General features: G+C 38.4%; 3 protein-coding genes across 4 annotated transcripts in view; all 3 read left to right on the forward strand.

Annotated features, from left to right (window-relative positions):
- The window catches only part of LOC118800375 (tyrosyl-DNA phosphodiesterase 2), a 7,676-nt gene extending 2,314 nt beyond the window's left edge, over positions 1-5,362 (forward strand). For both annotated transcript variants that reach the window (XM_036560583.1, XM_036560582.1), the window contains exons 3-7: positions 1,161-1,649; positions 2,591-2,682; positions 2,771-2,889; positions 3,718-3,888; positions 4,412-5,362. In XM_036560583.1, the coding sequence (XP_036416476.1) occupies positions 1,161-1,649; positions 2,591-2,682; positions 2,771-2,889; positions 3,718-3,888; positions 4,412-4,693 (1,153 nt within the window). In that variant the 3' untranslated portion in view covers positions 4,694-5,362. The remainder of the gene's footprint in view (positions 1-1,160; positions 1,650-2,590; positions 2,683-2,770; positions 2,890-3,717; positions 3,889-4,411) is intronic.
- A 45,599-nt stretch (positions 5,363-50,961) lies between these two features.
- Positions 50,962-76,547, forward strand: pnp4b (purine nucleoside phosphorylase 4b). Its single transcript, XM_036560576.1, has 6 exons — positions 50,962-51,141; positions 53,088-53,260; positions 61,682-61,785; positions 72,383-72,558; positions 74,945-75,135; positions 75,596-76,547. The coding sequence occupies exons 1-6, from the start codon at positions 51,119-51,121 to the stop codon at positions 75,817-75,819; spliced, it is 891 nt and encodes a 296-aa protein (XP_036416469.1). The 5' UTR covers positions 50,962-51,118; the 3' UTR covers positions 75,820-76,547.
- Positions 76,548-92,575: 16,028 nt separating this feature from the next.
- Positions 92,576-112,463, forward strand: calb1 (calbindin 1). Its single transcript, XM_036560588.1, has 11 exons — positions 92,576-92,724; positions 93,091-93,167; positions 102,405-102,479; positions 104,378-104,458; positions 104,714-104,770; positions 106,311-106,388; positions 106,474-106,529; positions 106,633-106,672; positions 106,764-106,817; positions 110,272-110,343; positions 111,596-112,463. The coding sequence occupies exons 1-11, from the start codon at positions 92,646-92,648 to the stop codon at positions 111,704-111,706; spliced, it is 780 nt and encodes a 259-aa protein (XP_036416481.1). The 5' UTR covers positions 92,576-92,645; the 3' UTR covers positions 111,707-112,463.
- Positions 112,464-116,795: the final 4,332 nt, after the last annotated feature.

The raw sequence follows: 116,795 nt of genomic DNA on the forward strand, positions 1-116,795 counted from the left end.
GTATGGACTGAGGAGTGAGCACTATGTGAAACGTGGCGGCCCTGCCAGACTCTTTTATTTTTAAAAAAGGGAGAAATCTGGTTTTCCCAAGCGGGGCGTACCTAGAGCTATTAGAATAGGGTGGCCAAGGAAGCCCCAGAGATTTCACTGGGGTGGCACACTGCTAGTGGAAAAAAAGGTAAATAAAATAGCATTGGTTTATATAAATGACATAAAATATGATGCATTGTTTTCGCTTTATACGTAACGAAATCTGTTCATCATTTTCACATGAATAAAATAGAATATCAATACAATTATTGCTGAAAGTAAACTGAAAGACAAAACTGTGTTGATGTGACATGTTTTATTCATTCATGAGGAAATGATGTATTTTAACATATTAAGAAAAACATTTTATATAGACAGGCCCTAGACATTATTCATTTAGACTTCTATTGCTACAGGTTATAATGACTAGAAACCCCAGCACTGTATATACAACGCATGCGTGCATTCAACTGTAAAAAGTAATTAGTTAGCATGATAAATGATTGTAGCTGACAAATTTGTCATAGTTAAGTCATCTTACGTTGAACAGCATTTTTATAATGTAGCTCACAAAGCAGCATTGCTAAAGGGACCTAGTGCAAATCACACAACTGTTTGCTGAGCATGTTAGCCAATCACAACAAGATGCACCGTCATCAGACTCTTATAGTTGCCCGGTAACTACTTCCATGTCACTTCTTCCAGGTGGCTATGCTTCATTCTAGGGTGGCACTGGCCACCTCTGGCCTCCTCTTAGCTACACCTCTGTTTCCAAGATATGAGCCTTTTATGATCTTAAGAATTCATATATTTGCAGGACAAAATGCAAAGATGCTCTTTGAGCTTGAGATTGTCGAAATCTACACTGTATGTCCAAAAGTTTGTAGACACCTGCTTGTCCACCATTTCTGCTGCAGTGAAGGGTTTTAATAGGGAGTTTGTTCCCTCTTTACTGCAGTAACAGCTTCTACTCTTCAAAGAAAGTTTTACATTAGACGTTGGAACATTGAGTTACCTGTGTCAGCAATAGGTTAACCTTAAAGTAGCTGAGTTCACTAATTAGAAGGGAGCGTCTGAAGACTATTGGGCATATTATGTAACTTAACAGGTGACGTTTATTTTCCTCACAGTCTTACTTACACCGGAGCTCCAGCAGGGGGCGACAGAGACAGCAATAAAAGTCCTGAAGCCAGCAAAGCTCATGAAAAATCAGGCGAGAAGAAAAAACAAAGAAAGAAGAAGCACAGTGCAAAAGGAAAGGATCAGACACTGACAGAAGAGACAGGTTATCATCAGTGTGTGAACTGCCAGCACACACAGAGTCGGACCACCTGTGACCAGTCAACTCAGACGGAGACGGAGTCCACCCAGACACAGGCTACCCAATCCCCCCTACTCCAGTGCACTCACACTCAGCCTACTGAATCCAAATCAACCCAGACTTCACTCTCCAAACTCACCTTGAAGCAGGTGTATGAAGGCCAGGGGTCCAAAGATCAGTCAGGTGAAGACCAGGCCAGCTCTGCTGACCAGCTGACTGTGCTCACCTGGAACATAGATGGCCTAGACTGTGAAGATCTCAAGGAACGAATCCCAAGCCTGCTGGAATATTTGGGAAAGTGAGAGCTGTTTTTTTTTTCTCAGTATGTTCAGCTCAGGTTCTTCGTTGTTTTGTAAATGAACTGTGTTGCCATTTTATTATGCATCTCAGCTTAATAGGCTTGTATATACACTGTATCGACATCTAAATTAGAACCGGGACCAAGGTAATTTATACCGAAACATTTTAAACACATTCCACTGTATATATGTGTTTAGTCGATAGTTGTAGATTTTTAGTATCTATGCTTGGAACTAGCATTTATTTTACACATTTTAACTAGAGAACCTACTGATTTAGACCATATCAGTTGGAACATTTTAAAGTCAGATTTTGTTGCATGTCACTGTTACACAAGTCTTCAAATCTTCTCCTGTAAGCTCAGGAGAGATGTGAGTGTGCACAGTAGTGGTATGACTCCTGTAGCTTATTTCTAATTGGTGAAATTAGGGGTGTTGCCACTTAGACCAGGGTACACCCCTCCATAGTCTCCCTAACATATAGGTGCACTTTGTAGGTTTACATAATTAGGTTTACAGATTAGCCCATCTGTTGATGTTGAGGTATCTGCAAAGTCGTTATGGGGCCCCCTTGTAGCAACAGGCCCTTAAGCAGCTGCTTATGTGGCTTATTAGGTAAAGCTGGCACTGACCTCACTGAACACCTTTCGGATGAATTGGAACATCGATTGCTAGCCAGGCGTTCTCGTCCAGCATCAGTGCCTGACCTCACAAATGCACTTTTGACTGCAAGGTTGCAAATCCACACAGATACACTTCAGACTCTTGTGCAAAGTTTTGTTTTTGTACAGATTTCTGGACATTCTGGGATGGTTGATTTTTATAGGAATTTACTGTAAATTATGCTGTAAACTGTACTAATCCATCAGTATTGATACAGTAAGAGTATTTTCGGAGGACTGTAGATGTAAATATCTCTTCTTTCCCCCCTTTTTTAAAGGTACCATGCAGATGTTGTGCTATTGCAAGAGCTCATTCCTCCTTACCTGAAGCTTTTACAGGACGTCATGAAAGATTATGAGTTTCTGGAAGGTGAGAGCCTTTCTGGATTTGGTGTACATGCTGTATTTATATGTATGTGCTGTACAAGTAATCTTGATTGTGAAACGATTCTTCCTAGGCAGTGATAGTGGCTATTTTACAGCGATACTGCTTAGAAGGTCCAGAGTCGAACTTCTCGAGAGCAACATCGTGAAATATCCCACTACAGAAATGACGAGGAATCTGCTAATGGCCACCGTGAGCTGATTTACTTATTCTCTTCTAATAAGCCTTTCATTTTAACTGTCAAATCTATTCAGTCTGCGTTCCTGTAGTCCAAAATTGTTTTCCATCTCAATGTTTGATGGTCTGGTTTCCCAGTTAAGCTGTTCAGAAAGCTATGGATTAAGATAATTTCATTAAGGTCTTACTCTGGAACTACACCCTCTACTCTCTGCCCTAACTCTCTACTATTTACTGGTGACTTTACTAGACTTCAATGACAGTATTCCTAATGATCCTCAGTGTAATGAAGTGTAGGCAACCCGTCTTGGTTAATGAGTTCCATGAATGTATTAAAGTTTTTCTCACATACTGAGGGAAGCGTGGGGCAAAATCTAACATGCTTTAACATGCGTATGCTTTAATCATCATCTCAGACTCACAATTGTCTACACAAATGTAGAACCTATTACACCTAGCCCCTCTTTCTGTTGCAAATAACCCCACCAGTGGGCTAAGCTGTAACATTTGCCACTTTCAGTTCATCAGCTCATAATCAGAAGCTGCTGAAAACAAAGACACTTTGTTTTCAGCACTTTGTTTACATTTTCATTATTAGCAGATATGTAAAGGGCATGTGTATGAAAATTCTTAATCTTAATCAAAGTTTTTAAATTATTTAGCAAAAACATGTTAATTAGGTTTTAATTACTACTAACTTTAATGAAGTACATCATGACCAAAGCACGGAGACTGTCACAGCTGGCTGCAGTTACATTCTGTTCTTCTTATTTATTCCTCCTGCCAGTGCCCCTTATCTGCCCCTGTGTGTGTGTGTGTGTGTGTGTATGTGTGCACAACCAGGCAAAATTCTCAGGTCATCAGCTGTGTTTCATGACCTCACACATGGAGAGTTTAAAGGTCAGCTCACAGGAGCGCCTGAACCAGCTGCGCAGAGTGTGGAAGCGCATGAAGGAGGCAGCAGACGGCCAGACAGTCATATTCGGAGGAGACACCAACCTCAGAGACTGGGAGGTGTGTGTGTGTGTATGTGTGTGTATAGTTGTCTACCTTTTAGATCAGAGAGCTGTATTAGTTCCATATTATTATTATTATTATTATTATTATTATTATTGGACAGGTGTCACATAACATACAGATACAAAAGCATGCAACATAAAGTCATCTGTGAGTTTATGTATGTCTCTGCCATTGATTTGCCATCATATTTTATTAAATAAAGAAAACTGTTCAAAACTTGGATAGTACAAAAATTTAATGCTGTAAAATTGTAGTATGATCAAGCTTTTGATCACAGTTAATTACGGTTTTCATCATTATCACAAAAATTTTAAAATGTACTGAAAGTCTTTAAAGCACTAAAACACACTGACATAATTTCTCCACTGGTATTACATTGATTGACTTTTATTCAACCTCTCATATTTTCTCATAATCAACTCTAGTTTAAATGAATATGAAATTACCACCAGCACCACTACTGCTCACATTATGCGTTCAGATTATGTGTAAACACACGTTGTCCTGTGTGTGTTAGGTGAAGAAGTTGGGGGGTCTCCCAGATGGTATTCTGGATGTGTGGGAGATGCTGGGAGAGCCTGAGGACTGCAGGTACACCTGGGACACTGTCACTAACAACAACAAAGAGATTCCCTTCCCTGCTCGACTGCGCTTCGACCGCGTTTACCTCCGGACTGCCAGAGAGGGCCCTCAGCTCCACCCAGACAGCATGACACTGGTGGGGCTGGAGAAACTGAAGTGTGGGCGTTTCACCAGCGATCACTGGGGCATTCTTTGCACTTTCTCTTTCCAGTCATAAAATGAGTAGTGATTATGAACCTAGATGGATGGATGGATGGATGGATGGATGGATGGATGGATGGATGGACGGACGAATAGATAGATTCTTCTGAAATAAAGGGTATTAATGGAGAGTTTGTCCCCTTTTGCTGTGATAACAGTCTCTACTCTACTGGGGAGACTTTACACTAGATATTGGAACATTGCTGTGAGGATTTGATTGCATTCAGAAACAAGAGCATTAGTGAGGCCAGGTGCTGATGTTGCATGATCAGTTCTGGGTCATAAACTCCACTCCAGCTCATCCCAAAGGTATTGGATGGAGCTCCATCACTCCAGAGAACAGTTCTACTCCTCCACAGCCCAATGCTGTGGGCTTTATATCCCTCAAGCCGATGCGTAGCAGTGGTTATAGTGGTCTTAGGCTCATGTGTAGCTGCTTCAGAGCATCTTATTTCATTGACAGTGCTTTTCAGTGTTAGAATTGCTCAGCACTCTAAGGCACCAGACTTAAGGCTCTACCTTCCCAAACTAAGAGGTTTCTGGTCTCCAAATGGAGGCTTAGGTTCAAATGCCACTTCTAAAAACTGTTTGCCTACATTTTGTTCCTCTTTTCAACTGCATTTCATTCCTCTCCCAACACAAGAAATGACAGTAAAGATTATTTTGACTTTGACCTTTCTATGAATATTATACAAGCTGTGTGTGTGTACAGTGTCAGGCCTGTGTTTAGCAATGGGTGCATCTTAAAGTACTTGAATTCATTAATTAGAAGGGGTGTCTAGATACTTTTGGACACACAGTTATGTGTAACATTTGGACACCTCTGGTCAAATTACACATTTGATTGATTTCTAAGTGAAATAAATTAACACCACCTCTTCATGGAGCAAAATTAAATATGAAATATTACTGCTCTTTTCCATGCTAAATGGTTCTTTAAAAATGTTCATAGGTAGTTTTGCAGGCACATCATGTTTGAGATCTATATGAGATCAGATATTCAAATCTGAGGGTGGTGAGGGCCATTTCAGAACATGGTGTTTCTTTAAGTAGCTTAAGGTTGATTTTGATTTATATTTTTGATCATTGTCTTCTTGTAATATCTGAACTTTTTTGTCCAGGATTTGTTGATGTTGTTGATTAGTATTTAATCCTTTTTTCTCTCGATCCTTACAACATTTGATGTGCCACTGGCTGCCACACAACACCCAAAGCATAATAGATCCACCCCATGATTAACATTTGGCAAGATATTCTTTTATTGAAATGATTCTCTTTTAAACATACTTTAGGTGATTGTAGCCAAAGAGTTACATTTTTGGTTTCTGGTTTATGCGTGTTGTTTTTCCATACTTAATACTAGGGGTGGGGTGAAAAATCGATTCTTAGATGCATCGCGATGCGGACGTGGACGATTCTGAATCGATTCACAAACGTCAGAAATTGATTTTCTGAATTTTAATTTATAGCGTAATGTTGACGGAACGTAAAAGGCGGAACTTGGAAGTGTGGAAGTGCAGCGCCTGGACAGTCTGTGGCAGCACATAACAAAAACACTACTGGAGGAGTGAGAAATCCGACCAGCAGCCTCTGCATTAAAAGCCAGGTTAGATCAGGAGTCACAACCCAAATGTTAAGAAGAGCCATTTTGTCCTTTCAACAAAAATCAAACCACCTTGGGAGCCCACAACATTTAATGTCCAGTATGTCTCAGTGTGTGATAATGTCCTAGTATAGACTAAAACAATAAATGAAAACGCGGACTTAGTCTACTCTGCTTTAAGCTTTAGCTGTAGCCGCTTTCCTCCCATCTCCACCAGAAAACTTTTCCTCAAAAGTAGAACAGCTTATTGTAAAACGTCTCTCAGCATTAGACTGTTTTACGAGGCTGAAGTCAGCTTCTCATTCGCCAGCTTCTTGTTCGAATTTTCCCGTTACACCTTAAATTCCGTCTGAGGTGCCAGAATGTAAATGCAGCATCGTTTAAGGTGGAACGGGAAAATTCGATAGAGAAGCGACTTCATCTTCACAATTTTTAGTGTTTGACAGTCTCTCATTGCAGGAAACCAACTTCGCTGCTTATAAATGCGAACAAGTCCATTCGTCTCCAAATGTTCGCTGAGATGCAGCGTCCAGTCTCAAACATATTTTACTGACATAGCGATCCCCATTCTATACAACGAGACCAAAACCGAAGTTACAAAATCAAAAAAAAAAAAAAGAAAATGGGTAGAATAGCTGTAACGTGCTGCGTGAACATCCATTGCCACAGGATCTTATTTCACCGTAACAGTGCATTTTATCGCAGATGAGTGGCAGCAGTGTCTCATGTGCTCCAAACAACAGCAGTGAATGAGAGCCTTCCAGTTCACTTGCCACATTACTTCCATTTGATTTATTAATAAAATATATTGGAAGTAAATTCATTATGGATCATTAAAAATACTTTGTTTTAATAGCCAAGTCCTCACACAGAGAGAAAATAGAAAAAAAGATGCATCAAGATGCATCAAGATGCATCGATAATCGTTTTATAATCGCATCGCAACCCTCTGAATCATAATCGAATGGAATTGTGAGGTGCCTAGAGATTCCCACCCCTACTTAATATGTTTACCTTCATGAGATCACAGTTTAGGTTACCTTCTAATGACTTTTCCATATATACAATCCTTGTTCATCAGATGCTTGTCCTTGACAGTGATATGGGGGTTTTGCTTTGCATGTCTGACTAGTCTTTGAGCATTTCATTTTCAGGTTTTTTCTTGGTCTTCCAGATCTGGTCTTGACTTCAACAGTTCTCCTTACCTGCCGTTTCTTAATGATATTTCTGAGAGTGAAAATTATAAGCATAGTGTTTAGTTAGTGTCAGTTTTCTTTAGGTTCAGATCCGCTGTCAGCATCGCTGTTGACCATGACCACATCATACAGAAAGGTTTAAAGGTTAGGTAATTTATCATGCTCTGGAAATTGTCTGCACTTTACTTGGATTAAGGCCTAATGCAGTGAACAAACCCCTGATGTGACAAAAAAGCAGCAGTGGATTGACTGAAAGGGTGCCCAAACTTTTGCACATGCCACATTTTATTTTGTTCCAAGATATAAAATTCAGTAAATAAATGGTAGTTGTGCATTACAATTTAGAAATGTGAGATATTTAAGTTTGTTCTATGCAGATGTTAACTTCTTGTCACTTAGAAAATCAACAAAGCGTGTAATTTGACGAGGGCTGTGCAGAATTTTGCATACAGCTAAAGTGTAGATAGATAGAACTGGTTAATTGGAAAGGATAAATTTGGGTTCTACTGTAGCTGCAGTTTGTTATTTTAGTTTCATCAGAGCATAAAATTGGAGATACCAGTGCATTTTCCTTATTTACAGTAAAATAATTAACTATGATTCCTCATAATTTAGGAATTTCACAAGAGAATGATAATTATGATATGAATGTGGGCGGTGAATGTGACTCATGAGTACATTTTTGTCATGTCATTGTTTTTCCTTTATCCTCCACTGGAGGGCACTCTAACAATGCCTTTGGATTCTCATCCTGTAAAGCTCAAGTTTTAAATGCAGGTCCCGGAGGTCCACGCCTCATTCATATCAAAGCCTTGCTAGTTAGCTGATGAGTCGAAACAGGTGTGTTAAATAATATAGAAAGCTAAACCCTGTAGGGCCACAGTCCCAGGAGTGGACTCTAACAGCTCTGCCATGAGCTATTACCTTTACAAGTCAACACTGCTTTTTGAAGAGTCCTCATAAAGCATGGACTGAGACACACTGTTGTGATATGAAGCCAAATAACAGGGCAAACAAGCAAAAGTGGTGTGTTCTTACTTAGCTGTGCTGTAACATGAATGCTTCCAGGAAAGATTAGTAGGTCTTTAGACTGAGTAAGAATGAGATTATTGATTTGCTAGTTTTCTCAACAAGTTATGTTCACTTACCATGCATGGTTGAGGTATCCTTAGTCAGATTGAACAGAATTACTGTTTATTGCTTTTTTGTTCTGGTACTTTTTTGTATTTTGTAAAAGGGTATGCTAACTGTGCCTCTCAGGGTGCAAATGCTGGGACTGGGTTTGTAGGTATGTCTTAAGTCACTTTAGTTAGGGAATATAACTGTACTGTATTCCATTGCCATTGATCCAAAACGCATTTCAGACCACTTTCAAGAGTTGTCTTTTTCTCATGATGTGTATTGTTGGGAGTGGGTTATGCACACAAGAAATACATGCAATGACGAGATAAAAATGTCTTTTCCATTATATGTCATCTCCTATTCTTTGAAAAAAGTCACTATATCCAGAGTTGTTAATGGTTATACAGCATTTTGGAATGAAAACCTTCTATTTTATATTTTTTTCTTTTGGTTGCATTGATTTTCTACCCCTTGCTTTGGCTCTAGGTCTTTTATTTTTCAACATGAAACAACAGTACAAACATGCATGTATCTCTTAGGAAATGTACTTTTAAGACTCATTTCATGTACACAATTTTACCTTAAGATCCATGTTGTACCTTTGAGGGTAGATTTGTATTGTTTGTACATAGGGAGACAAAAATGTACCTGTACAGCAGTCTTTTTCTGATAGCTTAGGTCTGCAAATCTCAAATATGGAACAAATAAAAATATGTATTAAATGTATAATAGACATCTCACACTCTTAGCAGAAATGGTTCTACATGGTACCAAAAAAGGTTCTGCGACATAACAATAAGCCCTTTTTGGTGCTACATAGAACTATTTAAAAAAAGGTTCTATACAAAACCATGTACAACAGGTATTCTATCATAGAAAGAGAACTATTACACATGCAATAAACAGTTTATGCTTTCAGATTTTTTTTGAAGTGTTCACTTTTTTATAGAGACCCATTTCTGTTACTAAGGAACCCTTGAAGAGCCACCCTACTGAAAATAGACTATAAGAACCATTAGGATTAAAACTGGTTGGTTTTGCTTTCTAAAGGGAATTGGCTTGGTTACCATTAAAGACAATTAGTTTTCTGTGGGACACCTTTAGATCGAATTAAGAAACCATCAAATGCATCTGGAATCCTAGGACCTGTGTTAAAACCATTACTTTACACTGTAATATCAACCCATGAGGAAAATACAATACCATTACTGGCTACTGAGCAGGAACCAACAGACACTTTCAATGGTTTCCATGATTTTTTTTCAGCAGGGCATTTTTAAAGGTTGTAGGCACTATCGCATAACATCCTAACAGGATAGAAAGAGAGAAAGTCAGTGTAAGAAGGGGGTGATTTTGTCTGTTTTTTTGTTTCACTGGGGGGATAACATCTCTTTGCATATCGAGCCCTAGTCAACATTGAAGGGATCTTGTCCAAATAGATGGATGGGAATGGGTCTTTGTTGAGGAGTTGGGAAGCATGCCCTGTGTTCTCATTAGGAAAATTGATTTGGAGCTCATCTTCTCCACCGCTTAATCCGAACAGAATTGAAATATGCCGGTAAAGTCCGCTGGAAATTAGGAGTGATGGCAGGCTGTCAGCAAGAATAATTATTGGTCGTTGGAGTTTTGGGAGGAATTGGGTTAGCAAAGAGAAATGCGCTTACACGCAGTACAGCACATGACCGCCTTTCTCGCATTCTTTTTCACTGTTCAGCACTTCACAGGGAAGAAAAAAACAAACACTCAGCATAGTCATGAATGTCAATGAACACTCATGAAATGAATGAAACGAGTGGACTAATGTAATTTAATCTCAAGGTCAAACTTTGAAAAAATGGTTCTTTTAAAATCAATAAATTAATACAAATATGACAGAACAATTTATCACACGTCTTGACACAAATGCATCAATGTCTGTGTAATCTACTGTGAGCATACATCATGGAATGATAATAATTAATTGGAATGCCATTCGTGTGTAGGTTATTTAATGGGTTGTTGAATATTGATGGATACCATGAGAGAGATATTACAGCAACTGACGTTTTAAAAGATTAGTATTATCTGTAGTTTCACCCATTAATGACCTTCACTTACGTACATCTACACACCGTTATATGCAAATTCATATGCAAAGTCATATTACACATTTTGTTGATTTTCTAAAAGGAATTCAATATGGAATCTTTCTGCAATTTTTAATGCACAATTTCTATTTTTTGTTGAGTTAACAATTAGGAAATACACAGTAACTGTGCATTAAAATGTGAAAATGTCATGTGCATTAAAATGAAGAAATATTTGTAATGATTGACCAGGGTGTCCAAGCTTTTGTATATGACTGTATATGTCCTGCTTATCCTTGTCAGTCCATGCTGAGTGTTTCTAAAGGACTGTTTGAATGTAATTCATACATTTTTATAACATCATAAAGATGATTATTAGTCAAATTGTTTCTATTTACATTCACTACATTGATGTAAAAGCTTCAAGGTTGGATTATCAAGGTTACAATTAGCACATTTCACTGCAATATAGCAGTTTGCTTCTCAGTTGTTACGAGATTTGTTTCTTCTTCACCACCTTTTCACTTGTTAGTCTGTCTCATTTATTTCTTCTCCTTTTTACATAATCAATCTGCTTCTTTCACTGTAAGTGCAGTTTTTCACTCAGTTCTGTCAAACTCACTTTCGTCCGAAAGTGTTTGTTTCAGCACTTTGCATGCAGTTGTGAGACGTGTCCAGTTGGGGGTCATGGGACACTATTTGGAGGCTTGGTCTCAGTGGGACGTATTAGCATAGGGTACATCTATTTTCTTACCCTTGTCCTCACAGCTCAGGGAAGTTAGTGAAGAGCATTTCAAAGGGGAGATATGATGAGCAGTTTGCATATGTAGTTGGGTAACTTGGGGGAAGAAGCCTCCCAGCCTTATTTTCTCTCCTGGTCAGTTGATGGGGCTAAATCTAATCTTGGCACATTTATTCAGTGGCTGTGGTCTAATTTATTCTCAATATTCTCAAAACCCTGGTCCTGTAGAGCTACCTTACTGCAGAGTTTAGTTCCAACCTGTATCCAATTAAGCTGCTCCACCCCCTACTTAACTCTAATACATCTGATCCAGCCAGTCAGAGACTTGGGAAGAAGTTGATTAGCTGGAGCAGGTGTGGTAAACTGTGGTTGGATCTAGGCTCTGCAGGAAGGTAGTTCTTCAGGACCAGAGAGACCACTGATCTAATATTTTGTCATTGACAATAGTGATTTTTGCATTTATATTCATTTATGGGTGGTTTTTGTTTTAAGGTTGAAAGGTAAAGCTAGACCTTTGGGACAAGAAGTAACCCCAAAACAGAGGACTGAAAGCCCCCCTTTACAGTGCTGCCCTAAAAATATTCTCGTCCACAAGTCAAAGTTAGCGAGTGAGCTGTGGGACGGCTATAACTTGCCAGTTCCTTTGAATCCTAAAGCTTTGCTATCATTGATTTCATACTTCTACAACTACTACTATTGCTACTATTACTATTCTTCATAATTATAATGATGATAATCAGAATTTTAGCATTAAATTAACAGACCTAATGTAATTATTATCACAATACCTATTTATTGTCATTTGTCTTTATAATTACTTTATAGTTTGTCATAACTTCATTAAATAAAGTGGAATCATTAAGACAAACTACAGAGGCCTCAATTTTGCAATTTCATGTTTTAGTGTTGTTCTATAATCAACAACACATTTTGTTATTCAAAGACAATAAATGATTTGACATGTAACATTCTGTTAAGCACAAATGTCACTGATGCAAAATCTGATGTCAAATTTAGCAGTCCTGACCCTGTCAAACAAGCTGATTGTACACAAAGTAATGTAAGGCTACTTTCTAATTACTGCACCTTTCCTTTATTCCCACAGACACACGACCCTGCCAGAGTTTCAAAGGAGAAGTATGACACTGATGAAAGAGGAAATTAAGAGAACAGTGGAAAGTTCAGTGACACAAATTGCTAATTGCTAGACTGAAAGCAGTCATTAAGATAGGACACGCACACACTTGGCGCAGATTGCAGGTGTTCTTTCAGCATGTTATTAATCTGGTAACATTTTCTTTTACAGTCTCTTAAATCATAGGTATTGACTAGGTAAGCCTGAGGTACAAAATACAGAGTTCTGCATAATTATATTGGGTTACATCATGATGAGTTCCAAGACAGTCTGACTGAATTACACAGAAACTCAAGCAGGTTCTAGATATTAACTGGGTCAGTGTGTGAAAAAAACGTTAAAGTGCCATGTAATTATTTTGGGTAAAATTGGGGTAAGTAGGGGTGGGCGATGTGGCAAAGACATTAAATCATGATGCTTGAAGGCTTTTTTACATGATATGCATCATGATTTTTCAGTTTTTCAGAGATTGAATAAGTTGGAACAGACAATTTAGAACTTGCTACATATAAAACACTATAATAATAATAATAATAATAATAATAATAATAATAATAATAATTCATAACACTTTGTTATTATACACATTATTAGTATACTTTAAGTACTGACAATATCCATGATATGCTCAGAAAACTGTATTGTGACATAATTTATCACAATAACAATATAACATTGTCATAGTGCCCATCCCTGAGGGTAAGTACCCCAACAGTCTAACTAAATTACACCCGAAATGCCCAACAGACTGATAAGGAACACGCTAAAATATCTCTGCTTCGGAAAATAATTTGGAGTAGCAAGGTAGTAGCAGGACAGTCATTGGTATGGACCCAGTAAACATTAGTAAGAATCATTGCTTTGTTATTCAGCCCAGATTCTGTTTTGCTTATGGGTACTGGTCAAGCACATATGACAAGACATAAATGTTTTTATGCCTCCATGCTTACGGTCATGCTGGTTTACTTGAATAGCAGCAGCATCCAAAACATATGCTGGTTTTGCTGGTGAAAAGCTATGATGGTCTATGTTGGTCAAGAGACTGTAAAAGAAAGTGTCACTATTATTCTAATTTATCTTTATTCTCTGCCACAAACTCTGCCACATACAAACTGCATGAGGTCAGTCATTCTACTGAGGATATTTATGTAGGCTGTGGAAGACCACCAAACATACAGCACATCAGTAGGCAAAGAACATGAACGGTAGTTTATTTTCAGGCAGCAGTGAGCTGAGACACAGAGCCATGGCCAGGCAATCAGCAGTTCTATTTTGGAAGCGGGAGTATATTTTAAACACGAGCCAGTCGTTCTCTAATACTGAATCACATAACTGCAGAGTCATGATGAGGCACTTAACTTCCACACATGTCTAATTTCACACACAACTAGTCTCCTCTGAATCCAGATGTCACTGCACACACACAGCCCTGAACCCTGCAAGAGGGTTTAACCTGACAAAAGAAACGCAACGGAAATCACAGCATAAACATACGACCACCACACCATCCAGCACCGCACTCAGACAGACTGATGATTTCTGCTGCCAGTTACCATGGCGATTAACAGATGTCATGGCCCTCCCTGGCCCACCTGTGCCTGTTCAGATTAGCAGGGGAGATAATTTCATCAGAAGGCTTCCACTCCCATACACTCGTCATATTTCAGATTTGACAAGGTGGAGCTGTCAATAAACCGAAGCCTCTACTGGACATACAGCTCAAACAGGAGAACAGACTTCACTCTTACTTACTGTCACTTAGTAGTCACAGAGACCCACACTAACTACCCCACAGTTCAGCACAGAATAGCACAAACAACACTTGTACACATCCCTAAGCCAAAAACAACAACTAACATCTCCCTTACCGTGAGTGCGGCACCTTCCGAGAGCCTCCGCACATCACCACTCTGCTTGGCCAGGCCTCTTGTGCTCACACAGCAGATCAATAGAGGGACACTACAATATTAAACTCAGGCAAATCTTATATATATATATAAATGTATACGAAACAATGAATTTAGAGACAAGAATATATCAGAGAAGATGGTTTATTATGTGGTTGAAAAGGAGACCCATCTAGTAGGCTATAACCATAACAGCTACTTAAATATTCATTTTCAAAGGCTTAACATAGACACAACAAATAAAAACTCAAATATATAACAAAGAATACTAAATAGACAAAAGACAGATATATAGATATATAAAAAGAATGACTGGAAACTTGCTGTAAAGGAAAATGCTGTAAATGCTGCAGATGACTTTGTGGCAAGAACAATACAGTGTATCCAAAAACATGAGATACTAATTTGGCTAACTATTGGTGTAACTCAATGTATTGCATGCAGCTTTGACTGGATTTGAACTGCTTCCTGTAACTGTCAAGTTGCATGGAAATGATCTTGCAGGCAACTCACAATATGCAGCTAGTTTTCAACATGTAAAGCCATTTGTAGTGATGAAGGAGTGACACGGCTGTTTGTGCTGACATTTCAGCAAGGAAATGACACGTTTCCGCAATGAGAGCAGACATTGCCTTGTCACAAGAAACTTCCCAGAGACAAATTTAACAATGTTTGTGCAATAATTTCCATACAACATGGTCTTGCTTTGATAACGCTTCTCTTTTAAAACGTAGCTATATATAAACAATAAATCCCCAAGAGCTTTATCTCCATATGTCTGCTTTGTTGTGTATTCATACCAGGTCATTTATCTTTGCTTTCATTTTGCAGATGCAGCTTTGGATTTGTACACAGAGCACCACTTAGCAACTATTTGAACACCTGCTTTACACAGAACAGCACAAACATGACTTAGTGCTAAAAAAATAGTTGATCACATCGTGTCATCATGTTGATCATGTGATTCGGGGTCGGGTCGCGGTAAATTGGCTTTGTACTATTTTGTAATTGCATGTTTGAAAGAGGCCTGTTGTTTTAACTGAGCATGAATGTTAATAGGCTGTTGTTTATGAAAACCTTGAAGGACATGCAGTACATGAGCTACTGCGAGAGTAGCCCTGTAAGTGGACGGTAACTACGCATTAACAAATGAGTGATAGGTGTGCGAGATGCTCTGATTCTGAAAAATCTCTTTGATATTTTGACACTGCACAGGTTTTGTTGTGGTATGGTCTCAGTTCCAATTTAGCCCCGCCCCCAGTATTTATTGTGTACACCTGAGTCTTGTTTCCTGACTGTTTATTTAAAGTCCATAACTTTCCCTGGTTCTTCTTATAGTATTGTTTTTCCCTGGTATTGTTTAGCTCTGTTAGTCTGTCTGTTTATAGTGTCTTTTTTCCAGTCGTATTTTCTATATTTGCCTAATCCTTTTTGATTATGGATACCCCTGTGCTCTCCATTTCTACTTGCTTCTTGACTCCTGTTATAAACCTGGGCTCTCCATCGTCTTCTTTGTTAGAGCTTTTGGGGTAGATTTACTAACATTTTGCACCATTGCAAACTCCATTTTTGCATTAAAAAGTGGCTGCTGTGATTTACTAAACAGAGTCAATGGCACTTGACTCACAGTGGGCATAAAACTGAAAAAGGGGCTTTGCTTTTAGAGGGGCATATACATTTATAGGAGTTTCTCTCTCAGAGTGCCATATACAGGGAGGTGATTATTATAATGAAGCACCGTGTCCAATTTGCTAAGGCTGAAAGTAAATACTGTCTGTGTGCTATTTAATGCTTGAGAAAAAAAAAAAAAACATATTTTTGGTGCTAACAAGGTGGTCATTGTTTGTGCTCAGAGAGAAAAGTGAGATTATTTTTGATGGAAAAAAAAACACTTGTAAAAGCTTCATTATTCTTAATTTATAAACCACAAACCAAATAATTTTACAAAAATGATGCTAACAGTGATAAATTCTAATATATTCTCAGCATTCTCAATAATTCCTAATTACTCACGGTAATCACAAACTTAACAACATTGTCACATACTTTCCAAGTGATTTATAATTGTTTTTAAAGTTAGTCATTATTCTGACATACTGAGTCAATTATTACCAGAAACCAAGAAAGATTACAAAACCTTTTCTCCTATGTAGTGTAAACATGCTTTCATTCAAAAAGCATGAGAGCCAATCACTTTTTTATATTGCTGGTCATGTGTTGATTAGAAAGTTGCACCTGTATTTATTTGCAATTGATATCTTAGTAGATAACTCGCTAAACTGGCCACCCTCACCAGTGCAAAGTGTGGGTAGAACATCAGTAATCAGTGCCTCTCTTAGTAAATCTGCGCCTTAATGTGATGTTCTTAGGTTAAATATTTCTGCCACATCCCCTGACACATATTGATTCATTAAAACCCAAGGGTAAAGCTATGACAGCCCCATGGACAGCACCAGACACATACGGCTTAGTTTCTTTTTGAAAACTATCCTCATGATGTTGGAACATTGCTGTGAGGATTTGATTGTATTCAGCCACAAGAGCATTAGTGAGGACAGGTTCTGATGTTGGATGATTAGTTCTGGATCACAGACTCCACTCCAACTCATCCTAAAGGCATTGGATGGAGCTCCATCACTCCAGAGAGCACAGTTCCACTGCTCCACAGCCCAGTGCTGGGGAGCTTTATATTCCTGTAGCTGACACTTGACATTGGGTGTGGCTATTATATAGTTAATGCTTTTCTATGGAAATTTTACCAGCTGTGTGTGCAATTGATGGCTGTGTCAGCAATGGAAGCAGCTTGAAACAGCTGAATTCACCAATTAGAAGGGTCATCTAGTGTATGTGAGGATAAGAAGGGAGAAAAAGAGAAAGGGAGAGAGAGATTTGAGGATTATGCTGCTTTGATTTTGCTGTATAATAAAACTGTATCATACAGCTGGGCCAACTCTTTGTCAGCACCAACACACATCAGCATTATAAAATATACTTTCTCCTTGATCTCTCAATGTGAACAACAGAATATGCTGGCGGATAATGAGACAGAGACCTGGCATTTCTATAACAGTGACCACATTAGTTTCCTGACCTTTCCTGACAGGATCAGTCCTGATAAAAGAAGGCATTGTGAAGAGGAAAATCTTATGATGTATCATTAGTCAGGTAACAGGGTGGTGATGGAGAAGTGCCTTGATGAAGTGTGGCAGCTCAATCATGTGCTGTGCTGGACACAGTAAACACACATGCTCCTTCCGTGGCCTACACTTCAAACCAGAGCCTGATTGATCAGTTTAGACTGCTTCATTTACTCTTTTGTCTCTACTCAAACCTGATCATCTGTAATTGTGACTGAGGGCTGCTGCACCTGTTCAATTATTGAACAAAGTTTTTCAACAATATCTCTTTGGTGCCACTGTCAAAAAATAAGATGTACTCTTTTTTAAATGGGATCGTTTTGGGAAAAGCACACAAAGCCCAAATCTGAGCAACTGGTGGTGGCTATTTTTGGCTCCAATCTGCTGCTCACTGTGCTGTTCCTGCTCATCTCCCGCCATGGTTACCATGAACACCGGCTCTGTGTTGTCTAGCGTGGCGGTGACCTCTGGTGAGAGGTTGCCAGCTGACCTGTCAGAAGCTCCGCCGCTGCCAGATGCCACCACTCCAAACATCCACCAGCTGCTCGTGCTGTGTTACTGCAGACTGCATGCTGGTGATGTGGTCACATACAAAACACTGCAGATTACCTTCTGTCCTGCTAGGATTCAGAATCACTTGTTATGCATTAATAATTGTTCTTTTTTATTCAATTAACATGTATGTAGTATTTTGGGGAAAGTCATTAAATAATAAATACATAACGCACTGTAATTATCTATTTATTTTAATTTCCTACCAATTTTTTTTAAATACAAAGTACTGTGGAGATTAATTTTACTTTATTTGAACTTGACAATAATCACAAATAAATTGTAAAAAAAAAAACTTACAATAATATAATACTATAATGTTATGTAATTTCTCCAGAATTACTGAATCCTTAACAACAATTAAACACTTCAAATGAAGAATTTAAGTACTGTATGTTTAGACAGAATTTTATGCATGATAATAAGACTGCATGGTTAACTTGGTCCAGTTTATACGCCTGTACCCTCTAATCTGCAGGACTTCTTTATTATCTACAGGAGCACTAATTTCACTCTTTCAGTCCTCAGGGTGATACAGCAGGAGGAGAGGAGTGCAGAGGTCCAGTCTCTTCGCATTAGTCTGGACAGAAATGCCAAAATCAAATCAGTCCATTGCTTCTTTGGGATCCTTCTGTAGAATGCATCCAGTTATTATAATCATCATTATCACAATCTATCCACAGAGGCTGCAATCTTCCTCCTCATAAACCTGCACAAAATTAGCTTCATCATCTCACAGGCTACGATTTGGAACTGCAGGGAGTCACAACACTGATTTGATCATTTGCCTTTTAAAAAACGGCATCCTATTGTTCACAGCTTCCTGGAGAATCACACCAGATGACGATCACTGAGAGGAGCACGGAATGTGAACATCACAGCAAACATATTTGATAAGCTGCGGTGCCTCTTCTTTTTGTGCACCTGTCTATGAAATATGTCAGAATTCTTCACTTATTCTACCTATAAGGTGCTGTAAAGGGTTCTTTGGAATAATGCCATAGAATAACCACTTTTGGTTCCTTGAAGATCTTCAATAGATGGTTTAAAGCACCACTGTAAAACTGCACATCCTAATGAACTTAAATATTACAGAGCTGGAGTAGCTTAATCTGAAAAATTCAAACTAACTCTACGTTTATACTTAGTATAAGTATAATATAACGATAGACAATATAATTATTATTACGTTTTGGCAACACAATGTGATATGATAGCCTAGCTTGGCCTAGCAGTGAATTTAATTTACAATTACTTGATTGTATTGAGTTAGTGCAACTATTACATATAAGTCCAAAATACTCAATCGTTTGAATATCAGCAAAACGAATGAAGATTTTACAATATATTCAATTTACTCAAGAGTATATAACAATATGTTTAGTTCGGTCTCGCTCAAATGACTTGAGTTACTTAAATGGTTTAAGGCAAACGGTTTCCTCAAACCAAACAAAGCGCGTGCCAACTATAAAGTTTGGTGGAGGAGGGATAATGCTATGGGGTTTTTTTTCAGGGGTTGGCCTAGACCCCTCAGTTCCTGTGAATGGAAAATCTTAATACTTCAGCAAACCAAGATATTTTGGATAATTGTATGCTTCCAACTTTGTGGGAACAGTTTGATGAAGGCCCTTTTATTGTTCTAGCATGACTGTGCCCTTGTGCCCAAAGCAAGGTCCTTAAAGGAATGGCTAGGTGAGTTTGGTGTGGAAGAACTTGACTGGCCCACACAGAGCCCTGACCTCAACACCATCAAACACCTTTGGGATGAACTAGAACGGAGATTGTGAGCCAGACCCTCTCGTCCAACATCAGTGTCTGACCTCACAAATGCTCTTCTGGATGAATGGGCAAAAATTCCCACAGACACATTCCAAAATCTTGTAAAAAGCTTCCCAGAAGAGTGGAAGTCGTTATAGCTGCGAAGGGGGAACCAACTCCATATTAATGCCTATGGATTTAGAATGAGATGTCATAAAAGCTCTTGTAGGTGCAATGTGTAGGTGTCCCAAAACATTAAGTGTATTTTGCTCATTGTCATGTTCTTATTTTTGTTTTTGGGTTCTACTACACTAGATTTACATGCTTCAATTTTCCTAAAACACACACATTTTTTTAAAACTGCACCTCTCCATTTACTTTCTGTCTGAAACACTCTGCTAGAGCTTCTGTGTTTTTGAGCTGGAAAAGCATAATAGGTTCCCTTTAAATTCAGCCAAAACAAAAAAAAACAGTAATTATGCATTAAAATGTGCATAAGTGCGTGCTCTGACCTTTTTTTTGACCAGGGGTGCCCAAACTTTTGCATACGACTACATCTATGTGTGGCTGCATGTTGCATGTGTAGTGCTTTGACCATGTTTCAGCATTGAAGCGCTTGTGGGCAATTTGTTTGTGAGTCTGAAGAAGGTCAGATTATATTTGACTCTGCATTGATCTGGACTGCTAAAGCTCCATCAGCAGCACGCACAGGTGCCTCCTCAGCTGTCCTCAAGGTTACAGACAGCTGTGAAGAGCCATCAGTGCTCAGCAGCTCCACTGTGAAGCTTCCCTGTGATCTGCTGCTGAGACTCAATGTGGAGTGACAGTTGGAAGGGATGAGTGCAGTAGACTGACATGCAGTGGGTGAGAAGAACCACTCAAACACTTGTAAACATGCCCAGTTGTGGTACTGTTATTGTCAAACCAGGATGAGTCCCTCAAGAGCCCTACTAGAGATCGACATGCAAACAAACAGTCCAGCAGTGGCTTAACTGTCCTCCATCTCAGTTCGCAGACCTGCTCAACACTCACTCAGTGCACTCAGTGTAGCTTCAGCTTCTCGATTTAATTAACCCAACGGCCTGAGTTTTCAGTTGCAGTCTTCATTTGAAACAATACTAAAAGATTTAGTTGTCTTACAAACTTATTTTCTTTTTTTGGCAGACAACTGTGTTGTTCTACAGCATGTCCATCTTGCTAGTTCAAATATACAAAGTATTAATAATTCAGTGAGCAGCACAAGTTTAATGTTCCACTTCTAAGCAACAATCCAGGGAATAGTACATATTCATGAAGCTTCTCAGAGTAGGAGTGCTGTTCCTGTCATTGTAAATAAGAGAGGAATCTGATCTTAGATCAGCACTCCTACTCTGAGAAGCATTGTGAATACAGGCCCTGCTAACGACTTACAAATATCAGTAACACCCTATTCATTAAACCCATTCGTGTAACAAAAATGAACTACAAAAAGAAAACACACGCAATGTTCAAAACCAAGACTGGAATGTGATTCATAAAATGGCTCTTTAAGACTCTTAAAGTCCAGTTAGTGGGGAAATGGAGTGGTGGGTACTGAATATGACCACAGGGCCGGATTAAGCCATTTTGTTGCTCTAGGCTATGAAGAAATTGCGGCTCCGCTTACATGACATTTTCTTAGGCTATATGCTGTGCTAAAAATGATTAGAGCCCAACAGCATTGTCAACTTTGTTGAGATGACTGGAGTGAGTTTTTCAGGTGTCTAGAGTGAAATTCTCAATTCTGCATACACAAGTATGTATTCACTATTACAGTGTTTAGCATGAATGAGCCAGGTCCTCTTGCCCAACATCAGTGTCTGACCTCACAAATACTCTTCTTCCTACAGACAGTGGAGGCTGTTATAGCTGCAAAGGAGGGGAAACTCCATATTAATGTCCATGGATTTGTGATGGGATGTCCAACAAGCTCAGATAGGTATGATGTTATGCATCCACATACTTTTGGCCATATAATGTATTTAGTTCAGTAAATAACGGCTGAGAATGAGTTGATGGTGTAATGTTTACAAACATGATGAAGGTTCAAATGTCAGGCAATCATTCAGTCAACCACTCTGGATATTTACTTTGGTTCGTCTCTCTCTTTCTTTCTGTCTCTCTCTCTCTCTCCTCTCTCTCTCTCTCTCTCTCACTCCGCCTTGCTCACAGTGTGTGGTGCACACTTTTCTATTTTCCAGTGTTAATGTCAGCACACAAATTCCAATTGCCCTTTGGCCCTGGCTCCTCACAGCAATTCACTTTCTAAATAAAGACGGTGTCAGGACAGCTAAGAGGAAAAGGAAAAGTGGATAGACTTTCTCCAAGATCAGACCACCGACACTTACACTTCTGAACGGAGGGCTCGCTGGCTATTCCACTGAAATGGAGACCAAATGAAAAGCCACAGTGCTACGAAGTTTGCAATGACCCAGGTGTCCTCAGGAGCTGTGTTTCATCACTTGCTTTCTGTGCAAGGCAACAACAGGTACATTCGTATTCATACAGAGTACACATTGAGCAGACATGCTGAAGTAGTTTGACTTGGCATTATGACAGACGTAGAGTTTTTCACTTCAGGAAAAATCCACTGACACTTTTTAAAGTATGCTTTCAAAAAAAAGGGAATATATTGAGAGTTAATCTCAAGGAAGCTTGTCTACATTATTGTTACACTGGGTAAATCTTCTGAAATGTATTTTGCTGAAACAATGGAAAGATTATGCTTGATCTGGAATGAAATGAATAGTGAATGAGGGGAGTCTTTGTTTGCTTGTAAGCTGGCAGTCTGACAACCTGCATTACAACTCAGGGGACAATAGTTAATCTCTGAGAGTAAGTCACATTACCCCACGTTGCCAGTGTTGCTAAATTAGCCCAGCAGGTAGTAATAATGGAGGCTGTTTATTTAGCACAGGCATTGAGCGAGTGGGGTTTGAAAGCCTGCAATGTCAATGGTGATGGCAATTGTATCACCAGCTGTATGAAACAAATCCCAGAATTCCTCTATATGTCCTAAAAAGGAGCAAGGAGCTGACATGTGCATGTGTCAGCAATTTGGAATCACTTGTCAAATCAACAGTTGTTGTTATTTTATTCATTAATTCATTAACTAAAATACTATATGTAAGACACCATATAGCATATATTACACTGACATCTCAACAACTAGATACATTTTTTCTATTCTTCAACTGTTGAGGTCTGGACTGGGGTGGTCAATCCATTGTTCAGAGCACACCAGTAGCTTCTACTGTTTATCTTACAGTGACAGTTTTGGTGGTCTATCAGGTATTTCATGGTTGTTAGAGGTCCTATTTTTTCTGTGTCTTAATAATTTGTTGAACTACAGTTTTGGAAGCTTCATATTTTCCTCTTTCTTCTTCCTAATGCAGGAGGATTATCTTACAACTATTCTCTTCAGAAATATCTCCTAAAACAATGAATAACTTGTTCTTTTGTTGAGTAGAAATTAGTGAAGGGTGGTCTCTGACTTTCGCACGGTACTGTGTCTGCCTGAGGTTTTAAACATGGTCTAGGGTTTGAAACATGGATGTTAATTTTATTATAACTTCATTTTCAGTGTTCTCTGTCAGTATGCAATCATCTACAGCTTCATTCATCATCATTCTGGACACATCTAACATTTCTGCTTTTTTCACAGCTTCCTACTAATTGCTTGAAATCTGCAAGACTGTAGATTTCATAATGGAATCATTTCCTACAATTATCAATCTTCTTTTGTGGTTCAGAACTTTTAAACTGGCATATCTCCAAAATGGTAACTTTCCCAATAGAAGGAAAACCGCTCTTAAATTTTAGGGTAAGTTAATGTAACAAGTAATATTGGAAAGTTTCTATTGGTCCGTTCATCATGACCTGTTCACACACTATAAAGGGTAATGCTCAGATGATAAAAAATGGAGATATGAGTTTTTCATCAGTGACGATAAGTGGTGACCTCAATCCTGTTGCTGTGACCATTATGTGCTACTGTGAACACAACGTGCTGTTTTCGTGAAACATGTCCGAAAATAGTCAGTAATGAAACATGACATTCTTTATCTCTGCATCGAATCTAATCACTAAACCACTGGAATGTACTATCAAACATAATGCTGGGCCAACTGACACTTTATTTCTGACCATGTTAAGTTACAAAATCTCTATGTTGCTTAACAAACCACCTAGCACACTCACAATGTGTCCTCACTGGCCTTAAGCTTGGTGCAGATATGCTGTGTTCATTCAGTTCTGTCCACTGTTCCACTCCCTGCCCAACGAACACTAAATGAAAGCTGAAGTTGAGCTGGCATAATTGATGTCTGGGGGAGAGAATCCGGCGGGAGAAAAGAGGTAATTACAGACTCGTTTTCACCCTCCGTCGCCTTCCCTTTGTGTTCACTGTTTTCATTCACCTTTCAGTGGCTGTAAATTGTAAGTCCTACAGAATGAACCACAGATTATCACCTTTTACAATCTCATAAGATTTATGACTCACATTTCAATGTGTTGTGGGAGCAACGGCTTTTGCAGGAAAGGTGATTGGAAAGAAAGTGTTGTGATGCTTAACTGAAGGCCTGTTTCCTTCTAAAATGGTCTGAGCCTCTCTGGAGACCAGCCAGTGTGGATGGATGTGTTAACAGGGCACAGTCTTAGCTAATCTGCTGAGACATCCTATAGTACATGTCCAGACCAGAAAGAGCCAAACATACCACATACATCTGCTGTTCTTAGCCAAACGCTGTGACTTCACCTCATATAGTTCCTTAATCAAAGTTGGAAATTTACTCATGTCATGATCATAAAAGTCCTGCCAAATAAAACTACATATTCTGTTAGGGTCAGTAAGTCTGGTGTAGTTGTTCATGTAGTTGTTTTGCCTCAGTAGCAATGCATCAATAAAAATCTGGGAAATTAAATGTTTTGACTTGTTCTTATGAAAATGCCACCCAAATTCTGTAAAACTAGCTAAATAGTAGTAGTTACTGTCAGCTCCATAACTATTGGTACCCTTGGTGAAGATGGGCAAAAAGGTTAGGAAAGTGAGAGGAATGTGAGAGGAATCTAACATTTAATTAAAGTAAATTTAATCTGACCATCATTAAAAATATCCTTTCTTGTAACAAATTATTGACCCCCAAATTCTTATGAGCAAAATGTAACTAAAGCATGTTGCCATTTATATTTTTCCATATTTCACACACATGCTTTCATTTAACCGAGTTAGTTTGGAAAATGAAAATAAATATAACAGGTTTTGATAAAAAGTGCTTCTGTTGAGTTGTCCCTTCATCTGATGTCAATGTTATCATTTGGTTCGCAGAAAAAGGAAGACATTGCAATAAGACTTAATTTTGTTTTTTGGGTTATTTTGAGAATTTTTTGAAAATTTTGATTTATAGTGTCACCACTGATCAGCTGATTGGTTGGATCAGGTGTGTTCCAGCAGGGAAAACACAAAAGTGTGTGGGAGAGGGGGTACTCTGAAACCGGGGCTTGGAGCTTGTGATCTAATATAATATGAACAGTGTGTCTTCAAAAGCGAAAGGCAAGAAAATGTAAGTGTTTGCTGTTATTTTTTCCACAGGGGCACCAGCTGTACCTGTGCTTTAAGAGGCTGAGGATGTTGACCAGGCTATGTATGTGTGTGAGCCCATGCGAGAAATTATAAGACTAGAGTGTAAACACTATGGAGAAAGGAGCATACAGCATGGCACCAACAGCACAGCTCACCGTATCACCACCTAACTGCAACCTGACGGCTGAAGATCACTGTGTAGAGGACGCTGCAACTCGCACACATACACAGTGTCTCACTGGCCACTAGATTACCTGTGATTTTCTTATCAGAGCAGTTTGTAAACAGGACAGCAGTGTGTTGAGATGGAGTTATTTTTATTGAATCTGCATCTGAAACAATGCTATTTAGATGCACTAAAGGTTGAAGCCGTACTACAAGATGCGATGTGAACCTACCAAACGTACATTTTGTAATTTGTATGCACCTACTTATCCAATGACTTCTTTTAAATTAAGGGAATTAATAGGACATTTGTCCCCCTTTGCTGCAGTATCAGCCTCTGCTCTTCTAAGAAGTCTTTATACTAGATGCTGGAACATTGCTGTGAGGATTTGAGTGCATTCAGCCAGAAGAGCAGTAGTGAAGTTAGGTACTGATGTTGAATGATCAGTTCTGTAGCACAAACTCCACTCCAACTAATCCCAATGGTATTAGATGGAGCTCCATCACTCCAGAGAACACAGTTCCACAGCCCAGTGCTGGGGGGCTTTATAATACTATAGTCAACACTACAAGTTTTAATGCCACAAAGCAGTGATTCCTAACCCTGGTCCTGGAGTACCCTCTGACCATCACTTTTTAGTGTTTCCGCTGTTCCCAAAACACCTAATCCTACTAATCAGCTCATTAACAAGCCTTCCATGACTTAAAGTGGAGGTGTTTTAGAGCAGGAAAACACTAAAATGTGAGGTGCAGAGGTTATTTCAGGACACACTAAACACTGAAATGTGCAGTGCAGAGGTTACTGCAGGACCAGGGTTGGGAACCTGTGCCCTAAAGGGTATGAACCCTTCTAAAGTTCTAAAGGATAATAGCACATAAATAATCAGCAGTAATCAGAGATAAAGCAATATTTTGAAAGAGATTTTAGAAAGCTTGAACTTGGCTACTGTGCTGATTTATCATGCACGTTTTAAAATGAGCTCACTTACTGAAATTTTTAACAAATACAAGAATCGTCAAAGAGTATTAAAGTGGACTAGCGTTCAAATAATAAAACTAAGATTTGAGGAAAGCAAAAAGTGTACAACTACTTTTACTATTGATTGTGGAGTTTCTTACTTGCTTTTACCACACTTTCCAAACACATGGAGAAACTGCTGTAGAATATGTTATCATGGTTGCACCATGCCTTTCTATTGGCTGAATGGGCTGTAGTCTGGACTCATGCGAATGTTTTAGAAATAATAGAAATTACTGCACTGCTTAGTTACAATATGTGGTTTTCCATATAAAAACAATTTTCTACATTTGGAAATCTGAGCAGGAATCCCAATCCATCCTGATTTTTACTCCCAGAACAGTGTTCTGATGTATTCCAGCCCATTTCCACCCCCAGTTTGGTCATCCTTACATGCTAGCAATGAGTATGCTGTATAAAACCAAAGGAGAGTTTTGAAGGGCAGCATGAATGGCCCTTGTCCAACTATTTATTGATGAATTCACATAAGGGGAAACATATAGGAAATGTTTGACATCTGACTCAGCACACAGTCTTATGCAGACACCAAATAAATGTACAATAATCAAACTAATGTTAGGTCAGCACTGAGGATAATATATGCCATGTCTGGGCACATGCTCAGCTTACTGCCACATTGCGGTGCAGTGATAGCGAAACAGCTCAGGCCAGCCATGCGTAAAAACTCAAAGCTGACAGCTTCTCCCACTGTTGGACATTGTCAAATTACACCAAGCCTGTCCTATTCTCCCTGATGAAATAGCTCATTATGAGCACATTAGATGCTCACAGGGTTTATTTCATTCTGAGGTTACACCTGGCCAAGATTATTTATCTTCTGCTGAATCCCCAGCTGAATTTCTAATACACAGGCTGAAAATGAAAAAAGAAATGTGGTTGAGGTGTGATTTTATGTTCAAACCCGAGTTCCAAAAAAGTTAGGACAGTATGTGAAATAATTTACATTTATTCCAAATTTGATACCTGCGACACATTCCAAAAAAGGTGAAACAGGTGCATGTTAACCACTGTGTTTACATCACTTTTCCATTTTAACAACACCTAATAAATGTTTGGGGACATCAGTTAACTCAGTTTTAAAAGTAAATTTTTTTTGCCATTCTTCAGTTACACAAGTCTAAAGCTGCACAACCATTGGAGGCCTTCGTTGTTGTATTTGTGCTTCATAAAATGGCACGTTTTTAATGGGAGACATTTCTGAACTTTAGGCAGGCCTGTCTATTACCTGCACTCTGTGATTACATAGCCATGCTGTTCTAACATCTGCAAAATGTGTCTTTGCGTTGTGATGTTGAAATGCATGAAAAGCATGGTCATCCCTGAAAAAGACATTATCTAGTAGGTAGCATATGTGTTAATTTTGCCTTCACAGATGTGTTACTCATGCCATAGGCACTAACACATCCCATACCATGGCACACTCTGGCTTTTGAACTTTATGCTGCTAACAATCTGTATGGTTCTATGGCCAGAGAATACATTTATTATTTCCATTACCAACCTGAAAAGTTAATTTCTCAGACCACAATACACACAGACCACAATTTCCATTGAGCATTAGTCCATTTCAGGTGAGCTTGAGCCCAGAGAAGTCAGCAGCGTTTCTTGACACTGTTGACATATAGCTGTTGTTGTACATTGTACAGTTTTGCATTTGTGGATGCAGTGATAAACAGTGAGTGTGTTTACACGCACCTAAGAATCTGATCACAACTGGATTTCTGCAGTTATCTGATTATTCAAATGGTCATGTAAACAGCATATGCCGATTTTTTAGATTGAAGTAAGATCTGATTAAGAAATCTGATTAAGAGAGCTGGATTTTAGCTCATTAATCTGATTTCTCAGTGCATGTATACTCTTGCTTGGATTTCTTTTGGATTTCTCAGCCTTCGCATGTGCGGAACAGATGGCAGTACCAGAAATAAGCAAGCAGTGTTGTCACGAGATGGCAGCAAAACACTTTTGGAGCAATGCTAAAACCAACTACATGCTCAACGAAATTAAGGGTTTAAATGTTCTTCATCTTCTAGACGATGCATGTTCATATTTTCAGGTAAAGTACGTTGATGTTTTTAAAAAAGCTGCGGCATAAAGTTTGAGTATAACATTATGTTTATGTCATGTCTTCTGTGAGTTTATTGGCTTGTTGCAAAGCAAAAATCCGATTATTGTCTGATTCATGTAGACCCAGCATTTTCTGCAAACTTGTTGATCGGATTACTGACAAAATTTGATTTTCTGCAGTTATCGGATTATTATCGGATTACTCAGTGCTTCCTGACAATGGTTTGTTATAGTATAGTGTCAAAGATTCCCAGACTTTTTTGATATTATGCTCTCTAGAGGTTGAAATACCAAAAATCCTTGCAATTGCTCGTTGAGGAATGTTGTTCTTAACCTGTTGGGTTATCTACTGATGATGTTTTGGCAAACTGGCGAGCCTCAAGCCATTCTTGCTCATAAAGAACTCTGCCTGTCCTGGGTGCTGCTTTTACACTCAAGCATGATTTCATCACCTGATGTTTTCTGAACATTTCACAATGTTCCTAGCCTTAAACTGCCCCCATCCTAAGAGGCATCAACTACAGAATGAGTGTATATTTACAAAATATAAGGCTGATAAGGTTAAACATAAAATATCTGGTCTTTGTACTGTTTTGTTTAAACACTACAAAATTGAGGTTTGTATTCACTAAACAGAATTCACTTGAAGCCTTCCCTAGCACTCCTGAGACTTCTTTCGATCTTGTGTGTCTCACTTGATGTCATTCATGGCCTGACCTCCTCTTGACAAGGCTGCGCTGTTGTGCTTCTGTGTTAAGTGTTTGGCATTTGAGGGATAAAAGGCCCACCCATCCTGAATGGAGCACTGGTTCAGCCTCCAACAAGCCCTGTCACTAATGAGCACTAATGAATTCAAAGATATGCAAAGCCGCGTGGCACGCAAACTCCGATAAGCTGGAACAGAATGAATTACATTCCTGAAATACACAACCATTAACCTTTCCTGACTTGTCAGGCACCAGGCGAGAGGCTCATCCCTATTGTTTTGCAAGGCTCAGGAATAGTGAGCCTCCGAAAAACAATATGTGCCTCCTCAGCCTACGAGAGAGACATTGATAAAGATAGATGCCAGAACTATGTTCCATTTGTAAAACAAATTGAGGTTTTGCTAAACTTAGCAATGGTGTAGTGAGCTTCCTAAGGTTTCAATAGTGCTGTACATGGAAAAGAAAGACAGCACACAGGCTTCGAGATTGATTAAAGGCAGAGTTAATGAATTAATGTCCTTTAAAGCTACTCTCTCTGATTTTACAGCAATAAAACAGTGACCCTGACACTCAGCTTGGTTTAAAATGAGCTGGATGGGTAGAGAGGAGGGCTGTTGTTTGTAATTCCTCACAGCTTTAACGAATATAGTACATAGGCAGAACAATGAGGTGGATTACAAGAGAACGAAGCATGCAAAATCCCTACTAAACTGATGATGCAGCTTGATAAACTGCCTGCTATCAAATTTAATTGAGCATGTTCCTAATTATGGATAATCACCATGAACAAAATGCCAATAACTGCTAATGGCTAAGAGTGAATGAGTATAGGACGTGTGGGATGAATAAGAAGTGAAAAATGGAAGTGGTTCTTTTACAAGTATGTGTTTTTATATGTTGTACAACTGATGCTTTTCTTCAGGGAATGGAAGAGTTGATATCTGGAGAATTAAGTGATGTCGTTGAAAGCTGCGGCCTGATAAGCGCTTAAAGAAAAAAATTCTCAAAGCTCACGTTCCTTCAGACATTCCACAAGATTCGATCATGTTTACTCCACTGGTGACAAACTTTGTCATTTCAGTTACTTCAGTTCATCCTCAAAACCCTTTATCACTTACAAGACTCAGTTACAGCCAGAGATACCAAAAGCATGTTGCAATGTTATATTAATAGTTAATATGTTTTCATATGTGGCTCATTGAAACAAATATTCTGTAGAAGAAGTGTGGAAAGTCTCAACTTTTAATCAATATCACATTTGTGTTTGTAAGCAGAAGAGGAAATATGTTTATGATGACTTCAGCTTGACCAAAAGTTTAAGTCTTGTCTATACGTAGATGAGGAAGAGAGTACAGAGGGGCTGAATACATCTGAGCCTCTACCCCTTTTGTCTCAAAATGAATAGTACACTTTTTGATGGGCTCTAAATGCTCAATATGCCGCTCTGAGAAAACCCGTGTGCATGGTTTGGATGCATCCATTACTTTGCAAAAGGGCTTTAAAACACAGTGCTGCTGTTTTTCATGCCCAAATGTTTTATGCCTGACATTTTCAGTTTGCAATGTGTAACAGCGCCAACAGACCTGTCCGGCTCAGGGACGCCATAAAGACGATTTCAAGGGCCCAGAGGAAACAGAGGTCTACAAACATTGTACCATGTAACATTGTTTTACTTTCTAAAAGATTCTTAATTGGAACTCATTATACATTATCTTCTCATTTACCAATTTTGAGGTTTTCCCTCATAAATCAATAGTGCAACACACTCTCTGTGTGTTTGTTGAGATTTTAGTAGGTCTTGAATAATGTATCTGTCCTATACTAGTCAAAATCAGTTAATTGGAGAGTTTTTCCATATGGAAAAAAATATATATATGTCAAATACACTGCTATGTATGTCCATATAACCAAATATATTTTAAAATACATTTATTTTAAAATGTATGGGGAAATATTACACTTAAAAATGTACCATACAAAAATAAATGTATGTAAATGTACTTATCAAATACATTTGAAAACGTATGAAAATAGCCAAAATACTTTTTTTATACCTTTTGAAATGAATTTGTATTCCACTATAATAATTTTAAATTAAAAAACCTTTAATATGACAAAAAACAAGTGTTGTAGGTATTGATAAACTGTGAAAATGCAGTTATGATTTGATATCCTGTTTATTTGGAATACATTTTGTGTGAGTGTCTTACTGTATACATACATTGTTCATGCACAATGCAATACACACAAGTCAATACAATTTAGTTACACCTGTGACCTTTGTTAAAACTACATACAACTGAAAACAATTAATAACAAATAGAAATAAATGCATGTTAAAAATGTGAACTTTTAGATTTAAAAAAAAAAAAGATATTTACCAAATACATTTTTTGTCATTTTCTTACATTGCAAAAATATCCTTGATAAATACATTTGGAATGTATTTTTTTCCACATGGGTGCCTTCAACAGTCAAGATGCAACAATTTTAAGAAGCAACAAACATCACAATCTCAGTCATCCTATTGCTTTCATATTCACTGCTGGCTGCACAGCATGGTGAAAGTAACATTTGGAATTAGCAAAATAGGGTTGTAATCAAAATTTGGCATGTTTTAATACTATGACAGGCAAATGAGGCAAGGCAAAGGGGATCAATGCTTGAAACTGTCAGGGGGACCAAAAAACTGCTGGCATCCTAATCTGGATTCAAATTTGACAATGCATGAGCATGTAAAGTACTATAAGGCTCTTATTTTTTATCTATGGCAGTCAAGAGATGTCCTAACAAAATGTCTACATTGTAAATGGCACACTGCCACACTGCACACATTGTTCAGGAATGGTTTAAGGAACATGACAAAGAGTTTAAGGTGTCACCCTGGCCTCCAAATTCCCCAGACATCAATCTGATCATGCATCTCTGGGATGTGGGAGCCCAATCCATGGTGGCTCCACCTCATAATTTAGAGTCCATGCCTGCTTTGGCAGTACAAGGAGGTTCAACAGCATATTTCATAATATTTCATAGGTCATAATGTTTTGGCTCATCAGTGTATAAACCTTTATAAAATGTAGAAATTGGGACCATATTTACCTGGAATAAAGGCTTTTGTTCAAAATTGTTGTCTATTTGTCAAATGCTGCTACCATATTAAGCAAAGCTTCAATCAGTTAGCTTTTTATCTTTGATTTGGCTAACACCTCGAAGGCTATACTGGCTGTGAGAGGAGAGTAAGTCTGTGTGTAGGTCTGTGTCAGAGGAATGTGGACTGGCATGAGTGATAATGACGGGACACCTCAGGGAACGCCGTCACCTGCCCATCAGCTTCTCGGCTCAGGCTGACTGTTCCCCTCCATCTCAGGGTACCTGAGTGAGAAGTCTTATGACAATAGATGGTCAGACAGCAAGAAGAATGAGGAGGTACCTTAATCTCCTCCTAAAGCAATGGCCTGTCATTCTCGCCAATGATATCCTTACAGGCAATGCTAGCGTGGCTAATCTCCCTCATTTTAGCTCAATATCAAACCAGCTTTCATTCTTCAGCTGCAGATGAGCCATGACGCTCACCTGTGGAATGGAAAGCATAAAGCTTTCCAACAACATGACACAGTAATGTTGGATTCAGCTGCCACACTGAGCTGAATGTGGCCATTTGAGTTGGCTATTAGAGTCGGTGGGCACTGGTCATCTCCTCTACTACTCCATGGTGAGAGGAGATAGAGATACTGAACTACTATAATATCCTACACAGTCTACCCTTTTCATGGTCAATTACTGACCATTTCTGCCTTTTCCAGACTCTTGTAGATAAAAAGGCTCTCAGTTCACCATGCTTTATGGTGTGCAGCATCTATTTTGGATATCTACAGTTCTCTATTTCTTTTATTTGTTTTCTGAGAAAGATATTATTTCCAGTATTATAGCAATATTGTGATTTGTGATCAGTTAAAAGTGAGGCCTAAAACAGGCAGCCAGATCAGAGCTCATTTATCTTATATCCATCTGAAAGGCACAGTAACAGTGTTTAACTGTAATGGGTAAAGAGAGGTTGAACAATGGTTATGTAAAACTAAATTATGACTGTTTTGTTACATAAAATCTCATAAATGTTATGAGTGGAACTTAAGGAAAAAATAAAATACAAGAAAAATGTATTGTGTGATATGGGCCTTTTAATTTACACAGTAATGTTTATTTAAAATAATTAAATTCTTAATAAATGAAAAAAATACTTTATTATTGATGTATGTAGGACTTCCAGAAAGCCCAGAGCAGACGTAGAGGAGATTTTTCTCCTGAAATTGGTCTCCATTAGAAATCCAAAGAGTTCGGGTTGATTTCACCGTCATTTCCTCATTGTGTTAATAATTACTCTGATGTGTTGAGCCTTCTGTTCAGCTCCTGAAGTCCTAACCAAAAGGAAAGCTAGAGAGAGAACAGAGAAAAAAATCCAGATTTTAACATTTTTCTTTGAGCATTTCAATAATTTAGCCCAAAACGTAATAGTTAAATAAACATATTACTACAATACTTAAGAATTGAAATATAACAAGCATGATGATCCTATAATCTAATAATGAACGTATTTTTTTTTTTTATTTCACAGAAATTATTAGGACATCTCTGAAGACCTTGAAGGCCCTGAGGGTTCCCCACTGATATTCACAGCCTGATATTTACAGCCTGCAGACTAAATAAATTCACAAATACAATGTAGTCAAATCAAGTCAAGTCATTTATATAGTGTATTATTTATATAGTGCTTTTTACAACAGGTGTCGTCACAAAGCAGCTTTACAGATCCGGATCTAAGCCCCCATAAGCAAGCCAATGGCGACAGTGGCAAGGAAAAACTCCCTAAGAGCAAGAGAAAGAAACCTTGAGAGGAACCAAGACTCAAAAGGGGAACCCATCCTCCTCTGGTCGACACCGGATAGCAAACAGTGTCAGTAAAAAATATTAGAAAACAAAACGGGGAAAAACAGGTGGAGCAATGGTTAATTAGATAGTTTGAGTTTATGCAGCAGCATCATCAGCAGCAGGGTCAGTACATGCAGGTGAGGTTTGCACAGCGTGGTACAGCATGAAACTCCATGGTGGTCAAAAAGGTGCTGATCAACCAACGGAGATGGAAATCGGGTGACTCTAGAAGCTCTGGTGGCTCACATCAGGCAAACGTCCCTCGGGGGCTCAAATAGAAAGAGAGAGAGAGAGAGAGAGAGAGAGGGATTGATTAGCAATGGTAATGTAGCAAATAATAAAATCATAAAAAATTCAAATCATCAATTTTCTTTACTGCTGTTCTTCTAGTAAACACACCTATTACTATCACAGAATCAGAAACTTTACCTTTTGCTATGTTTGAAAGTTACAGTTAAATACACATACAAACACAGAGAGAGAGAGAGAGAAAGAGAGAGAGAGAGAGAGAGAGAGAGAGAGAGAGAGAGAGAGAGAGAGAGAGAGAGAGAGAGAGAGAGAGAGAGAGGTTGTTTTCCTCCATGAGCTGGCAGAACAAAACGTCTCATGGGTTTGAGGAGTGAGTGTATCATTGCTAATGAATCTTTACGCCCCAGAGGGACACAGAAACTAAACTTTCCTCTCTTTAATAGCAATTTGATTATAACAGCACAGAACTTTTCAATTCAGGCGAGTGATACTCTGATAGCTTGGCTAGTTTCTCACAAATATCTGTTTTGTTTCTTCTCTGTACAGCTTCACAATTCACTTCATTCATTACACCACCACCCCCAGTCTGAGCACATCTCTTAGTAAGTGCATTGAAATGAAAAAGAAAAAAAATCTGAAGGCAACAAAATTATTGGTGTTAAGTGTCCAAAGTTGGGCAAAACCTGTACTAGACTAGATTTCCCGTATCCCACTTATGACACCTGTGGGTCACTTTCCAGTCACTCATCCTTTTAAGGTAACGTCTAGTTTAGGGCGTCCAATCTTATCCGGAAAGGGCTGTTGTGGTTGCACGTTTTCCATCAGGAGCACACCTGGTTCCCCTGGTTTAATCAGTTGGTTTCAGTCTTCAAACTTATCATGTGATCTCCTGCTTTGTTGGAATGAAAACCTGGAGCCACACCGGCACTTTGTGGATGAGAATGGACACCCCTGATCTAGATTGTGCCTTGAAAAAATGTTTCTGATATAAGAAATATAACAAATTTATTATAAGAATGACAATCATTCCTCAGCATTGGGATGAATGGGAAAATATTGCATGTCATCACTGTCCAAAAAAAGCAAAACATGTATCTCTATTTTTGATAATTATTATTTTTCTGCTTCATTCGAACACAACAGGTGGCCTTTACATTGTATGATGAAGGGAACAAAATTGCTTAGAATAAAAGCTCTTTACATTAACTTAGACTCAAAGTGAAGAAATCTTTTGCCTTCTCCTGTTAACCATTGTGGAGATACATGTTTTTCTTTAGATACTGACAACATATGCAATTATCCAAATCCATTAAGTGCTGTTTTTAACGTCAAATTGAAATGGTCCCACACCACGCTTTGTTGCAGTACAACTAACTGCATGGCCTTTGCTCTCTGTAGTATTGGGGTCAGGACATGCTGTGCCTGGTCATTAATATAACTCCAATTGTACACCCTCTAGCTGATGGGGCGAGATGATTGTGTCTTGTTCTTCAAACACAAATCTATACAGCTTCAACAAGCTAAATGCTCTTGCAGATTAACCACTCGATTGTTTTTGACCTTTCTCCTTGGTAACGCCCCACGACCCATAGTGGTGAGTAATAAATCAGCAGGCCGTGGTTGGGCACCACTCACCGCTCTAATTAACCCCCTGAAGCAGTGAGCGCTGTTCTCTGTAGGGTGAGCGACTGACTGCTGTACTGCACACCGGAGGCTGCAGGTGGGCTGGGTTTGCTTTCCGCAGTAATTTAGCCCCTCTTGCGCTTGCAGTGACATGGAGAAAATCCGTGCTTTTTGAAAACCTCCATTAGCTACTGCTATTTTTGCAGGTGATTCTTACCATTCCTGCTCAAAATCACAATCCCCTAGGAATAACACCTTGAGTGTTACTGGGAGGTTGCTGCATCATGATGCTGTCTCATTCGGTTCTGAGACATTTCAGATCATCTGAGGCGATAGCAGGGCCAGCTGTGTCTCCTCATGCCACATGAGCAGCCAAAGTAAATGAACTGATTGATAATGTGGGGCTTCCTAGGTAATGCCCCGGACCATACAGAGTAAGACGTTGAACCACCTTCCTCACAAGCCTATAGTGATCTTCCAAGGGCACAGTAAAGGACGTGGGTTTAGTGGTAGATAGCTTAAAAACCCTTTCTTCATGATGAGCACCGATCTCATTAGTGATTTCTCAGCACGTTTCCAACATGTGAGAGAATGGGGCCCAGATTAATTGCCTTCTGTTACCCAATCAGTCACTGGTGATTGGATGTTTCATCTAATCGGTGAGAATGACATGCACTTGACCATGGCTCTTTTGCAGGGAGACACATGGAACAAATAGTGATGCAGTTAGCCTATAAGATCAGCTGGGAACTGAGGTTTATTCTGATAAAACCAGGAGAAACACTTCTGAGCTGGTGCACAATAGAGGCATTATTACAATCTGAGATTTTAATATTCCACATTGTGCAGAATTCAATGCAAAATCACCAGACTTAACAGTGGGCAGTCTAAACCAAAATGAGTTTTCTGTATAAAACAATCACTCAGTAGCCAACTCACATCTAATGTATTGTTGTTCTTTCTGGCTTTTATTTATTTTATTTTCGCTTTTTTTGTCAGTGTTTAGTCCTTTTTATATTGCATTTCTCTGTTTCAATATGATGTGGTTACATGTAAGTACTGTGTATCTTTGGTTAACACTGAAAGAAGTAGCATTACTCAGTCAGGAGAAAAAAACACACTAAAATATGGTGTGCTGCACTGCTGCAGAGCGTTTTTTGAACCACACCATATGTCTTTATGTATTAATGTTACATGCTAAAAGAAAGTCCAGCTTGATGTTTAGGTCTCAAATGCAAAATCACATTATACTGATGCAGATATGATGATAATAGCATAGACATACATCACTTACATTCACAGAATTCGACATGCTCACAACCATCAAATTCATCCTGTTGGGGAAGGGGCTTGAAGCACGACTGACAAAATGTTCTTCCACACTTTTTGTACAAGTACACATTTCCACCAGAGAGGTCTCCAAATCCCCGAATCTTGCATAGTGCAGCTTTAACTAATGTATTTTTCTACTATATTTGTATATTTGTTATATATTTTATATAGTGTTATTATATTTTATTTAGTGTTGTAAAATCTGTGCTAATCTAATTACTTGTGAAAAGGCAATTATGAGTCACTTACACTTAAAAATAAAGGAGAAAAGAGGTTTGTTGAATGGTTCCATCCATGGCCAGAACTGAACGACAGCATTATTGGTCTCGCTCTCTCTGGCTGGGTCAGATGGCCCTACCTCTCCCCCGCTTCACTCAGTACAATGCTAGCCAACATGGGTGTCTGTTACCTGACAGAACTGGCAGTTGCCATTCTCCTCCAAAAGATGACGGCTGACTTTACATGTCTCAAGGAAGCAGATGCTAGTGTCCAAGCTCCCAGCTTGGTAGCATAATTTGATGGGGGGAGATAACAGGTGAAATTGGCCTAACTAGGGAGACCAAACTGGGGAGAGAAATTGGGTAAAAATGTAAAAAAACTTTTTTTCTTTTTTGAGCAGTGCCATAGAAGAACAACTTGGACATGCTATTGACAGTTTTCCAGGGAACAAAACACTGAAAATACTCTGACTTAAAAAAATGTGTGCCAAATATACCTGCTAGAAAATTCTAGCCATGCATTAACCCTCAGTGTTAACCAAATGTGTCCAAGTGGCTGTCGTCTGGAGCTGGCAGTTATACAGGTGCTCTCATACTTCATTAACTGTCTGCTGTGTGCCATGCAAAACACTGCCATGCTTTTGGGTCATGTCACCCTAATAGGGTCTAATTCTGGTCAACCATCTGTGCGGGCATGCCCATGTGTGTGTGTGTATTTGCTTTTAGATGAGGCAGCTGGTACACTGTCTGGACAACAGTCATGGTCTGACCGGTCTGACTCACCAAGACCCATCTTCCTTAGGTCAGATACACAGACGTTTGTAGGCACTTGCTCATCCAGCATGTAAGGGAAGTTTGTCTCCTCGTTTACTGCAGTTCTACTCTTCTGGGAAGATTTTACACTAGATGTTGGAACGGGATTTGTTGTTGGCTGTGAGGATTTGATTGCATTCAGCCTCAAGAGCATTAGTGAGGTCAGGTACTGATGTTGGATGATCAGTTCTGGATCACAAACTCCACTCGACTCATCCTAAAAGTATTAGACGGAGCTCCATCACTCAAGAGAACACAGTCCCACTGCTCCACAGCCCAATGCTAGGGGGGCTTTATACCCCTAGCTGTGTGCAGGTGCTTTACTGTAGTTGCTCACTAATATGGTAAAAATGTTTTTACAGAGATACACAAGCAAATGCACCTTATCACAGTTTGTGTTCCTACACTATGTGAAATGTACTAATTTTAGTTTCAATATTTCTTACTACTTCTATGCTACATTACATTTTGATGTTCTGCAGAAACGATAGCTAGCAAAGCTTGCTATCTGATTGGAACATGTAAGCAGAGATGGAGGGCAGTTACTTTCATGGGCACCAGATGAGCTTGCATCTCTTTGAATGAGAACAGATTTTGTCTCACCAGTTACCTCAAATTACTCATTAAAGCACTCCTAATTGTGATTATACATGTACTGCATGTGTGCCCATGCAATGTTCCAGGAATTAAAAAGTGCTTGAAAATGTGGGACAATGTTGAAAATGTGCGACTGCCCTCTCGAAATGCATGACATCTACATTCAGCCAACAGAATGGAAAATAACAGCATATAATGCATTGTATATTACACAGATAAGGGACTGAGTAGGGCTTGAGACTGCAAACCTGGCCCTAATACAGCAGCTGATTACCTGACTGGACAAGAGTTCCTGTGGTAAATTTTACAAATCAATATAATGCCTTCTAATGCATTTCTTATGAGCTGTGATGGATATTTCTTTTATATATATGGCCAGTCAAAAGCCTTCTGTAATTTATGCTCTGTACAGTAAATGTGTCAGCAACAGCTCCATGGAACAAAAGTTTTTTGGAACTCGTACACTAAAATCATTATGTGTTTATCATGTGCAGAATGATGAATACCCCCCAAATTTATCTCCTCTGGAATTCACTCATGTGTTAATAAGAGCTCAGTATTTCACATGTAAATAGTAAAAAGTTTCCCAGCTCCCACGAAACTGTGCATTGTTTCGAAAAGTGATTTACCAGCAGAAAATTCCATTCAAGGATCATTAAGTATTTTTGAGAAAATGTAATACCCGTTCTATGACATTAAACATGATATTCTGGCTCTGAGAAAATGGATATCGGCAGAGTGAGGCCTGGTATAAATTCTCTCCCCGCTCTTGCATTACTGATTGAAGTTTGGTGCTGCTGTCACATTTGTGTGTGTGTGAGTGTGTGTGTGTGTAAGAGAGAAACCATTGTGGGGGAAAAAATGAAAAGGCACCATTGAATTGGGCCATCTGCTTCACTCGTATAAGATTGCACTGTGTAAAATTACCTTGGAGAATAGCACTCCAATATTTCTATCTTGCTTTTTAAACCTTGGCAACAGATTGTGTTTGATATTCCGTTCAGGACACCCTTCACAACACTGACACTCATTCTTGGCCGGAAAATACAGGAGAACACTTTAGGAGAGCAGGTTTGGCTTGATTTCTCTTTCACTGAAAGCACTGAAGGTGCTAGAAAGAATTCAACATATTGCTGCTGTCAGACCAAAACCTTGTATCTTCATTTTTGTTTTGTTTGTTTTTCAGTTTTTGACATAATTTAAAAATGCCCATTGCCCTTTACATTGTGTGGAAATTTCATAAGGAATGGACCAAAATAAATTGGCCAAAATGACCTGGAAAAACATCTGGTTACATTAAAGTAAAGCATGCTTTTATCTTCTCCTGTGAAGTTATCATTGTGGAGATACAAGATTTTGTTCTGACAGAAGTGATATCTAAAACGTAAAGAGGAACAATTTTGGTAATCCTGTGGATACAAATGTAGCTCCTTCACTTATTACCTTAAGAAACACATACTAACCACCTGCAGGCATGTGCACAGATTGATCCTAGGAGGGAGTTTGAGCCCTGGATAAGTGCCCTCTTGGTCATCATGTATAAAAATGTGTGTTTTATATGGCCATTCTTAAATATACTCCTTTAACAAGCCTTAATATCGTTCTGCCATTTGGTTTGGATCGACGAGTGCCCGCCTCTGGTGCAGTATCAGCACCTGTGGAGATTTCCCCTCAATAACTCTCTCACAGATGCACGTATCACCACAGTGTTGGGTATCCTGCTCATACAGCTCTGATAGTCTCTTCAAGAAAGCATCACATTCCATTATGTGGTTATTACGAACATCAACCAAACAAATGGCAATAAGGAGCTAATAATTTAATTAACCCCTTTAATGGCCAGGGCCCACTGGGAGGCCCACAAATTTTATTACCACACTTCTATAACCTAAGAATAGCGTAACCAGTTTGCACTGTAGTCCCTGTAGTTGCTGAATAATGAGACTTAGTATGTAATACGCCTGGGATTTTAAGGGGTTAAACAGGTTTGTGTTATTAAAAAGAGCAGGAATTAGAAAGAGTTATAACTTTTGGTATTTAGTAGTAATTAAGTAGTGCAGAGGGTAACACTGTACACTTTTATAATAGCAAACAGGGTTCAAATCTACTTTAGTGTTATTCATGTTTCTGCTGTGGGAAGAACACTTAACACTAATACTGCTACGAAAAAAACTCCTATCACTAAAATGGTGACACTGTCTCTCTTGATTAGAGTGGTTGCAATATGCTTTAATTTAAATTAAGCTTAATTCACTTTCAGGTTGCCCCTTTTCTCTGAGCTCCTGCCCTCTGTGCATGGGCCTGCATCACTGTATAATCAGTACATACAATTACCCTCCAAATCATTCAGACAAGGCAAGGTGAGTTTTTTGCAACAAATATCAATAATGGCCATTAAAGCAATTCATATCGAGACCTTTGGTGGGATAAGCACTGACATAGAGCATATTCCGTTAGATTAAAATCTATTTGCATCGCACATTTTACAGTAGTTATTGTTAAAACGTAGCTATACAGAAATTAACGTCCTGACCACTAATAAGCAAGCTGAGGCCCAGAAACACTTCATTAAACCTAAAATTATTAGCCTTATGTACCTCTGACATTTGGGCATGGGATGCCCAGACTTTTGTTAAAAATGTATATCTCTGTATTCATCCCACAGCAGTTTAGCTCCACCCATACATGCTGAAGTTATAAGGGGTGTTTTAACCTCTTTACACGATATAGGAGAGGCAGTTAAAACAGACGTTATTTTCATATATCAGTCTTAAAGGCACAGAAGCAAAATCAGCTTGTTTTATTTTTGGGGATAAAGAGAGGCTAGAAAGTGGTCATGTAGAAATGAATTATGATTGTTTTTGATACATAAACAGGCATAAATGTGATAACTAAGTCAGAGAAAAATGAAATGCAAGAAAAATGTAGCATATGGACCCTTCGGGTCCTACAGTGGAATCTGGATCAGTGAAAAGGCCCATGAGACAAGCCAATGACCAACGTAACATCAGTCAAAGATTTAGTGTCAGGCATAAATAGAATGTTAGATTTGAGAATGTAGTAAGTGAAGAGTTCAGTATCAATGTAAGGCAGAATATCACGTTCTAGAGACAGGAATTCATCCAGGGGTCGGCAGTGATGAAGCTAATTACAAATCATTACAAGAAGGATGTGACTGTAGCCTATTGGTTAAAATATGTAGAGCATCCAGGTGAGACTTTTCACCGCTGAGTGGCACATATAAGAGCTTTCAAAGTGGTTAAGCAGATCAAGAAGGCAGAACTATAGCAGATGTATCACATTATTAAATTTTATTTTGTTTTGTTTGTTTTTTTGGCAAGTTATGTGTTTTGTTGTGGCCGGCACAGGTTCAGTACCAAAGTACCAAATTATTCCATATTGATTAGAGACAGAGAGTACTTTTAGGCCATTTTTGGGGAATTTTGTTCTTTCCGTTAAACGATCATTAACCTCTGCCCTCTTGGTAATGGTGCAGGTCAAAGGTGTAATTATCGGCGACTCTGCTGATGAAAATCAGTCTGCTCTCGAATTAACGCAACTCTGATGGCCTCTGTGCATTGTCAGGGGAAAGATAATAGCCAGTAAAGGGGATTATGAGGGCTTAAAGTTTTAATAAAGCTTTGGAAGAAGGGCCAGAGGTTTTCAACTGATAAATGCCCTGCTGAGTTCTGCTGTAAGATAAATAAAGCAATTTGTGGAAATTATATTTAGAGTACATATTAAATTCAGATTCACTGAATATTTAAGAATCATAGGCTCCAAGATTCTGAGCCATTGCAAAGCACTGTGACTCAGTGGGGTTTTGAAAACTTTAGAGCAAAACTTTTATTCTGAACATATAACCCTACAAGTGCCATATTACTGCCCACTCTAGGGTCAGGCCAAAGCAGAAAGGGTGTGTGTGTAATGTACAGTAGGGCACAAAAAATGGCCATTTAATCCCAACATCACAAAAGTGGCAATAAAAATGTTTTCAGTTATAAGGCTGCAAAAATGTTAAGATGTATCAATGCATTTCCAGCAAATATTGACATAATAAAGGTTCTCAATTAAATATCTGCAGTGGTACATGTTTAGTATAAATTGTCACATGACCAGAGTGGTTTACTTCCAATAGTGACCAATGGCATAACACAGTGCATCTAGGTATTCACATACTTATATGCACACATAGTTCTTGTTGTACCAAACTTTCTACTCTGTTCTTTCTTCTAGTTTCACTTTGAGTTAAGTTTTGGATATGTTGGATCTAGGTGACCACCCAGACAAGGCATGCAACATTGCAGTTATCCCCCAAAATTAGAAAGATGCTGTCCTTATTCATTGTGATAGGGATGGGTCAGATATGGAGTATGAGGAGGATAAAGTTTGTTGTAATTACAAGTTTTTTTAATAGAATAAGCTAATTGCATGGGCTATTGTATGTGTAGATTTCCACAAACACTCTTTATGTCTTGTTTTTAAAACCATTTCAACTTTAGAATGCAGTTGTTTATATGATTAGCTTTATTCACACACACACCCATTTCAAAAGTTGCAATGCTAGTGTAACACAACATAGTGTTCAACACACCACCGTTTCCATTTAAATCAATGTTTTGCTATGTTTTGCCAGGGCTGAATGGAGCCCTTGTAGACCACCAAAACTAATAACATATTTTTGTGTTTTCCAGGTGTAGCCTATCCTTCGTGCCTGATTGGCTGGTTCCCATCCTTCACTTACTACAAAAGCAGTGTCCACTAGCCAAAAGACTGCTGTCTTGTTTATCATTCTTGTGCTTTGTACTTTAATCCTTTGATTGTTATCAGTTTGTCTAACCTTTTGCCTGTTTTAACAAGACTTTTCTGTGACTTTATCTGGATTTGTTCGCCTGACTGTAAATGATCTGTATCTTTTAACAAAAGTTAAATGATTCAGTCGTCTCACATTTCTTTTTTTATGGTCAGACCCTAGACCTGGCTGTAACAATAACAATAAGCGGTACTTAAAGCATTCATCTTTGAGAGAGAGGAGAAAATCAAGCTCCACTCTTGTTTCAGATCTGAAAAAATCCAAAAGTGTTTCTGTCCATCCTTCCACTGTGAGAGGACAACTCAACACTATGAGGTTGAAAGAATGTGTAGCTGTCAAAAGCTGTTGCTGAGAAAAGAAAATCTGCAAATAAATCCAAGAAGCTGCTGGTGTTTTTAGAACAATGGACTGACCACCCCAGTGTCCAGACTTCAGCATCACTGATTTTGTTTGGGATTATTTGGATTGTGAGAAGCAGAAAATGCAACCAACTTCTAAGACTAAACTTTGGAGTTGTGGAAAAATATCCCTGCAGATTTCTTAGAGAAACTGAAAGCAAGTCTCCTAAAAAGAATGGAAGCTGTGATAAGGGTTAAAGGTGGACACACTAAATACTGACTTTGACTTTTTTACAGCAACACAAATGTGTATTATACTTAACTTTTGTTTACACTTGTTCAACTTCAGGCTTAAACCTCATGCTCACTTACCTAGACTAAATTACCATCACAAACAAAAGACAAAATGATTTTCCCTTAAACACCCTGACTGACAAAACAGACAAATTCCAACGACCAACAAAATGTCACACTCTATTACCAGTAAGGCTATTTACAAACATACATGAAAATATACTGTATACAAAAACACATACAAAACTAATCAGACAACAGTATTACAACAGCCTCAACTTAATCTCAACAACAGGACAAGCCAAAAGGCCGAACAGTCAATGAACAAAGGAAACAAACGCAAAGAACGGGCATCAAGGCATGCGAATAATGAGGCTGTCTGTTAGAGAGAGCTCTTGAAATGTCATCCAGCCCATGACATGGCAAATGAAGAAAACAGAAATGACCTGGGACAGCAGCAGACTGGAACTTGGAATAAACTAGTGGATTTCTGACACAGATACAGACACAGAACATGTCCTTAAATAAAGTGCATCGAATGCATATTATTTTAAAAACTTTGCCCTGTTTCAAAATATGCCACAGTCAGACAGTGCATATACGATTGTATGCAGAAGTTTGAGCACCTCTGGTCAAATTACATTTTGTTGATTTTGTCAGTGAAAATAAGTTAACACATCCAGATCACACATCTGCATATTTTAATGCACAATTTATTTGTTTGTTTGTTTGCTGAATTTAACATGTTGGATTGGCATGTGCAAAACTTATGGCACATTTTATATTTAATTTTTTAATTGTTTTCTAATATGTTGCACTAAATAGAAATTGTGCACTAAAATATGCAGAAAATGTCATATTTAAGTGTGTTTTCTGTAGAGGATGTGTTAACTTATTTTCACTGAAGAAATCAACAAAATGTGATTTGAAAGAGGTGCCCAAACTTTGGCGTATGACTGTGTGTGTGTGTGTGTGTGTATGAAACATTGTAAAGATCAACAGTGCAGAGAGAGGAGCACAGATGGAATGTCTTGCACCTTCAATGATTTGTCACCATAACCACACACACACACACACACACACACACACACACACACACACACACACTTTGAACTGGTTATATTTGCTAAGTGAATGGCCCTCTGGCTCTGATAGCTCTGTGTGTGTGGATGGTGGGTGTGTGGGTGTGTGTGGGGGTGTGTGCCACACACATGTTTATTGATTATATGCACCTGGCATGCTGTTTTGCTGTCTGGATAAATAGTGATTATCAGCTTCACTTCCATATTATTATTAAAGCCTGATTATAGCAGTTTTGATCAGCCAGCTGTATGGCTTTATTAGCTGACCTACAACTTTTATTATGGCATATATACAGTACTGTGTGTAAAAGTCAGTGACTACTCTTCATTTATTTCATTTGTAGTCAAAGTGGTCATTAGGTAAAGGTTTGTTTTTCACAAATATTTCACAAAAAATTACACAGAAGCCTCAACAACTAAATATAATATATCTTTTTCAGTATTTAGTGTCTCCACACGTTGTCTTTATCACAGTTTCTATTCTTTTCAGGATACTTTACACATTTGTTTATTTGTAATAAAGTGCTCAGCATGTTTCATTACTCCCACACACACACACACACACACACACACATCAGTATTTAGTGTATCCATCCTTTGCCTTTATTACAGCTTCCATTCTTTTCAGGAAACTTGCTTTCAGGTTTTAAAGAAATCTGCATGGATATTTTTCCACAACTCCAAAGTTCAGTCTTAGAAGTTGGTTGCATTTTCTGCTTCTCACCTTTCAAGTAATCCCTAACACATCTAGTGACGTTCAGGTCAGGACTCTGGGGTGGTCAGCCCATTGTTCTGAGAACAGCAGCAGCTTCTTGGTTTTTGATTTGTGAGGTTTTTTTCGTTTATTTCCTTTTTTCAGTAAGGGCTTTTTGACAGCTTCACATCCTTTCAGACTCCTAACGTTGAGTCGTCTTCTCATAGTGGAAGGATGGACAGAAACACAAAGATAAAATCTTTAGTTACTATTTATCTGATGGTGACAGTTTTGGTGTCTTCAGGTCTTCTATGGTTCTTATGAGACCCATTTTCTCTGTATTTATTAAAAATTGTTTGACCTCCGGTTTTGGAAAATCCAGTTTTTCCCCTTCCTTATGCAAGTGAATTATCTTATATCTAATCTCCTCAGTAATATCTCCTGTACTTAATGTCCATTTTCACAGGAATTTAAATAAATAAGAGTGGTCTCTGACATTTGCCCAGCACTGTACACTGAATCACTAGTTATTAGGTACATCTACTTTGTACCCTCACTCACTGGCCCTTTCCTGTCATATAGGTGCACTTTGGTTACAATTAATTCTTCTGCACCTCATAGACTCATATATATGCATAGTGCAACACCCACTAACACGCTACTAATATAGCATCTGGTCAGTGGTGGTCCTATGGTGGTCCCTTTCCATTATTGGACAGAGTAGACTGATTTGGTAGGCTGGTAAATTGTACAGCAACAGATGAGCTACAGACAGTAATTCTAAATCTACACTTCGCTCAAAAATTGCTAGGTGTTTCTGATAAAATGGCCAATGACTATAGATATAAGGTAGGTCTATCCCTAATCGCTTGCATAGTGTATGTAAATCAATGCAATTGAATATAAAGGAATTTTGGCACTGAATAGGAAAGAAAAACACCTTTAATGTTTACTACCAATATACAACGTAAAGTTAAAAAGTGTTTATAGAAATAATGAGTGCTTAAGGGAGCTGATCACGTTCTTACGCTGTGAAAACAGATTTGTCCTTAATTAAAAAGCTAGGTTAAAATCCCCCTCCCCCCACCACACACACACATACAGGTACACAATCAAGCACACAGGAGAAACATCTGTTCAATTTCCATTTAGATAATCGGCTGCCACCTTCCCTGTGTCCTCTCGGCTGAAACCACCGACGTGACAAAGCTAAATGATCCCCGTTCAAAGCCCCACAGGTGAATTCAGTGGGCAATACGTTCACAGTGTTTCTGGTTGGAATAGACACAATGTACCCTCTGTTACATAACTGTAAAAGCAGTCATGTTACTCATTAACAGGTGTTACCTTGGACTTCTCGTAGAGTGCTGACCCCTGTACTTTCCTCCTCTTTCAGTCATCAAGAGAAATTTGGGAATCTGGAACCCACAATGCATCCAGTTTGCATGTGTTGGTCCATGATAAAGTAAGAAAATGACAAAATCTTCAAATAGGCCTTCAAAATAGCCTCTAGTGTCCATTTAGTATGCAGCTCAGGTACAGCTGCAGCACATGGAATCAGGTGCTGTGTACCCATAGGCGCATTCAGATAGATTCACGTCTCTGCAAAGTTAAGCCTGCCAATCCATCTCATGGCTAAAAAAAAAAATTAGAGAGGAGTGATAAGACTCCTCAGGGCTCAGGACTACACTCCGATTCTTCGCTATAGAGCTCAGCACCGGATGTAAAAGTGTCTGCTCATCCTATGGCCATGTCTGACTCACTTGTTATTGCCCATTATTCAGCGCTTGACTAAACAAAACTGAATGGCGCACCTTGAAAAGATGCCAGGCTCTGTAAGAGCTCATAGATGAATGAAGGTCAATATCTAATTGTTAAATACTGAACAGTGTAGGTTGAGCTGTAAATCACAAGGTAAGCTGTAGGTCAGCTTCTACAAGCAGCAGGCAATGGCTGATTGCCCACTTTAGTATCACGAAAGCCAAGAGCAAGCCAAGTTATTTGGCTGAAAATGTCCCCTACGCCTTTAGCTGGGCAGTTAAAGCTGTTTCTTCACTGTAGAAAGAATAAAAACACTTTCAAACAACTCTACAGCATGTAACTGGTAAAGCACACAGGCTCTACTGGGTAGCCAAATTTTCTTAAGAAACTCGTGATTAATTAATTAAACAAATTGGGTGGTAAGATAACTGAACTCACGTAGATGAAAGACATGCTGTTTGCTTGCCTACTTTCATCCTTATAGCTTTTACAAGCTCATATTCTCCTTCTGCACGCTCCCCGGTGACTATTTCCACTGGCTGAATGGAAATTCACTTCATTTTTTAATCGCAGCGATGCCACAGCCATCCATGGCTGGGGGTCTAAGAGTTTATAATTGGACTCTCTAGGTGGGCCTGCATAACTCAGTGTGATGCTAGGCAATGTCTGTTAGCTGACGTAATAATTAGCACTTCTTTTCCAAAAACCTTGTGTTGTCCAATGATGTTGCACTAGTGGCAGTTTGAAAAGATGCTTTAGCTGGCCTCACCTGTCTTGGAGGAAGCACTTGCTAGCCTCTTAGCTTGGTAGCATCGTGTGATAGGTAAAACTTATTTTGTAGCTGGAACTGGTCATGACTAAATCGATTTTTCTGCATAATTCAATGGTTGAGATGTAAACAAAGTCATTCAGAGTGGTTTGTTGTGAAATGATTCATTTGCAGAGAAACTGACAGACTCAGATTTCTTTACAGTGGTGCTCTTAGGAGCCAGGCATCACAATGTTTAACACAAATTTAGCCATTTTATTCACTATCCAAAATCGCCAGTGAACCTACATGTCTTTTGAGTTTTAATATGTAATGTTGTTGGTTGTAAAATTGTAGAAAATCTGAGAGAATAAGTTTTCTTTTGGGTCTCTTTTGCCTCGCAGTGCCCTGCATGTCTCACTCCACCATAAAAAAAGATTTAAAAAATACATTTGAGGCTAACATCGTCTCTCAAAACTATCATAAAATAATGTCTCAAGCATCAGGTAGTGTATTCATAACCATTTTATCACTTTCTGTGATGTAGTTTTTAGAGGCATCAAACTCTTCAGACATCTGGTTCCTATCACCACCACTATGAAAAAATCTCAAGCACGGAGCATTTCACACCAAATCACTCTGAACCACTTTGTTTACATTTTAAACATGTAGAAATGATAGAGAATTCCCCTTTTACTAGGAAACTGTGTGTGTGACTTTGTGTTGAGCTGCTAGTGAGCAATATGTAACACCGGAGTAAACACAGTTGTACGCAAAAGTCTGGGCCCCTGGTCAAATGACGTATTGTTGGTGAAGTAAAAATAACTTTGCTTAACTATTATAGAGAACATATTTCTGTACATTTAATATATAGTTACTCTTTATTTGCTGAATTTAACATATTGGGGAAAAAAAACATAAAATGCGGCCTCTGCAAAAGTTATGGAACATTTTATATTTTATGATTTGCATTTTCCAATATGTTAAACTTATGTTATGTTGTTAAAATAAATAGAAATGTGCTCACTAAAATTATCAGGAAAATGCCATATTTAAGTTTAGATTTACCTTCCTGTAGAATTCCAAACAAAATGTGCCACAGCTGCTTCAGGGGTTGGTGGGTGGCACAGCAGATCGCCAGGAGGACAGTTGGTTACCACTACTATAGAGGATTTGCATTAACATATTTAACATATTTGATTAACATATTTTCTCTTACAAAATCAATAAAACGTCATTTGAGCAGTGACTGTTCAAATAATCACAAAAACAATAAAAAGCACATTAAAAAGGTTAAAACCATTAGCAATTTCTTGGATATAAGAATATGATTAGAAACATGCAGGTTTGGTTCCTGATACTTGCTGAACTTAAGCCACTGTATGGATTTGTTAATTTCCATCAGCAACTTGTCTGATTTAATTTAATGAAGGGCTCATTAGCTGAAGCAGTTATTGGATGGTAACTGTAAATACTAGACTTCTTCAGTGGAGAGCTTTGGAAATGCTCAAGCTAACATGATGACAAACATCAAATCACAATGTATTTTTGTATGCTGTATCAATGTATCAATGTATGTTTTTTGTTTATTGCGTTTTCTCTAATTTCAGTGTTTTTCCAACAAACAAACAAACATTTAGGCCTAGGGGTGTCCAGTCTTATCTGCTAAGGGCCGGTGTGGCTGCAGGGTTTTCATTCCAAACAAGCAGCAGCACACCTGATTCTGCTCCTGCTGTGTTGGAATGAAAATGTGCTGCCACACCGGCCCTTGCGAAGAAGACTGGACACCCCTGGCTTTGGCAAACTGCCACAGTAAATTACTTAACATGTCAGATTGCCTAAGCCTTTTTTCACAGTGCTGTACATTGAGCATTGTTTCAACAGTGTATGTTGAAACTAACATGGTCCCCCATTCAGAATTTCTGAACTTTTCTGAACTTCTGAACACGTGACAGGTGAAAAGGCAAGGACAGTACCAGAGAATTTCCTAGAAACGCCTGGAAATGTTCCTCTCCCACCACATGCTCAGCCAATGAGAGGACCCCAAACAATCACTTGGGCAACATTTCCATATACTTTCTCTGTCTCTCTCTGAGTGTTATCTGTTTTTACAAGTCTGTTTCCCACAGTCTGCCTGTCCCCTCCACAGCCTGGAATCATGCACAGCAAGGAAAATTCATGGTAAAGCTGTTTCATTTCAAAGTTCTGAATAGTTATCTCGTTGCATGTTTGAGAGGCTTTATGGGTATGTTGATTCTGTACCAAATGAACATTATATATATATATATATATAACACACAAATAAAATACATATATACGCAGTTATGTCTATAAATATATTTACTTTTAGCAGTACTTGTGTTGATATTTATGTAAAGCTTCAGGTGATGGACTGGCAAACAGTCAATGCTGCTGGCTGATAGGGTGAATGGGTGACAGAGGGTGTGGCTACATATCACCTTATTTATCTAACTTTATTTAAGGTAGATTGTTAAACAGACTGTTGTTTTTGTCCACTGGACCATTTACATTTTGAATGTGCTGCTTGTCACAGACTTACTTAAGCTATTTGTTCAGGGACCTTGCAGAGCTCTGCCCCCGCATCATTACCTACACCTATATCTTGTTGTCAGGTTGTCACTGTCTGTGTTTAAATACTCCCTACTGCAGCATTACCACGTCTTTTGTATGGGTTTACAGCAAATTATGGACCTTGTTTTTTTTTTAGAGTTCTGCTTTTGGTTGATCTTGCTTACCTGCTTCCCTGCTTCTGGCTATAGATATGCCTGAGTTAACCTTTTGAACCCTGTTCAGTTATTATCTTATGATTTATTATGCGATAGATACTATAAAACTAATTTATAAGTTCTATATATTTCTGAGTGTGAGGACCTGAAGTAAGGGGTTACCTGTTATCTATCCACACTAAGAACTATGATCATGATTACTGGGAAACCCCTAATAAACAGTCTCTGCACACACCAACACTGTAAATTCAGTTTACTTGAAAGCAGTGAGGAAACCATTTGCCATGCTTTTATCCAGCAAACTTACAAGGCATATTCATGTTAATTTATTCAGTCAACTGACTGCTTTCAAGTAAAGTACTGTATGAAACAGATTTCAAGTACACACTTAAAAAAGATGGGTCTTCAAGGGTTCTTTAGTAAACAAAATGCCTACAAACGGAACCATGAACACTCAAAGAACCTTTTGCATAACGAAATATTTCTTCAGATTAATTGAAAATGTGCTGTAGATGGCTCTATATGCAACTGTTTTTAGAAAAGGGTTTCTCCCTCAGACTTTTGGATATTTGCTTCGTTATGGTTATTTGGAAAAAGTAAAGCAGTAAAAGTAAAAATACTGCCATGAATAGTTTTAACTCATAGTGCATAAACTTGTGGGTCCAGTGTGCGGTCACACACAAGACCTAGCATGCTCTTGGCAGAGTTTTAGTAACAGTTCTTTTAGACCAATTTCAAACCAAGGACCAAGACTAACCAAAACAACACAACACCCCCTCCCCTCCCCTATGAGTTCACCTATTTAACACTATTTCTGTAAACTAGCACAACAATTAACCACTGATAGTTAACTCATCATCTTTGAGTAACCCTGTTGCATTACTTCTAAGAAGATATAATATTTGCATTTACAGTGCTACATTGTTTGGCTGTCGTTAGTTACAATCTTATCAAACGTGTGAAGACCCCGGGTCAAATTACATGCTTTGTGAAAATAAGTTAACACATAAAATAAAATAAAAAAAATAATTTTTTTTACAAGCCAAGATTATCTAACATATCACCAAACATGTTAAATAAACAGTATTTGTGCATTTCAATGTGCAGAAGTGTGTCCTCTGTACAGTAGCTTTACTTCTTTTCACAATAAAAATCTATAAAACATGTAATTTGATAATGGACACCCAAACTGTTGCATACAGCTGCATACAGCAAAACATATTTTGAACATTTTGATGACATGTTCCTGTAACAAAGCCCACATGTGTGTCTTGTTCACACATAATGCTAATGTCCCCACATGTCTGGGGCCTTAAAATAAATGGCTAGAATGTCTAGTAATATATGCTACATGTGATTATCGCCTCTCTCTCCATTTAGTTGCTGCTCATTTGAGGACTGCAAGTTCACCACAGAGTGGCTTTTGAGCAGGACTAGACACAGGCCGAAGATAGCCGTCGTGTGTGGCTCTGGACTCAGCCTTCTCGCAGAGACCGTCTCTAACAAGCAGGTCTTCCGCTATGAGGACATCCCGAATTTCTCTGTGAGCACAGGTGAGCATGATCATTGTCAAAACCCACAGGAATAAAAAAGTTCTCAATAAAATGTCTCCTGTAACCAGAGCACCACATTTTGGGGTCATCTAGGGTTCATTTAAATAGCCCATTGCACAGTATATGAGTTTTTCTTGCTTTCAGAAATAAAAGTTTGATGTACACTTTTAAAAATAAAGAAAGGGTTCTTTGGCAGAATCACTTTAGAAGAATCACTTTAGAAGAACCACTTTTGGTTATGGATGGTTCTTTAGTTAATCATTTTGTAAATAAGATGGATGAGTGTGGAGAATTTTTTTAAAATTTTAAAGAACCTCCACATGTTGTAAAGATTGTAGAACTTACCTGTAAATTAGTGTAGCTTTATGACTCATTAAGGTTCATTAAACCCTCAAAAGGTTCTTCACACTCAGAAACGTGGTTCTTTAGGGAACCAAAACAGATTTGTTTACGGCAGGGGTGCTCAATCCTGGTCTTAGAGATCTACCACCCTGGAGAGCTCAGATTTGACACACTTGGCTCCACACACCCCTGAAAGCCTACATTACCTGGATGAGGTGTGTTAGATTAGGTTTGCTAAGCTCTGCATGGTGGTAGGTTTCCAGTGCCAGAATAGGGCCTGTTCTATAGCATCGCTCAAAGAACCACTTGTGTCACTTTTATTTGTGTGTAGTAAGTAAACATTGTTAAAGTTTTAAAACATGCCTTTCACTCCACAGTCTATATAGTCCCACATATGGAAACTAAGCTGTTTAGAACTGGTGTGTTTTTTGTGAGTTTGTGTAAAACCCAATGCATTTCCATATATCCACCCATTCAGCCTGCAGCAGTTTAGCTTCACCCATTTACACTGAAGTTATAAGGAGCGTTTCAGCCTGGACTACTTTTTGAATGAGGCATAATACAGGGCAGCCAATCATAGCAGAGATCATTTATATATTGTTGATGTGATCAAAACCTTGAATAAAACGTACCAGTACAAAATTACTTGGAATAAAATTACATTAGCTAAAGATAAAGAATATGTTTTTGTTCTTCTGAAAGGTTAGCATTTTGAAGATACAAAGTTTTGTTTCAACAGTGACAATATATTGGTCTTAAAGAGACAGTGCTAAAAATGGCCTGTTTGACTCCAAAGAAAGGTTGGAAAATGGTCATGTAAAAATTTATTATGACTGTTTTTTAAACATAACCACATACAAATGTTATAAGTGGACACGAAATACAAGAAACTATAGGATATGGGCCCTTTGAGACTTGAAAAAAGGGTAACATTATTTTGAGAGGTCTTAATAAGCTTTAAGAGAGTATTTTAACAGAGTATCGGTAACACATCAATAAAATATCAGTGAAGTATCAGTGAAAAATCTAAACCAAAACCTAACCCTCACCCTGGAGCTAACCCTAACCTTAACCTCAACCCAAAACCTAATCCCTGGTCTTAATCCTAACCCTAAACTAACTCGAAATTTAATCCAGTTAAGTTCCAGTTACAGAATGATGTGTGCAGCATGTCTATACCAGCTTGTTCAGTGAAGTCTCAGGTTAAACATCCACAGATATGAATTTGGACTCTCCAAATAAAGTGAATAACAACTGAATTCAGCAGATTACAAACAAATGTTATTTACGTGATTAATTAAAAAAATGAATTCACTGCTGCTACATCATGGATATGGTGTTGATGTTACTGAGAGTCTGTTGAGTGTTTATTTCATCTAAAAAGGACCTTTTATAATAGCGTCACCAAAAACAATATTAACGTGAACATTTTTGAAAGAAAAATAAAACACAAGTCAGATAGTTTTCTGAACCTGTAAATTGATCACAAAAACAAGTTTTCTCATCATTTTTCAGAAGATTTGAATGAGGTGAGTGAGAAGACCCTGAACCTAACACTGATGTTAAAACTTAGTAGGAAATATAGAACAATTATTTTGCTCTCCTATGGAAATGCACTCACAGATTTAGACCAGTGAGAATCTGAAGACCACAGACTCTGGTACGTTGGTGAAGGCATTTAGACCCATTAGGGCAACAGTTGTTGAGTTCTGGCCATCAGCCCAGTTTTTACCCTGCAAATGTGTTTTCACATACTGGCTGATTAGAAAAGACTGATTGTGAAAAGACTTTTATTCAAATACTCACCAATTTTTCAGATGTTCAGAGATAACAAAATGCCCTGGATGGAACTGGCTGATGTTTTATGCCATAATTACTGTCTGCATGTCACAGTGGAGTAATTTTATCCGGACTATAAAAATGTCAGCGGGCAGTGTCTGAGGGTGTTGTGAAAGCTCAGAGGCTTCAGGAAGGTTTGACTGCGCTCCTCGTCCTGTTGTGTGGTTAACAAATTGTGCCCAACTCCTGGCAAAATGAGCCGTGAACTCATGAGGATGAAGAACTGCTGCCCATGAATAAAATATCAAGACTTGGGTAAAAATAGTCCCTAATATCTGCCAGAGGGGGTTCTTATTATGATTTCTTGGACATATTTAAATATTTATGTGCTGAACTGAATAATCTTGATAAGTGTTCAAATGCACCTAATGATATTTGTGTGCGCGTATGTACTGCTACTACATTAATGGAATAAAGGATGACTGTAAGAGGTTCATTGTGAATAATGACCGCAACAAATAAAAAGCAAATGCACTAAGACAATCAGGGCCTTAAAATTAATTATGGCATAGTTTTCTTTCTAATTCTGTAGTGGATTTATTCCTAACAGATGCTGTTCAGTACTCTGCGATAATGACTTTTAATATTAAGGACTGTTTGATGCTTATCTACTGCGTTTATCATTCAGCTTTTATTTTAGTATTACATTAAATATCCAAAAGACTGCAGCCCCTTTGCTGCAGTAACAGCCTCTACTCTTCTGAGAAGACTTTACACCAGATGTTGGAACCTTGCTGTCAGGATTTGATTGCATCCAGACACAAGAGCATTGGTGAGGTCAAGTACCGATTTTGGATGATTAGTTCTGGATCACAAATTTGACTTCAGCTCATCTCAAAGGTATTGGATGGAGCTCCATCACTCCAGAGAACACATTTATGTGCTCACAATGCATCAGAAATTAAGGTCCGATTAATGAAAGCTGTGTACATGACCACAAACTGTGACAGGACGGGCTACTAACCATTCACTCATGAGAAACATGGTTTAAAGGGCATGTTGAAATGATGGAGCCAGCAAGGAGCTCCCGACAAAACTGAAAATGAAAGTTCAGTCAAAGATGAAGAGATATAGATGTTATTAAATGAAGTTCTTTTTATTCACGTTCATGTTGCCCTTTATTCCCCTTGAGCCCTTGCCCCCCAAGTGATCTGTGCACAGGCCTGACAATATGTGAGGGAGAGAAGCACATTCATGTTTTTCCATGCACATAAACTGAGAGTATCATACATTTCACATAGGCAGAACGCGTCTGAATTGCACATGAACCTGCTGCAAGAAGCTTAGAGCATCAGGCCCCATGGTGAATAACATCACTATAGTTACAGTCGATTAAGTTAAAATGATGTGAAGCTTTCTGCATATGTTTCAAATGCACTTAAAACTCCAGTCTTTAGCAATGTCATCAGCGTTCTATATGTAACTTTTCTCATTACCAGTTGTTTTGCTGCCCTGAAAAGTTTTTTGAAAAATAACAAATAAACACATGCTGATTGAGACATTAATGTGCTCATTAATTTGGGATATTTTTTAAAATACGTTTTCATGGCTACACTAACACCCCCCTTTGTTTCTGTTAAAGCCATCCGTCAGCGCTCACAGAAGAAAAGGGAAGCAGTTCGTGGAGGAGCAGATGCAATTATTCAGCTGCTATCTCATTACGCTGCAGATTTTAGGGCCGAACAAATCTTGGCAGGCAGGATTCAAGGTTATATTTGCATAGGCTGCGGATCATCAGGCATGGTCATCCTGATCCGCTAGTGAAATACGTTCTGCCCAAAGCAAATAGCAGCATTCCATTTCTGGCTTATGAGTCTTTGAAAAAACAAAGCCCAATAAGCAGACAAATGATTCCCTCTCACTAATGCCTTCTGCGCATTAGCAGCTGTGTTTTAGCTGCATATATAAGCTGGATAATGCTTTTACTGAGCTGGATGAGTAAAATGAGATGGCAATGTAGCACTTACCCACCTTTTATTAGTGCACCTATGAAAAATAATAGTACGCAGAGGTGAGCAGTAGCTGGATGCATTTACTCAGTTTCACCTGCTCAATACATGGATTTTGATAGATTTGAATGTGTGCTTCTACTTATATATATATTTTTAGTAAAGAAATCTAATTTTCCATTTGTCATTTAGTTAATACTAACTATATTTGTTACTTAGTTACTATATTCAATATTTTACATGTACATATCTGTCAATGCTGATGCTGAAACATAAACCTTTTAGAAAGTATACAGAGTGATGCAACCATCTAAGCGTCGGGAGACTGCGGTCAGGACAATATCTTTTTGATGTGATCTTTGAACAGATCATGCTCCTATTTGTGCAAAAGAACAGTGCTTCACGTGGCACACTCATCTAGAGGTAAACAAGCAAAATGGAGTCAACAGTAACAGCCACTAGCCAACAGATGCCGGTCCACTCCCAGAGTTTTCAATTATGTCTTCAACAGCATCACAGGAGCTAATAAGAAGGTCCAATTGCTGACAGCTGGGCTTATCACCTAGAATACAGTCAAGCTCGCTGTAAAAAGGAAACATTTTTTTGGCCATGGCCACTTCCTTGGTTTGCGTCCTTGGTTTCTTTAAACTTTGCTTTCAGACTTTCAGACTGCAGCCACATTCTTCTATGGACACGTCCAGCCATTTCCTTCGAAATTTCTTTGAACACAGAGCGGTTGCAATAAGTGCCTTCTAATTTTGTTTCTACAGAAACATCACCCCAGATGTTTATGATGAGACAGTGAGGTCTGTTATCTCACTATCCCACCACTGAAATCCTCCCTCAGTGTTGTCGTCCATCTTTCCTTCTCAACAGTGCAACAGTGCATGATGAATGTTGAGTTGGACATAAAAGTCGCATGAATTCTGATCTCGCTGTTCTGATTGAGTCATTTTGCCACATATCGGATACATGTCGGATTTCAGTACCACCTTCGTAAGTCGAAGGTCAGATTCCGTGTTTTTTTGCTGTTCACACAGCAACACTGATAACACATCTATGCCACGTGAAGAAAAAGATCAGATTTTGGCCACTTTCACCTGCTGTGTGAACATAGCCTAAGACAGTACAATTGGCCTCGTTCACTCTGGGTGGGTAGGACGGGCCTCCCTCTCCACCCATAACTCAGCACGATGCTAGCTAATACAGGCGTCTGTTTGCTGGTGTGACAGAATAAGCAGTTAGTATCCTCATCCAAGCGTATGCAGCTGTAAATATGTGGTGGCTGGTTTCATTTGTCTTGGAGGAAGCATGTGCTAGCCTTCACCTCCCCAACCTCCTCCCCCAACCCCCACCCACCCCCACCGCCACCCCATTTGTGTGATTGAAGGAGACCTAGCTAGAACTGGACACAACTAAACTGGGTAGAAAATTGGGGAAAACAAAAAATGATAAATGTGCTTCTCTGGACTACAATAAATATGTTTGAAATATCAGTGAAATATCAGTTTGAAATATCAGTGAAATCTATACAGCAAACACCAACATGATTCTAATATTAAGTTACACTGTATCAATCCCAAAACAGGGAAATTCACCTCTGCATTTAACCCATCTGTGCATTGAAACACCCACAGACACGCTAGTGAACACACACACTAGGGGGCAGTGAGCACACTTGCCCAGAGGAGTGGGCAGGCCTATCCACAGCACCCGGGGAGCAGTTGGGGGTTAGGTGCCTTGCTCAAGCGCACTTCAGTCATGTCAGCTCAGGGGATCAAACCGGTGACCTTCCGGTCACAAGGCTGATTCCCTTCCCTCCAGCCCACAACTTAATTATGTTACCTTGGTGAGTGCTTTGTGATTTCTCAAATCATTTACTTTTAAGGTTTACCATCTTATATTAGACCAAGAGTGCACAAGAAAGAGAGAACAGCTCCTAACACACTTCTGTGCTTATGTTTTTTGGAAAGGTACTTTTACTTCCAGCACTGTTTCATTGCTTTAAGCAGTCTCATAGGGCCCCCAAGGTACCAGGCATTCCCTGAGTATGTTTTTTTTAAGTATTGCTCTTCAAAAATTGCAGAAGGTGTAGGAATTTTCTTCCATTTTTCCTGATGAGGTATTGATTCTTTTTCAATCTTGCCTATAAAATAATATGATTGCATTAGGTGGGGAAGGATTTAGCTTAAGACCCCCAAATGTTCAGAAACAGCAGAAATAACAGAAATAGCAGGTTTACTTTGAGTACAAGTTTAGGTTACTCTCCTCTCTGTATCATAATATTTCTATACTCTTCTTTCTGGCTGCTGCTTTTTTGCTGAGTAATGTAGACATATAAGTGTTTCCTCTGGGAAATGCTCACTGGTGTCTCTGAGAGCCCCAGAGCAAAGAGTAAACGTCTTATAGCAGCAGGTACTTTATCAGACGCAGACAGCTTAAGGGTACAGCACAGCAGCTTATCAAGATATTGCTTCATACATCACATCATGTTCGCCTGAAGATGACACATAAAACTGAATGAAGCTTATTTTTGTGTTCTATACAAATGAAAGGCTGAAATTGAAGTTATCAAAGTCTGAGCGAAGAGTTGCTTCCTGTAGACTGAAATTCTACACTGCAAATCCCTACAATGCATTTAAATGCTGTGTTGTAAAGTTACAAGTATACAGACAATTTAATGTGCTATGCATCTTGAAAATATAGATTTTCCAACTATGGGTGGTGATTGTACAGCATATAAAAATGTTGAACACCCCTGGTCAAATACTTTTTGATTTTCTGAGTAAAAATAAGTTAACACATCCTCTACAGGAAACATACTTAAAGATTTCATTTTTCTGCAAGTTTTAGTGCACAATTTCTATTTATTTTATGATTTTAATGTGTTGGGAAAAAATAAAATATAAAATGTGTCATAACTTTTGCATATGCCAAAATGTATTATGTTTTTATAGTTTTATTTTTTTCTAATATGTTACATATTATACTTATTTACAGTCAAGAATACATGTATTTTGACTGTTCAGCATATACACTGACTAGCCACTTTATTAAAACCACCTTCTTGTCCATTTTATCAGCTTCACTTATCATATAGGAACACTTTGTAGTTACAGACTGTAGTCCATCTGTTTCTCTGTATACTTTAATAGAACCATTTCACCCGGTTCTTCAGTGATCAGGACCCCCACAGGACCACCACAGAGCAGGTATTATTTGGGTGCTGGATCATTCTCAGCACTGCAGTGACACTGACGTGGTGGTGGTGTGTTAGTGTGTGTTGTGCTGGACTGAGTAGATCAGACACAGCAGTGCTGCTGGAGTTTTTAAACACCTCAATGTCACTGCTGGACTGAGAATAGTCCATCAACTAAAAATATCCAGCCAACAGCGTCCTGTGGGCAGCGTCCTGTGACCACTGATGAAGGACTAGAGGATGACCAACACAAACTGTGCAGCAGCAGATGAGCTATTGTCTCTGACTTTACATCTACAAGGTGGACTGACAAGGTAGGAGTGTCTACTAGAGTGGACAGTGAGTGGACACAGTGTTTAAAAACTCCAGCAGTACTGCTGTGTCTGATCCACTCGTACCAGCACAACACACACTAACACACCACCACCACGTCAGTATTACTGCAGTGCCAAATAGTACCTGCTCTGTGAGGGTCCGTGGGGGTCCTGACCACTGAAGAACAGGGTAAAAGGCGGCTAACAAAGTCTGCAGAGAAACAGATGGACTACAGTCTGTAACTGTAGAACTACAAAGTTCAGCTAGGTAGAAAGTGGAGCTGATAAAATGGACAATGAGCATAGAAACAAGGTGCAAGGAGGTGGTCATAATGTTATGCCTGATATATATATATATATATATATATATTATATATATATATATATATTACTTGCCATTGCAAGTAATAGAAGATAAAAAGTTGTTGTTTGTACAGTCTTGTTTTTGCAGAATATCTTTTATTTTTATTTTTGACTTGTTTTTGTCATTGTTTGACAGTGCAGACTCAAACTTGTTGATACAGAATGTAAAATCAAATGTAAATGTAAAAAAATATGTCAATAATTTTAAATGACTTATTATGTACACTTTAGACAGTACATTTAGACAAAATGACAATAATAACTCCAAAATAAACAGGTTATATACTTTCTATGAATAATAATAACAGACTTCTTAGGAGTAATATGTTGTCTTTATATATTTTTTTTCATGTATGGTGCATTGTCTGAGCAGTTACTGTAAAAAGTCACATTGGTTTCTCTCTCTCTCTGGTAGTTCCTGGGCATGATGGGCACCTTGTGTTTGGCCATGTAAAAGACAAGTCCTGTGTCTTCATGCAGGGGAGGTTCCATCTATATGAGGGCTATTCGTTGTGCAAGGTGAGCTCAAACTGACAATACCTCAGCTTAATAGAACACAGCTTGCCTGTTCCAGAGCTGTGCTAGTCATTTCACACAGGTTACGTTAGACCAAGAAAGGTCTGTGCTGTTGATGGATTGTGCTGAGGATCTCTCATTTATAATCCTTACATATACAGGTTGTTCAGAATTGTTTTTCAGACTAACCTGTTCTTTTACTCACACTGGTAATCAGCTTGTAATGAAAAAAGGGTAGAGGTGGTGCTGATCTCTGTAAGCTGCTGGCTCTGGGTGCTCTCCATGACTCCACAAGGACGAGGGAACGCATGGAAAACTACTCCAATCTGTAAAACAGAGTGGAGCTGGCACCTCCTGTATGGCTCATTAACTTTATCTGTCACAATCAGAAACCACAGTGCATAAATATAGAGACTCCAGTCTGGGCCTGCTGATATTGAAGAGAAATAAACTCCACTCTTTTTCTCTCTTGCATATTTATGCTTGAGGGAGATAAGCAAGTGTAGAGCATAGAGCTCCAAACCCTAAATTAAAGAGGAATTCCAATGATTTCTCAAAAATATTTAAGTCTCTGAGATTTAAAACAGATCATCCAGAGTGGTTTGATGTGAAATGGTTCATTGTAGAGAAATGTACCAATCCAGCTTCCTTTACAGTGGTAGTGATAGTAACCAGACATCACAATGTATACAACACAAGTATAGCCAGTTCACTTACTATACAAAATGATCAGTGAACCTAGACGTGTCTTCTGAGTTTATATATGTAACACTGATGATGCCGAAATGGAGACTTTATGTTAAAGGGCCATTCCATCAATTTTTCAAAATTTCTGCCTAATTCAGTGGTTGAGATATAAACAAAGCTGTCCAGAGTGTCTTGATGTGAAATGGTTTGTTGTGCAGAAACCTATCAACTTTGATTTCTTCACAGTGGTGCTGATAGTAACCAGGGGTCATGATGTCTACAGTGAAAATATAGTCATTTTACAATCCATTTACTATCCAAAACCACCAGCGTCTCTTCATAACTCTTCAGAAGTCTGGTTCCCATCACCACCACTGTGAATCTGTAAAGTTTTCTAGAACAGAGCATTTTTCCTTTAAACCACACTGAGCCACTCTTTAAAAAAATGGTGAAATTTCCCTGATAATTCAGAGATGGGGACTTGGGCTTGACTTGGACTCAAATTGCTTTTTGAGTGACTCGTGACTCACCTCAGACTTACATGACTCAGGACCTGATTTGGACACAAGATTCAGTACATTTCAGCCTGTGAAAAGAACAGGAACAAGAGGGATTGAACACCAATGTGGTAAATAAATGAAATCTTTTCCAACCTAATGTGTGTGACTTCGCAAGTCAGCTTTGCTAGTCATGTGCAGACATTACTACCATTCGCCTGCAACTCACAGCAGCACCATGTTTGACACGGCCTCTAATAATAAGCCTTTCATCATAGGAAGACCCTCAGTCTAAGGATCCGAATTGCTGCATGCAGGAAATACATGGTTATAAGGGAAAGAGACTTGAAACCATATAGCTATTCAAACTACATGGCTAACAGGTAAATTAGCTAGCTCAATAGCTATTACATTGTAGCATCGGCACAGAAGAGGAAGCAGAAAATATTGCGCTTACATGTAAATGCTCTTTTATTTATTAAACAGGCACTTCAACAGCAGCAAGAAGTGCCCTGCCCAGGGCTACCCCAACACCAAACACAGCCTCCTCATACATATCTACTTCAATAAACACAACTACCACTAAAACGACACAATAACAATGGTCCATTTTTACATTGAGAATGTGGCACATTCCAAGATCCACTTTGCATGGCCACACCCCCTAAGCTACCCATGACAGCGAGGCCCATGGTGGACGCAACAATAGTGAAAGTTGCCATATAACTGGCAACGTTTAGTAAGTTACACTTGAAGACAAAACAAACTAAAACTTCAGCTGGATTAGCTATTGTGCTAGTTGGCAAGTATACCTTTGTACAATGAAGTGCCTGCAGCTAGTAATGAGACTAAACTAAAATTCTCTACCAAAGACCCAAGACTCACACTTGGACCCCAGAGACTTAAGACTCGACTCGCACCCCAAAGGCCAAAGACTTGAATTGGACTTCACTATAATGAACCATTTCACATCAAACCACTCTGAATGACTTTCTACACATCTTAACCATTCAACAAATACATGTTTTCAGGTCCTCGAGAGCATATAGCATGCTCTCCTTACACACTGTAAAAGCCTTTAATGTATTTTAATGATTAAAAATAAACATCATTCACATTAATAAGATATGTATGTATATGATGCTGCATATTCACTACAGCAACAGTTTAGGGAATTAGCTTCACTGATTAGACTTTAGTGTATAACAATAAACTCTATATGCTGCTGTACTCTGATTTGTCCCTCTGGCTTAGTTTTAGTCAAATCAGGATAAATTCTAGTTCTAGGCCATCCTATCCTATGTCACCTCAGAAGGGAGAACTGAAATTTACACGTCTGTCGAGAGAAATCATTTATCTGTTGCACAAAGTGCCAAGGATGTGCTTTTCATTAAATTGCTGAGGAATCTACATCCTCCAGCAGTGCAGAAGAACTGCCAGAGTAATTGGACCTCTGACAACATGACACAATGCATTACAATCAGACGTCACAGCCACCATGCGTTTCCAAAGCCAGGCAGGAGCGCTTCACTCTTAATAGAAGACTTTGGCATTAAATCCATCAGTCGCCTGTCTCGTTTACTATCAGCGTTTCAAGGGGCCGTTTTGGTAAATTCCTTCTACCTGAAGGTTTTTACCTGAAGTGCTATTACATGGCGTGCTGCTGACCAGAGTTGGTCAATGTTCCATCAGAGCTTGAGAGTTGAGGTTGAAGATATTCACAGAATCAGGTCCAGTTTCTTCAAGGAAAAGATCCAGAGGAAATATGAGTGCCTGTCAGCACTGAACATTATTAATGCTTGTTTATTAACTATTTTAAAATCAGCACACAGCATGCAAAAACTTACTCTAACTCAAAATACAGCTTTTTTACAAAAGTTCCTGCTAAAGCCCGAGTAGACTAATCAATCACTGTGATGAGACAGTTATTAATCTGAGAGTTAGTAAACTCCTTTGAAGGGTGACTGGACTGAAGAGTCTCCTCAGTAGTGGACCCTAAATCAGTTTTTGTAGCTGACTGAAAATAAAGAATGAAGAATTTGCCACTATGTTAATGTTAGTTCGATTACATGATAAAAAATGCATCTAACATATTCTAAAATCACATGAGGCATACCAAATTAATAAAATGCACAAAAACTGAATGTACCACTATTTCTTATTAAGTTGAATGGAATTTTCAGTCACCTACAGTTTGTCCAATTTTGCAAAAGTTGCTATAAATCTATGCATTTGTAGGCAGAGCATGGGTACGTCAAAAACTCTTAAAGGCTATCAACCAAGAAAAGTGGAAAATGCCAGAAGCTGATTTTTGGCTTATTACTACTTTACTAAGCAGTAACTAGACTAAATTACATTACTTGTACATTATAATCTTTTGCATAACATTTAAAATGGCCATTATTATTCCATTAAGTCTTTTAAAACCAACAGCTGGTAACTAACATTTCAAGTTAATATTTGTTAACTTTTCAAGTCAGTATCTGCTCGTTGCTACTTTATTAAGCAATAATTAATGTGAATTAAGTATTTTTCCAGAGCACTTTTATTTTTTATTAAACATTATAACCATTCAAAGCCATTACCTGAATATTGAAACTACATGGAATATACCACTGAAAAGCTTTACTTAATTTAAATGTGTATATCGGTTCCACATGACTCAATTATAGTTCATAAACTCAATTCTGTTCAACAATGAGTGAATTTAAAAAATTGTTTTGATGGCTCATATTTTGTTCATGTGGAACCAATGTACAAATTGGAAATTAAGTATAGTCAGTGCACTTTTTTCAATATGATTAATGAAATTTCTAATTAGAGATACTGCATCTCAGTAAACTAGTAATAAGCAGCCAGCTAAGCACAAGCTACTTTCTTTTTTGAGACTTAATAAAAACTTTACAAAGCAAAATTCATTACAGAGTTCATGAATAAGCAGATTCCATGTGGACCCAATGGGTCTACATTGGGTTGAGCATTTGATTATGATCCATAATGCACAAATAAAAAGCTTTATTCACTGTAGTTAATGCTTAATAAAGAAGTAACAGGCACTCAGTTAATTAGCAGTTACTGGCTACATAAGTTATTTGACAGATATTGGCCTAATAGACCTAATGAGGGTAAAACAATGGTTATAGAAATTAAAGTGCTCTGGGAAAGGCTTCGTTTACTAGTTATTACTTAATAATAAAGTAGTAATGAGCAGCCAAGAGATGAGCAGACACTGCCCCTATAAGGCTTAATAAGAGAATAAAATTATAATAACGGCCAATTGATCAGCATATACTTCCCTAATAAGACTTAATAAGAGTATAAAATAATAATAAACGCCAATTGATCAGCACATACTGCCATGATAAGGCTTAATAAGAGCATTAAAAATGCTTAATTCACATTAATGAAGTAGCATTGAGCAGCCGTTTGACTACTGGCTACTGGATTGTTAACACTTAATAAGGGCATAATAAGAGTATTATAATGCCCCATTACACTATGTTACCAAAAAAATGAAAAGGAAAAAAAATATGATAAAAATCTCCATGATATCAGTCACTTAAATCAGTACTAATACTCTGCTCAAACAACTCCACTTGTGAATGACAATGTAACTTTATAGTACCGTTAGAGCAGTGGAGAGATGCAAGTAAAAGGAAGGATTGGAAATAAGATGGTTAAAGACAGGAGAAACTAGTAAGCCGAGGTGCAAGCGAAGCTGAAATCAATTTTCTGCTAAATATATGCCAGAGTGCAATATAGCTTATACACTTCAGGTATGGTAGCTAAGTCCCTGAACCTGCTCTCAGCCGACTTCCACTCTCTTCTGCTTTTTCAGTCTGTCATAAAGACATTTCATTAGAGCCAGTGAAGCTAAAATCATGTTATCATTCTGCATTTGTCAGACGCTGTCCTGTTCTACTCTGCCGCACTTCAGAGAGTGAATGATCAGACTGTAATCTCTCCCTCAGTGTGCTCATTTACTTTGAGCATTGCTGTAATTCAGTAACTGTGCTCAGGATGAGTGTGGAAGAGTTACCATGAAAGTTGGCTCATTTACAGCTTATCATTTTGTGACGAGACTCTCTACATGGTGGAAAAACAAGACACACACAACGTCTCATACTTCATTAAGTGATCTCTTTGTTGCTGAGAGATGTGCTGTAGAGGTTAATTGGGGAGCTGTTTGCATAGTCCTTGAACGACCTTTTTCTTTTTTATAGTTGGTCATTCTGCAGAGCTGATGAAGTCAGTGTTTTGCAGACTATATCGTTATTGCTGCACATTCAGAGTGATCCAACCAACACTGAAGTACATAAACAGTACACACTGTTCTGTTGGTACAGTATACTGTCAGTATTTAATTTGGAGGTACTTGACCTGAGCTCAACAGGACCTGGTGAAATATCAGGTTTTGGGTCAGATTAGGGCTCAGGTCAGGCTCAGCTTTGTTTTCTAATGAGTGGTTAATTTATGTAGTACATAGATGTCCGAGCTATTTTTAAAGAGGGACAGATTGTACTGTGTCAAATACCAAAATATTATTCACAAATTATTAAACATATTGAGTTTTCAAAATATCAGCACATAGAATAAGAACTGTAAACTACCGTGTTTCCAATCACTGTATAAAAGATGCACAAGTGTTCTTTGTTGGACTGCTCAGAGCACTTTGGATTTCAGTGTGAAGTTTGTGCTTTATGGTTGTTGTCTTGACTAAATGTTGTTCAGTAAATGAAGCTGCAGGTCTAGTCAGAGCAGAAAGGCTCCTAAACTTTATTTAACTTCATGACCACAGTGCAGTGCATTACACTGTAAAACTGTAACATACTGGCTGACAGGCCACTTATAACACACTTTTAAACAAAGGCCACAAGCTGCCACAGGCTGGTTTAACCCCTTTAATCACTACAGATGAACACTTGGATGTAGCATTCATGGTTTGTCTGAGCATTCTCACTATATGCGTGAGTTTATACATTACCTCACGGTAACCGGACCACCAGGAACTCTCATGACTCTCCTATTTACCCACTCCAGCATTGAGTATGTTTGTTTTTATTTGAAAGAAAATACATTGTGCGCCCTCTCTTGTGCTTGCTTTCTTTTTTGTGTAGTCTTGCATGAAGCCTTTGTTGGAATAAAACTTTGTATTTCCAAAAAGGTACCTATGCAGGAGACAGAAAAACACTTAATTTAAATGGAATGCTGAGAATGTCATTGCTATAAGGGGGATGTTTTTTTCCAACAGAGACAAAACAATAGCAAGATTATGCCAACATTAACGAGAGCACAGGTTAACCTAACCCCAACAATCAGTACAACACTTCCCTGTAAAACATGTGTTTGCTCTTGACAAGCAACGTTTACCCCAATGAAGACAACATCAATTAAAATTGGACAGCGGAAATGTACATTAAGACAGAAAAAGTAGCAAACTGAAAAGTCAAACCGTCTAGCGTCCTAAGTTAAAGCATACAGCCACAATGAGTGGGGAAAATGTTTTTAGTTTGTACTTAACTTATATCTTACCTCTGATGACAATTTGCAGAACACTGATAACAAGGACAGGTTTTTTCTTTAACTCACATGGCTGACATTTTATGTTTGCTTTTGGAACCTGGCTTCCTCCACTCTGTCGAAGTGTCTACGTTACCACATATAAACACAGAGCATCACATTGGTTGGATATCATGTTGGATATAATGAAATAAATGTCCACAATGACCAAACTTTTGCTGAACATATTGGCTCAGAAGCACAGATCATCGAAGCTATTCCTTAAAGGACCGTCTAGTTCAGGATTGGCAACCCAAATGTTAAGAAGAGCCATTTTGTCTTTTCAACAAAAATTAAACCACCTTGGGAGCCTCAACGTTTTATGTCTTTTACCATCTTGGCTGTAAATAGGGCTCAGTATGTGCTAATGTACTAGTATAGGCTAAAAATATAATGTAAACGAAAACGCAGACTTACTTTGCTCTGCTTTAAGCTTTAGCTCAGCTATAGCCGCTAATAGTAGTTCCTTCTAAAATGTCTCTCAACGTTTGACTTTTTACAAGGCTGAAGACAGCTTCAGAATGTAACTGCTGCACCATTTAAGGTGGAACAGAACAATTCAAACAAGATGCTGACTTCAGCCTCATGACTTTTTAGTGTTTGACAGTTTCTCGCTGCAGATTAAACATGTTAGGAAACCAGCTGGAGTGATTATAAATGAAAATAAGTCCATTGATCTCCAAATTATCGCTGCTCATCTTAAATCTTTCTTATTGCCTTTTTGTTAGCTACTAGCTAGGCGAGACTGTTGTCTGTGGTCCTATGATGACCAGCAGTCTACGTGCCAACCTTCAGGGTTAAAGGGTGAAAATAGCAGTTTTATATTGATTCCAGCATTTAAGACCATTTATTGTTAAAACTGAGTAAGACGAGCTTTATTTTACTGCAAAGGACGATTTTTTTTTTACCTAAACATCTAATTCTGCTGTGGAGCCACAACAGGGCCAGAGCCACATGTTGCTGACCCCTGGTCTAGAATGTGCATAACAAGTTATATTTCTCATTTACTTAGCTGAAAGAAGGCAAAACACATCAAATCACCTGTAGTACAGAGAGTGGTTTCCTTTAACTGGGATTTGTAAGAGGTTTAAAGGAAGCCACTCTCTTTACTACAGGTGATTTGTAGTGAATTTTGAAATATAATTCATTGTAGTTTGTTCTCTGTCATTTTGGAGTAAGAAAATGTAGGTCTGATCATTTTGAATGTTTATTTAGTGAGAAATCAGGAGAAAAAGACAAATATTGATTACAGTTCCATATAAAACCAACTACACCAACTATTTCGAACATTCTTAAAGTATGTGAAATATGAAATTAATTCATGGAGCATTTCTGTACCATTCATCATGACATGTTCACATAAGGTCAGCTGGTACAAATAAAAAAAATAAAATAAATTAAGAGATTTTGTTGTGGCATTGACAACACACACACACACACACTCCATGTTTTCACTTGTTATACCTCTAAATGTTAAGCACACTGTCTCCTCTGTGATTAAATCAGCTGAAATAATTTCCCACTCATGATTAATATGATACATTTATTCAGAAGTAGCCTAGAGTTTATGATGTTATCATAACGTTTACTAAACAGCTGCCCCATAATGTGTTGACCATATGCACACGCAACACAGAGAACAGCGCATCTATGGTGCATTCTTCTGAAGACATATTTAAAGACTACTGATCTCCAATGACATGCTCAGTAAGGGTCAGCAGGGTCGGTCAGAGCCGCAGGGTGGATGAGTGCTCTGTTCAATAGAGTCCATAAGCTGTGAACGTGTGTGCAGTAATTTGAAGTGGATTGATTTGGAGTGGATTTTGTGAAAGCGCTGGTTCTCTTGTGTGACCCGTCAGCAGAGAGCTGTAACGGCAGTGCAGCCCCCCGACACACACACACATCCCCCCTCGCCCTCATCCTCAACCTCATCAGCTACACAGAGCAGGCTGATACACTGTCACATCCATACTGAACTGAGCTATACTGAGATCTTCATCACTCACTGCTCTCTCTCTCTCTCCGCTTCTAACCTCTATAATTCTTTCTCTCTCTATCTCTCTCTCTCTCTACTTCGGTCATCATTCTCTCTCTACCTCTCTCACTCTTTTACTTTTCTCTCTCCTGCTCTCTCTCTACCTCTTTCATTCTCCTTTTATCTATCCTCCTTCATTCTTTCTCTCTTTTTCTTTCTGTCTCTCTCTTCCTCTCTCTCTCTTCCTCTCTCTCTCTCTCTCTCTCTGTAATGGTCTTCTGTCTAATGTCTTACATTTATCTCATTTAAAAATTTAAAATCACTAAAGCTTCTCTTTATCAGCTCCTCAAAGCCTCAGCTGGTGGACATCAAGGCCTTTACACACAGTGTGATTTACGTGTGTGATTTATTCCGACTTAAATAAATGAATCAGAAGGTGTGTAACTGATATCTTGCACACTAAATGTCTTTTTTTCAGTCAGCAGAAATGCACTATTAGTTCATTAGTCATCTGTTCAATGTTTGCGAACTTTCTCAGGCAACATGAGCTCACTCTACCAACCACTGTTGTCTCTGCTGTTGGCATGGCAACAACCAAGATGACAGATCAGCTCTTCTGAGAAACATCAAAAGCATGACTCCTTTGTCACTCCAAAAGCAACTAAAATGGGGCTCAAGCTGGGTGGTTCTGTTAGGCACTTATTACAAGTATTTGACTGGTAAAAACTCTGCAAGACCAGCAGATTAAAATCCTGTTGGACACAACGTGTGGTGAAAATATCCACCCAAAGTCCATGTAAAAATGTATGTAGCTTAAATAAAGTTCATTTTTGGTTATTTTGCTTAGCTTCTTCATTATTTGTCTCTAAAGATTCAATGAGAATTGTTTATTTTCTATCAAAATGCTTGTATTTTATTAAGAATGTAGCCAACAGCTAGGCTAGGCAGTATATGTCTATATATAGACATTATATAAAAACAAGTACATACCAAAGGCAGATAACTCCAATGGTCATTTCCTGTTTTAGAGTTAAACAAAACCATTTAATGGATACAAGTTTCTTTTATGTGCAATATTTATCAATCTTTCACATAAAACAAGCAGGTAAAGTGCTGGAAATTGCAAAAAAGCAGCCTATTGATGGGCAATATTAAACATCTATAAGAAAATCTGGAAATAAAAGATTAGACTGAATCTCAAATGACTCACTGCTCCCTAAATAGTGCACTACTTGAATTATGAAATTTTGGCTTTTACACCCAAATATTGCACTTTATGTCCAGTATGAATGCACACATGGCTGAATCCAAAGTGGTTCTTTGTTAGACAGACTGTGCTCTGTTTAGATGCAGTAGCCATTATTTTAAGACCTCTGTACTGCACTTTGTACATTTGAGATTCTGCCTAAAAATGATAATCAGTTCTGCATCAGGTGACCCAAATGCAGTGAGCTGATATGCTGAACAGATTTATCAGGTTCTGCTGGAGAACAGCGCTGGCATTCGACTGTTTCTGCTGTAAAATGTGGACTTGCAATTACCTTGAGAGTGGACAATAACAGCTTTTGTGACTAAACGTATTTAGGGTTCAAAATGTGCTGTGTGTTAAGAATAACTCATCACAGTCAGCTCATTTTTCCAGGATGGCGATTATCGGTTGTTGCAAATGAACTTTGAGGCCTTATACAAGAATCAGTAGCTAACTCTATCCATGAAACCGCAATAAAAAAATTAAACTATTAAAATATTACAATGTCATTGATATAGTGCTGTTTCTGCATCAGCTGGTCCCAGTGCAGGTGCAGTAATTCTGCACTGTGATTATGTACTGTGCTCCAGACTGTGCAGGAGCTCTGAGTGATTGTGTGAATACTCTCTCCAGGTCACGTTCCCTGTGCGGATCTTCAAGCTGATGGGAGTGGAGACTATTATAGTAACAAATGCCTCGGGAGGCCTCTGTCAGGACTTCAAAGTGGGAGACATTATGATCATCAAGGACCACATTAACTTGCCAGGGTTTGCTGGACAGCATCCACTGTGTGGGCCCAATGATGAACGGTAGGAACAGAGAGCGACAGGGAGCTTTCTCTTCTAATTGGAGAAAGACTAAATGCTTAAATGTATCTTAATAATGGCAATTTAAGGTGCACTGCACTGAGTCAATGTCAGCTTTATTGTTACTCCTTCTTCTCACAGCCATATGCTGAGTGAGTAACGGAATATAGTTCCTTTGAGACATTTAATATGACAGCAGCAGAAATGAGGATAAGACATTAACAGTACAAAAGTCAATAGACTATGAACAATACAAAACACTATACAATACACTGAAAATAGTTCTTAGTTCTTAGACTAAAGCTCCATTTCAGTACTCTTTTTAACATGCCCTCACCCACTTCGACTCACCACATAGATGTGCATCATACCTATGTTGCACAACTGGCCACTCACAGCACAATGACAGGAGGGAAAAGTGAGGAACGCCCTCTGCTATGTTAGCATCAGTGTGTTAATCAGTTAGTCATGCAAAATGAGCAGTACAAAATGAACACAACGTAAATGAAATTTTGTGTTTACAACCGTGATGTATTGCCTTTATTTTTGTTGTTGTTAGCCATGTAGTTTTTTTGCTTTCTAACTAGAACTTGCTAGCATTATATCAGCTAGAATTATATCAGCAGTCATGTATAACAGAGTAGTTTGCAAACTAAAGTACAGTGTGAACATAGCAAATCAAATGTTATAGTTTTGAATTGTTAATCATTTTAAAGTAGAGGTCTACACAGGACTGTTTTTCCAGTCTCACTCTCGCAAGATTTCATCCCGCTCCCGCCTGCTCCGGCAAAAAAATCTGAATCATTTGTCCCGCTCCCACCCGCAACCAAAACGTTTTGCCCTGCTCCCGTCCACACAGTTCCGTCAAGGCAATCTGACATTCAAAATCTGACACAGTCTATTCACCAATTTATTATTTTCTGCCGAAATGACACAGCAACCATGGTCATCAGGCTCACTGTGAAGTGACCTCACCAAACGCCATTTATTCCCAGTCAACACAAAACAGCAATTAAATCATAGAATGGTTATTTTTGTTGTTTTGCTGGGCTGTAAAAATTTGCATGTTGTTCACATGATTGGTTGCTTTGCAACTCTTTATAATGAATTCATTTTAATTGTTTTACTGTTATGCTTTTATATTGTTTATATATGTGATTTAATGATCGTTCTACTTTATTTAGGCTAGTCATGCGTGCTTCAGCCCGCTGCCACCTGCAGTGGGCTGATTTCCCACCCACTCCTGCACACAACACTGAAAATTAGTCCCGTGCCTCAAGATATTCCACAGGAGTGCAGGCCTCTATTTTAAAGTAGTTTACTTCTATGGCTTCTAAACAGCTTTTTGGGGAGGGGTTTAAAAGGGAAATGCTCAGGGAAGTGTTCACTAAGGGCCCCGCCCGTCTGAGGGCTCATTTAACACACTTAACTTGAGCTAATACAGAATGGCCCTTAAAATGGGGTTGGGGATTCCCCAGAGGTGAAACGGCAAGGCAAGTGAACAAGGGCTTGTAAAAACAGTATAGGAATGAGCGGTAAGGATTACTACCAGTGATGGTGATATTAACCTGAGATGAGTCTAACATAACACTGCATTAATAAATGCTAAATTACCAGGTTGCCAAACAGTGTTCCACCACTGACCAGATATAATATGGGTGGTGGACCGTTCTCAACACAGCAGTGACCCAAACATGGGTGATATGCCTACCTTGTTTGTACAACTTGTACAGTTAGAGATAATTTCCCAGCAAGCCTACTTTATGCCATTAGCATGGTAATGCTGTGGTTGTGCTGAAAACCTGGATAATATCTGGTCAGTGGTGGTCCTATTGTGGTATCTTTACACTGATGGACAGTGTTGAGGGAGGCTGACAAATAGTGCAACAACAGTTGGAATACAATCAGTACCTGTAAAAATACCTGTACCTGTATGGTAGGTGTAGCTGCTAAAATGGTGCGTGTAGGTACAAGCAAGTGTGGGCAATATGGAAAAAATGTAACAATAAGGTATCCCAATACTTGAAGATACATTTTTAGAATAAGCATAGCTGGATAACATGGCTGATGTCAAGTCAACATGCTGCTATGCAGTTTATGCAGAGTTCATTACTACAGCTAGTTACTATTGACTGATTGTTGTTTACAAACTTTTTATCATTGCTCGAAATCTGTCTTTTTTCTGATACATGCAGTTGTTTAGTGTTCTAGATGATGCTTATGATACACTCTGAAAAGTGTAACACAATTTAAATTATCATAATGATAACATATCATCATAATGCACATCTTACGGTAGATGTACCTAATAAACTGGTGATTCGTTATATGTATATGTAATATGTGATTATTAAATATAAAACATGTGTGAAATCTTGGTCTGTTTTAGCTTTGGGATCCGGTTCCCCTGCATGTCTGACGCTTACAGTAAAGACCTGAGGAAGCTCGCCCTGGACATCAGCGCTGAGCTGGGCTACTCCAACTTTGTGCGAGAGGGAGTTTACTGCATGGTCAGTGGGCCCAACTTTGAGACAATTGCTGAGGCACGCATGCTGCATATTCTGGGCAGTGACTCTGTAGGTAAGGAAAATGACATGTTTTACATGCAGCTCTCTTTGATGTTTGCCTGTAGTGTGACATTCATCCACTGTAATTAGCCCTTCATTAAATTATGTCCACTTTAATAAATAATGTAGCCTGTCATAGACACTAGATCTCCTTAAAGAGTTCAGCCATACTAACTGGACTCCTAACAACTGTTAGCATTAGTATACTAACATTAGCATACTAACCCTGTACTCCACTTACCTGAACTAACCCGTACTCCACTTACCTGAACTAACCCTGTCATGATGGCTGGGCATCCAGCAGAGCGTTAGTCCTCATTACGAATTTAAAATGCAAACCAGAGCTGCTCGCTGCTATTAATGATGCAGGGCAGGCTCCTGTTGGGTAATTCACCACAAAGATAATTGCCATTTAATTAAGCATGTCTGTCCCTCTCTCCTGTCCCTCTGTCCTCCTCTTGTCATCCCTGCAGGCATGAGCACAGTACCTGAGGTGACAGTGGCCAAGCACTGTGGCCTGCGGGTCCTCGGCCTCTCACTCATCACCAACAAAGTGTCCCTGGACTACAGCCGCGAGGAGAAGGTCAATCATGAGGAGGTGCTGCACATCAGCAAGATGAGGGCTGAGATGTTACAGAAGGTGCTCAACACCTTCATCGCTCGCTCCCACCAGGTGGAGGCCATCAACAGCAATTAGACACCAGCCCACCATCATGAGCTTCCAGACTGGCACATTATTATCTGCGCTGTTGTGACATAACCTCCAGAATCTACAGTTGTATGTAAAAGTTTGGGCTCCCTCAGTCAAATTATATGTTTTGTTGATCGTCTAAGTGAAAACAGGTTAACACATCTTCTAGAGAGAACAAAAAAATGTGCCATTTCTCTGCTCATTTTAGTGCACAATTTCTATTTATTTGCTGACATATTAGAAAAAACAAAACAAAATATAAAATAGGCCATAACTTTTGCACAGGCCACTTTTTATGTTTCTTTTTTTCCAAATATGTTAAATCCAGCAAATAAACAGTAACTGTGCATCAAAAAGTGTGTTAACTTATTCTCACTTTGAAAATCAACAAGATATTTAACTAGGGGTGGAATACTTCTGCATCACTAAAATGGTAATTTCATAGGAAAAGGAAATAACATTCTTAACTTTAACAACATGTATAATTTTTTATTCCAAGAAATTCATCATACAATGTCCACACGATATAAAAGGCATCTGATGTTTTCAAAATGCTGTAAACAATTTAAAAACAAAACAAATAAGATAAAGAGTTACACAGTTCTGATACAGCAATGATGATTTGTTTGTAGAGAATGTAATTAAGGCCTTTTTGATTCATGCTGTAAATACTGACATGTTCAGGGCGGCTCTCCCATTGTAAATAAAAAAGTGAAAAAACTGTGCAAACTCAATACTAACAAAATGCACTGAATTGGTGATCACAGTTATCAATATATAGCATTTACTTTCCGAACATATGCCAAAAATCTCACTTCAATCCAGAGAGCACTGTTCATTTAATTTCCATTCAAAACAGCCTTTAAGTACAAGTTATTCATTTTTCTGGTTCAGCAAAATAAGCAGAAAACATTTAACAGAAAACTACACAAAACCTTCAACAAGTAAGACCCCGTTTACTTCATGCATCCTGAGTATCAGAATTATCTATGGATAAGGCCGAACCACATAAAAAGGCAAGTGTAAACGCACCCAAGACGCATTTAAAACTAATACATATCTGATCACTCAAAGCACTTCAGGAGGTGGTCTGAGACGCATTTGAGCCACATGTTATAGCAGTGTAAACGCATCCATCTCTCCATGATACATTCGACAACAAGAACCCCACCCAGCACAACCGAAACTCCTCCTCATGCAGTATGTCACTGGGCACATGATCCATATCTGAGAGAAAGACAATTATGGAGGACACACATGTGTAGCGTAATGCTTAATAGTAATACGAGCACACATTGCTGTGCAAAACAAACTGAAGACGACTTACAGAACCAATATTCAAGCAAATTTCTAAACAGCTCTAGAAAGAACTGCTTCCAAAGAACGTAGCTGCGTAATGAGTGGATTTGCATATTCCGGCACCAGCAATGAGTTTTCAGTCTGACTAACCAAAGCCACATTTGACTACCAAGTGTAAATGCATGTGGCTAAAATCTTATCAGGATACAATCCAGATGCTAGTAACATGAAGTGACCAGGTGTAAACGTGGTCTAAACTGAATATCAGGTTGTTCAGTATTCAGTGTATCCACTCTACCTTTATTTCAGCTTCCATTCTTTTCAGGAGGCTTGCTTTCAGTCTCTTAAAGAAATCTCCAAGGATATTTCACTACCCCTCCGAAGTTCAGTCTTAGAAGTTGGTTGCACTTTCCATTTCTCACAATCCAAGCAATCCCAAACACATTCAATGATGTTGAGGTCTGGACTCTGGGGTGGGGGTGGTCAGTCCATTGTTCTGAGAACATCAGCAGCTTCTTAGTTTGTCAGCTACACCTCCTTTAGACTCATAGTGTTGTATTGTCTACTCACAGTGGAAGGATGGACAGAGACACCTGTGGATTTTGTCAGATCTGAAGCGTGGAGCTTGATTTTCTCCCAAAGATAAAGCTTTTAATATCAAATATTTGTATATCAAAGCTTTTCTTATCAAAGATAAAGCTTTTATCTTTTAATATTTTTTAAACTTCTTTTTTCACTTATTTTCCTTTGACTTTCCACTTCTTTATGCACGTGGATTAGCTTCTAATCTCCTCAGAAATGTCTCTGAAAAAGATAGAAAAAAAGATATCTCTGAAAAAGAGTCATTTTGACTAGAAATGAAATAAAAGAAGGGTGGTCTCTTTTTTGCACAGTATGGTACATGACAGAAAAGTCACTGATTTTAGGTGTAGTGAAGAGGGAAGACACAGGTGATGCGAAGAGGACATAAAAGCAAAGGCTGCATTGCTATAGTGCATGCACCTGCATTTCACAATAAAAAATGAGTCACTGCTGAGCTTTTGTGAGCAAACTGCCCCCTATAGAGGAAGGACACTGAACACAGTGACAACACTGTTCCAGCACTGAGCTGTAAACAGAAGAAGGACATTGGAAGGAAAATGCTTTGCATGGTAAGGTAATAAGCATGTCCTTGGGGCAGAGTATTATAGTACAAATAAAGATTCATGATCTTAGAAGTATTCTATTGTAAACTGTGTGCTTTTAGAGTTTGACTACATGACATGGACTAAAAACTGAAAATTGCTCTAAAACAGTGCTTAGAAATCTCCATTGTGAGACTGAAGAGACGGCAGAAATATGAGCTATGAGGTGACAAAGTTAAAGCTGCACAATACTTTTTAACTGAAAGCAGTAGCATTGCTAAGTCAGGAGAAACAAAAAACATATTAATGTAACATAATAAAATACGGTGTGCATGTGCTGCTGCAAGTCACTCTGCAAAGCCTGAAAAAATAATGTGTTGAATATGTTGAATTGGATTTAGAGGGAGTTTTTTGGACCTCGTCATACATCTTCACGTATTTGTGTATGTTAACATCACATAGGCTCGCCCAGACACAAAAAGGTCTGGCTCAATGTTTAGCCCTCAAACACAAGATCAACATTATACTGATGAAGATATGATGATAAGAGTAGATAATTCACTTACATCCTCAGAAGACACGTCCATCACCAAGTTTCGAGTTCTCTTTAAATTCTCTTTCATCCACTCGGAGAAGGGGTCTGAGGCACAACCAGTGTTACAAATGTTGACCTGTACATTGTGCGCTATTACACATTTCCACCAGAGAGGTCCCCAAATCTCTAAAGCTTCCATAGTGTAGCTTTAAGTTGAGAACCAAAACATTTTTTTTAGCTAAAGGACAAATACTGTTGTACTTTTAGATGCATGGCTCTTTAAAGAACATTTTTCTAAAAGAGTGAAGAACACTTTTTAAAGTTTAAGAACCTCCATATAATATAAAGGTTTCCCGAGCAATGTACACCCAAAGCAAAAACCATCAAGGAACATTTATATAAGTGTCAAGTAAACGAGACATTTTCAAGTGCCATTAGGCTATCAAGAGCCAGCTTGACCCATGGAAAACCAAATGTTCCTGGTCCAAAATGCACCAAAATAACTATGCAATTTTAGATCTGGACCCAACTCTGGTCTGGCTAATATCTCAGATCTTTTGAGCATACTGTATCTCCAAAACAGGTCTTTGAATCGACAATTGTGCTGAAGCTGAATCCAGTTTCAAGCTGTTTATTTTGTAATCACTAGTAGGTATCACTAGAGCATTTTTAATGAGAATTGTCACTCCATATTTTTTTGTGGGTTTGTCTGATACTAGAGTGCACTCCCAAGTGGGTCCAAAATGAATGGGCTCCTATGAAGTTTGTCAATGCTTTAGCATTTTTATATAGAAAATGCACTAATTTTGTAGCAACACTGCTGTCATATTTTTCAGCACTTTTTAATGCCAGTTATATGACTTTCTAACAGTGTCTTATGCATTTTCATGACACCAGTGAGCATGAACTGCTTTACTCAGCCATTGAGCTGATCTGCTTGCCATCCAATCAGCACTCAGTAGCAGTAATGATAATCAATCAGCACTCAGTAGCAGTAATGATAATCAATCAGCACTCAGTAGCAGTAATGCCAGCCAATCAGCACTCAGTACAAGTAATTCTAGCACTCATCTTTTTTATGAACTACATCCTTTTGCATTCCAAAATTAAAGAAGTGTCAAACAAATGGCTACAAACACATTTAATGTAACTGGATTCAAGGTCTGGATTTGAAGACCTCAGCTTAAACGTATTGACTGCAACTTTACTGGCATCAGGTTTTACTTCATTTTTTGGGTGGTCGACATTAGGACAGACAAGTGCAGAGCTTTTATTTTATTTTATTACAACTCAAATTAAGCATGCTTTCTACATGTAACTCTTACATGACAAACGGAACAAATCTTGTTTTTTTTTAACTCGGCTCTGCTTGATCACGCCCTTCCCGCCACCCGGGTTTATTATATTTAATAATTACTGCATTTACCTGCCTAACCTAGACTGAGTTTGTTGAAATGTGTCCCTGGTGTTCTCACACATCAAATAAAGAAAACCAAAAAAAACACAAAATGCACTGACAGTATGTGCTGACATGTGACATAGTTGATAGATGCGAACTAATTTATGCACCCACAACCCTCACATCCCTACCGTTCTAAAAATGACGCTCATTATTACTTATAACTGATCAAATGTTTCAGTTTAGTTGGTGTTTGTCCATGAATTAAAAAATAAATGATCAAGATTAGAATGAAAAACAAATTAATCTTTTTCCTCAGACCTGCATTAATGGAAAACTAAATGATGCAGTTCAAATGAAGATGACATTGAGTGTTGGATTTGAATATAAAAATGCCCAGTGCTTCTGAGATGATGTTTAATTTAGTAAACATTTCTGGCATGTCTCCTACATCACCCTCGCTCTGCTTTTTAGCATATCACATCTTGACAGGCTGTATTTGCCCTCAGACTTTATTTGCAATTTGACTATTTCACTCTGTCCATCTTTGAATTGCTAATAATGTACAAATAGCCCTTCTTCACTTGTTAATGAGAACATTTGCCCAAGACAAAATATTTCTTATGGTCTTTTATCACCAGAACCAACTTTAGTTTTCTGCTTCAAGAAGTCACTTTGATAATTAGAAGCATCCTGTCATCTAAAGTCACTGTCAATACAGTGAATTTCCACTTAGCAAAGGATTCTCGGTTCTCTTTAAACACTAGGCATGACCTTCTTTGATTTTCATGGAATGGCAAACACGAAAACTCAATCAAGCTCTCGCTTTTTTGCAAAGAACTGCATTTCTGGCCTTTTGAGTCAGCAGAGAGAGCGGTCACTTCCAATAGCTCTGTGACCCTTTTGGCAGTTATGCAGAACAGAGGGCTACTCCATTTATAGGCTGGGCTAAATCCTTGATAGAACATCCGTCTGAACTCTAAGCACTAAAGCTCCGAACCGCATACCCCTGCTACTTAGAGGAAACAGCTGAGAGCTACAGACTGGTGGGGAAATGAAAAAGTAAACTATTTCAGAAGTAGCAATTTTATGTCAGGAGATGGGCAATACGTCACCTCTGTTAGGAAGTGTTCCAAAACGGCTCGGACAAGATGTCAGACAGTTTGGCAGTTGATATAGCTGGCCTGTCACAGCATCGCTGCGCAGAACATTTTTGCATTTTCAAGATTTACTGCACATAAAAGAAAATATATTCTTCATAGTGGACCTCTAGTCTGCAGCCCGATGAAGATAACATCTGATTAAGAGAGGCCTACAGAATTCTAATCAGTAAACAGCCCAGGAACATTAGACTCAATACGTATTAGTGCCAGTGTTTCAGCAATGAGTTTAACTGAGATTTGTCATCTGTTACACAAATCAACTCATTAGAAGATGTAAATTACAATCAATCAGCGGTGATGGAGACACAGTGAAAAACTGCTAATTGGATTTCAGAATGGTCCCATGTTTGAGCTGATTACTTGACAGTCACCATCTTTTATTTACTGTTTTCGAAATTAACAATCAAAGTGACAGTGGACTTGCACTTGATGGACATTTCATATTCTTACTGATGCTCTGGGGGCAGATTTAGAAGATATAAAATAGAAATGAACATGTCACCACATTTTTCACATAGATATTAAAAGATTATTCTACAAACTATTTTTTGGTCACACTTTATTTTGAGACTGTCCTATCTGTAACACTGTTTTTCCAGATTATGGCCATCATATCTTACTTATTTGTTGTTATGGTTTCATGTGTAATGTACTGTAGTGTTCACTGCTAGGAAAGAAGACACACAGCTTAAGCACAAGTTGTTGCGCTTTGCTAAATGGCTGCGGTCTGCCTCAGCCATGCCGTACAGAAATCAAGGCTTTAGGCTTTACAGCTAGCTCTAGCATTAGCACACATCTATACTCTCTCGCTTCTGAGCTCCCACTGACACAGTTCTTCTTGTTGTAACACATAAGCACAGCAAAGGATATAGCCCCACCTTCACAATCTTCACAATAAGAGTCTTTGTCAGAATGAACCCAGAAAATAAATGCTGGAGAACAATAACCCAGAATTAACATGCATAAAATTTCTTCAACATGCTACAGTTTGTATAAAATGTCTCTGAGGCGTTTGGGACAACATACAGTTTGTGGCCATCACTACAACTGAGTGGAGCTAAAAGTATAATGAGGAATGGGGTGTTACAAATATAAACCTCTCAAAGACTCTGTGAACGTGGCTTCTTAATCACTGTTTGAAAAAGCGCAGCTGTTTTTGTTGAAATCTGTGCCCATAAAATCCAACCAGATGATGAATTGCTAGTTGACAGACTCTCTTAAACTGTTTTACACATTATATTCTCTTTATAAATGGATATATTCTGCCCTCAGTAGAGTAGGCAGGTTGGTAGAAAGCTAACTGGCTAATGCTCTAATAATAAAAGACAGACTTTGAGTTCAAGCCTTCACTGAAGGAATTACTTAAAAAACTGAGACATATCAAGTAAAAAATGTTACTTGCATGTCTGTTACGAGCTTAAAGTGTCTGTATTTAAACTAGAGCTGATCACTAAACGAACATAGTGCTGAGTGCTGAGCTAACCACACTAGCTTGGCGCTAATAAATCATGCCTTAGCGCTGGTTTAAGAAAAGTGATAACAAGCCAGATTTCTACATTAAGCCTTAGCACTGGTTTTAAAAAGTCATAGTCAGATTTCTATTTTAAACATATAATGATGCTTTACAGGTTTATGCCAGTGAAAAGACTTTATAGTGCAAATAATGTTAATTTGTGTAGGCTATAAATTGAATCCTCTGACTGAAGTGTTTCTCTCACACACATTCAGGTTTCTGTTGACAGACTGATTACAAATATTGGCAAAAAAGCCGTCAAGCATCCCAGTAAATAATAATTTCCTATTTACATATTTATTTATTCCAACATTTCTATTGTGACGTTTTCTGCATTCAACATTTGTCTGTTTACGCTTCAACAGAAGTTCTATCCATAAGTCGTTCGAAGCATTAAGGCAGACAGATTATCTGCAAATGCTTTAACTGTTAGCAGACTATCTTTTGAAACTCTACAGTGGTACAATAAGAGTCAGACAGACTCGTTCTGCTAACTGATACATTTGATGTTGTCAGAAATGAGCATATTTGAGTCAGTCTACCACTCTTCGACCATCATTATTGTATTTGACTCTAAAACCTTGCCAAACCTTCAAACAGCTTAGGTAACCAAACATCCAAAGTAGGCTAACCAAACCATTTTTTTACAGTTCTTCAAGCTGGCACAGTGCAGCTTTTTTACATTTGTGGTTATCACTTTTAGAAATATGATGGATTGCGTTAGAACTGTGGAAACCATTCCCATCACACATTTAACAGCATGAAGTCTAACTGTATTCATGTATCATCTTGAAACCCGGTATCAAAACAAATGTAATATTAACATGTGTTGTCTTCTTCAAATTAGGTTAGATTTTTATAAAATCTGAAAATTTCGATCTTCTTCATTGCCTAGACTAATTTTAGATCATCAAATGCCACTGGGCACAAATGTTTGGTGGGCCCAATGGCCTACAACCTTGGTACCTGGAACCTTTTTTTGTCTGTTTGCAAAGCTATAAATCAGGAAATCTGAATGTATCATTATCTCTTTCCATCCTCCTCTCTACTCTCCATTCTCCCCCTGCTCCACTTCAAGCCCATGTGTGCCTACAATGCATTATGGATTTAAAATATGTTCTAATACAGTAGGCCTACTCACATAAACAGTCATAGAAACAAGCCTCTTGAATTTATTATTCCTAATGTGGCCTGATGTAAAGTTAAATTAATTGTATTGTATTTGGTTTCCATTTAAAATAAAAGTTCAAACTGTACTAAACTGTACTAATTGTGTGTGGCATTATTAAGCTAATGCTGTTATTATCTTCTCATCCATTTAGTCTAGAGGGAACTATGTTGACCTTCCCTAGTTGCATAAAAAAAATAGCAAGTTGCCAGACAGTACGGTTTTCAACCTACTGTATCAGACAGCTGAGCTATAACAACAGAGATGAGGAAAACCTAAAAACCTAACCACTGACATCCTACACCAAAGCACATTGCCACTGCAGGTATGAAAAATGTTTATTCACCATTTATATCTTACCTTTGATGACCTTTGATGACTGCGCAAAATTAGACAGTCTGCAGACCACTGCTGCTGACAAGGACACAGCAACATTTTTTTGTGTTTAGCTTTAGAAAATTGGGCATCCTCTGCTTCAGCGGTACACAACTCTAGTCCTGGACACCTGGTGTCCCGCACAGTTTGGTGACTTAAACACACCTGATTCAACTCATCTATTAATTGGCAGGTTTTTTAAGTGTGTTTGAGTAAGGGAGCTACCAAACTGTGATGGACACCGGCCCTCCAGGACCAGAGTTGTTTACCCTTGCTCTACTCTGTTGAGGTATGGGGTCTCGCTTTTACAAATCCCTCAAGCACATCATTTTAATGTCTAGAGGTCCAAATTCAGAATACACTCACAGGAAACTTTGGCTTGCAGCTAAAAACACTGAAAACTAGACTGAGGCATCGGGCAGACAGCTGAATGACTGATTGGAGGAGAAAATGAAGCAGATGTTCACTAATGATGTGGAGAGTGTCAGTATTTTGGCTTAACACAAACTTAGAAATTAGCTAATTATTTCACTGTGGTGCTACAGAGTCCTTATAGGAAAGTCTGTCCACTTAATGACTATCTTTGCAACACCCCCAAGCAGTTATTTCTAGTCACACATGACCAGACTCCTGTTTCTTCAAAGCTACATTACCGTTTTGAAAAACATATTCAAAACCTCTTATAAATAAGATAAATAATAAATAGTTTGTTGTGTTTGGCTCAAATAACAAAAACATGTTTCTTTCAGCTTGTTCTGTATAATGCACATGCACATATCTCCACAACTGAGGGGGAGCTTTTCCCGCTTGTGGCTTAAACAGCAAGTTGACTGACCCATTTTATTGAAGGGCAGGACTTTTCTTATAAACATAAGCATATTGAACGTTACAAGCTTTCCCATTCAGTGGCCTGTCTCCTCCTTCATAATGTCTCTGGCTGCTCGTGCAGTTCCACCGGTCCAGACAGCTGTGTAAATTTTGTAATAACTGCTCGTCAGGGCCCTCAGTGGCTGGGCCCTGAGCACACACCCTTAAAACCCATTGGATGGTCTGGCCTGCTCTGATTTATTTGCTATAATGAGATAACCAAGCTGGCCAGCCAGTGTTAAAATAAACATTGGAGAAAGTTTTTATCTTAAACGTCACATAATTATGCATAATTATAAATATTCTATAAGCTAACTAAATGCTCCTGTCAGCATCTCTCGTTGCCCACCTGCTAGGCTATACCCTACATTTTGGAGAATTTCACTGCATCCTCATCAAGTGCTGTTTTTTCACCTTCTCAATGCCAGCTTGGTTTTTCCCTTTTTTTAAAATTATTATTACTGTGCAAATACAACAAATAGAGTCTATAATCGAACTTAAAACATAGATCCAGTATATTCAAATCATCTCAGCAACAGTCTGTTTTTGCTTTTTTCCACTGCTGTTTATGTTCATGAGATGTATGATGTATGAAAACTGCTATATTGGTTAGCAATTCTGAAACTCTGTAGAACACTTTCATACCGATTCACACTGCCATGCTGATTGTCAACAGGCTAATCTCTCTATGAGACTCATTAGCTGACCAATTACAATCAGCAAACAGGGCTGTACTACTTGAACAGAGGGGCACTGATTTAACCCCTAAATTACTACAAATATTTGTTGTAATGTTTGCTATTTGCCTGTGCACTTTTCTGTTCATATGAATGGGTGTATGCACTGATATGCACAAGTTTAGGCCAAATTACATGCTTTATTGATTTTTTAAGTGAAAATAAGTTAACGTATCCTCTACAGCAGTGTTTCACAACCCTGGTCCTGATGGCATGCTGCCCTGTACATTTAAGAGCTTCCACAGCTCCCAGCACACCTGATCCAACAAATCAGCTCGTTAACAAGCCTTTACTGAGTTGTAGTGGGTGTGTTAAAGCAGGGAAAGCACTAAAATGTGCAGAGCAGTGTGCCTCCAGGACCAGGGTTGGGAAAACACAATTCTACAGAGAACACACTTCTGCACATTTTAACGCACCACTGCAAATGTTTATTTACTGAATTTAACGTATTGGAAAAAATAAAACAGTAAATGTGGAACCTACATTTACAGCGAATGTTTTATTTTTTTTTGTCCAATATGTTAAACTCAACAAATAAAAAGAAGTTGTGCACTAAAATTAGCAGAAGATCACATTTAACTTTGTTCTCTGTAGAGGGTGTGTTAACTTACTTTCACTTTGAGAATCAACACAATGTCATTTTTCTAGGGGGTCAGACTTTTGCTCTTATATCGTTGCTGTCAGGGAAAAAAGGGTATGTTCATTTTTGTCTTTTTTCATTTTTTGATATAATTTGAAAATAGCAGCATTGTATATACGTCGTATTAAAATTTCATGATGAATGGACCAATAGAAATGCTCCAAAATTAAAAAAAACTCTGGTTCCATTAACTCCCATTCAAAGTTTTAAAAAAAAAGTTTTCTCCTGTAAAATTACCCTTTTGGAGATACAACATTTTGTCCCGACACCGATGATATATCAGATCCCGACTTTTCCCATTGCCAACATGACACAAACCTATTCTGGCTCATCAGGAAGGGTCTTATGGGTGGGTCATTTGTTACCATGTGCTGGTGTGGAGATATACTTGTTAACTTGTGATATGAATTTCTCACTTCACACTCTGCAGGAGTGTTTAATATTCCTCACACCACACCTAGTCTGTCAGCTTTAACCATCCGTCGCATCACCTGTGGTTTCCAAAGCATAAATAAAGACCATAGACATCTTACCATGATAATACGATTACAGTTCTGAACATACTTTTAGATATTTAACCCCTTAAACCCCATGCAACTGTGGGCAGATTGAGACTGCCATTCCTCATAATGAGATATGAGATATACTATATATATTACTACAGAGTAATAAGCCTCAAGATCAATAACTGAATAATGAGAGTTCAAAGTTAGTAACTCGTGCTTGTTTCTGTAGTGTGATGTATTTCTAAGTGAAACACAGTATCAGGGAAGGTCTTTGAGATAGCTGAGCGATTTCTCTCAATGATAGGTGGGCGTGGTGGGGGGCTGAAACATGATATTGTTTAGTATAGTTTTGATAGTATAATCAAACCCCATAAGACATTTTAGAGGCAGGTAAGTCATTACATTTGAAGGTAAGGTTACAGGAAAACAATAACTTTGTCTTTTAAATTTCACGATAAATAGTTCAAACAAACTATTTTCCACTATCTGGATGAAAAGTTCACCATTTAGCTGCAGCCTGTGTGATATACTCAGATCTCTAAGCAAGCGACCAGGTGAAAGTGGCTTGGCTGTGGTATAGGAGCATCTGTCTCATCCATCAGTCAATCTGTCTCTGTGTTAGCGCTAGGCCAGAGCCAGTTTTGTTTGGCAGCGAGCACCAATAGAAACATATGGAAAGCAATTATCACTCAGGTCTCGCACAACATGCCCAGTTAATGTGTTGTACACAAGACAGGCTGATGATAAACAACAATGACATCTTGGGGGTGTCTGTACATAAGGAGAACACAAACAAGTTTTAGGAGAGTATATTTGGACAAAGAGCGGCTGTGGTTAGGCACAAAGTCTTTAAACAACTGCTCATCCAGCGTTTCTTCTGAAATCAGGGGTATTAATGGAGAGTTTATTCCCTCTTAGTAACAGCCTGTACTCTTCTGGGAAGGTTTTACGCTGGATGTTAGAACATTGCTGTAAGAATTCGGTTCCATTCAGCCAATTAGAGCATAAGTGACGTCAGGTACTGATGTTGGATGATCAGTTCTGGATCACAAAACTTCACTCAAACTCATCCCAAAGGTATAAGATAGAGCTTTATCACACCAGAGAACACAGTTACACTGCTCCACAGCCCAATGCAGGGGGGGCTTTATACCCTCTAGCCAATGCTTGGCTTTGCTGGCTTAGGGCAAGGTGAAGATAGGCTCATGTGCAGCTGCTCCAGAGCATTCCATTCTATTAGTAATGTGTGCAACGGATGCAGCTTAAAGCAGCTGAATTCACTAATTTAGAAAAGATGTGTGATTTTTTGGGATATATTGTATGCTTTTCTTAAGACCTGGATCCAGTCAATGTCTCTTGTCACACTCCACTTTAGTTTCACCCTGTAACTTGTTTGCTATCACTGATCGATAGACCATTCAAAGTCTATTTAAAGGACATTGTGCCTGTAGGCTGTATAATAGAAAATGGTCTTATAACAATGCCTATCAAATGAGCTACTGTATCAACACAAAGATCCAAGCTAGCATATTTGGTATGCAGCGATGTGTGCTTAGGGACAGATGCTGAAATGACACCAATTTGGCCTCATCTTTCATTTTCAATGTGTTTTCCTCTGTGCTCATTGATGTATGAGCCTAAAGGAAAGAATCATTTGCACACTATTACACACAAGGTTTGACCATAATGGGCTGCCTGTGTGGTGCCATAATAAGGTCTATTGAGTAGTTTGTGGTGCCTTCAGTAATTTCTTATGTCCTACATAAACCATCCATTGCGGTCAAACTATGACTTTGCTGCTCCTTTGCCTGAAAGAGGTAAGTACACTATATTTCCAAAAGTATCCAGATACCTCTTTTAATGAGTGAATTCAGCTGCTTTAAGGTGCACCTGTTGCTTGTGGTATTCAATTGCTCAAACATAGCTTGTATAATCGCCATAAGAAAGCACTGCTAATAGAATGGGATGCTCTGGAGCAGCTGCACATGAGCAATGTCCAATGTCAAGCATTGGCTAGAGAGGTATAAAGCCCCCCAACATTGAGCTGTGGAGCAGTAGAACTGTGTTCTCTGGAGTGATGGAACTCCATCAACCTTTAGGATGAGTTGGAGTGGAGTTTGTGATACAGAACTGATCATATAACATCAGTGCCTGACCTTAATAATGCTCTTGTGGCTGAATGCAATCAAATCCAACATCTAGTGTAAAGCCTTTCAAGAAGACTAGAGACAAACTTCTTGTTACTGCCCTTGATTTCTGAAGAAACACTGATTGAGCAGGTGTCTACAAACTTTTGACATGTAAGTCTATGCATCAGAATGTATCAGAGCAGTGGAATGCAAAGCAAACATTTTAAAAAGGCTTATCATAAACCAGAATAATGCTACAAAGAAAATATGCAGACCCACCACAATCTGAAGCAAGCAAATATTTAAAATTCTATTGTAAAAGACCCTGCTGTGAGAGTGCCTGAGTCATGCAATCCATTTCTTATGAGATTCAGATGATATATAGAGAGTGACACTCAATGTTTAGGCCAACATATAGATAGATATAGTTCAATATTTGCAGCACAATCCCACTTGATCCATTATCTCCTTTACCAGATCAGCTCCATTCTATTGATTGATTCATGCCAACTGGATTAATGACAACTATTAAACTTGTCATTGGCAATAATTTTTATTGTGGAAAACGCAAGGTCATTCATAAGGATGTCAGTCATTTAATGCCTAATTGTCTCGGTAGGTGGTTTCATTGCATGGATTTGTTCCTCAGTCTGACACTGTGCATGCACCTGTGCAGAAATACAGACTGAATATATTCGCTATAAAACCCTCAAGGTCATCCAAACTGCTGTGCTTGAAAACTGGACATTCAGCTTTGTTATACATTTCGCTCTTTGTAGCTACATTATTTTTACAGGTCTTATTATATGGTTTATTTAAGAGCCTTGTATGCCCTGTGAAGCCTCAATAAAGAGCGAGTAAGGACAGAAACTTGAGGATGCAAGCACGACCCCTGTAATCAATGAATAGAGCTAGAGTGAATCGAGCCGGGTCATTGTGTCCTGAATATTTCCCGCTCTCTATAGGAGTAACTTCAAGGCTCTATGAAAAGTGCATAAAACATTTGCTGAGTCAGGGGGGTATGGTCGCTCGGGTTCGTCCCAAAAGGACAGCAAAATAAGGGTTTTATGACTGCGAAGCCTGACAGTTTAAATATATTGGGCTTTGCTGAATGACTCGGCAGTTCCCTCACAGCCTTAACAGCTGTGCCTTAGGACACATGTGAAGCATGTCAAATTGTTAAATGTCATTTTCGGAGGCCAGATGTTGCACATAAACAACTTGGAAGTTTACTGGTAAATGACTTTTGTCGCACGGTTTTATCTCAAACCAGAGCATGAAGAGCGAGACTTGATTTAAATTCATGTCACATCTGTGCGTATGTGTCCCTGCTGCCTGCACAAGGCTACAGAGGTGCCTTGCAAATGAATCACTCCTTTTGAACAGCTCTTTTAAGAGATTCAAGCAAATCGATACACAATCTTCATCTGCACACAAAAACAAGCTTTCTTTCCTTATGTCATCCATATGGTTTAGGCTGATATGGGCCTTTGTAAACACTATATGTCCAAAAGTATCCAGACACCTTTGATTCAGCTACTTTAAGGTACATCCTATTACTAGCACAGGTGTTCAATTGTGCAACCATAGCTTTTATACATGCCACAGAAATGCATTGTCAATGAGCCTAAGATCACAATACGCAATAGCCCAGTGCCAGGCATCGGTTAGAGGGGTATAAAGCCCCCAGCACTAGGCTGTGGAACAGTGGAACTGTGTTCTCTGGAGTGATGGAGCTCCATCCAATACCTTTGGGATAAGTTGGAGTGGAATCTGTGATGTAGAAGTGATCATCCAACATCAGTACCTGACCTCACTAATACTCTTGTGGCTGAATGCAATCAAATTCTCACAGCGATGTTCCAACATCTAAAGTCTTCCTGGAAGAGTAGAGTCATCAGTCTTGCTACTGCTGGTCCAAATCCCAGCTCTCAGGACTCAGGATGCCTTTTTGTTGATGTTTCACCAATGAAAACCTTGACTAAGTTTGGCTAAATAATAGCAGAGCTATTATTTAGAGGTAGTTACTCAACCTTTTCGGATGTGGTCAGGGTTGGTCAGCATTTTCTGATATGTGTATTTGAAATAAATGGTCGAAATACAAATACTGTTTCAATTTGATAGTTTTGGGTGAAGAATTGGTAGGAAATTTGCCCAGTTGTGCCAGCAAGTAAAAGTGAAAGTAAGACAGTCATCCAGTATTTGAACAATGAATTCATTGTAGAGTGACCCAGTTTGTTTTCCATCTTATAAATATACTCTGCTTCACTACCAGCTGATTAAGAACCTGAGTTCTAGGAGTGGAGATCTGTGTGACATCATACTTGCTTGGAAACTTAATTTTGTTTTTCAACATAGTCTATAAAATATTAGCTATATTTTTGTTTGCATTTTTGTTTTAGACATTTTTGCTTTTTTGGAAGCCATCAATAATGTCTTCATAACAGAATCATGATTTATACAAACTAAAATATGGGGAGAAAAACAGGTAAGGGGGCTCTTGTGGCTCAGGGGCCCCAAGTGACTGCTTGAAAATCACTTCTGGCAAGAATACAGTATATATTGTAGCATTCTCCCATATAAAAGGAAAGCTTTCAAACAAGTCATGCTGCTTCATTAACCAGCTGCTGGTGGCCACAGCCACACCGAACACTAACAGAGTTTTCTCTAACAGTTCGCTCTAGCCTCACTACATCTTACTCTCTCAGCCATCAGCGCTAGACTGATTCTAACCTAGCAAAAAAAGGCTGAACACTCACTCACTCACTCATCATCTAAGCTGCTGGGTCGCTGGGGGTGCTGGAGCCTATCCCGGTGCTCACTGGGTGAAAGGCAGGAAACACCCTGGACAGGTTGCCAGTCCATCACATTGCTGTAGAACAAATAACCTAAAATTAGTATGTCAACAACATTTCTTGAACACGCTACAAAATGTATATGGTCACATTATATTTTGTACCGCAATACTTTTTGATGTACCTGTGTTTATCCCTGAGAGGAGTGAATAAAACACACCAAAACTCAGCACAGGTCGATTCACTGGAGTATTTCGAAAGAATCAAATCGGTGCAATCAGTGAGTCATAACGGTCAAAGCTAAAGCTACAGACGTGCTTGAGGTCCGGCGTCATGTTTTGTTTTTTTTTTCTACCTGTTGTCCGATAAACCCCGCCTCCCAGTGCTGGGATTGGCTAGCAGTTTCTATGCTCAATGGTCGGACTGAACTACTATCCAATCCGAGCGCAGGGGGGGGCGGGGCTTGTCGTTGGGGCTACATCATAACTCCGGCGTCTCAGAGCGCTGGAGTTCAGAGAGCCCGGAGAGCAGAGGGAGCCAATCCGAGCAGAGCAGCAGCCCTGAAGCAGCACCGAGCAGAACATGGCAAACGCTTACCTTCAAGGAGTTGAGATCTCTGCCTCTCAGTTCCTGGATATCTTTCATCACTATGACAACGACGGTAATCTCCTTTTTATAGTGGAACGAGGACTTTAAATTAAAAATAATAATCATTTTGGGATTATTCTTTGCCACTTGATTTTTTTTTCAACGAGTTTGAAAAGTTTCAGATGTTCCTCTGCAGGAATCCTTTTTAATGACAGTTTTCTGTAGTCATGCTCAACTTGATTCCCATGTTAGACATAATCTGGCGTGGTCTGAGAATGACGTGTCAGAATTGATTCACCTTCGAGTGAATTATAGTACAAATCTTTGACTTTTCTTTTTTTTTCTTTTTGCTGAAATGCTTTTAGTCCAGCCAAAGTTAGATGCACTCTGAACTGCCGTGTGTTCAATGTCACTGATTTGGCGCTATACGTTTCTCCAGGTAATGGATATATCGAGGGAAAGGAGTTGCAGAACTTTATTAAGGAACTTCAGCAAGCTCGGAAACAGGCAGGGCTGGTAAGTCCCACATTTACTCCTCTCTAAGCCACCTGCATGAAATATTCAGGATTATGAGATCTGAGCAACAAACGCCTCTTGTTTAGTCACCACCCATACAGAAATCTGATGTATGGCCATTTATGCACTAATATCATAAAGTGTCAGGCATATATTGTAAATATATGTACATAAATGTTGTGTGCATATATGTAAGTATCAAATATTGGACATAATACATGAATCATTCATATATGTCTGACATGTGTTTGAATACATCCCAGTACATTTATAACCGTTACTATGTTAACTGTTTGCTTTTCAATATTACATTATTTAAATGTGTCTGGGAATAAAACTTTCATTCATTTCATATTTGAAAATTATTTTATTGCATAGCTAATGTGCATGACACAAAGAAAATGCATAAAAATGTTATATAATAGAAACTAGCACATAAGAGTAATATATGTCATCTATAGAAAATTATTGCTTTTCATCATATCTTGTCAAATACATGTATTACACATATATATGTTTGTATATGTTGATGTATGGCTGAAATATATGTCCCGTATTTGAAAATGGTCACATATAGGTTGGTTGGAAGGGAAATCCATATATGCTAATATTCATCATACATTAGAAATTCATATATTGCCATATATCAGGTTTTCAATAGGGCAGCCTTGGTCCTGGAGATCTGCCTTCAACTTCCACCCAAATCCAGCTCCAGATCCAAAAGACAGATCTGGATCAGATGAGTTCAGTTAGGAAGATGGACAGGAGTAGAGTCAGTGAGCACTGCTCTAAAAGCTGATAGTGTAAGTCATTCAAGTGCAGTGATGATATTTGTCCATTGAGTTTGTACCATTTTAAACCAGATACACTGATGTTTAACTTCGCACCTAGTGCTGGGCGATATATCATGTGTTCCACTTTATCATGATACTGCTTTTCAGTTTCAGAATTATTTTTAATAAAATATTTAGTTTTTTTTTATTTATTTTGTACACTTTATTCATGGTATCCATGACCTCACAGTTTATTCTCATGTATGTCATTTACTGGACACTCAAGATTGTTTTGATTAAAAAAGCTTAAAATCCATAAAAATGAATGAATATTACCAATACAGAAATATGATATATGGCAATATATGGATTGCAAATTAATTAATGAGCTTCCCTTATATCCAACTCAAATTTTGTCATATATAGACATATATGTGACATGTATGCCAACTTATTTGAAGTTGGCCATTTTCAAATATGGGACATATATTTCAGCCATATTTCAATTTATGCAAACATATTTGTGTAACACGTATGTTTAAAATTATATGATAGAAAACATTCATATATGGATATTACTCATATATGCTAGCCCCTAGCTTATATGTTTTTGTAGTTTATTTTGATTTTTTTTTAATCTTTCAGAGTTTGTATCAGACATATATATCAGACATGCAATATATGTATGACCCATAATGTATGTATGTATGTATTCACCCACCAATCAGACGTATGTACTTACATATACGTACACTACATATATGACCATATATTTTAAATATATGCCTGACCCTTTATGATATATGTGCATATATGGTCATAAATCAGATTGCTATTGGGGGGTATATAGTGCACAGTAAATGAATAGTAAGTGTATTTCTGGAAATGTGTTTTCTGGTCTGTTGTCTGGTTTTTACAACTGTGTTAAGCTCCAATTAGTGTCATTTTAGGAGAACAAAATGGAGAAGTCCAATCAGAACAGACTACAGTAGGCTGGTAAAACATACTTATAGCACAGAGTAACAGCACCCAGGAAACATGGATTTTACTAATGCTACCTTAAATATCATCTGATACCATGACATATTTTGAAAATATCATGATATTGAATCTTACCAGTATCATCCAGCACTATTTGCACCAACATCTGACTTTGCTGAAAGGGAATCATAGCCAGTAAACAGGTTGAGGAATTTGGTTCATGCATGGAGATGGTCTAATTTCTGCCTTTATCTTAATGGTTATTTTGATGGATTTCCCCTATTCATCTTAACCAAAGGCTGGTTTGGTGAGCTGTTTGCAGTATTCTTATGCATTTAGTGTGTTTTCTGAGCTCATCTCATTCATTGAGAATCTGCTTCCATAGCATGTAATTGCAATGTGAGTGGTATTCAGATGGCTTTATATTAGATTTCTTCCTAGCTGTACCATGTAATGGAATAATAATGGAATCGCTGCCATATTTCAGGCTCGCTGAATGTGATGTATAAATGGTGACTAATGAGAAATGGTCAGCTGGGACGTGGATTTGCTCATTTATTGTCAGCCAACATGCTCAAGTCTGTCTTTTCCCACGTCTCGGTTGAAAGCCATCTTTAAACAGATGTTGTTTGAACACTGGGAATCCCTGAATTTGTGAAATGTTTGTGAAATGTTTGGGAAAGGATCAGGTCAGGGCTTACAAACACAAACCAGGAGGGAAAGACGTTGAAATTCACTGTTAATCCTATCTGAGGATCATTTGAACTCACAGCACGTACAGCCCATGTTTAGATGGGGAACTGATAAAGGTTTGGAATGGCAAAAAGGATGAGTAGTTTATGCAGATAGTTAGCACTTACGTCAGGAATTCGCACTGTGAAAAACGTAGGGATGCACTGATATGGGGATTCTGGGCTGATGCCAGTGTGATATTTTTCATGTATGTATTTGTCAATACTGATGCTGATGTAGATACACTCATTTACAGTGGGCTCCAAAGGTCTGAGAACACTAGTGCTTCTATTTGTCTTCCTTTCTAATTCAATGCAAGGTTTTTCATTACAAATTATATTATACGCATAACAATTTGTGTGAAAAGCATGAAATTCTAATCTGAATTTCAGATTTTCCTAGTATTTGGTACATCCCTAATGTGCTTCAATGACAGCGTGCACTGAAGCTGGCAATGAACTCCACAGCTTCTGATGAGCAGACCAAATGCCCTTGAGAGCCGTCTGAACACGAGCTTCAGTGGAAGAGATAAGACTCAAAAAACTCTGACCTTTTTGTACAAAGGCCTTGATATGGTCAGTCACAAATTTGCTTGAATTTGAATAGTGACCTTGAAATAATGCAGAATCTTGAATACTCCTGCTTCATTTTCCCTGCCATAATGTTTCGTTGTTTTAAATTTCTCAAAATCATAAACATTTCTGTTGTTTATTTCCAGGTTTAAATGAAAAATGTCCCAGATTTTCAATGTGGTCTCAGACATTTGGACCCCACTGTATCTAATGTAGAAACTGGCACTTGTCCAGCTGGTTTAGCAGTATAGAGAAATGTAACATTTCTTTTTATAGGGTCTCAATTGAAAAGTTTCATTCCAAAATGTTGTATATGCATTTGTAACAATTTTGTACATATAATGAGTTTTTGAAAAGAATAACGGCTGATGTATAATGGAAAACACATTTATTTCTCTAATACAGGTGGCATTAATTATAATATAGCATTGATATTTCTTGTATGTGTAAAGCTCACTCCCAACAATGTATATCACCATTTTTTTCAATAATTCTTGTCTATAATAAAAGAAATTATTAATAATAAAAAAGTGGTCCATAATACATTGTGCAGCAAAACCCTTCAAATATGTCTGGATATCTTTAAAAAATTGTTTTTGATCCCGATAGTAATACTGATACCTTGACTTTGATAGTGATACTTTTTTTGCTGCCTTCTTTTACAATATAAACCAAAAGTGGGTGTGGCTTAAACCAGAAATAAGTGAGAGGTGCTGGAAGTGGGTAGATTTACTTACCACAGGAGATTGCCAGGTAATAAAGAGGTGCTGACGTTAATAAAATGCATAAGAAATGTAATTTAGACAGCCAATCAGCAGTCTAGATTTTAGAAAAAACATACATTTTGGCTCAACTGATGCTGATAAGAGTGACTACTTGGGTATTTAAATTTGGTATTGAATAACATTAATTTTTTTGTTAATTGGTGGTATTGAAGTAATTTGGTTGGTACCAAAAAATACTGAACGTAAATGAATATAAAGCAGACAGTCTTAGCACAGAAGCGTCCAAATGTTCGGCTCTTGCATCATCAATTATTGGTTTGAAATAGCATACCAGTCTAAACAACAGCATGATACAGGCCTCTTTTTTAAACAATTATTTGCTGATACTCGTATGACTGTCATCATGCATCTCTAAATAAAAGTGTGCCAAGCTGATCTGTAAAACATTTTAAAGGTCCTGTATGTTATATCTTGTCTCAAATATTACTTTAGCATAGACAGGCATGAATGAACTAAAGCAATAAACAATTAAGCACAACAGAGTCTGTAAAATTCTTTTCTGCAGAAGTATCCCATCTAAGTATGATCAGTTCACCTACCTTTACCTTTATTGCCCATTTTATCAGCTTCACTTACCATACAGGTGCACTTTGAAGTATTACAATTACAGACTGTAGTTCATCTGTTTCTCTGCATAATTTGTTATCCCATCAGTTAGTAGTCCACTAACTGTCCACTCTATTAGACACAGCTACCTTGTTGGTCCACCTTGTAGATGTAGCTCATCTGTTGCTACACAGTTTGTGTTGATCATCTTTTAGTCCTTCATCAGTGGTCATGGGACGCTGTTGGCTAGATATTTTTGGTTCCTGGACTATTCTCAGTCCAGCAGTGACACCGAGGTGTTTAAAAACTCCAGCAGCACTGCTGTGCCTGATTCACTCGTACCAGCACAACACACACTAACACATGACCACTACGTCAGTGTCAACTGCAGTGCTGAGAATGACCAACCACCCAAATAATGTCTGCTCTGTGGTGGTCCTGTGGGGTCTTGATCATTGATGAATGGGGTAAGGGTGGCATAACAAACTATGCAGAGAAATATATGGACTACAGTCTGTAACTGCAGAACTACAAAGTGGATCTGATAAGTGTAGATTCAAGGTACCTAATAAAGTGACCCCTGAGTGTAAGTGATGAATAAGAAACTGCAGTAAGATAAAAGACCCTTTGCATGGCCTCAAACTGAAATGATGTTTCTCCTGTAGCATAGAATTTTCTCCTTATAATCACAACTTGTGTCTTTTCCTCTTGAAAGAGATTCATGTTCATGAATACAGTAAGTTTAGCATTCTCCTACAAGTGTGATGAGGTGCATCAAAGCCTTCCTACACATCAGAGCAGAGGAATGCAGAATTCTTTCTCAGAGATCAGATGCTGTATAGCAGTGAGGGAGAAGCATAATGGATGTGTGACCCAGCTAGGAGAAAAAGCAAACTCCACTAATTATTAGTTGGACACCATTTGAATTCTGTTCAAGCAGCGCATCCTGAGCAGTCTTCTTGTACAGTTATATGCAAAAATTTAGACCCCAAGTCAAAAACAGGTCTTGTTGATTTTCTAACTGAAAATAAGTTAACACAATCTCTACAGCAGGAGTGCACGACTGTTGTCCCGGAGGGCCAGTGTCCAGCACAGTTAGGTATTTCCCTACTCCAACAAACCCACTAAACCTGGCAATTAACAGATCAGTGTAATCAGGTGTGTTTGAGCAGGTAAATGACAAAACTCTGCTGGACACCGGCCCTCCAGGACCAGAGTTGTGCACCCTGCTCTACAGAGAACAAACCTCTACAGAAACACTCAAACTTTTGCATGCGACTGTATATGAACTGATATTCAGGAGTGGATCTTCCTTCAATCATTTCTTTTCTTGGCCCCAGGTCCCTCATCTGGCCATTTGTTTAGGTTTTCACTTATGGGTCAGTGCTGGCTGGTTACTCAGTTATTAACCCCTTAAAATCTCAGGCTTATTACATACTAAGGCTTATTATTCAGAAACTACAGGGAGTTCAATACTGGTTGAAGTATTCTTAAGTTATAGAAATGTAATAAATGTAATAAAACTTTAAGGGGTTAAGGGTGTCACAGAGTCAGTGCAGTATTGCAAAAATGAAAATGAACATTTGAACCAGAATGTGGAAATTTAAAACTGTTATGCCAATATATTATCGCCCCGAAAGTCTCTAATGTGGGTGGACAATATGACAATATTTTATCGTTATTAGGATTAAATCCGTCACAAAACATTTTTCTAATCATATCGTGGATATTGTCAGCATTTACCTCATATTTCATTACAAAGAGAGCATAAGCAGTCCTGATTAATTGGCAAACACTGAATAAAGATCATTGTACTCAGACGTTGATAGTGTTTTTTACATTGTGGCAGTACTGGGTTCCTTTTGTCAGGTCCAACTTATTAAATCTGAGAAAAACTACATTTTGTGATACATATTGTGGATGTGTGAAAACGTCTTCATTAATCGCAATATTATATTTCTGCCGTATCGCCCACCCCTAGTCTCTTATGTACTGTCTTTTGTGGAAACCACTGTCAGTGATCAGACCTAGCCATCTAAGAGTATTTTAATTTTTTTTGTTTTTTAGCCACTGATAAGTTTAGCCAGTGATAAGTTGATGAGTTATAAAAAAAAATATGGAGGATCATGGTACACTGCCATTTGGTATTTCTTTATATAGAAAGTATGTTCTATATAGTAAATTATAACCTCTTTTACTTTTTTAATAATCATTTATTCATTTTATTATAATTCTGAAAGTGAAATCAGCCTCAAACCACTATTGTTAGCTCTGCTGTCATCAGTTAGTATCAGAGTCAGTCACATCCCTTTCCAGACAATGAGATATTTTGTGGTTTCTGGCAACATGCTAGATAACCTAAGTTAAACTGGGGGTTCTTTAATCAGAATGAGAATTGCTGCATTTTCATATTATATTTATCATTTATTTAATTAAATTCTTAAGATTGTGAGATTATGAGCTCCATTTTCTGTTTTATTTACTGCAAACGTCTCTCACCGGTTTATGCTGGTTATCATACCTGTTTCTCTTTTTAAAGGGTCGTATTTTTTGGCATTCTCCACAAAGGACAGGGATGCCAGGTCCAGCAAAAATCTTCTTTAAAAAGTTGCTTAAGCATCCACCACTCCCTGAAACTGTACAATTTTAGCCCATGACCTCATTTTCCAACTAGCCTAATTTGGTGGGTGAACCATGAACCTGGCAACCCTGACAGCGGGTGCACATGCTGCACCAAACACTCCACAGCATAACCAATGAAAAGTGTAAGCACGCAATTCTGCATAAACACCTCTTCTGTGGGGGTATGCATGCTCTACCCTCGTACACTTGTAGATCATAACTTGTTTGACATTAAGAACTCCCATAGTGTGGAAATCCCACATATGGATGGAAAGAAAATATCAAAAATAGAAATCTTAAGTGATATCCCATTAATCCAAAGGGGATGGAAACAGGGGATGCTTTTTGTCATTATGTTGGACCAGGGAAAAGACATCCCCTCACAGCCCCCTCAAATCGAGCCCTGTTTATAGCTCACTTGCACTGTAGCAATCTTTTGTTTTAAAAAACCTGTTTAAATTATTCCGTTACTACTAAGAAACTAATGTGTAGGTAATCTAGTGATGAGCGTGAGAAACTGAAGTGTGGACCCACATACGGACCCTTGAGGTTTGAGGGGTTAAATAGTCAGGCCTAAAAACGTGTGAATTTAGTTTAACTGCCCTACCAAGCCTATACATTCCAGTCTGATCTCGCCAGTGTTGTTTGTGCTGATATCAAACATGAACACCAAATTGACTTAATCTAAAGTTTCCTAGTAAAAGTAACTAAAAACCTCAGAATGCTTTATAAAGCCATTTCATCAATATGTCATATTGGTAGATTTATAGCTGTGCAATTTCCCTTGCACTCTTATTTGGTTCGTAAGAGCCTAAAAAAATTGAACACGTTTCTGACTTCTGAGGGTTTCATAAAATGCCTCTGGGTCTATATTAAAATTTCACTGTGAAGTAATTGCTGCAATGAACTAATTATTGTAAGAGCAACAGTCTATTTTATGATAAAACAAGTGTGAAAAGTGTGAAAAGAATATGGTAATTCACATATAGGTGGACAATCAAATCTTCTCAATTACACAAAATTTGCTGTGTCATCTCTCTTTTTTTCAATCAGTCAGGTTCCCTGCTGCACTGTGTGCTCACAGTGTATCACGGAACAGAAAGTTATGCAATTTCACAATCATTACTCATCTACGCTAGCATATGCTACCATCAATACGGGCACATTAACCCTGCTAGCTGCAAGGCAGGCCTGTGAATGAAGAGGGACAAAATGTCAATACATGGAATCAGATCGATAGCTGTCTTTGATCTCTCTCTTAATATTAGGCATAGAATTACATCAGTGCTGTAGTCCTGAGAAAAAAGTGGGTCTACTATAAATATGTGCCAGCTCAGCATACACAGTCATATATATTCACAGTATTTCCAGTCAAAATGACCACTCTTAAAAAAGGTTTTTCAAGGGTTCTTTAGTAAAGGGAATGATTCTGTTAGACCAATATGTTGTATATAGAACCATTTCATGCTTAAATGGTTCTTTGCATGGTGAAATGGTTCTTCGCATGGTGAAATGGTTCTTCAGATTGATGGAGAATGTGTTGTATAACATTGGTTTAGTAGATCCTTACTTTATATAGCATTAACATGGGTTAGCTAGCATTGCCATGACTCTGAGTAAGTGGCTAACTAACCCATTATTTTTATTTTTTATTTATTTGGATAAAAATAAGTAGGTATAAACTCATCATTAAAAGTCAGTATATGGAAACAGTCTGGTACAAAAGTACCAGACAAAAGTACCAGACTGTTCAGACTGTATATGCTCAACTACACCACTGAATGGTGTAGCATTGGCTAGAGTGTGCTCAGACAGGATCTCACAGTGTTAACCTACGAAATAACTGCATTGAAGGTGGATGTTGGTTATATATGTTCATTGTAAAACATGCTATATGTATTACATGAAGACCTGAGAATTGGATCCAGTGAAACATGCACCCATTCAGTGCTTTTACGCTGCTCTGCCTTGTTCATTTTGTTCAGCAAATTGTTGCACATATATGATCAGTGTTTGGCATCTGTGTGTGCAATAGCATGTGAAAAGCCAATCAGGATTGTTCTGTGAGGGGTGAAGAAACGCTCATTCAAACCAAACAGCACAATCCAGATAACATTATAATGAGATGGTGGAAAAAGATGCCCCTTTTTCCCTTTTCAGTTTTATAATGGTTTACATGACTCACAGTGATCAGTTCATTTCTTTTCTCTTAAATGCATTTTACAGGAACTAACAGACCAAATGAGGGCTTTTGTGGAAGAATATGAGAAAAATGCTGACGGAAAGATAGATATTATTGAGGTGAGACAAACAAAATACATCATTCTTTTATTTTATATTGTTCCCTGAGCTCCACTGATGACATTTGTGCACCAAACAGTCGTAATATATTTTTATGTGTTTTTAGGAACCATATAAACAGTGACAACGTTGTATCTGTCTTATGAATGTTTTGTAAGGTCTCCTTTGGTCGTGATTAAAGGAGAGGTTATTTTCCCTGTGAGGTAATTGGTAGTTGCTGTACTCCATTTTATGATAAAATAAAAGGAAATAATAATTCACATACACACTCATTAAAGTGTCCAAAAGGGCTCTTTGGAGTGATGCCATTGAAGAGGTTCCCTAAAGAACCATTCGATTGACGTGAACAGAAAATGTGCGAATGTGAAGAAGTGTTTTAAAGTTCACAGATTGTCCATATAATGTAAATATTCTGTACCAATTAAAGGAGAATTACATTTCTGAGTAATTAAATCATTAAATCAATAGATGTAAACAAAGTCGTTCAGAGTGTTTCAATGTGAAATACTCCATTTTAGAGAAAGCAACCATGTCAGAATTGTTCACAGTGGTAATAGGAACCAGACGACTGAAGAGCTGAATGCCTCTAAATGCTCCCTCACTGAAAGTTATTACACAAAAAGGTTATGAATATGCTGCCTGATGCCTGAAATATTTCTTTTTTTATAGTTTTAAGAAGCTTTTGGCCTAAAATTTATTTTATAAAAGCCATTCATAATGCACAGGTACATGGGGGTGTTGTAAGGCAAAATAGTGCCCAGAGAAAAGATTTACCACCATTTTTTCAGCATCAACATTTCATATAAAAACTCAGAAGAGACGTGTAGTTGGTTTTGGATAGTAAATAAAATGGTTATATGTCTGTTTTCCACTCTAAAAAAAATATTTCTTCAAGGGTTCTTTAGTAAAGACAATGGTTCTATATAGACTGTGAACACTCAAAGAACCATTTGCATGCTTAAAGTGTTCTTTGCTTTGTGAAATGGTTCTTCAGAATGGTGGTGAATGTGTTGTATATGGTTCTACACAGAAACATGGCTCTATATAGCAACAACAAGGGTTCTTCTATTGTTACAAGCTTGACATCATAACAATAGCAGAACCCTTATTCGTTACATAAACAATGCACTGTGCATCATTCTAAAGAACCATTTCACCATGCAAAGAACCTTTCAAGCATGCAAACAGTTCTTTGAGTGCCCATGGTTCTATAAAGAACCACAGTCTTTACTAAAGAACTCTTGAAGAACCATCTTTTTTAAAGTGTAGACACCTTGACCACAGGTTCCTCTGTAAAAAACTCTAAGTCAGTAAGTTTCTCTACAATGAACTAGTTCACATCAAACCTCTCTGAATGACTTTGTTTACATCTCAACCACTGGATTATGAAGAAAGTTATGAACGGTATGACAATTATTTAGGAGCCTTTAATTTTAGGAGTGTAAGTTCAGCACATGCATATTGGAGCCATCTTTTCAGGATTTCCTCAGATTCAAATGCCTGTCTTCAAACATTACCACACGTGAAAAAATATGAAATATGACAGCCAGATTGTCTCGTATTTGACCATGAAAACATCATCCTTAGAAGTATCTGGCTTTAGAGAAGTATAGGTTGAGCGTAAAATTTTTCTGGTTATTTTGCTGTTTCAAGCCATAACTCAGAGCAGAGAAAGTCCACTACAGTGGACAGTTAGTCTTTAGACAGCTGTGATTTCTTTAATGCGTTTAATATCTGAGATGGTGTCTGCACATATAGTTCCATCATAAACTGACATACTATCTTCTCACAAAGACACTGGATGTTTGATCAGTCTAGTGACACAAAGACATGAGTAGAATATTCTTTCAACTAGGCTAAATGTGAGGCCTTTGTTCATGTAAATCTGTCTTTTACAGTTGGTACAAATACTACCCACAGAGGAAAACTTCTTGCTATTTTTCCGTCAACAGCTGAAGTCCTGTACAGAATTTATGGAAGTAAGGACCGGATTTGTAGTCTGTTTAGTCTGTTCTTGAGCCAGTTACTGTAAAAAATGTCACTGCTGCTTCAGAGCCAAGTTTATTCTAAAACTTTCTAACAATCAAAAATCATTTAGGGCATAAAGAAAAAGTAATGTTTAGAGTTTAGCTTGCATTGCTTATGAAAATCTCCTAGCTTTGTATCAGCTCTCTAAACATTGTGGTTAATGTGAGAAATCGTTTTCTAACCCCAAGTTTGCCTTTCCCTGGCAGGCCTGGAGAAATTACGATGCGGATCACAGTGGCTACATTGAAGCTGACGAGCTTAAGGTAAGAACAAACGGTGTCCTATAATGACCTCAGAAGAACAGGTTCGGCTCTGCCGAGCTCTGGGCTTTTCCATGCTGGAGTGTTGAGTGATATTTTTCACATCTCATTTTTCTCTGCTACTGTAACTGAAATACAACCCCGCTGGCTGACATCCTTCAAACCACCTGCCTGCCTTCATTCCACAGACCTTGTATCGATTTGTCACTCAGAAACAACGCTGACCTTTTAGAAGTGTTCAATAAAAATGCAGTATGGAATGCCGGAGATTAAGGCTTACAGGCCATACCTAGAGCAGCTGAAGCAGTAAGACTCAGAATCACCGCTGGGTCCCTCACAGCCAAGTGAACCATTAGCTCTCTGTCAAGTGCTGCCCTTTTCCGATGACACTAATATTTTGAGTCAGGGCCTGAGCATTTCAATGAAGCAGAGCAGTGCATGAAAAGCTTGTGCAAGACCTTCTGACTGACTGACTGACAAAGCAGAGCAAAAGAATTCAATTACTAACTGAAAGATGTAGAATTTGAAAAGATGTCTGATTTTCAGGCAGAGATTAAATATTGGGGGCAATATGTCAGCAGCAGGCCTTTTTCCAGTGTTTTTGGTCGACCAATGGCAGGCTGAAAAGGTCACTGGGAAACCTGTACAGTATTGTGTCTTTTGAGATGGAATGATATTAAAATGGAGGAGAAAATGGGGCACAAGCTCATGTGTGCTAAAATGTAACATAGAGTTTTATGTAGTTGATCAGGTTTAAGTAGAACTTTTTTACCTTCTTGTTTTCTCTTAGCATCGTCATCTGCAAATTTTTTACAGCACTCAGAGATATTTCTCAAAATTCACCGACCGTTTTTGAAAAGCAATATATATATATATACATACACACAAAAAAATAGTTAATTAGTTTAAATATTAAATATCTTGTGTACTGTTTTCAACTGAATGTCAAAGAGGATTTGCAAATTGCTGCATTATTTCTTTCTTTCTTTCTTTTGCATTTTACCTACTGTCCAAACTTTTTTGGAATTGAGTTTGTGTATTTTTAAGTTTTAGGTCGGAATGCTCATCTGGTCCCAAACAACAGATAAATTAACTATTTGTTTGCCTTAATTTACCAGACTTTTGTTTCGCAAATGTAACAAATAGCCCCTCAGTCTGCTGCAGTTAACCTCGCCTTTGAGGTGAAGTGTAACATAAAAGCTAATGTTTTCATTGTAGCAGAGATGTGTAAGCTGCTTATATAAAAATCTTCTTAAGATATTCTGTAAATCATTTAGCGACAAACTAAATGTGTTAGTTTATGTTCCGCTCTCCTCAACTGTAAGGGGAAAACAGAGAACTAAATAATGCTTATGAATTTCTGCATATGTTGCGTACATATTATGATTAAATGGATGTATTAAGAATTTGAACAGAGTTTTCTGGCAGAAAGTCTTTTCCAGAGTGTGATAGCAATGGCTAATGCTACTTTATGCACAGTGACTTTGTGCTCCATTGCTCGTTCTTCAAGCCTAATGAGAATTCATTGTTGCTACCATTTCAGAATTTTTTGAGAGACCTGCTCCAAAGGGCAAAGAAACCTTATGATGAGAAGAAATTAGAGGAATACACATCAACCACGGTAGGGGGCCATAAAATGCTGAAGTCAATGAGTCAGTTGCAGTTCTTTTGCTTTGATTTGTAATTGAAATGTTCTTTTCTTGCAGCTGAAAATTTTTGATTCAAATAATGATGGGAAATTATGTCTGTCAGAAATGGCGAGGTTTGTCTTGTTGTTTTCTTGCTATATCTTTGGATTCTTTGGCTGTTTATATCTGACTGCTCCTTAGCATTGCTAATAAACTCAACCCTTTATTTCACAACAGGCTACTACCAGACCAAGAGAACTTTCTACTGAAATTCCAGGTTTGTCCTTGTCAAGGTTAAAAGCATTACTTCATGCTGCAGTGATTTTTGATTGTCTTAACAGCACAAGTGATCCAAATCCTTCCCACAGGGTGTAAAAATGGCCAGAAAAGAGTTCAACAAGATCTTTGAGTTATACGATAAGGTAAGTACATAACACTGTATTCATCAGGGGCCTGCTTTCAAGTAAAACTATGAAATTTTTATGTACAACACTGTGCAACAGCCAGAGCCCAGGGCCCGCCACTGGGCCCAAAGTTTTATTATACACTTCTATAACCTAATAATAGCTCAACCAGCTTGCACTGAAGTTCCTGTAGTTACTAAATAATAAGGCTTAGTATGTAATAAGACCGGGATTTTAAGAGGTTAATTTCCAGTCAAAAAAGTGCAAAGGTCTGTGTACCTAAGAATGTTGTTTAGAGCTACTGCATTTGTCTGGGCAATAACTGTGTTTTGACAGTAAAAATATCATATAATGTTAGAATAAATGCAATTAACCACATGTAGTAAAAAGTAATGAGTATCTTTTGAGCTAGTTAGAGGAACACAGGTTTGGTTCCAGATTTATCCTTAAAGTCATTGCAAATCCACCACCAGCACACCTGAGTTAATGAAAGATATTAGCCAAACTAGGTATTGGATTACCACAATACCAGGCTGCCACAAGGAGAGATTTAGAAATGCTTAAACAGAAACATTGACATACATAAAATCAGCATTTATAGTATCAATATATTTGTATTTTTCTAATAGTAGTGTTTTTCTGTCTGAGCATCACCGAATATGTTTAAAATTACTTCAATTATTAGAAACAGAAACTGCAACCAACTTCTAAGGCTCAACTTTGGGGGTGTGGAAAAATATCCCTGCAGATTTGTGTGAAAAACTAAAAGCAATTGTCCTGAGAAAAATGGACACTGTAATAAAGACAGAGTGGACACACTAAATACTGAAAAAAATGATATTATATGTATGTGTTGAGGCCTCTATGTAAAAGGCTTTTTAGCTTAAAGCTACACGACATAGGTTTTGGGGATTGGAGACTCCTTTGTGGGAAATATGTAATTGCAGGCAAAGTTAATAAGAACATTTTTTAGCATTGGTTGTGCTTCGGACCCCTTTTTGCATCTTAGATCTAAATTGACTCAGTAATGCTACTTCTTTCAATTTTGACCAAAACCGTACATAATGCAGCTTTAAACTTATGTTTTTTGCATTTTCCTGCCCCTGAAAACTGAATAACTTGTACTTAAAGCCCATTTTGGCTGGAAATTAAATAATTGAAGGTCTCTGATTTTGCACAGTCCTGTATAGTAAGACAATGTCTAGTCTGGTAAAACCTGTTCTGTGAAGCATGAGTGCATGGATCATTCAGACATTTGAGTCTTCTTCTATACGTAGGTCTAAAGGATAGCAGTTATTAGTATGCAGAGAGGGTGCCCTGTCTGGATATCACCTCCAGCACACTATTGGAGTCCTTGGCAGTGGCTTCACTGTAATGTATTAGTGTGTCCCTGAATAGGGCGAAATCTTCGCCGCTGATGACAGCACCTCTGATCCTTATTGACTGGCAGGTTCAGGCTGCACACACACTCATACCTACACACACACATGCACACACACATCTTTCAGGCTGCTATGTTATCTGAATAACCAGAAAGAGGATTTGGCATAAAAGAAGACAACACTTACTCATTAGGAGAGCTATGAGGCATCTCAGAGCAGACTGGAGTGTCGATGCGTTCTGCTTGGGGCGTATATTGTTTGCCAGTGATTACTGTCCCCATTAAACTCTAGCAGTCATTCAAATAGAAGTTGCAAAGGGTCACAGTACTGGTCTCAGGCTGATAGTGACAGTGCACAATGAATTATACACCCTCTTCTTTTACTTTATATAGTGGATGTCTGCTGATAACAGCACCTCAATATATTAGCATTATCAAGAGCATCTAGGAGCAAGCTGCTTACCAGAGTATGCTGTCAGTTGAAACTGGCATACTTTTCAGTGTTAAAAGGGGCATTCTGGCCAAAAACTGGTATTTAAAATGTTATTTGTTATGTTGTGTAGTAATCTGTAGCGTAGCATTGCATCCCTCGGATGTCATCGGTTTGACATTTTTATATACTTTTTTCCTCTGGCTACACTACCCAGCATGCATTGCGCAAATTTATCACACAGTCATTGGGAATCCCTTCAGCACTCAACCAATCGTGATCCCTAGCCCAGGGTTTGGCAACCCAAATGTTAAGAAGAGCCATTTTGTCTTTTCAACAAATATCAAACCACCTCGGGAGCCTCAACATTTAATGTCCATTTTACCATCTTGGCTGTGAATATGTCTCAGTATGTGCTGATGTGCTAGTATAGGCTGAAAAATATAATATAAATGAAAACACAGACTTACTTTGCTCTGCTTAAACTTTAGCTCAGCTATAGCCGCTTTTCTCACATCTCCGGCAGGAAACTTTTCCTCAAAAGTAGAATAGTTTCTCTCAGTGTTCGACTTTTTACAAGGCTCAAGTCAGCTTCTCATTCACCAGCTTCTTCTTCGAATTTGCCCGTTCCACCTTAAATGGTGCAGCAGTTACATTCTAGCACCTCAGGTACCATTTAAGGTGGAACGGGCAAATTCGAAGAAGAAGCTGGTGAATGAGAAGCTGACTTCAGCTTCGTGACTTTTTAGTGTTTGACAGTTTCTCGTTGAGGATTAAACAGATCAGGAAACCAGTTAAAGTGGTTATAAATGCAAGTAAGTCCATTCGTCTCCAACTCATTGATGTCCATTATAAATCTTTCTCTTTGCCTTTTCGTTAGCTACTAGCTGGGCGAGATTGTTTTCTGTGTTTCAGGGTTAAAGGTTGATGAATTAGCAGATATAGGCTACATTAACCCCAGTGTTTAAAGCCATTTATTGTTAAAACTGTGTTGGAACAATCAGCAGAGCTTCATTTTACTGCAAAGGAGGATTATTTTATTTTTACCTAAAAATCTAGTTCTGCTGTGGAGCCGCAACACGGCAGTAAAAGAGCCGCATGTTGTCAACCCCTGCCCTAGCCACTGACCTAGAGGCTACTAACTAGATCTGTGGTGCTAGCTAGCATTAGTTCAACTGTGATTTAAACAGCCCGCCCCCAAGTATCCTCCCAAAAGCGTTTGTAGTCTTTCAAAAATTACTACCACCTTTAAGATCATCAGAAAGAGATTTTCATAGTGTTTAAACTAAAACTCTCACTCTAAAGTCTACTGTAGCACCACTGTGAGAGGTAAGTAAGCATGCTTACAGCAGATGAACCGATGGTTACATTTTCATTTTGGCCAGAGTGTCCCTTTAAATTCAACATTTCAAGCTTACTTTCTAGACTCTCTTTGTTTATCTCTAGCATGAAATTAGTGCCTTAAAGGCTGTGCATGTCATCACACTGACTTTGTGTGCTAAACCAATCCTCAATGCCTGCTTTCTCTCCTTCTGTTTCCCTGGAGAGCTGCATGAAGGATTGCGAATGTCTGAATAGAGACTAAACGAAAAAGGCAGTAAAATGGCATGACGTTAAGTTTCCTGTATTACTGACAAACATCTGTGTTCGTCCTCTTCCAGGACCGGAATGGCTACATGGACGAGAACGAGCTCGACGCCCTGCTCAAAGACCTGTGTGAGAAAAACAAAAAGGTGAGGCTCCACAATCAGTCCGGCGAATTTGCTTTTTCAGAGATGTGAGAAACATTGTTTGCATACATCTCGCCAACAGCGGCTGGATGGGCTTGTACAAACACAATTTGTTGGAGCAGCCTCATGAAAGCATGCTAACATCAGTCAGAATCCAATCTCCTGCTCTGGGTATGTGCCCTGCATGCAGATGCATAACTTCAGAGGTGGCTAAACAGGGCTTACTTCAGGCCATAATATAGAGCAGCCAGACTGCACATTTTAGCACTTTAGTCACATTTAGCCACTTTAGTGTTGGACTTTTGGTGCGAAATATCTCTGGGAAGAAATTATGGTTTTGGCTTTCACTGGTTTTTGGGTTTTTTTGTAAGTCACTCTGCTAAATAAATGTAAATATTGGATATAGCGTTTTTGCTTGTGCACATGACTGCACTACTGAGCTCCAGGTTCATAAATATGCATTTTAGGGTGTGGCATTGTTAAGCTGCAAAAATAGAAAAGACTGTGCAAATTAATAACCTTTACTAAGGTGATCTGTTGGAAAAATATTTTTTTTGACACTAAGAAGCAGGAGGTGCAGCACTTTTAATGGTATGAAAATATGTATATACATTGTATATATGTATTATATGCATATATGTATATAAATATATATGTAAACATATTGTATATACCCTGACCAGCTACTTCACACCTCCTTGTATCTACACTTATTACTGCTGTGTCTGATCCACTAGACTTTTCCTAGTATTTGCTGTGAGGATTTGCTGCAGACTTCAGTGTTCTGGCTCATTAAACATACCTGATTCAACTAATCAGCTAATTAGCAAGGCCTTTGTGAGCTGAATCTATTGCTGTGGTCACCAATCCTGGTCCTGGAGATCTACCTTTCTGCAAAGCCTACTTCTAACACCTGTTCCAGATAATGGACTTCTTCAGAAGTCCCTGATTGGCTGGATCAGATGCATAAGTGTTACCTGAGAGGAGGGACAGCCTGTTAGATGCAGGTCAGGACTAAACTCAGCAGAAAGACAGGTAGAAGAGGGGTGGTGACCACTCATCTAGAGAGTCAGGAGAGGGAAAATGCTTGTCTCTGCGGAGCTGCGGCCTGGAAGGAAACCAGTTTGGCACTTTGGCTTGTGTGTGTCTCATCCTACTGTCAAAGCTTTTCTATGGAGATGGTTATGCAGGATGGTAGTTATGCAGGATAGAGCAATAAACTGGCAATAACTGAAGACCTTCTTATGTCTGGCAGGTTCTAGAAATCAGCAAGATCCCCATATATAAGAAGGCCATCATGGCTCTGTCTGACGGCGGGAAACTCTACAGAACGGAGTTGGCGCTGGTGTTGTGTGAAGACATGTGAGACCCGCTCGTCAGTTGACTTCTCTTAACCCTCCACCATCCTCTTCATGCACATACCACCGCCAGCAAAGCTCTCTGCTCACTCGTCCCATGTGTGAAGATAGCTAGACACTGGGTGTATTTCTGTTCTTTCCTTTGGGGAACTTGTAATCCACAGGCTGAGCGCATGTAGGTACATAGACCAGAGACCGGTGGCACATAACTTTTCAATCTGTTGTTTCTATACAGTTTCTAAATGTACAGATTTTGTAAAGATGAGACTGACACAACACTTAAAAAGGACCTGTCTACTGCATTCATTGAACACGACACCATCCCCAGCAGAGATGAGACATACCCCCAGAGTACTGGAAATCCATCTGTATTAACTGTATTCAAATCGTGTTCCGACACAGAATCACAATGAAGAATTGATCTACCTTATAATATTGTAGCCAAAGCAATAAAGTGTTAGAGGAATGTGGATGGTATTCATGTGACGTCAGATGAAACTGTGAAATAGGAAAGTACTTGTATGTGATTTCCAGTAGGCTAAATTTATGTTCGCAGTGCATGTTTGCAACTGAAGGCACACCTTGCAGTGAGGCATTAACGACTCTATAAGCACATACCATATCTATATGAACTGCATCGCCCCAGGCCACTCTCTAATCCCCTGTCAACATGTTTGCACTGTAAAGAATGACATGCTCCACTATGCTGACCACCAGAGACACTGTGTAACAGTACACTTAATAAAGCACTACCTGAACTCTGAATAGTGTCCTGTGGTTTGTTCTTGGTAGCTATAAAAACATTTGTGTGTAATCGTCAAGACTGTGTAGTAGTTCTGGCGTTATTGTACTGGCTTCATCTGTTCTAAGATAGATTGTAAAGTGCTGCTATTGGTTTGCAGTGCATTAAATTGACTAGTACCATCATACATTTTGGATTGTCTGCATCCCCCAGTTGTTCTTAGCACTGCAGTGCTGCCTAATTTTCTAAGACAACAAGATGTGCAGAGACAGCTGTTTGTTTTTATGGACTTATTTACTGATTAGAGATTAATTAGAGAAGCAACCACAGTACATATTAAGCAGTTAAAGACATATTTTTACATTTTTTTTTCATGATTTCCTTATTTTCATTTGCTTATTACTTATTACTAATTTTTTAACTTCTGTTATGTTGCTTATTTTACTTTTTATTACTACTAATGTTATTACTTTTGCAATTTCAGTCTAATTTTCAGTTAAATCGGCCATTAAGTACAATGTCTTCTTTTTTCAGTGTCAGGAAAAAACAGAAATAACTAACAACTAAATATCTCAAACTTTTCAAGAGCGTGTCCACTCTTTCCCTTTTTTATAGCTTCTATTCTTTTCAGTAGACTCACTTTCAGTTACTCAAAGGAACAGCAGGGATATTTTTCCAACCTCAAGTTCAGTCTTAGAAGTTTTTTGAATTTTATCGTGATCCAAATAATCCCAAACACATTCAGTGATGTTGAGGTCTGGACTGGATGTTGGGGTGGTCAGTGTATTGTTCTGAGAACACCAGCAGCTTCTTTGATTTGCAAGTTTTGTTTGACTTTTTTTCTGTTTCCTTTTCTCAGTAAGAGCTTCTTGACAGATACACATCCTTTCAGACTCATAGTGTTGTCTTCTCACAGTGGTAGGATGGACAGAAACACCTGTGGATTTTCTCAGGTCTGAATCAATCAGTGGACCTTGATCTTCTCCCCTCTCTCGAAGATGAAAGCCTTAAGTGCTGTTTATCTGATGGGGACAGTTTTGGTGTCTACCAGGTCTTGCACAGTTGTTAGGACTCTAATTTTCTCTATAACTTCTTAAATACATTTTTGAACTCCAGTTTTGGAAACTCCTGTTTTTTCACTTATTTTGCTTTGACTTTCCACTTCATTATACAAGTGAAATATCTTACATCTGATCTTCTCCGAAATATCTCTTTCAGCCATTTTAGATGCAAATGAGAAAAATAATTGTAAGGCAGCTCAGTAGTGTCTGTTTAAAGGAAACAATGTCAGCGACACTCCGTTTTTCTATTTTGATAGAGTTATGGTAACTAAAGTTTGGGGAGAAGACCATTCCCCTCCTTCCAATCTACCACCCTATGAATTCCCATTTCTACCTATTGTTTCCTGTAACAAAATTATCGCAACACCCCATCCCCCCACTCCCACTGCATCCAGTCCCTGATCCTCAGTTCTGTCAGTCTTACCACAGTTCAAAAGGGGGTTCCAGATTTCAAGCTCCAAGTTGAAGCCGTCCAGAGCTCCAGCCTGAGTTCCGAGTTCCCTCCCTCCTTCGATGAGTCTCCTCCACTACCACCATACACTGAAGGCACAAACCCCTTCCTTATGTAAGTGGATAGTTTTGTATCTGATTTCTTTAGGAATATCTTGAAATATATGAATGAAATTGTGGAAATTAATAACTTGTACTTAACAGATGTTTTGATGGGTCTCTGACTTTTGCGAAGTTCTATATATTATATATAATACATTTCTATTTTTTAACCTCTTGTGAAGCACTTTCAGCTGCCTTGCATGTATGAAAAGTGCTATATACATAAAGCTTATTATAATTACAATACTGGGCAAACCAATGATTGCAGCTCTTCGTAGTTAATCTGGTACATCTTCCTATTTAAATAAGAATTTTACAAGCATCTGAAAATGATTTATCCACATCGCAGGACTTTCTGAAAGGATACTGATAAACGGCAAGATCCAGACTGGAGATGCAATTTGTGTCTGTATAATTCAGACCAAAAACACTTCATGATCTTATCTTATAATTGAGCTGCTGACCTCTTGAAGTTGTGAAAGGTACAGAGGTGCCTTATCTTGAAGACTCCCTGCAAGGTGCTGCAGTTCTCAGGGTGTTTTTCAACCAATGGAAAGAAAACCCAAGACCTATGACAGTGTGCAGAAATCAGAAGCTAAATGCACCTGCGTGGAACAGATTGCAGAAATACGTAAACAGCATTAACAGGACTCTGTCCGAGCACTATGTTGCTTGGATGGTTCCACTTTGAGGTTAATGACCTAAAAAATGCAATTGGGTTGAGTTTAATGGCTCTTTCCTCGGCTCTCTGTTCTAAACCATCAAACACAGTCAGCTGTTCACCGTTAAAAGGGAAGGAATGTGAGATGGTGAACGCACCCTGATGAACGACACTGTCACTTCAAATATACTTTATGTAACTTCACACTGAAGTGTCACTCACTGTGAAAACTGAGATCAGAGGAAACAAGAAGGTAGAATCAGAATCAGAAGATTCAGAGGATTGTTCAACACAGAACAGAGACCCGAAAAAGTGTTGTCATTCTCATAGACACATTGACTGAGCTTGACTGAGAACAAAAGGAGACCACCCCCCTCATATTTTTGCCCGATATTATTGTCAATCATGATATTGCTAGAAATATATCTTATGGATCACAGCTTTGCTTCCAAAATTAGAGAGAAGAAATGAGACACATGCTACTTAATCACACTTTTTATTTTACAGCTGCATTTACTTTCATTTATTTCAGTTCATTTATTATTTATCGCTACAGACTTGTTTAGTTGTTTATGGTCGTCTTTTGTGTTTTGTATACACAGAACTGTCCAGAAGAATTTCCTAAACCGGAAATTTTTTTTAAAAAGATACAGAAAAAATGGGACTCCTAAAAACCATGCAAGACCTGGAAGACCGAAACGGTCACAGTCTAATAAACAGTACTTAAAGCTTTAATCTTTGAGATAGAGGAGGATAATCAAGCTCCACTCTTGATTTAGATCTGAAAACTTTTGAACTTTCATGATCGCTCCTGTGACGCTGGTGAAGACGAAACTGAAACCTCTGGAAGCGACTGGCGTTTGTTGGCGGTCATGATTGTTTACCTCAGGATGACGCACCACATGAAGTACTGTTCTTTTACACATGTGGGTCAATTTAAGAGCATGGTCTGTTCAGACTAACGTCGCATATAGATCACATTTAAAAGACACTGTGAAAAGCCAAAAAAAACAACAAAAAACATAGCTGTGTAAACGTAGCTGTTCGTGTTCTCAGAACAATGGACAGACCAGCCCAGAGCCCAGAGCCCAGACCTCAACATGAATACATGAATGTGTCTGAGATTGTGAGAAGCAGAAAAGGCAACCAACTTCTCAGACTGAACTTTGGAGGTTGGAAAGATACCCCTGCAGATTTCTTTGAAAAGCTGAAAGCAAGTCTCCTGAAAAGAATGGAAGCTGCAACATTAAATATTGGAAAAACTGATATTTATTTGTTGAGGTTTCTGTGTGATTTGTTAAATATGTTTTCAGCATGTTTTCCTGAGAAATTACTTGTACTTAATATAATGAAATAATAATAATAATAATAATAATAATAATAATTAATTATTATTGATACAGCACTTTTCATGCCGGTGGCAGCTCAAAGTGCTTTACAGACAGGTGATAAAACATAATTATACAAGAAATCATTAGTTTAGAATCAGAAGAAAATGAAAAAGATCAAATTAAAAGATTAACACCACAAGACAGAGTTTTAGTTAAATGCTAACTTAGAGAAATGTTTTTAGATGCTTCTCAAAAGTGAACACTGAGCTCGACTGTCTAGAAGCATAATAACTGAACGAGGCCTCTCCATGTTTTTTGTATTTTACAGAGGGCATCTGTAGAAGGCCACTATCTGCAGATCCTGGATTACGTGCTGGAACATAAACAGACACTCTGATGTTTGCAGGTGCTAGGTTATTTAGAGCTTTAAAAACTAGTAGCAGAACCTTGAAATCTATCCTGAATGATAAAGGCAGCCAGTGCAGTTCTTTCAAAATGTGAGTGATGTGATCTCTTTTTTGTTTTTATTAGGATCCGTGCTGCTGCATTTTGTACGAGTTGTAAGGGGTGTATAGTTTTCTTAGGAAGTCCAGTAAAAAGATCATTACAGTGATCAAGCCTGCTTGTAACAAATGCATGAACAAGTTTCTCTGCGTCACTCTGAGATAGAAAAGGCCGAACTTCAGTGATATTTCTCAAATGATAAAAAGCTACTTCAGTGGCTGTTTACATGCGGAGTAAAACTGAGCA

The sequence above is a fragment of the Colossoma macropomum genome, unplaced genomic scaffold (genome assembly GCF_904425465.1).
Source record: "Colossoma macropomum unplaced genomic scaffold, Colossoma_macropomum, whole genome shotgun sequence".
Classification (NCBI taxonomy): domain Eukaryota; kingdom Metazoa; phylum Chordata; class Actinopteri; order Characiformes; family Serrasalmidae; genus Colossoma; species Colossoma macropomum.

What these genes read in the sequence shown, in the direction of transcription:
- pnp4b (XM_036560576.1), top strand. Translation starts at nt 51,119, where the DNA reads ATGCACAGCAAGGAAAATTCATG. An exon ending in TGTGGGCCCAATGATGAACG is followed by an intron (nt 72,559 to 74,944) that starts GTAGGAACAGAG and finishes GGTCTGTTTTAG; the next exon opens with CTTTGGGATCCGGTTCCCCT. An exon ending in TCTGGGCAGTGACTCTGTAG is followed by an intron (nt 75,136 to 75,595) that starts GTAAGGAAAATG and finishes TCATCCCTGCAG; the next exon opens with GCATGAGCACAGTACCTGAG.
- calb1 (XM_036560588.1), top strand. Translation starts at nt 92,646, where the DNA reads ATGGCAAACGCTTACCTTCAAGGAGTTGAGATCTCTGCCTCTCAGTTC. An exon ending in GAAAGATAGATATTATTGAG is followed by an intron (nt 102,480 to 104,377) that starts GTGAGACAAACA and finishes TGTCTTTTACAG; the next exon opens with TTGGTACAAATACTACCCAC. An exon ending in ACTTTCTACTGAAATTCCAG is followed by an intron (nt 106,673 to 106,763) that starts GTTTGTCCTTGT and finishes TCCTTCCCACAG; the next exon opens with GGTGTAAAAATGGCCAGAAA.